The 119,699-nt window shown below is 45.2% G+C and overlaps 93 non-coding genes and 11 pseudogenes across 93 annotated transcripts; 59 read left to right on the top strand and 45 right to left on the bottom strand.

Moving 5' to 3' along the window:
• The first annotated feature begins 891 nt into the window (after positions 1–891).
• Positions 892–1,070, top strand: LOC135023356 (U1 spliceosomal RNA; annotated as a pseudogene).
• Positions 1,071–3,153: 2,083 nt separating this feature from the next.
• Positions 3,154–3,316, bottom strand: LOC135023187 (U1 spliceosomal RNA). The gene has a single exon (XR_010220191.1). It is a non-coding gene; the product is annotated as a U1 spliceosomal RNA (small nuclear RNA).
• Positions 3,317–18,562: 15,246 nt separating this feature from the next.
• On the bottom strand, positions 18,563–18,741 carry LOC135023364 (U1 spliceosomal RNA; annotated as a pseudogene).
• Positions 18,742–22,504: 3,763 nt separating this feature from the next.
• Positions 22,505–22,668, top strand: LOC135023009 (U1 spliceosomal RNA). The gene has a single exon (XR_010220018.1). It is a non-coding gene; the product is annotated as a U1 spliceosomal RNA (small nuclear RNA).
• A 152-nt stretch (positions 22,669–22,820) lies between these two features.
• Positions 22,821–22,983, top strand: LOC135023252 (U1 spliceosomal RNA). The gene has a single exon (XR_010220254.1). It is a non-coding gene; the product is annotated as a U1 spliceosomal RNA (small nuclear RNA).
• Positions 22,984–23,654: 671 nt separating this feature from the next.
• Positions 23,655–23,818, top strand: LOC135023062 (U1 spliceosomal RNA). Its single transcript, XR_010220071.1, has one exon. It is a non-coding gene; the product is annotated as a U1 spliceosomal RNA (small nuclear RNA).
• A 152-nt stretch (positions 23,819–23,970) lies between these two features.
• LOC135023262 (U1 spliceosomal RNA) lies at positions 23,971–24,134 on the top strand. Its single transcript, XR_010220263.1, has one exon. It is a non-coding gene; the product is annotated as a U1 spliceosomal RNA (small nuclear RNA).
• A 670-nt stretch (positions 24,135–24,804) lies between these two features.
• On the top strand, positions 24,805–24,968 carry LOC135023086 (U1 spliceosomal RNA). The gene has a single exon (XR_010220095.1). It is a non-coding gene; the product is annotated as a U1 spliceosomal RNA (small nuclear RNA).
• A 151-nt stretch (positions 24,969–25,119) lies between these two features.
• Positions 25,120–25,283, top strand: LOC135023341 (U1 spliceosomal RNA). Its single transcript, XR_010220309.1, has one exon. It is a non-coding gene; the product is annotated as a U1 spliceosomal RNA (small nuclear RNA).
• A 4,981-nt stretch (positions 25,284–30,264) lies between these two features.
• On the bottom strand, positions 30,265–30,380 carry LOC135023412 (U5 spliceosomal RNA). The gene has a single exon (XR_010220366.1). It is a non-coding gene; the product is annotated as a U5 spliceosomal RNA (small nuclear RNA).
• A 275-nt stretch (positions 30,381–30,655) lies between these two features.
• LOC135023399 (U5 spliceosomal RNA) lies at positions 30,656–30,771 on the bottom strand. Its single transcript, XR_010220353.1, has one exon. It is a non-coding gene; the product is annotated as a U5 spliceosomal RNA (small nuclear RNA).
• A 274-nt stretch (positions 30,772–31,045) lies between these two features.
• On the bottom strand, positions 31,046–31,161 carry LOC135023388 (U5 spliceosomal RNA). Its single transcript, XR_010220342.1, has one exon. It is a non-coding gene; the product is annotated as a U5 spliceosomal RNA (small nuclear RNA).
• Positions 31,162–31,447: 286 nt separating this feature from the next.
• On the bottom strand, positions 31,448–31,563 carry LOC135023394 (U5 spliceosomal RNA). The gene has a single exon (XR_010220348.1). It is a non-coding gene; the product is annotated as a U5 spliceosomal RNA (small nuclear RNA).
• A 270-nt stretch (positions 31,564–31,833) lies between these two features.
• LOC135023379 (U5 spliceosomal RNA) lies at positions 31,834–31,949 on the bottom strand. The gene has a single exon (XR_010220333.1). It is a non-coding gene; the product is annotated as a U5 spliceosomal RNA (small nuclear RNA).
• A 144-nt stretch (positions 31,950–32,093) lies between these two features.
• Positions 32,094–32,256, top strand: LOC135023237 (U1 spliceosomal RNA). The gene has a single exon (XR_010220239.1). It is a non-coding gene; the product is annotated as a U1 spliceosomal RNA (small nuclear RNA).
• A 671-nt stretch (positions 32,257–32,927) lies between these two features.
• On the top strand, positions 32,928–33,091 carry LOC135023037 (U1 spliceosomal RNA). Its single transcript, XR_010220045.1, has one exon. It is a non-coding gene; the product is annotated as a U1 spliceosomal RNA (small nuclear RNA).
• A 152-nt stretch (positions 33,092–33,243) lies between these two features.
• On the top strand, positions 33,244–33,406 carry LOC135023312 (U1 spliceosomal RNA). Its single transcript, XR_010220288.1, has one exon. It is a non-coding gene; the product is annotated as a U1 spliceosomal RNA (small nuclear RNA).
• A 671-nt stretch (positions 33,407–34,077) lies between these two features.
• On the top strand, positions 34,078–34,241 carry LOC135022995 (U1 spliceosomal RNA). Its single transcript, XR_010220004.1, has one exon. It is a non-coding gene; the product is annotated as a U1 spliceosomal RNA (small nuclear RNA).
• Positions 34,242–34,393: 152 nt separating this feature from the next.
• Positions 34,394–34,556, top strand: LOC135023330 (U1 spliceosomal RNA). Its single transcript, XR_010220301.1, has one exon. It is a non-coding gene; the product is annotated as a U1 spliceosomal RNA (small nuclear RNA).
• Positions 34,557–35,227: 671 nt separating this feature from the next.
• LOC135022991 (U1 spliceosomal RNA) lies at positions 35,228–35,391 on the top strand. The gene has a single exon (XR_010220000.1). It is a non-coding gene; the product is annotated as a U1 spliceosomal RNA (small nuclear RNA).
• A 152-nt stretch (positions 35,392–35,543) lies between these two features.
• Positions 35,544–35,706, top strand: LOC135023329 (U1 spliceosomal RNA). The gene has a single exon (XR_010220300.1). It is a non-coding gene; the product is annotated as a U1 spliceosomal RNA (small nuclear RNA).
• Positions 35,707–36,377: 671 nt separating this feature from the next.
• Positions 36,378–36,541, top strand: LOC135023219 (U1 spliceosomal RNA). The gene has a single exon (XR_010220221.1). It is a non-coding gene; the product is annotated as a U1 spliceosomal RNA (small nuclear RNA).
• A 3,239-nt stretch (positions 36,542–39,780) lies between these two features.
• Positions 39,781–39,944, top strand: LOC135023236 (U1 spliceosomal RNA). Its single transcript, XR_010220238.1, has one exon. It is a non-coding gene; the product is annotated as a U1 spliceosomal RNA (small nuclear RNA).
• Positions 39,945–40,096: 152 nt separating this feature from the next.
• On the top strand, positions 40,097–40,232 carry LOC135023289 (U1 spliceosomal RNA; annotated as a pseudogene).
• A 698-nt stretch (positions 40,233–40,930) lies between these two features.
• On the top strand, positions 40,931–41,094 carry LOC135023036 (U1 spliceosomal RNA). Its single transcript, XR_010220044.1, has one exon. It is a non-coding gene; the product is annotated as a U1 spliceosomal RNA (small nuclear RNA).
• Positions 41,095–41,246: 152 nt separating this feature from the next.
• Positions 41,247–41,398, top strand: LOC135023180 (U1 spliceosomal RNA; annotated as a pseudogene).
• A 685-nt stretch (positions 41,399–42,083) lies between these two features.
• On the top strand, positions 42,084–42,247 carry LOC135023001 (U1 spliceosomal RNA). The gene has a single exon (XR_010220010.1). It is a non-coding gene; the product is annotated as a U1 spliceosomal RNA (small nuclear RNA).
• Positions 42,248–42,399: 152 nt separating this feature from the next.
• Positions 42,400–42,562, top strand: LOC135023351 (U1 spliceosomal RNA). Its single transcript, XR_010220319.1, has one exon. It is a non-coding gene; the product is annotated as a U1 spliceosomal RNA (small nuclear RNA).
• Positions 42,563–43,236: 674 nt separating this feature from the next.
• Positions 43,237–43,400, top strand: LOC135023092 (U1 spliceosomal RNA). Its single transcript, XR_010220100.1, has one exon. It is a non-coding gene; the product is annotated as a U1 spliceosomal RNA (small nuclear RNA).
• Positions 43,401–43,552: 152 nt separating this feature from the next.
• LOC135023288 (U1 spliceosomal RNA) lies at positions 43,553–43,688 on the top strand (annotated as a pseudogene).
• Positions 43,689–44,386: 698 nt separating this feature from the next.
• On the top strand, positions 44,387–44,550 carry LOC135023124 (U1 spliceosomal RNA). Its single transcript, XR_010220131.1, has one exon. It is a non-coding gene; the product is annotated as a U1 spliceosomal RNA (small nuclear RNA).
• Positions 44,551–44,702: 152 nt separating this feature from the next.
• LOC135023246 (U1 spliceosomal RNA) lies at positions 44,703–44,865 on the top strand. The gene has a single exon (XR_010220248.1). It is a non-coding gene; the product is annotated as a U1 spliceosomal RNA (small nuclear RNA).
• Positions 44,866–45,539: 674 nt separating this feature from the next.
• Positions 45,540–45,703, top strand: LOC135023091 (U1 spliceosomal RNA). The gene has a single exon (XR_010220099.1). It is a non-coding gene; the product is annotated as a U1 spliceosomal RNA (small nuclear RNA).
• Positions 45,704–45,855: 152 nt separating this feature from the next.
• Positions 45,856–46,018, top strand: LOC135023215 (U1 spliceosomal RNA). The gene has a single exon (XR_010220218.1). It is a non-coding gene; the product is annotated as a U1 spliceosomal RNA (small nuclear RNA).
• Positions 46,019–46,692: 674 nt separating this feature from the next.
• LOC135023054 (U1 spliceosomal RNA) lies at positions 46,693–46,856 on the top strand. Its single transcript, XR_010220063.1, has one exon. It is a non-coding gene; the product is annotated as a U1 spliceosomal RNA (small nuclear RNA).
• Positions 46,857–47,008: 152 nt separating this feature from the next.
• LOC135023196 (U1 spliceosomal RNA) lies at positions 47,009–47,171 on the top strand. The gene has a single exon (XR_010220200.1). It is a non-coding gene; the product is annotated as a U1 spliceosomal RNA (small nuclear RNA).
• A 674-nt stretch (positions 47,172–47,845) lies between these two features.
• LOC135023000 (U1 spliceosomal RNA) lies at positions 47,846–48,009 on the top strand. The gene has a single exon (XR_010220009.1). It is a non-coding gene; the product is annotated as a U1 spliceosomal RNA (small nuclear RNA).
• A 149-nt stretch (positions 48,010–48,158) lies between these two features.
• On the top strand, positions 48,159–48,321 carry LOC135023265 (U1 spliceosomal RNA). Its single transcript, XR_010220265.1, has one exon. It is a non-coding gene; the product is annotated as a U1 spliceosomal RNA (small nuclear RNA).
• A 674-nt stretch (positions 48,322–48,995) lies between these two features.
• On the top strand, positions 48,996–49,159 carry LOC135023123 (U1 spliceosomal RNA). Its single transcript, XR_010220130.1, has one exon. It is a non-coding gene; the product is annotated as a U1 spliceosomal RNA (small nuclear RNA).
• Positions 49,160–49,311: 152 nt separating this feature from the next.
• Positions 49,312–49,474, top strand: LOC135023245 (U1 spliceosomal RNA). The gene has a single exon (XR_010220247.1). It is a non-coding gene; the product is annotated as a U1 spliceosomal RNA (small nuclear RNA).
• Positions 49,475–50,148: 674 nt separating this feature from the next.
• On the top strand, positions 50,149–50,312 carry LOC135023121 (U1 spliceosomal RNA). Its single transcript, XR_010220128.1, has one exon. It is a non-coding gene; the product is annotated as a U1 spliceosomal RNA (small nuclear RNA).
• Positions 50,313–50,464: 152 nt separating this feature from the next.
• On the top strand, positions 50,465–50,627 carry LOC135023214 (U1 spliceosomal RNA). The gene has a single exon (XR_010220217.1). It is a non-coding gene; the product is annotated as a U1 spliceosomal RNA (small nuclear RNA).
• A 674-nt stretch (positions 50,628–51,301) lies between these two features.
• Positions 51,302–51,465, top strand: LOC135023068 (U1 spliceosomal RNA). The gene has a single exon (XR_010220077.1). It is a non-coding gene; the product is annotated as a U1 spliceosomal RNA (small nuclear RNA).
• Positions 51,466–51,607: 142 nt separating this feature from the next.
• Positions 51,608–51,770, top strand: LOC135023152 (U1 spliceosomal RNA). Its single transcript, XR_010220157.1, has one exon. It is a non-coding gene; the product is annotated as a U1 spliceosomal RNA (small nuclear RNA).
• A 670-nt stretch (positions 51,771–52,440) lies between these two features.
• On the top strand, positions 52,441–52,604 carry LOC135023105 (U1 spliceosomal RNA). Its single transcript, XR_010220112.1, has one exon. It is a non-coding gene; the product is annotated as a U1 spliceosomal RNA (small nuclear RNA).
• Positions 52,605–55,844: 3,240 nt separating this feature from the next.
• LOC135023027 (U1 spliceosomal RNA) lies at positions 55,845–56,008 on the top strand. Its single transcript, XR_010220036.1, has one exon. It is a non-coding gene; the product is annotated as a U1 spliceosomal RNA (small nuclear RNA).
• A 152-nt stretch (positions 56,009–56,160) lies between these two features.
• Positions 56,161–56,296, top strand: LOC135023287 (U1 spliceosomal RNA; annotated as a pseudogene).
• Positions 56,297–56,994: 698 nt separating this feature from the next.
• LOC135023035 (U1 spliceosomal RNA) lies at positions 56,995–57,158 on the top strand. Its single transcript, XR_010220043.1, has one exon. It is a non-coding gene; the product is annotated as a U1 spliceosomal RNA (small nuclear RNA).
• A 152-nt stretch (positions 57,159–57,310) lies between these two features.
• Positions 57,311–57,473, top strand: LOC135023195 (U1 spliceosomal RNA). The gene has a single exon (XR_010220199.1). It is a non-coding gene; the product is annotated as a U1 spliceosomal RNA (small nuclear RNA).
• A 674-nt stretch (positions 57,474–58,147) lies between these two features.
• On the top strand, positions 58,148–58,311 carry LOC135023090 (U1 spliceosomal RNA). The gene has a single exon (XR_010220098.1). It is a non-coding gene; the product is annotated as a U1 spliceosomal RNA (small nuclear RNA).
• A 152-nt stretch (positions 58,312–58,463) lies between these two features.
• LOC135023335 (U1 spliceosomal RNA) lies at positions 58,464–58,599 on the top strand (annotated as a pseudogene).
• Positions 58,600–59,297: 698 nt separating this feature from the next.
• On the top strand, positions 59,298–59,461 carry LOC135023080 (U1 spliceosomal RNA). The gene has a single exon (XR_010220089.1). It is a non-coding gene; the product is annotated as a U1 spliceosomal RNA (small nuclear RNA).
• Positions 59,462–59,613: 152 nt separating this feature from the next.
• On the top strand, positions 59,614–59,776 carry LOC135023151 (U1 spliceosomal RNA). The gene has a single exon (XR_010220156.1). It is a non-coding gene; the product is annotated as a U1 spliceosomal RNA (small nuclear RNA).
• A 674-nt stretch (positions 59,777–60,450) lies between these two features.
• LOC135023089 (U1 spliceosomal RNA) lies at positions 60,451–60,614 on the top strand. The gene has a single exon (XR_010220097.1). It is a non-coding gene; the product is annotated as a U1 spliceosomal RNA (small nuclear RNA).
• A 152-nt stretch (positions 60,615–60,766) lies between these two features.
• LOC135023213 (U1 spliceosomal RNA) lies at positions 60,767–60,929 on the top strand. The gene has a single exon (XR_010220216.1). It is a non-coding gene; the product is annotated as a U1 spliceosomal RNA (small nuclear RNA).
• A 674-nt stretch (positions 60,930–61,603) lies between these two features.
• On the top strand, positions 61,604–61,767 carry LOC135023067 (U1 spliceosomal RNA). Its single transcript, XR_010220076.1, has one exon. It is a non-coding gene; the product is annotated as a U1 spliceosomal RNA (small nuclear RNA).
• A 142-nt stretch (positions 61,768–61,909) lies between these two features.
• Positions 61,910–62,072, top strand: LOC135023150 (U1 spliceosomal RNA). The gene has a single exon (XR_010220155.1). It is a non-coding gene; the product is annotated as a U1 spliceosomal RNA (small nuclear RNA).
• Positions 62,073–62,746: 674 nt separating this feature from the next.
• Positions 62,747–62,910, top strand: LOC135023042 (U1 spliceosomal RNA). Its single transcript, XR_010220050.1, has one exon. It is a non-coding gene; the product is annotated as a U1 spliceosomal RNA (small nuclear RNA).
• A 152-nt stretch (positions 62,911–63,062) lies between these two features.
• Positions 63,063–63,225, top strand: LOC135023193 (U1 spliceosomal RNA). Its single transcript, XR_010220197.1, has one exon. It is a non-coding gene; the product is annotated as a U1 spliceosomal RNA (small nuclear RNA).
• Positions 63,226–64,046: 821 nt separating this feature from the next.
• Positions 64,047–64,209, bottom strand: LOC135023207 (U1 spliceosomal RNA). Its single transcript, XR_010220210.1, has one exon. It is a non-coding gene; the product is annotated as a U1 spliceosomal RNA (small nuclear RNA).
• Positions 64,210–64,677: 468 nt separating this feature from the next.
• Positions 64,678–64,840, top strand: LOC135023140 (U1 spliceosomal RNA). Its single transcript, XR_010220146.1, has one exon. It is a non-coding gene; the product is annotated as a U1 spliceosomal RNA (small nuclear RNA).
• An 855-nt stretch (positions 64,841–65,695) lies between these two features.
• Positions 65,696–65,831, bottom strand: LOC135023306 (U1 spliceosomal RNA; annotated as a pseudogene).
• Positions 65,832–65,983: 152 nt separating this feature from the next.
• Positions 65,984–66,147, bottom strand: LOC135023406 (U1 spliceosomal RNA). The gene has a single exon (XR_010220360.1). It is a non-coding gene; the product is annotated as a U1 spliceosomal RNA (small nuclear RNA).
• A 674-nt stretch (positions 66,148–66,821) lies between these two features.
• On the bottom strand, positions 66,822–66,984 carry LOC135023319 (U1 spliceosomal RNA). The gene has a single exon (XR_010220295.1). It is a non-coding gene; the product is annotated as a U1 spliceosomal RNA (small nuclear RNA).
• Positions 66,985–67,136: 152 nt separating this feature from the next.
• Positions 67,137–67,300, bottom strand: LOC135023015 (U1 spliceosomal RNA). Its single transcript, XR_010220024.1, has one exon. It is a non-coding gene; the product is annotated as a U1 spliceosomal RNA (small nuclear RNA).
• A 674-nt stretch (positions 67,301–67,974) lies between these two features.
• Positions 67,975–68,137, bottom strand: LOC135023137 (U1 spliceosomal RNA). The gene has a single exon (XR_010220143.1). It is a non-coding gene; the product is annotated as a U1 spliceosomal RNA (small nuclear RNA).
• A 151-nt stretch (positions 68,138–68,288) lies between these two features.
• LOC135023077 (U1 spliceosomal RNA) lies at positions 68,289–68,452 on the bottom strand. Its single transcript, XR_010220086.1, has one exon. It is a non-coding gene; the product is annotated as a U1 spliceosomal RNA (small nuclear RNA).
• Positions 68,453–69,126: 674 nt separating this feature from the next.
• Positions 69,127–69,289, bottom strand: LOC135023211 (U1 spliceosomal RNA). The gene has a single exon (XR_010220214.1). It is a non-coding gene; the product is annotated as a U1 spliceosomal RNA (small nuclear RNA).
• Positions 69,290–69,441: 152 nt separating this feature from the next.
• LOC135023087 (U1 spliceosomal RNA) lies at positions 69,442–69,605 on the bottom strand. The gene has a single exon (XR_010220096.1). It is a non-coding gene; the product is annotated as a U1 spliceosomal RNA (small nuclear RNA).
• Positions 69,606–70,306: 701 nt separating this feature from the next.
• Positions 70,307–70,442, bottom strand: LOC135023286 (U1 spliceosomal RNA; annotated as a pseudogene).
• A 152-nt stretch (positions 70,443–70,594) lies between these two features.
• On the bottom strand, positions 70,595–70,758 carry LOC135023225 (U1 spliceosomal RNA). Its single transcript, XR_010220227.1, has one exon. It is a non-coding gene; the product is annotated as a U1 spliceosomal RNA (small nuclear RNA).
• A 674-nt stretch (positions 70,759–71,432) lies between these two features.
• On the bottom strand, positions 71,433–71,595 carry LOC135023194 (U1 spliceosomal RNA). Its single transcript, XR_010220198.1, has one exon. It is a non-coding gene; the product is annotated as a U1 spliceosomal RNA (small nuclear RNA).
• Positions 71,596–71,747: 152 nt separating this feature from the next.
• LOC135023055 (U1 spliceosomal RNA) lies at positions 71,748–71,911 on the bottom strand. The gene has a single exon (XR_010220064.1). It is a non-coding gene; the product is annotated as a U1 spliceosomal RNA (small nuclear RNA).
• Positions 71,912–72,585: 674 nt separating this feature from the next.
• Positions 72,586–72,748, bottom strand: LOC135023149 (U1 spliceosomal RNA). The gene has a single exon (XR_010220154.1). It is a non-coding gene; the product is annotated as a U1 spliceosomal RNA (small nuclear RNA).
• A 152-nt stretch (positions 72,749–72,900) lies between these two features.
• On the bottom strand, positions 72,901–73,064 carry LOC135023212 (U1 spliceosomal RNA). Its single transcript, XR_010220215.1, has one exon. It is a non-coding gene; the product is annotated as a U1 spliceosomal RNA (small nuclear RNA).
• Positions 73,065–75,488: 2,424 nt separating this feature from the next.
• LOC135023340 (U1 spliceosomal RNA) lies at positions 75,489–75,652 on the bottom strand. Its single transcript, XR_010220308.1, has one exon. It is a non-coding gene; the product is annotated as a U1 spliceosomal RNA (small nuclear RNA).
• A 152-nt stretch (positions 75,653–75,804) lies between these two features.
• LOC135023075 (U1 spliceosomal RNA) lies at positions 75,805–75,968 on the bottom strand. Its single transcript, XR_010220084.1, has one exon. It is a non-coding gene; the product is annotated as a U1 spliceosomal RNA (small nuclear RNA).
• Positions 75,969–76,638: 670 nt separating this feature from the next.
• On the bottom strand, positions 76,639–76,802 carry LOC135023278 (U1 spliceosomal RNA). Its single transcript, XR_010220275.1, has one exon. It is a non-coding gene; the product is annotated as a U1 spliceosomal RNA (small nuclear RNA).
• An 835-nt stretch (positions 76,803–77,637) lies between these two features.
• Positions 77,638–77,773, bottom strand: LOC135023285 (U1 spliceosomal RNA; annotated as a pseudogene).
• A 152-nt stretch (positions 77,774–77,925) lies between these two features.
• LOC135023201 (U1 spliceosomal RNA) lies at positions 77,926–78,089 on the bottom strand. The gene has a single exon (XR_010220205.1). It is a non-coding gene; the product is annotated as a U1 spliceosomal RNA (small nuclear RNA).
• Positions 78,090–78,763: 674 nt separating this feature from the next.
• LOC135023172 (U1 spliceosomal RNA) lies at positions 78,764–78,926 on the bottom strand. The gene has a single exon (XR_010220177.1). It is a non-coding gene; the product is annotated as a U1 spliceosomal RNA (small nuclear RNA).
• Positions 78,927–79,078: 152 nt separating this feature from the next.
• On the bottom strand, positions 79,079–79,242 carry LOC135023014 (U1 spliceosomal RNA). The gene has a single exon (XR_010220023.1). It is a non-coding gene; the product is annotated as a U1 spliceosomal RNA (small nuclear RNA).
• A 674-nt stretch (positions 79,243–79,916) lies between these two features.
• LOC135023148 (U1 spliceosomal RNA) lies at positions 79,917–80,079 on the bottom strand. The gene has a single exon (XR_010220153.1). It is a non-coding gene; the product is annotated as a U1 spliceosomal RNA (small nuclear RNA).
• Positions 80,080–80,231: 152 nt separating this feature from the next.
• Positions 80,232–80,395, bottom strand: LOC135023190 (U1 spliceosomal RNA). Its single transcript, XR_010220194.1, has one exon. It is a non-coding gene; the product is annotated as a U1 spliceosomal RNA (small nuclear RNA).
• Positions 80,396–81,069: 674 nt separating this feature from the next.
• LOC135023171 (U1 spliceosomal RNA) lies at positions 81,070–81,232 on the bottom strand. Its single transcript, XR_010220176.1, has one exon. It is a non-coding gene; the product is annotated as a U1 spliceosomal RNA (small nuclear RNA).
• A 152-nt stretch (positions 81,233–81,384) lies between these two features.
• LOC135023013 (U1 spliceosomal RNA) lies at positions 81,385–81,548 on the bottom strand. Its single transcript, XR_010220022.1, has one exon. It is a non-coding gene; the product is annotated as a U1 spliceosomal RNA (small nuclear RNA).
• Positions 81,549–82,222: 674 nt separating this feature from the next.
• LOC135023147 (U1 spliceosomal RNA) lies at positions 82,223–82,385 on the bottom strand. The gene has a single exon (XR_010220152.1). It is a non-coding gene; the product is annotated as a U1 spliceosomal RNA (small nuclear RNA).
• Positions 82,386–82,537: 152 nt separating this feature from the next.
• On the bottom strand, positions 82,538–82,701 carry LOC135023179 (U1 spliceosomal RNA). The gene has a single exon (XR_010220184.1). It is a non-coding gene; the product is annotated as a U1 spliceosomal RNA (small nuclear RNA).
• A 2,425-nt stretch (positions 82,702–85,126) lies between these two features.
• Positions 85,127–85,290, bottom strand: LOC135023338 (U1 spliceosomal RNA). Its single transcript, XR_010220306.1, has one exon. It is a non-coding gene; the product is annotated as a U1 spliceosomal RNA (small nuclear RNA).
• Positions 85,291–85,442: 152 nt separating this feature from the next.
• LOC135023064 (U1 spliceosomal RNA) lies at positions 85,443–85,606 on the bottom strand. Its single transcript, XR_010220073.1, has one exon. It is a non-coding gene; the product is annotated as a U1 spliceosomal RNA (small nuclear RNA).
• Positions 85,607–86,276: 670 nt separating this feature from the next.
• LOC135023277 (U1 spliceosomal RNA) lies at positions 86,277–86,440 on the bottom strand. The gene has a single exon (XR_010220274.1). It is a non-coding gene; the product is annotated as a U1 spliceosomal RNA (small nuclear RNA).
• A 152-nt stretch (positions 86,441–86,592) lies between these two features.
• On the bottom strand, positions 86,593–86,756 carry LOC135023132 (U1 spliceosomal RNA). The gene has a single exon (XR_010220138.1). It is a non-coding gene; the product is annotated as a U1 spliceosomal RNA (small nuclear RNA).
• Positions 86,757–87,427: 671 nt separating this feature from the next.
• On the bottom strand, positions 87,428–87,590 carry LOC135023322 (U1 spliceosomal RNA). Its single transcript, XR_010220298.1, has one exon. It is a non-coding gene; the product is annotated as a U1 spliceosomal RNA (small nuclear RNA).
• Positions 87,591–87,742: 152 nt separating this feature from the next.
• LOC135023024 (U1 spliceosomal RNA) lies at positions 87,743–87,906 on the bottom strand. Its single transcript, XR_010220033.1, has one exon. It is a non-coding gene; the product is annotated as a U1 spliceosomal RNA (small nuclear RNA).
• A 3,776-nt stretch (positions 87,907–91,682) lies between these two features.
• Positions 91,683–91,861, top strand: LOC135023368 (U1 spliceosomal RNA; annotated as a pseudogene).
• An 11,096-nt stretch (positions 91,862–102,957) lies between these two features.
• Positions 102,958–103,121, bottom strand: LOC135023059 (U1 spliceosomal RNA). Its single transcript, XR_010220068.1, has one exon. It is a non-coding gene; the product is annotated as a U1 spliceosomal RNA (small nuclear RNA).
• A 671-nt stretch (positions 103,122–103,792) lies between these two features.
• LOC135023355 (U1 spliceosomal RNA) lies at positions 103,793–103,955 on the bottom strand. Its single transcript, XR_010220323.1, has one exon. It is a non-coding gene; the product is annotated as a U1 spliceosomal RNA (small nuclear RNA).
• Positions 103,956–104,107: 152 nt separating this feature from the next.
• LOC135023034 (U1 spliceosomal RNA) lies at positions 104,108–104,271 on the bottom strand. The gene has a single exon (XR_010220042.1). It is a non-coding gene; the product is annotated as a U1 spliceosomal RNA (small nuclear RNA).
• Positions 104,272–104,942: 671 nt separating this feature from the next.
• LOC135023235 (U1 spliceosomal RNA) lies at positions 104,943–105,105 on the bottom strand. Its single transcript, XR_010220237.1, has one exon. It is a non-coding gene; the product is annotated as a U1 spliceosomal RNA (small nuclear RNA).
• Positions 105,106–105,249: 144 nt separating this feature from the next.
• Positions 105,250–105,365, top strand: LOC135023378 (U5 spliceosomal RNA). Its single transcript, XR_010220332.1, has one exon. It is a non-coding gene; the product is annotated as a U5 spliceosomal RNA (small nuclear RNA).
• A 270-nt stretch (positions 105,366–105,635) lies between these two features.
• LOC135023372 (U5 spliceosomal RNA) lies at positions 105,636–105,751 on the top strand. The gene has a single exon (XR_010220326.1). It is a non-coding gene; the product is annotated as a U5 spliceosomal RNA (small nuclear RNA).
• Positions 105,752–106,037: 286 nt separating this feature from the next.
• LOC135023407 (U5 spliceosomal RNA) lies at positions 106,038–106,153 on the top strand. Its single transcript, XR_010220361.1, has one exon. It is a non-coding gene; the product is annotated as a U5 spliceosomal RNA (small nuclear RNA).
• A 274-nt stretch (positions 106,154–106,427) lies between these two features.
• LOC135023398 (U5 spliceosomal RNA) lies at positions 106,428–106,543 on the top strand. The gene has a single exon (XR_010220352.1). It is a non-coding gene; the product is annotated as a U5 spliceosomal RNA (small nuclear RNA).
• A 275-nt stretch (positions 106,544–106,818) lies between these two features.
• Positions 106,819–106,934, top strand: LOC135023411 (U5 spliceosomal RNA). Its single transcript, XR_010220365.1, has one exon. It is a non-coding gene; the product is annotated as a U5 spliceosomal RNA (small nuclear RNA).
• The last annotated feature ends 12,765 nt before the right edge of the window (positions 106,935–119,699 follow it).

Here is a 119,699-nt window from a genome sequence, read left to right as displayed (position 1 = left end):
AAAGGGTGTGGGCCCTGCAGCACTACCTGTAGTTTGCATTGTGCATTGGAAGCCTAGTTTGCTGTCTGTTTCCACTTCTTTTTTCTTGAGCCCCTCCCGTCTATACCCTTGTGCACTATCCTGACTTCTCCTCCCGTCTGCTTACTTTGTGCCTTCCAATGCACAATGCAAACTACAGGTAGTGCTGCAGGGCCCACACCCTTTTACTTGCCTTACAGAGCAGCTCTTGAGCTGTTACAGTGCCCAGCTGCTGCAAGAAATCAGCGTGAATGCTTCAGGGGCTGGGGCATGGCCAACATGAGCCCCACACCGAAGGAGGGTGGGGGTGTTTAATGCGAACTAGGGGTCTCGCACAATGCGAACTACAGGTAGTGCTGCAGGGCCCACACCCTTTTACTTGCATTACAGAGCAGCTCTGGAGCTGTTACAGTGCCCAGCTGCTGCAAGAAATCAGCTTGAATCCTTCAGGGGCTGGGGCATAGCCAACATGAGCCCCACACCGACGGAGGGTGGAGGTGTTTAATGCGAACTAGGGGTCATCCAAGTGCCGCAAAAGGCCGCCATGCCCTGCACGCCCCTTTTCTCTTTTCATATGCAGACGAGGGTTGAAGCCAACTTTGACCCACTGCTTGGATGACATCGCCATATGCAAATCCATCTGCTGCAGGCCTTCCCCCAGGAATGCTTGCACTAGTTGTTGCATTTGGTTTGTTGTTTGGGGGTGCTTCAGTATTAGGCAGCCTTCTGCCCTCCCATGTTCATCTGAAAATATGTGTTCTCCCTGCAGTTGTTGTCCCCAGATGAGAGTTCCCTTGTGCTGCCTCAGTTGAATCTCCTTTACTTGACAGAGATGTGCCTGAGCAGCGGCCCTCCCCAGCCCTATCCCAAATCATACTTATTTTGCATAGGAGATACCATGGTCATGAAGACTGTTCTCCCAGGGTGCGGTTCATTCATTGCATTCTGGGTATGCTGACCCCTGTGATTTCCCCAAATGTGGGAAACTCGACTGCATTATTTAATGCGAACTAGGGGTCATCCAAGCACCGCAAAAGGCCGCCATGCCCTGCATACCCCTTTTCTCTTTTCATAAGCAGACGAGGTTTGAAGCCAACCTTGACCCACTGCTTGGATGACATCACTTGCTGCCTTTCCAATGAAGCAAGTTTAATTTAATAATAGGTGAAAAACCATCCCTACAAAGGTGTTAATCAGATACTTGGCTTTGTGGACACTTTTCAGAGCACAAATTTGTTAGCATAAAAATAAAGCCAGAAAATGAAGAGCTGTTTAATCACTCAATTGGATTTTTCTGCCAGCATATTTCTTTTTCTCTGCAACCCACTGCTAAATTGTGCTTTGTGGCTGTTTTTTTTATAAAATCACTTAATCAAATCTAACTCTGATTACATCAGAGAAGGCCAGGTACCCTACACCATAAGAGGTGGTTTGAAATTTTTACTTGTCTACTTAAAGATCACCAAAATCTGATAACATGGTCAATTACGTCCCTAGGTGGGATTGAACCACCAACCTTTTGGTTAACAACTGAACACGCTAACTGTTTGTGCCTCAGAGACACTTTGCGAAAGTACATACTGACAAAGGCTAATAAGCATTCATCTAGAACGTTTCCTAGAAAAACTTTAAAAAGTCAATAATCTGGAGAGTTTTTGTAAGATGTTTCTTCCATCAACCAATGAAGAAACACATTGGTACTTTCCCATGATGAGTGAGTGCTTCAGGATCTCTTGCACTTACATGTGCAGCAGAGTACTGTAATGGAAGCATGCTGGGTCCATAACCCAGAGGTAGGCAGATTGAAACTATCCTCTGCTATATGCATTGTTTTTTGTTAATTAAAGTAATCCAAAACTGGGATTGATATTTTTGCTCTTTTATTTTTACTTAAAGTACAATAACTTTTACCATTTTAATTTGTTTTAATAGTATATTGACAGTATTGTTTTCTTTCAAAAATCCACTTAATTTTCTTTACCCTATTATTAAAATGGTAATTGACAAAAACAAACTACATTGTCACCAGAAGAGCAGTACAAAATATACAAGTGATATATTAAAATCATCTTTCCAGCTTTAATTTCAATGATGCCTTGGTGCAACAATTTTGTGAGAAACATCTTCACCCATAAAGAAAGATTTTCTTAATTCCTTACCTGTGTGCTGATTAGATATCACCTTGTTTTCACATTAAACAGACTTCCCCTTGAGGAAGCAGCAAGGATGCAGTGACGTTTATGTTTCCTGGTGTCAACCTGTATTATTTCAGTAGACATTGAAATGAGGATGCATCTTGCTGCCTTTCCAATGAAGCAAGTTTAATTCAGTAATAGGTGAAAAACCATTCCTACTAAAGGTGTTAATCAGAGACTTGGCTTTGTGGACACTTTTCAGAGAGCAAATTTGTTAGCATAAACATAAAATCAGAAAATGAAGAGCTGTTTAATCACTCAATTGGACTTTTCTGCCAGCATAATTTTTTTTCTCTGCAACCCACTGCTAAATTGTGCTTCCTAGCTGTTTTTTATAAAATCACTTAATCAAATCTAACTCTGATTACATCAGAGAAGGCCGGGTACCCTACACCATAAGAGGGGGTTTGAAATTTTGACTTGTCTACTTAAAGATCACCAAAATCTGATAACAAGGTCAATTACGTCCCTGGGTGGGATTGAATCACCAACCTTTAGGTTAATAGCCATACACACTAACTGATTGCGCCATAGCGACACTTTGCGAAAGTACATACTGACAAAGGCTAATAAGCATTCATCTAGAACGTTTCCTAGAAAAACTTTAAAAAGTCAATAATCTGGAGAATTTTTGTAAGAAACACATTGGTACTTTCCCATGATGAGTGAGTGCTTCAGGATCTCTTGCACTTACATGGGCTATTAACCAAAAGGTTCCCACCCAGTGATGTAATTGACCTTGTGATCAGATTTTGGTGATCTTTAAGTAGACAAGTCAAAATTTCAAACCCCCTCTTATGGTGTAGGGTACCTGGCCTTCTCTGACGTAATCAGAGTTAGATTTAATTAAGGTGCGCAAGGGCATAGAAGGGAGCGGTTTAAGAAAAGAGAAGTGGAAACAGACAGCAAACTAGGCTGGAGAGAGACCTGAGACAAAGAGATCTGAATTATACGAGAGCCGACCAGGGGAAACACAAATTATGCAGTCAAGTTTCCCACATTTGGGGAAATCGCAGGAGCAGCACACCCAGAGTGCAATGGGTGAGCCTTGCCCTGGGAGAAGCACCTTCATGATCATAGTATCTCACCTGGCAGGTAAGTAGGAGTTGGGCTAGTGCTGGGGAGGGTCGCTGCTCGGGTACGCCCCTGTCAAGTGAAGGAGATCCAACTGAGGCAGCACAAGGGAACTCTCGAAAGAAGAACAAGGCTAGAGGAAGATCTGAGACAAAGAAATCTGACTTTTACCAGAGCTGACCAGAGGAAAGCACAAACACAGTACCCCACTACCACCAGGAAACATTAACGCCACTGCATCCTTGCTGCTTTCTCATGTGGTAGTCTATTTAATGTGAAAACAAGGTGATATCTAATTAGCACACAGAAAAGAAAATTAAGTGAATTTTTGAAAGAAAACAATACTGTCAATATACTATTAAAACAAATTAAAATGGTAAAAGTTATTGTACTTTAAGTAAAAATAAAAGAGCAAAAATGTCAATCCCAGTTTTGGATTACTTTAATTAACAAAAAAAATGCATATAGCAGAGGATAGTTTCAATCTGCCTACCTCTGGGTTATGGACCCAGCATGCTTCCATTACAGTACTCTGCTGCACATGTATGTGCAAGAGATCCTGAAGCACTCACTCATCATGGGAAAGTACCAATGTGTTTCTTCATTGGTTGATGGAAGAAACATCTTACAAAAACTCTCCACATTATTGACTTTTTAAAATGTTTCTAGGAAACGTTCTAGATGAATGCTTATTAGCCTTTTTCAGTATATGCTTTTGCAAAGTGTCGCTGTGGCGCAATCAGTTAGTGTGTAAGGCTATTAACCCAAAAGGTTGGTGGTTCAATCCCACCCAGGGACGTAATTGACCTTGTTATCAGATTTTGGTGATCTTTATGTAGACAAGTCAAAATTTCAAACCCCCTCTTATGGTGTAGGGTACCTGGCCTTCTCTGATGTAATCAGAGTTAGATTTGATTCAGTGATTTTATAAAAACAGCTAGGAAGCACAATTTAGCAGTGGGTTGCAGAGAAAAAGAAATATGCTGGCAAAAAAATCCAATTGAGTGATTAAACAGCTCTTCATTTTCTGGCTTTATTTTTATGCTAACAAATTTGTTCTCTGAAAAGTGTCCACAAAGCCAAGTCTCTGATTAACACCTTTGTAGGGATGGTTTTTCACCTATTACTAAATTAAACTTGCTTCATTGGAAAGGCAGCAAGATGCATCCTCATTTCAATATCTACAGAAATAATACAGGTTGACACCAGGAAACATTAACGCCACTGCATCCTTGCTGCTTTCTCATGTGGAAGTCTGTTTAATGTGAAAACAAGGTGATATCTAATTAGCACACAGGTAAGGAATTAAGAAAATCTTTATTTAAGGGTGAAGATGTTTCTCACAAAATCGTTGCCCCAATGCATCATTGAAATTCAAGCTGGAAAGATGATTTTAATATATCACTTGTACATTTTGTATTGCTCTTCTGGTGACAATGTAGTTTGTTTTTGTCAATTACCATTTTAATAATCGGGTAAAGAAAATTAATTGGATTTTTGAAAGAAAACAATACTGTCAATATACTATTAAAACAAATTAAAATGGTAAAAGTTATTGTACTTTAAGTAAAAATAAAAGAGCAAAAATATCAATCCCAGTTTTGGATTACTTTAATTAACAAAAAAAAATGCATATAGCAAAGGATAGTTTCAATCTGCCTACCTCTGGGTTATGGACCCAGCATGCTTCCATTACAGTACTCTGCTGCACATGTAAGTGCAAGAGGTCCTGAAGCACTCACTTATCATGGGAAAGTACCAATGTGTTTCTTCATTGGTTGATGGAAGAAACATCTTACAAAAACTCTCCACATTATTGACTTTTTAAAATGTTTCTAGGAAACGTTCTAGATATATGCTTATTAGCCTTTGTCAGTATGTACTTTTGCAAAGTGTCGCTGTGGCGCAATCAGTTAGTGTGTATGGTTATTAACCAAAAGGTTGGTGGTTCAATCCCACCCAGGGACGTAATTGACCTTGTTATCAGATTTTGGTGATCTTTAAGTAGACAAGTCAAAATTTCAAACCCCCTGTTATGGTGTAGGGTACCTGGCCTTCTCTGATGTAATCAGAGTTAGATTTGATTCAGTGATTTTATAAAAACAGCTAGGAAGCACAATTTAGCAGTGGGTTGCAGAGAAAAAGAAATATGCTGGCAAAAAAATCCAATTGAGTGATTAAACAGCTCTTCATTTTCTGGCTTTATTTTTATGCTAACAAATTTGTTCTCTGAAAAGTGTCCACAAAGCCAAGTCTCTGATTAACACCTTTGTAGGGATGGTTTTTCACCTATTACTAAATTAAACTTGCTTCATTGGAAAGGCAGCAAGATGCATCCTCATTTCAATGTCTACTGAAATAATACAGGTTGACACCAGGAAACATTAACGCCACTGCATCCTTGCTGCTTTCGCATGTGGAAGTCTGTTTAATGTGAAAACAAGGTGATATCTAATTAGCACACAGGTAAGGAATTAAGAAAATCTTTATTTAAGGGTGAAGGTGTTTCTCACAAAATCGTTGCCCCAATGCATCATTGAAATTCAAGCTGGAAAGATGATTTTAATATATCACTTGTACATTTTGTATTGCTCTTCTGGTGACAATGTCGTTTGTTTTTGTCAATTACCATTTTAATAATAGGGTAAAGAAAATTAAGTGGATTTTTGAAAGAAAACAATACTGTCAATATACTATTAAAACAAATTAAAATGGTAAAAGTTATTGTACTTTAAGTAAAAATAAAAGAGCAAAAATATCAATCCCAGTTTTGGATTACTTTAATTAACAAAAAAAAATGCATATAGCAGAGGATAGTTTCAATCTGCCTACCTCTGGGTTATGGGCCCAGCATTTTTCCATTGCAGTACTCTGCTGCACATGTAAGTGCAAGAGATCCTGAAGCACTCACTCATCATGGGAAAGTACCAATGTGTTTCTTCGTTGGTTGATGGAAGAAACATCTTACAAAAACTCTCCAGATTATTGACTTTTTAAAGTTTTTCTAGGAAACGTTCTAGATGAATGCTTATTAGCCTTTGTCAGTATGTACGTTTGTAAAGTGTCTCTGTGGCGCAATCTGTTAGTGTGTTTGGTTATTAATCAAAGGGTTGGTGGTTCAATCCCACACAGGGATGTAATTGACCTTGTTATCAGATTTTGGTGATCTTTAAGTAGACAAGTCAAAATTTCAAACCCCCTTCTTATGGTGTAGGGTACCTGGCCTACTCTGATGTAATCAGAGTTAGATTTGAATAAGTGATTTTATAAAAAAAACAGCTAGGAAGCACAATTTAGCAGTGGGTTGCAGAGAAAAAGAAATATGCTGGCAGAAAAATCCAATTGAGTGATTAAACAGCTCTTCATTTTCTGGCTTTATTTTTATGCTAACGAATTTGTTCTCTGAAAAGTGTCCACAAAGCCAAGTATCTGATTAACATATTTGTAGGGATGGTTTTTCACCTATTACTAAATTAAACTTGCTTCATTGGAAAGGCAGCAAGATGCATCCTCATTTCAATATCTACTGAAATAATACAGGTTGACACCAGGAAACATTAACGCCACTGCATCATTGCTGCTTTCTCATGTGGAAGTCTGTTTAATGTGAAAACAAGGTGATATCTAATTAGCACACAGGTAAGGAATTAAGAAAATCTTTATTTAAGGGTGAAGATGTTTCTCACAAAATCGTTGCCCCAATGCATCATTGAAATTCAAGCTGGAAAGATGATTTTAATATATCACTTGTACATTTTGTATTGCTCTTCTGGTGACAATGTAGTTTGTTTTTGTCAATTACCATTTTAATAATCGGGTAAAGAAAATTAATTGGATTTTTGAAAGAAAACAATACTGTCAATATACTATTAAAACAAATTAAAATGGTAAAAGTTATTGTACTTTAAGTAAAAATAAAAGCTAAAATATCAATCCCAGTTTTGGATTACTTTAATGAACAAAAAAAAAATGCATATAGCAAAGGATAGTTTCAATCTGCCTACCTCTGGGTTATGGGCCCAGCATGCTTCCATTGCAGTACTCTGCTGCACATGTAAGTGCAAGAGATCCTGAAGCACTCACTCATCATGCGAAAGTACCAATGTGTTTCTTCATTGGTTGCTGGAAGAAACATCTTACAAAAACTCTCCAGATTATTGACTTTTTAAAGTTTTTCTAGGAAACGTTCTAGATGAATGCTTATTAGTCTTTGTCAGTATGTACTTTTCGCAAAGTGTCTCTGTGGCGCAATCGGTTAGTGTGTTCAGCTATTAATCAAAAGGTTGGTGGTTCAATCCCATCCAGGGACGTAATTGACCTTGTGATCAGATTTTGGTAATATTTAAGTAGACAAGTCAAAATTGCAAACCCCCTCTTATGGTGTAGGGTACCTGGCCTTCTCTGATGTAATCAGAGTTAGATTTCATTAAGTGATTTTATAAAAAAACAGCTAGCAAGCACAATTTAGCAGTGGGTTGCAGAGAAAAAGAAAAATGCTGGCAGAAAAATCCAATTGAGTGATTAAACAGCTCTTCATTTTCTGGCTTTATTTTTATGATAACAAATTTGTTCTCTGAAAAGTGTCCACAAAGCCAAGTATCTGATTAACATCTTTGTAGGGATGGTTTTTCACCTATTACTAAATTAAACTTGCTTCATTGGAAAGGCAGCAAGATGCATCCTCATTTCAATATCTACGGAAATAATACAGGTTGACACCAGGAAACATTAACGCCACTGCATCTTTGCTGTTTTCTCATGTGGAAGTCTGTTTAATGTGAAAACAAGGTGATATCTAATTAGCACACAGGTAAGGAATTAAGAACATCTTTATTTAAGGGTGAAGATGTTTCTCACAAAATCGTTGCCCCAATGCATCATTGAAATTCAAGCTGGAAAGATGATTTTAATATATCACTTGTACATTTTGTATTGCTCTTCTGGTGACAATGTAGTTTGTTTTTGTCAATTACCATTTTAATAATCGGGTAAAGAAAATTAATAGGATTTTTGAAAGAAAACAATACTGTCAATATACTATTAAAACAAATTAAAATGGTAAAAGTTATTGTACTTTAAGTAAAAATAAAAGAGCAAAAATATCAATCCCAGTTTTGGATTACTTTAATTAACAAAAAAAATGCATATAGCAGAGGATAGTTTCAATCTGCCTACCTCTGGGTTATGGACCCAGCATGCTTCCATTACAGTACTCTGCTGCACATGTAAGTGCAAGAGATCCTGAAGCACTCACTCATCATGGGAAAGTACCAATGTGTTTCTTCATTGGTTGATGGAAGAAACATCTTACAAAAACTCTCCACATTATTGACTTTTTAAAATGTTTCTAGGAATCGTTCTAGATGAATGCTTATTAGCCTTTGTCAGTATGTTCTTTTGCAAAGTGTCGCTGTGGCGCAATCAGTTAGTGTGTAAGGCTATTAACCAAAAGGTTGGTGATTCAATCCCACCAAGGGACTTAATTGACCTTGTTATCAGATTTTGGTGATCTTTAAGTAGACAAGTCAAAATTTCAAACCCCCTATTATGGTGTAGGGTACCTGGCCTTCTCTAATGTAATCAGAGTTAGATTTGATTCAGTGATTTTATAAAAACAGCTAGGAAGAACAATTTAGCAGTGGGTTGCAGAGAAAAAGAAATATGCTGGCAGAAAAATCCAATTGAGTGATTAAACAGCTCTTCATTTTCTTGCTTTATTTTTATACTAACAAATTTGTTCTCTGAAAAGTGTCCACAAAGCCAAGTCTCTGATTAACACCTTTGTAGGGATGGTTTTTCACCTATTACTAAATTAAACTTGCTTCATTGGAAAGGCAGCAAGATGCATCTTCATTTCAATGTCTACTGAAATAATACAGGTTGACACCAGGAAACATTAACGCCACTGCATCCTTGCTGCTTTCGCATGTGGAAGTCTGTTTAATATGAAAACAAGGTGATATCTAATTAGCACACAGGTAATGAATTAAGAAAATCTTTATTTAAGGGTGAAGATGTTTCTCACAAAATCGTTGCCCCAATGCATCATTGAAATTCAAGCTGGAAAGATGATTTTAATATATCACTTGTACATTTTGTATTGCTCTTCTGGTGACAATGTAGTTTGTTTTTGTCAATTACCATTTTAATAATCGGGTAAAGAAAATTAAGTGGATTTTTGAAAGAAAACAATACTGTCAATATACTATTAAAACAAATTAAAATGGTAAAAGTTATTGTACTTTAAGTAAAAATAAAAGAGCAAAAATATCAATCCCAGTTTTGGATTACTTTAATTAACAAAAAAAAGGCATATAGCAGAGGATAGTTTCAATCTGCCTACCTCTGGGTTATGGACCCAGCATGCTTCCATTACAGTACTCTGCTGCACATGTAAGTGCAAGAGGTCCTGAAGCACTCACTTATCATGGGAAAGTACCAATGTGTTTCTTCATTGGTTGATGGAAGAAACATCTTACAAAAACTCTCCACATTATTGACTTTTTAAAATGTTTCTAGGAATCGTTCTAGATGAATGCTTATTAGCCTTTGTCAGTATGTACTTTTGCAAAGTGTAGCTGTGGCGCAATCAGTTAGTGTGTAAGGCTATTAACCAAAAGGTTGGTTATTCAATCCCACCCAGGGACTTAATTGACCTTGTTATCAGATTTTGGTGATCTTTAAGTAGACAAGTCAAAATTTCAAACCCCCTGTTATGGTGTAGGGTACCTGGCCTTCTCTGATGTAATCAGAGTTAGATTTGATTCAGTGATTTTATAAAAACAGCTAGGAAGCACAATTTGGCAGTGGGTTGCAGAGAAAAAGAAATATGCTGGCAGAAAAATCCAATTGAGTGATTAAACAGCTCTTCATTTTCTGGCTTTATTTTTATGCTAACTAATTTGTTCTCTGAAAAGTGTCAACAAAGCCAAGTATCTGATTAACATATTTGTAGGGATGGTTTTTCACCTATTACTAAATTAAACTTGCTTCATTGGAAAGGCAGCAAGATGCATCCTCATTTCAATATCTACTGAAATAATACAGGTTGACACCAGGAAACATTAACGCCACTGCATCCTTGCTGCTTTCTCATGTGGAAGTCTGTTTAATGTGAAAACAAGGTGATATCTAATTAGCACACAGGTAAGGAATTAAGAAAATCTTTATTTAAGGGTGAAGATGTTTCTCACAAAATCGTTGCCCCAATGCATCATTGAAATTCAAGCTGGAAAGATGATTTTAATATATCACTTGTACATTTTGTATTGCTCTTATGGTGACAATGTAGTTTGTTTTTGTCAATTACCATTTTAATAATAGGGTAAAGAAAATTAAGTGGATTTTTGAAAGAAAACAATACTGTCAATATACTATTAAAACAAATTAAAATGGTAAAAGTTATTGTACTTTAAGTAAAAATAAAAGCTAAAATATCAATCCCAGTTTTGGATTACTTTAATGAACAAAAAAAAAAATTCATATAGCAAAGGATAGTTTCAATCTGCCTACCTCTGGGTTATGGGCCCAGCATGCTTCCATTGCAGTACTCTGCTGCACATGTAAGTGCAAGAGATCCTGAAGCACTCACTCATCATGCGAAAGTACCAATGTGTTTCTTCATTGGTTGCTGGAAGAAACATCTTACAAAAACTCTCCAGATTATTGACTTTTTAAAGTTTTTCTAGGAAACGTTCTAGATGAATGCTTATTAGTCTTTGTCAGTATGTGCTTTTTGCAAAGTGACTCTGTGGCGCAATCGGTTAGTGTGTTCAGCTATTTATCAAAAGGTTGGTGGTTCAATCCCACCCAGGGACGTAATTGACCTTGTGATCAGATTTTGGTGATATTTAAGTAGACAAGTCAAAATTGCAAACCCCCTCTTATGGTATAGGGTACCTGGCCTTCTCTGATGTAATCAGAGTTAGATTTGATTAAGTGATTTTATAAAAAAACAGCTAGGAAGCACAATTTAGCAGTGGGTTGCAGAGAAAAAGAAAAATGCTGGCAGAAAAATCCAATTGAGTGATTAAACAGCTCTTCATTTTCTGGCTTTATTTTTATGATTACAAATTTGTTCTCTGAAAAGTGTCCACAAAGCCAAGTATCTGATTAACATCTTTGTAGGGATGGTTTTTCACCTATTACTAAATTAAACTTGCTTCATTGGAAAGGCAGCAAGATGCATCCTCATTTCAATATCTACGGAAATAATACAGGTTGACACCAGGAAACATTAACGCCACTGCATATTTGCTGTTTTCGCATGTGAAAGTCTGTTTAATGTGAAAACAAGGTGATATCTAATTAGCACACAGGTAAGGAATTAAGAAAATCTTTATTTAAGGGTGAAGGTGTTTCTCACAAAATCGTTGCCCCAATGCATCATTGAAATTCAAGCTGGAAAGATGATTTTAATATATCACTTGTACATTTTGTATTGCTCTTCTGGTGACAATGTAGTTTGTTTTTGTCAATTACCATTTTAATAATAGGGTAAAGAAAATTAAGTGGATTTTTGAAAGAAAACAATACTGTCAATATACTATTAAAACAAATTAAAATGGTAAAAGTTATTGTACTTTAAGTAAAAATAAAAGAGCAAAAATATCAATCCCAGTTTTGGATTACTTTAATTAACAAAAAAAAATGCATATAGCAGAGGATAGTTTCAATCTGCCTACCTCTGGGTTATGGGCCCAGCATTTTTCCATTGCAGTACTCTGCTGCACATGTAAGTGCAAGAGATCCTGAAGCACTCACTCATCATGGGAAAGTACCAATGTGTTTCTTCGTTGGTTGATGGAAGAAACATCTTACAAAAACTCTCCAGATTATTGACTTTTTAAAGTTTTTCTAGGAAACGTTCTAGATGAATGCTTATTAGCCTTTGTCAGTATGTACGTTTGTAAAGTGTCTCTGTGGCGCAATCTGTTAGTGTGTTTGGTTATTAATCAAAGGGTTGGTGGTTCAATCCCACACAGGGATGTAATTGACCTTGTTATCAGATTTTGGTGATCTTTAAGTAGACAAGTCAAAATTTCAAACCCCCTTCTTATGGTGTAGGGTACCTGGCCTACTCTGATGTAATCAGAGTTAGATTTGAATAAGTGATTTTATAAAAAAAACAGCTAGGAAGCACAATTTAGCAGTGGGTTGCAGAGAAAAAGAAATATGCTGGCAGAAAAATCCAATTGAGTGATTAAACAGCTCTTCATTTTCTGGCTTTATTTTTATGCTAACGAATTTGTTCTCTGAAAAGTGTCCACAAAGCCAAGTATCTGATTAACATATTTGTAGGGATGGTTTTTCACCTATTACTAAATTAAACTTGCTTCATTGGAAAGGCAGCAAGATGCATCCTCATTTCAATATCTACTGAAATAATACAGGTTGACACCAGGAAACATTAACGCCACTGCATCCTTGCTGCTTTCTCATGTGGAAGTCTGTTTAATGTGAAAACAAGGTGATATCTAATTAGCACACAGGTAAGGAATTAAGAAAATCTTTATTTAAGGGTGAAGATGTTTCTCACAAAATCGTTGCCCCAATGCATCATTGAAATTCAAGCTGGAAAGATGATTTTAATATATCCCTTGTACATTTTGTATTGCTCTTCTGGTGACAATGTAGTTTGTTTTTGTCAATTACCATTTTAATAATCGGGTAAAGAAAATTAATTGGATTTTTGAAAGAAAACAATACTGTCAATATACTATTAAAACAAATTAAAATGGTAAAAGTTATTGTACTTTAAGTAAAAATAAAAGCTAAAATATCAATCCCAGTTTTGGATTACTTTAATGAACAAAAAAAAAATGCATATAGCAAAGGATAGTTTCAATCTGCCTACCTCTGGGTTATGGGCCCAGCATGCTTCCATTGCAGTACTCTGCTGCACATGTAAGTGCAAGAGATCCTGAAGCACTCACTCATCATGCGAAAGTACCAATGTGTTTCTTCATTGGTTGCTGGAAGAAACATCTTACAAAAACTCTCCAGATTATTGACTTTTTAAAGTTTTTCTAGGAAACGTTCTAGATGAATGCTTATTAGTCTTTGTCAGTATGGACTTTTCGCAAAGTGTCTCTGTGGCGCAATCGGTTAGTGTGTTCAGCTATTAATCAAAAGGTTGGTGGTTCAATCCCATCCAGGGACGTAATTGACCTTGTGATCAGATTTTGGTAATATTTAAGTAGACAAGTCAAAATTGCAAACCCCCTCTTATGGTGTAGGGTACCTGGCCTTCTCTGATGTAATCAGAGTTAGATTTGATTAAGTGATTTTATAAAAAAACAGCTAGGAAGCACAATTTAGCAGTGGGTTGCAGAGAAAAAGAAAAATGCTGGCAGAAAAATCCAATTGAGTGATTAAACAGCTCTTCATTTTCTGGCTTTATTTTTATGATAACAAATGTGTTCTCTGAAAAGTGTCCACAAAGCCAAGTATCTGATTAACATCTTTGTAGGGATGGTTTTTCACCTATTACTAAATTAAACTTGCTTCATTGGAAAGGCAGCAAGATGCATCCTCATTTCAATATCTACGGAAATAATACAGGTTGACACCAGGAAACATTAACGCCACTGCATCTTTGCTGTTTTCTCATGTGGAAGTCTGTTTAATGTGAAAACAAGGTGATATCTAATTAGCACACAGGTAAGGAATTAAGAACATCTTTATTTAAGGGTGAAGATGTTTCTCACAAAATCGTTGCCCCAATGCATCATTGAAATTCAAGCTGGAAAGATGATTTTAATATATCACTTGTACATTTTGTATTGCTCTTCTGGTGACAATGTAGTTTGTTTTTGTCAATTACCATTTTAATAATCGGGTAAAGAAAATTAATAGGATTTTTGAAAGAAAACAATACTGTCAATATACTATTAAAACAAATTAAAATGGTAAAAGTTATTGTACTTTAAGTAAAAATAAAAGAGCAAAAATATCAATCCCAGTTTTGGATTACTTTAATTAACAAAAAAAATGCATATAGCAGAGGATAGTTTCAATCTGCCTACCTCTGGGTTATGGACCCAGCATGCTTCCATTACAGTACTCTGCTGCACATGTAAGTGCAAGAGATCCTGAAGCACTCACTCATCATGGGAAAGTACCAATGTGTTTCTTCATTGGTTGATGGAAGAAACATCTTACAAAAACTCTCCACATTATTGACTTTTTAAAATGTTTCTAGGAATCGTTCTAGATGAATGCTTATTAGCCTTTGTCAGTATGTTCTTTTGAAAAGTGTCGCTGTGGCGCAATCAGTTAGTGTGTAAGGCTATTAACCAAAAGGTTGGTGGTTCAATCCCACCAAGGGACTTAATTGACCTTGTTATCAGATTTTGGTGATCTTTAAGTAGACAAGTCAAAATTTCAAACCCCCTGTTATGGTGTAGGGTACCTGGCCTTCTCTAATGTAATCAGAGTTAGATTTGATTCAGTGATTTTATAAAAACAGCTAGGAAGAACAATTTAGCAGTGGGTTGCAGAGAAAAAGAAATATGCTGGCAGAAAAATCCAATTGAGTGATTAAACAGCTCTTCATTTTCTGGCTTTATTTTTATACTAACAAATTTGTTCTCTGAAAAGTGTCCACAAAGCCAAGTCTCTGATTAACACCTTTGTAGGGATGGTTTTTCACCTATTACTAAATTAAACTTGCTTCATTGGAAAGGCAGCAAGATGCATCTTCATTTCAATGTCTACTGAAATAATACAGGTTGACACCAGGAAACATTAACGCCACTGCATCTTTGCTGTTTTCTCATGTGGAAGTCTGTTTAATGTGAAAACAAGGTGATATCTAATTAGCACACAGGTAAGGAATTAAGAAAATCTTTATTTAAGGGTGAAGATGTTTCTCACAAAATCGTTGCCCCAATGCATCATTGAAATTCAAGCTGGAAAGATGATTTTAATATATCACTTGTACATTTTGTATTGCTCTTCTGGTGACAATGTAGTTTGTTTTTGTCAATTACCATTTTAATAATCGGGTAAAGAAAATTAAGTGGATTTTTGAAAGAAAACAATACTGTCAATATACTATTAAAACAAATTAAAATGGTAAAAGTTATTGTACTTTAAGTAAAAATAAAAGAGCAAAAATATCAATCCCAGTTTTGGATTACTTTAATTAACAAAAAAAAATGCATATAGCAGAGGATAGTTTCAATCTGCCTACCTCTGGGTTATGGACCCAGCATGCTTCCATTACAGTACTCTGCTGCACATGTAAGTGCAAGAGGTCCTGAAGCACTCACTTATCATGGGAAAGTACCAATGTGTTTCTTCATTGGTTGATGGAAGAAACATCTTACAAAAACTCTCCACATTATTGACTTTTTAAAATGTTTCTAGGAATCGTTCTAGATGAATGCTTATTAGCCTTTGTCAGTATGTACTTTTGCAAAGTGTAGCTGTGGCGCAATCAGTTAGTGTGTAAGGCTATTAACCAAAAGGTTGGTTGTTCAATCCCACCCAGGGACTTAATTGACCTTGTTATCAGATTTTGGTGATCTTTAAGTAGACAAGTCAAAATTTCAAACCCCCTGTTATGGTGTAGGGTACCTGGCCTTCTCTGATGTAATCAGAGTTAGATTTGATTCAGTGATTTTATAAAAACAGCTAGGAAGCTCAATTTGGCAGTGGGTTGCAGAGAAAAAGAAATATGCTGGCAGAAAAATCCAATTGAGTGATTAAACAGCTCTTCATTTTCTGGCTTTATTTTTATGCTAACTAATTTGTTCTCTGAAAAGTGTCCACAAAGCCAAGTATCTGATTAACATATTTGTAGGGATGGTTTTTCACCTATTACTAAATTAAACTTGCTTCATTGGAAAGGCAGCAAGATGCATCCTCATTTCAATATCTACTGAAATAATACAGGTTGACACCAGGAAACATTAACGCCACTGCATCCTTGCTGCTTTCTCATGTGGAAGTCTGTTTAATGTGAAAACAAGGTGATATCTAATTAGCACACAGGTAAGGAATTAAGAAAATCTTTATTTAAGGGTGAAGATGTTTCTCACAAAATCGTTGCCCCAATGCATCATTGAAATTCAAGCTGGAAAGATGATTTTAATATATCACTTGTACATTTTGTATTGCTCTTATGGTGACAATGTAGTTTGTTTTTGTCAATTACCATTTTAATAATAGGGTAAAGAAAATTAAGTGGATTTTTGAAAGAAAACAATACTGTCAATATACTATTAAAACAAATTAAAATGGTAAAAGTTATTGTACTTTAAGTAAAAATAAAAGCTAAAATATCAATCCCAGTTTTGGATTACTTTAATGAACAAAAAAAAAAAATCATATAGCAAAGGATAGTTTCAATCTGCCTACCTCTGGGTTATGGGCCCAGCATGCTTCCATTGCAGTACTCTGCTGCACATGTAAGTGCAAGAGATCCTGAAGCACTCACTCATCATGCGAAAGTACCAATGTGTTTCTTCATTGGTTGCTGGAAGAAACATCTTACAAAAACTCTCCAGATTATTGACTTTTTAAAGTTTTTCTAGGAAACGTTCTAGATGAATGCTTATTAGTCTTTGTCAGTATGTGCTTTTTGCAAAGTGTCTCTGTGGCGCAATCGGTTAGTGTGTTCAGCTATTTATCAAAAGGTTGGTGGTTCAATCCCACCCAGGGACGTAATTGACCTTGTGATCAGATTTTGGTGATATTTAAGTAGACAAGTCAAAATTGCAAACCCCCTCTTATGGTATAGGGTACCTGGCCTTCTCTGATGTAATCAGAGTTAGATTTGATTAAGTGATTTTATAAAAAAACAGCTAGGAAGCACAATTTAGCAGTGGGTTGCAGATAAAAAGAAAAATGCTGGCAGAAAAATCCAATTGAGTGATTAAACAGCTCTTCATTTTCTGGCTTTATTTTTATGATTACAAATTTGTTCTCTGAAAAGTGTCCACAAAGCCAAGTATCTGATTAACATCTTTGTAGGGATGGTTTTTCACCTATTACTAAATTAAACTTGTTTCATTGGAAAGGCAGCAAGATGCATCCTCATTTCAATATCTACGGAAATAATACAGGTTGACACCAGGAAACATTAACGCCACTGCATATTTGCTGTTTTCTCATGTGGAAGTCTGTTTAATGTGAAAACAAGGTGATATCTAATTAGCACACAGGTAAGGAATTAAGAAAATCTTTATTTAAGGGTGAAGATGTTTCTCACAAAATCGTTGCCCCAATGCATCATTGAAATTCAAGCTGGAAAGATGATTTTAATATATCACTTGTACATTTTGTATTGCTCTTCTGGTGACAATGTAGTTTGTTTTTGTCAATTACCATTTTAATAATCGGGTAAAGAAAATTAATTGGATTTTTGAAAGAAAACAATACTGTCAATATACTATTAAAACAAATTAAAATGGTAAAAGTTATTGTACTTTAAGTAAAAATAAAAGAGCAAAAATATCAATCCCAGTTTTGGATTACTTTAATTAACAAAAAAAAATGCATATAGCAGAGGATAGTTTCAATCTGCCTACCTCTGGGTTATGGACCCAGCATGCTTCCATTACAGTACTCTGCTGCACATGTAAGTGCAAAAGATCCTGAAGCACTCACTCATCATGGGAAAGTACCAATGTGTTTCTTCATTGGTTGATGGAAGAAACATCTTACAAAAACTCTCCACATTATTGACTTTTTAAAATGTTTCTAGGAATCGTTCTAGATGAATGCTTATTAGCCTTTGTCAGTATGTACTTTTGCAAAGTGTCGCTGTGGCGCAATCAGTTAGTGTGTAAGGCTATTAACCAAAAGGTTGGTGGTTCAATCCCACCCAGGGACTTAATTGACCTTGTTATCAGATTTTGGTGATCTTTAAGTAGACAAGTCAAAATGTCAAACCCCCTGTTATGGTGTAGGGTACCTGGCCTTCTCTGATGTAATCAGAGTTAGATTTGATTCAGTGATTTTATAAAAACAGCTAGGAAGCACAATTTAGCAGTGGGTTGCAGAGAAAAAGAAATATGCTGGCAGAAAAATCCAATTGAGTGATTAAACAGCTCTTCATTTTCTGGCTTTATTTTTATGCTAACAAATTTGTGCTCTGAAAAGTGTCCACAAAGCCAAGTATCTGATTAACACCTTTGTAGGGATGGTTTTTCACCTATTATTAAATTAAACTTGCTTCATTGGAAAGGCAGCAAGTGATGTCATCCAAGCAGTGGGTCAAAGTTGGCTTCAAACCTCGTCTGCTTATGAAAAGAGAAAAGGGGTATGCAGGGCATGGTGGCCTTTTGCGGTGCTTGGATGACCCCTAGTTCGCATTAAATAATGCAGTCGAGTTTCCCACATTTGGGGAAATCACAGGGGTGAGCATACCCAGAATGCAATGAATGAACCGCACCCTGGGAGAACAGTCTTCATGACCATGGTATCTCCTATGCAAAATAAGTATGATTTGGGATAGGGCTGGGGAGGGCCGCTGCTCAGGCACATCTCTGTCAAGTAAAGGAGATTCAACTGAGGCAGCACAAGGGAACTCTCATCTGGGGACAACAACTGCAGGGAGAACACATATTTTCAGATGAACATGGGAGGGCAGAAGGCTGCCTAATACTGAAGCACCCCCAAACAACAAACCAAATGCAACAACTAGTGCAAGCATTCCTGGGGGAAGGCCTGCAGCAGATGGATTTGCATATGGAGATGTCATCCAAGCAGTGGGTCAAAGTTGGCTTCAACCCTCGTCTGCATATGAAAAGAGAAAAGGGGCGTGCAGGGCATGGCGGCCTTTTGCGGCACTTGGATGACCCCTAGTTCGCATTAAACACCTCCACCCTCCGTCGGTGTGGGGCTCATGTTGGCTATGCCCCAGCCCCTGAAGGATTCAAGCTGATTTCTTGCAGCAGCTGGGCACTGTAACAGCTCCAGAGCTGCTCTGTAAGGCAAGTAAAAGGGTGTGGGCCCTGCAGCACTACCTGTAGTTCGCATTGTGCGAGACCCCTAGTTCGCATTAAACACCCCCACCCTCCTTCGGTGTGGGGCTCATGTTGGCCATGCCCCAGCCCCTGAAGCATTCACGCTGATTTCTTGCAGCAGCTGGGCACTGTAACAGCTCAAGAGCTGCTCTATAAGGCAAGTAAAAGGGTGTGGGCCCTGCAGCACTACCTGTAGTTTGCATTGTGCATTGGAAGGCACAAAGTAAGCAGACGGGAGGAGAAGTCAGGATAGTGCACAAGGGTATAGACGGGAGGGGCTCAAGAAAAAAGAAGTGGAAACAGACAGCAAACTAGGCTTCCAATGCACAATGCAAACTACAGGTAGTGCTGCAGGGCCCACACCCTTTTACTTGCCTTACAGAGCAGCTCTGGAGCTGTTTAATCACTCAATTGGATTTTTCTGCCAGCATAATTTTTCTCTTACGTCCTAGAGGATGCTGGGGACTCCGTAAGGATAGACGGGCTCCGCAGGAGACATGGGCACTTTAAGAAAGACTTTAGATCTGGGTGTGCACTGGCTCCTCCCTCTATGCCCCTCCTCCAGACCTCAGTTTACTACTGTGCCCAGAGGAGACTGGGTGCTTTTCAGGGAGCTCTCCTGAGTTTCCTGACAGAAAGTATATTTGTTAGATTTTTTTATTTTCAGGGAGCCTGCTGGCAACAGACTCCCTGCATCGAGGGGCGGAGGGGAAAGATGCACACCTACTTCTGTGAGTTGATAGGCTCTGCTTCTTAGGCTACTGTACAGCATTAGCTCCAGAGGGATCGGTACGCAGGTCTCACCCTCGCCGTCCGTCCCAGAGCCGCGCCGCCGTCCCCCTCGCAGAGCCGGAAGATAGAAGCCGGGTGAGTATGAGAAGAAAAGAAGACTTCAGAGGCGGCGGAAGACTTCATGATCTTCACTGAGGTAACGCACAGCAGTAAAGCTGTGCTCCATTGCTCCAATACACCTCACACACGGCAGTCAGTGTAAGGGTGAAGGGCGCAGGGGGGACGCCCTGGGCAGCAATATAGACCTCTCTTTGGCAAAATAAATATATATGCAGCTAGGCACTGTATATATATATAAGAGCCCCCGCCATTTTTTTGCTATATTTCAGCGGGACAGAAGCCCGTCGCTGAGGGGGTGGGGCTTCTCCCTCAGCACTCACCAGCGCCATTTTCTCCACAGCACCGCTGAGGGGAAGCTCCACGGACTCTCCCCTGCTTATACCACGGTAGAAAGAGGGTCTTAAAGAAGAGGGGGGCACATAATTAGGCGCATATATATATGGAAATACAGCGCTACTGGGTAAACATAAAATTATTGTGTTTTTTTCCTGGGTCATATAGCGCTGGGGTGTGTGCTGGCATACTCTCTCTCTCTCTGTCTCTCCAAAGGGCCTTGTTGGGGAACTGTCCTCAGATAAGAGGATTCCCTGAGTGTATGGTGTGTCGGTACACGTGTGTCGACATGTCTGAGGTAGAAGGCTCTCCTAGAGAGGAGCAGGAGCAAATTAATGTGGTGTCTCCATCGACAACGCCGACACCTGACTGGATGGATATGTGGAATGTTTTAAGTGCTAATGTAAACTTATTACACAAGAGATTAGACAAAGCTGAAGCTAGGGAACAGTCAGGGAGTCAACCCATGCCTGTCCCTATGTCGCAGGGACCTTCGGGGTCTCAAAAGCGCCCACTATCCCAAATAGTTGACACAGATACCGACACAGATTCTGACTCCAGTGTCGACTACGATGATGCAAAGTTACAGCCAAAATTGGCTAAATGTATTCGATATATGATTATTGCAATAAAAGATGTTTTGCACATCACAGAGTCCCCTGTCCCTGACACGAGGGTACACATGTATAAGGGAAAGAAACCTGAGATAACCTTTCCCCCCTCACATGAGTTGAACGAATTATGTGAAAAAGCTTGGGAATCTCCAGACAAAAAGCTGCAGATTCCCAAAAGGATTCTTATGGCGTATCCTTTCCCGCCAATGGACAGGATACGGTGGGAATCCTCCCCTAGGGTGGATAAAGCATTGACACGCTTATCCAAAAAGGTAGCGCTGCCATCCCAGGATACGGCTACCATCAGGGACCCTGCTGACCGCAAGCAGGAGGTTACCCTAAAGTCCATTTACACACATTCTGGTACCTTACTCAGACCGGCAATTGCGTCGGCCGGGGTTGTAGCGCGGTGGCAGCATGGACAGATACCTTATCAGCAGAGATTGAGACCCTAGATAAGGATGCTATGTTATTGACCATAGGGCATATAAAAGATGCTGTCCTATATATGAGAGATGCTCAAAGTGACATTAGTCTACTGGGTTCTAGAATAAACGCTATGTCGATTTCTGCTAGACGAGTCCTATGGACCCGGCAATGGACAGGTGATGCCGACTCAAAAAGGCATATGGAGGTTTTACCTTACAGGGGTGAGGAATTGTTTGGGAAAGGTCTCTCGGACCTAGTCTCCACAGCTACAGCTGGTAAATCAAAGTTTTTGCCTTATATTCCCTCACAGCCTAAGAAAGCACCACATTATCAAATGCAGTCCTTTCGATCACAGAGAAACAAGAAAGTACGAGGTGCGTCCTTTCTTGCCAGAGGTAAGGGCAGAGGGAAGAAGCTGCACAACACAGCTAGTTCCCAGGAACAGAAGTCCTCCCCGGCCTCTACAAAATCCACCGCATGACGCTGGGGCTCCGCTAAAGGAGTCCGCCCAGTTGAGGGCACGTCTTCGAGTTTTCAGCCACATCTGGGTTCATTCGCAGGTGGATCCCTAGGCAATAGAAATTGTTTCTCAGGGTTACAAGCTGAAATTCGAAGAGGTGCCTCCTCGCCGGTTTTTCAAATCGGCCCTACCATCTTCTCCCCAGGAAAGGGAGATAGTGTTAAATGCAATTCACAAATTGTATCTTCAACATATGCAGATGAGGGTTCCAGCCAACTTTGGCCCACTGCTTGGATGACATCACCGTATGTAAATCCGTCTTCTGCAGACCTTCTCCCAGGAATGCTTGTACTAGTTGTTGCATTTGGTTTGTTGTTTGGGCGTGCTTCAGTATTAGGCAGCCTTCTGCCCTCCCATGTTCATCTGAAAATATGTGTTCTCCCGGCAGTTGTTGTCCCCAGATGAGAGTTCCCTTGTGCTGCCTCAGTTGAATCTCCTTTACTTGACAGAGATGTGCCTGAGCAGCGGCCCTCCCCAGCCCTATCTCAAATCATACTTATTTTGCATAGGAGATACCATGGTCATAAAGATTGTTCTCCCAGGGTGAGGTTCATTCATTGCATTCTGGGTATGCTGACCCCTGTGATTTCCCCAAATGTGGGAAACTCAACTGCATTATTTGTGGTAGTGGGGGACTGTGTTTGTGTTTTCCTCTTGTCAGCTCTGGTAAAAGTCAGATTTCTTTGTCTCAGATCTTCCTCTAGCCTTGTTCTTCTTTCGAGAGTTCCATTGTGCTGCCTCAGTTTGATCTCCTTCACTTGACAGGGGGGTACCCGAGCAGCGACCCTCCCCAGCTCTAGCCCAACTCCTACATACCTGCCAGGTGAGATACTATGATCATGAAGGTGCTTCTCCCAGGGCAAGGCTCACCCATTGCACTCTGGGTGTGCTGCTCCTGCGATTTCCCCAAATGTGGGAAACTTGACTGCATAATTTGTGTTTCCCCTGGTCGGCTCTCGTATAATTCAGATCTCTTTGTCTCAGGTCTCTCTCCAGCCTAGTTTGCTGTCTGTTTCCACTTCTGTTTTCTTGAGCCGCTCCCTTCTATGCCCTTGCGCACTATCCTGACTTCTCCCGTCTGCTTACTTTGTGCCTTCCAACGCACAATGCGAACTACAGGTAGTGCTGCAGGGCCCACACCCTTTTACTTGCCGTACAGAGCAGCTCTGGAGCTGTTACAGTGCCCAGCTGCTGCAAGAAATCAGCTTGAATGCTTCAGGGGCTGGGGCATAGCCAACATGAGCCCCACACCGAAGGAGGGTGGAGGTATTTAATGCGAACTAGGGGTCATCCAAGCACCGCAAAAGGCCGCCATGCCCTGCATAACCCTTTTCTCTTTTCATATGCAGATGAGGGTTCCAGCCAACTTTGGCCCACTGCTTGGATGACATCACCGTATGCAAATCCGTCTTCTGCAGACCTTCTCCCAGGAATGCTTTTACTAGTTGTTACATTTGGTTTGTTGTTTGGGGGTGCTTCAGTATTAGGCAGCCTTCTGCCCTCCCATGTTCATCTGAAAATATGTGTTCTCCCTGCAGTTGTTGTCCCCAGATAAGAGTTCCCTTGTGCTGCCTCAGTTGAATCTCCTTTACTTGACAGAGATGTGCCTGAGCAGCGGCCCTCCCCAGCCCTATCCCAAATCATACTTATTTTGCATAGGAGTTTCCATGGTCATGAAGATTGTTCTCCCAGGGTGAGGTTCATTCATTGCATTCTGGGTATGCTGACCCCTGTGATTTCCCCAAATGTGGGAAACTCGACTGCATTAATTGTGGTAGTGGGGGACTGTGTTTGTGCTTTCCTCTGGTCAGCTCTGGTAAAAGACAGATTTCTTTGTCTCAGATCTTCCTCTAGCCTTGTTCTTTTTTCGAGAGTTTCCTTGTGCTGCCTCAGTTGGATCTCCTTCACTTGACAGGGGGGTGCCCGAGCAGCGACCCTCCCCATCTCTAGCCCAACTCCTACTTACCTGCCAGGTGAGATACTATGATCATGAAGGTGCTTCTCCCAGGGCAAGGCTCACCCATTGCACTCTGGGTGTGCTGCTCCTACGATTTCCCCAAATGTGGGACACTTGACTGCATAATTTGTGTTTCCTCTAGTCGGCTACTCGTATAATTCAGATCTCTTTGTCTCAGGTCTCTCTCCAGCCTAGTTTGCTGTCTGTTTCCACTTCTCTTTTCTTGAGCCGCTGCCTTCTATGCCCTTGTGCACTCTCCTGACTTCTCCTGTCTGCTTACTTTGTGCCTTCCAACGCACAATGCAAAATACAGGTAGTGCTGCAGGGCCCACACCCTTTTACTTGCCTTTCAGAGCAGCTCTGGAGCTGTTACAGTGCCCAGCTGCTGCAAGAAATCAGCTTGAATGCTTCAGGGGCTGGGGCATAGCCAACATGAGCCCCACACCGACGGAGGGTGGAGGTGTTTAATGCGAACTAAGGGTCATCCAAGCGCCGCAAAAGGCCGCCATGCCCTGCATACCCCTTTTCTCTTTTCATATGCAGATGAGGGTTCCAGCCAACTTTGGCCCACTGCTTGGATGACATCACCGTATGCAAATCCGTCTTCTGCAGACCTTCCCCCAGGAATGCTTGTACTAGTTGTTGCATTTGGTTTGTTGTTTGGGGTGCTTCAGTATTAGGCAGCCTTCTGCTCTCCCATGTTCATCTGAAAATATGTGTTCTCCCTGCAGTTGTTGTCCCCAGATGAGAGTTCCCTTGTGCTGCCTCAGTTGAATCTCCTTTACTTGACAGAGATGTGCCTGAGCAGCGGCCCTCCCCAGCCCTATCCCAAATCATACTTATTTTGCATAGGAGATACCATGGTCATGAAGATTGTTCTCCCAGGGTGAGGTTCATTCATTGCATTCTGGGTATGCTGACCCCTGTGATTTCCCCAAATGTGGGAAACTCGACTGCATTATTTGTGGTAGTGGGGGACTGTGTTTGTGCTTTCCTCTGGTCAGCTCTGGTAAAAGTCAGATTTCTTTGTCTCAGATCTTCCTCTAGCCTTGTTTTTTTTCGAGAGTTTCCTTGTGCTGCCTCAGTTGGATCTCCTTCACTTGACAGGGGGGTATCCGAGCAGCGACCCTCCCCAGCTCAAGCCCAACTCCTACTTACCTGCCAAGTGAGATACTATGATCAGGAAGGTGCTTCTACCAGGGCAAGGCTCACCCATTGCACTCTGGGTGTGCTGCTCCTACGATTTCCCCAAATGTGGGACACTTGACTGCATAATTTGTGTTTCCTCTGGTCGGCTACTCGTATAATTCAGATCTCTTTGTCTCAGGTCTCTCTCCAGCCTAGTTTGCTGTCTGTTTCCACTTCTCTTTTCTTGAGCCCCTGCCTTCTATGCCCTTGTGCACTCTCCTGACTTCTCCTGTCTGCTTACTTTGTGCCTTCCAACGCACAATGCAAACTACAGGTAGTGCTGCAGGGCCAACACCCTTTTACTTGCCTTACAGAGCAGCTCTGGAGCTGTTACAGTGCCCAGCTGCTGCAAGAAATCAGCTTGAATGCTTCAGGGGCTGGGGCATAGCCAACATGAGCAGCAAGATGCAGCACTGGACTATTAGTAATGTACTGTTGTATGCTGAGCACCACAATGCAGCACAAGACAATGAGCAGTGATACTGAGCACTGATGAGGATACTACAGAGAACTGACACTGAGCAGGAGAGACACACTACTAGTATTACTGAGCAGCAATAAGTAACCACTGATACTGGGCACTGATATTGAGATTTCCACTGAGAGAACATAGCCACGTCCTCTCCGTTCTCTCTTCAATGCACGAGTAAAAATGGCGGCAACGCGCAGCTCTTTATATGGAATCCGAATCTCGCGAGAATCCGACAGCGGGATGATGACATTTTCCCTTGTTCAGGTTTTCCGAGTCAGGCGGGAACAACCGAGCCTGCCTCGGACCAGTGTAAACCACGTGGAGTTCGTCGGGAATTCGGTTCTCGGAGAACCGAACCCGCTCCTCTATATATACTATATTACTATGTTACTGTAGTATACAGAACACCACAATGCAATGAGCAGTGATAGTGAGCACTGATGAGGATACTAGAACTGACACTGAGCAGCAAGATGCAGCACTGGACTATTAGTAATGTACTGTAGTATGCTGAGCACCACAATGCAGCACAAGACAATGAGCAGTGATACTGAGCACTGATGAGGATACTACTGAGAACTGACACTGAGCAGGAGAGACACACTACTAGTATTACTGAGCAGCAATAAGTAACCACTGATACTGAGCACTGATATTGAGATTTCCACTGAGAGAACATAGCCACGTCCTCTCCGCTCTCTCTTCAATGCACGAGTAAAAATGGCAGCAACGCGCAGCTCTTTATATGTTACAGTGCCCAGCTGCTGCAAGAAATCAGCTTGAATGCTTCAGGGGATGGGGCATGGCCAACATGAGCCCCACACCAAAGGAGGGTGGGGGTGTTTAATGCAAACTAGGGGTCATCCAAGCACTGCAAAAGGCCGCCATGCCCTGCATGCCCCTTTTCTCTATGGAATCCGAATCAGCATGAATGCTTCAGGGGATGGGGCATGGCCAACATGAGCCCCACACCAAAGGAGGGTGGGGGTGTTTAATGCGAACTAGGGGTCATCCAAGCACTGCAAAAGGCCGCCATGCCCTGCATGCCCCTTTTCTCTTTTTATATGCAGATGAGGGTTCCAGCCAACTTTGGCCCACTGCTTGGATGACATCACCGTATGCAAATCCTTCTGCTGCAGACCTTCCCCCAGGAATGCTTGTACTAGTTGTTGGATATGGTTTGATATTTGATGGTGCTTCAGTATTAGGCAGCCTTCCGCCCTCCCATGTTCATCTGAAAAGATGTGGTCTCCCTGCAGTTGTTGCCCCCGAGGCGAGAGTTCCCTTGTGCTTCCTCAGTTGAATCTCCTTAACTTGACGGGGGAGGGGCTGCCCGAGCTGCCACCCTCCCCAGCCCTATCCCAACTCATACTTATTTTACATATTAGATCTCTTGATCATGAAGATTGTTCTCACAGGGTGAGGTTCATCCATTATATTTTAAAATAGGAAGGTACAAATTACATATTTGAATTGCATCTATGTGCTGGATTCAAATGTCCCCCCCCCCCCCTTCCTTTCTCAATTGTGCCCGTCAGCAGCTATTCTAAGGTTGCTGCCAATGGGTGTGACACATTCATTTCTTCTGTGGGGTACACTGGACTCCACAAGGATTCACATTGGGGTGTAGAGTAGGATCTTGATCTGAGGCACCAACCGGCTCAAAGCTTTTGACTGTTCCCAAGAAGCTCAGTGCATTCTCCTCTATAACCCCGCTTCCATGAACAGGGAGCTCAGTTTGTAGTTGGTGCCTTCAGTAGCAGGCCAATTAACAGGGGCCTGCCTCAGGCAGCCTATTCTTAGCTATTAATTTTGACAAGAAAAGAAGAACTTGTTTTATGAGAATCTACAAGGGCTGCAGCAGGCTAGGTCTAATAGACATCTTTACTGCAGCTTCATCACTCCCAGCGGCGCTGTATACTCCCGTGCCCTGGTTGCTGGGTCACTGCAGCGGAGGCTCCGGTTTCATCCTAAGGTCAGTCACACACACACCACCCTTCCGGATCACGAGGCCGCTGATGAAGGGGAGCGAGGCCGTAGGGGGTGGGCCGTGTGCGCACTGCGGTGGACACTGATTACTGGGCAGCCGCTCCACTAGCCACCAGGTACAGTTAAGGAGCACAGGTCTGGGGGTTTTTCTCCTATATTAACCCAATTTTGTACTGCCCGCAGCGCATTGTGATAGGTAATAGGGCCTGATTCAGGTTGGATTGCAATCACAATAAGCGATCCAACTGCAAAAATTGCTAAGAGCATACGCATGTGCCTGCATTTTCTGCGGCACCCCGCAGAGAATGTGATCGCCTCTGCCTGTCAATCGGGGCGGGGAAGGGGGGGAGAGGTGGGTCAGCAACACTCCATTTCCAAGTCAGGGATGGAGCGGTGCGGGGGCAAGGCTTCAAAATGGGGTCTGCAACGGAGGAGACACAGGGGGCGTGGTCACAGCGGCTGTATGACATCACATTCAGCCGCTGTGATCACAAAAATGGTGGCGGCTTCCTGCGCGCACATACAGTCTGCACCAGCAGGAGCCTACACCATTTTTTATGATCACGCTGAACTGCAGTGCGACTGCAATTACAGCATGGTCAAGAAGGGAGGCGTCATGCTGGGTGGCCATGCCCTGTCACTGTGCAGGAGCCAGCACCGCTCACACACTAGTCCCCGGGTGCAGCCCCCAACCCCCGGGACACCCGGAGCAACAAAATGTAGATTCAGGCCACCAGGCCACGCCCCTACCTATGAAACCATGCCTCCTTTTTACCATTGCGCTGCTTATCTGCGCGCACTGCATTACAATCTCCCTCGCCACCTCTCTGGGTGTCACCAGTGATAGTGACACCTCTGCCATGCTTGTAGCAGCTGGTCCTAAGATCTACGCCTCACACCCTGAGTGTTTGCCCTTGTGACTTGTTGATCATCATAGCGAAGCAGATGCTTACAGAAAACTGCAGGGGCTTAGATTGAAAATAAAAAAAATGATGGGTATAAGGTAGAGAGGAGCGGGTTCGGTTCTCCGAGAACCGAATTCCCCACGAACTCCACGTGGTTTACACTGGTCCGAGGCAGGCTCGGTTGTTCCCGCCTGACTCGGAAAACCTGAACAAGGGAAAATGTCATCATCCCGCTGTCGGATTCTTGCGAGATTCGGATTCCATAGAGAAAAGGGGCATGCAGGGCATGGCGGCCTTTTGCAGTGCTTGGATGACCCCTTGTTCGCATTAAACACCCCCACCCTCCTTTGGTGTGGGGCTCATGTTGGCCATGCCCCATCCCCTGAAGCATTCAAGCTGATTTCTTGCAGCAGCTGGGCACTGTAACAGCTCCAGAGCTGCTCTGTAAGGCAAGTAAAAGGGTGTGGGCCCTGCAGCACCACCTGTAGTTCGCATTGTGCGTTGGAAGGCACAAAGTAAGCAGACGGGAGGAGAAGTCAGGATAGTACACAAGGGCATCCTTTTCTCTTAGTCCGTAAAGGATGCTGGGGTCACATTAAGAACCATGGGGTATAGACGGGATCCGCAAGAGACATGGGCACTTTAAGACTTTCAAAGGGTGTGAACTGGCTCCTCCCTCTATGCCCCTCCTCCAGACTCCAGTTATAGGAACTGTGCCCAGGGAGACGGACATTTCGAGGAAAGGATTTATAGTTAAACTAAGGTGAGCATCTTACCAGCTCACACCTTAAGCATGCCGCAGAACGTGGCATTCAACAGAACACAAGCCAACGGCATGAACAATTGCAGCAAAAAGCTGACCAGAACCGTAACACAACATGTGTATAACCACAAGTAATAACTGCAGACACAGTATGGACTGGGACGGGTGCCCAGCATCCTCTACGTACTAAGAGAAAAGGATTTACCGGTAGGTATTAAAATCCTATTTTCTCATACGACCTAGAGGATGCTGGGGTCACATTAAGAACCATGGGGTTATACCAAAGCTCTTGAACGGGTGGGAGAGTGCGTACGACTCTGCAGCACCGAATGACCCAACTTGAGGTTATCATCAGCCAAGGTATCAAACTTGTAAAACTTAGCAAAAGTGTTTACTAAATAGCTGCTCGGCAAAGTTGCAATGCCGAGACTCCCCGACCAGCTGCCCAGGATGAACCCACCTTTCTAGTAGAATGGGTCTTCACCTAATTCAGTAACGGCAATCCTGCCGTGGAATGAGCATGCTGAATCTTACCACAGATCCAGCGCATAATGGTCTGCATGGAAGCAGGACACCCAATCATGTTGGGAGCATACAGGACAAACAGAGCCTCTGTTTTCCTAATCTGAACCGTTCTGGTGACATAAATTTTCAAAGTTCTGACCACAGCCAGAGACTTTGACTCAACGAAGGTGTCAGTGGCCAAAGGCACCATGTGGAAAGATGAACCACCTTCGGCAGAAATTGTTGACGTGTCCTCAATTCTGCTCTATCTTCATGAAAGATCAAATAAAGGCTCTTGTGATACTGCATGGTTTGTACTGTTTTCCATGTGCTCCCAGATCTTTCAAGCAAGTAGCATGGTCAAGAAAGTTCTGTTTGAAAAGAAACAAACATTTACTGTCATTGTTATGCAAATAAACTTACATTAAAGCTAACAAGAAAGCACACTCGTTCTGTCTTTAAACTGATAAAAGAAACCCCAATAATATGGGGCATGCAAAAATTGAGATAAAACTCAGTTTTGCTCCTCTCCACGGAAATCTTTAATAAAAGGCGAAATATTTGTTAGTTCTGAAGAGAAACCAGAGCATGACCAAGATTCCACCTGTCGCCTGAGTGCCATGCCAGCAGTTCTCATTCAGCTCAAAGTGAGCACCCAATTTGAATGAAAGAAAGCAGATTTCTCACCAGGCTTCCCCTTGCTATAAACATGGTTTGTACTCTTTTCCATGTGCTCCCAGATCTTTCAAACAATTAGTGTGGTCAAGAAAGTTCTGTTTGAAAAGAAACAAACATTTACTGTAATTTCTATGCAAATGATCTTACATTAAAGCACACTCGTTCTATCTTTAAACCAATAAAATAAAACCCCAATAAGATGGGGCATGCAAAAATTGAGATAAAACTCAGTTTTGCTCCTCTCCACGGAAATCTTTAGTAAAAGGCGAAAGATTTGTTCGTTCTGAAGAGAAACCACAGCATGACCAAGATTCTACCTGTCGCCTGAGTGCCATGCCAGCAGTCCTCATTCAGCTCAAAGTGAGCACCCAATTTGAAAGAAAGAAAGCAGATTTCTCACCAGGCTTCCCCTTGCTATAAACATGGTTTGTACTCTTTTCCATGTGCTCCCAGATCTTTCAAGCAATTAGTATAGTCAAGAAAGTTCTGTTTGAAAAGAAACAAACATTTACTGTCATTTCTACGCAAATGAGCTTACATTAAAGCACACTCGTTCTATCTTTAAACTGATAAAAGAAACCCCAATAAGACGGGGCATGCAAAAATTGAGATAAAACTCAGTTTTGCTCCTCTCCACGGAAATCTTTAGTAAAAGGCGAAAGATTTGTTCGTTCTGAAGAGAAACCAGAGCATGACCAAGATTCCACCTGTCGCCTGAGTGCCATGCCAGCAGTCCTCATTCAGCTCAAAGTGAGCACCCAATTTGAAAGAAAGAAAGCAGATTTCTCACCAGGCTTCCCCTTGCTATAAGCATGGTTTGTACTCTTTTCCATGTGCTCCCAGATCTTTCAAGCAATTAGTATGGTCAAGAAAGTTCTGCTTGAAAAGAAACAGACATTTATTGTCATTGTTATGCAAATATACTTACATTAAAGCTAACAAGAAAGCACACTCGTTCTGTCTTTAATCCGATAAAAGAAACCCCAATAATATGGGACATGCAAAAATTGAGATAAAACTCAGTTTTGCTCCTCTCCACGGAAATCTTTAGTAAAAGGCGAAAGATTTGTTCGTTCTGAAGAGAAACCAGAGCATGACCAAGATTCCACCTGTCGCCTGAGTGCCGTGCCAGCAGTCCTCATTCAGATCAAAGTGAGCGCACAATTTGAAAGAAAGCAGATTTCTCACCTGTCTTCTCCTTGCTATAAGCATGGTTTGTACTGTATTCCATGTGCTCCCAGATCTTTCAAGCAAGTAGCATGGTCAAGAAAGTTCTGTTTGAAAAGAAACAAACATTTACTGTCATTTCTATGCAAATGAGCTTACATTAAAGCACACTCATTCTATCTTTAAACCGATAAAAGAAACCCCAAAAAGATGGGGCATGCAAAAATTGAGATAAAACTCGGTTTTGCTCCTCTCCACGGAAATCTTTAGTAAAAGGCGAAAGATTTGTTCGTTCTGAAGAGAAACCAGAGCATGACCAAGATTTTTATCTGAAAATATGTGTTCTCCCTGCAGTTGTTGTCCCCAGATGAGAGTTCCCTTGTGCTGCCTCAGTTGAATCTCCTTTACTTGACAGGGGGATGCTCGAGCAGTGACCCTCCCCAGCTCTAGCCCAACTCCTACTTACCTGCCAGGTGAGATACTATGATCATGAAGGTGCTTCTCCCAGGGCAAGGCTCACCCATTGCACTCTGGGTGTGCTGCTTCTGCGATTTCCCCAAATGTGGGAAACTTGACTGCATAATTTGTGTTTCCCCTGGTCGGCTCTCGTATAATTCAGATCTCTTTGTCTCAGGTCTCTCTCCAGCCTAGTTTGCTGTCTGTTTCTACTTCTCTTTTCTTGAGCCGCTCCCTTCTATGCCCTTGCGCACTATCCTGACTTCTCCCGTCTGCTTACTTTGTGCCTTCCAACGCACAATGCAAACTACAGGTAGTGCTGCAGGACCCACACCCTTTTACTTGCCTTACAGAGCGTCTCTGGAGCAGTTACAGTGCCCAGCTGCTGCAAGAAATCAGCTTGAATGCTTCAGGGGCTGGGGAATAGCCAACATGAGCCCCACACCGAAGGAGGGTGGAGGTGTGTAATGCGAACTAGGGGTCATCCAAGCGCCGCAAAAGGCCGCCATGCCCTGCACGCCCCTTGTCTCTTTTCATATGCAGACGAGGGTTGAAGCCAACTTTGACCCACTGTTTGGATGACATCACCATATGCAAATCCATCTGCTGCAGGCCTTCCCCCAGGAATGCTTGCACTAGTTGTTGCATTTGGTTTGTTGTTTGGGGGTGCTTCAGTATTAGGCAGCCTTCTGCCCTCCCATGTTCATCTGAAAATATATGTTCTCCCTGCAGTTGTTGTCCCCAGATGAGAGTTCCCTTGTGCTGCCTCAGTTGAATCTCCTTTACTTGACAGAGATGTGCCTGAGCAGCGGCCCTCCCCAGCCCTATCCCAAATCATACTTATTTTGCATAGGCGATACCATGGTCATGAAGATTGTTCTCCCAGGGTGAGGTTCATTCATTGCATTCTGGGTATGCTGACCCCTGTGATTTCCCCAAATGTGGGAAACTCGACTGCATTATTTGTGGTAGTGGGGGACTGTGTTTGTGCTTTCCTCTGGTCAGCTCTGGTAAAAATCAGATTTCTTTATCTCAGATCTTCCTCTAGCCTTGTTCTTCTTTCGAGAGTTCCCTTGTGCTGCCTCAGTTGGATCTCTTTCACTTGACAGGGGGGTGCCCGAGCAGCGACCCTCCCCAGCTCTAGCCCAACTCCTACTTACCTGCCAGGTGAGATACTATGATCATGAAGGTGCTTCTCCCAGGGCAAGGCTCACCCATTGCACTCTGGTTGTGCTGCCCCTGTGATTTCCCCAAATGTGGGAAACTTGACTGCATAATTTGTGTTTCCCTTGGTCGGCTCTCGTATAATTCAGATCTCTTTGTCTCAGGTCTATCTCCAGCCTAGTTTGCTGTCTGTTTCCACTTCTCTTTTCTTGAGCCGCTCCCTTCTATGCCCTTGCGCACTATCCTGACTTCTCCCGTCTGCTTACTTCGTGCCTTCCAACGCACAATGCAATCTACAGGTAGTGCTGCAGGGCCCACACCCTTTTACTTGCCTTACAGAGCAGCTCTGGAGCAGTTACAGTGCCCAGCTGCTGCAAGAAATCAGCTTGAATGCTTCAGGGGCTGGGGCATAGCCAACATGAGCCCCACACCGAAGGAGGGTGGAGGTGTGTAATGCTAACTAGGGGTCATCCAAGCGCCGCAAAAGGCCGCCATGCCCTGCACGCCCCTTTTCTCTTTTCATATGCAGACGAGGGTTGAAGCCAACTTTGACCCACTGCTTGGATGGCATCACCATATGCAAATCCATCTGCTGCAGGCCTTCCCCCAGGAATGCTTGCACTAGTTGTAGCATTTGGTTTGTTGTTTGGGGGTGCTTCAGTATTAGGCAGCCTTCTGCCCTCCCATGTTCATCTGAAAATATGTGTTCTCCCTGCAGTTGTTGTCCCCAGATGAGAGTTCCCTTGTGCTGCCTCAGTTGAATCTCCTTTACTTGACAGAGATGTGCCTGAGCAGCGGCCCTCCCCAGCCCTATCCCAAATCATACTTATTTTGCATAGGAGAGACCATGGTCTTGAAGATTGTTCTCCCAGGGTGAGGTTCATTCATTGCATTCTGGGTATGCTGACCCCTGTGATTTCCCCAAATGTGGGAAACTCAACTGCATTATTTGTGGTAGTGGGGGACTGTGTTTGTGCTTTCCTCTGGTCAGCTCTGGTAAAAGTCAGATTTCTTTGTTTCAGTTCTTCCTCTAGCCTTGTTCTTCTTTCGAGAGTTCCCTTGTGCTGCCTCAGTTGGATCTCCTTCACTTGACAGGGGGGTGCCCGAGCAGCGACCCTCCCCAGCTCTAGCCCAACTTCTACTTACCTGCCAGGTGAGATACTATAATCATGAAGGTGCTTCTCCCAGGGCAAGGCTCACCCATTGCACTCTGGATTTGCTGCCCCTGCGATTTCCCCAAATGTGGGAAACTTGACTGCATAATTTGTGTTTCCCCTGGTCGGCTCTCGTATAATTCAGATCTCTTTGTCTCAGGTCTCTCTCCAGCCTAGTTTGCTGTCTGTTTCCACTTCTCTTTTCTTAAGCCGCTCCATTCTATGGCCTTGCGCACTATCCTTACTTCTCCCGTCTGCTTACTTTGTGCCTTCCAATGCACAATGCAAACTACAGGTAGTGCTGCAGGGCCCACACCCTTTTACTTGCTTTACAGAGCAGCTCTGGAGCTGTTACAGTGCCCAGCTGCTGCAAGAAATCAGCTTGAATGCTTCAGGGGCTGGGGCATAGCCAACATGAGCCCCACACCGAAGGAGGGTGGAGGTGTTTAATGCGAACTAGGGGTCATCCAAGCGCCGCAAAAGGCAGCCATGCCCTGCACACCCCTTTTTTATTTTCATATGCAGACGAGGGTTGAATCCAACTTTGACCCACTGCTTGGATGACATCACCATATGCAAATCCGTCTGCTGCAGGCCTTCCCCCAGGAATGCTTGCACTAGTAGTTGCATTTGGTTTGTTGTTTGGGGGTGCTTCAGTATTAGGCAGCCTTCTGCCCTCCCATGTTCATCTGAAAATATGTGTTCTCCCTGCAGTTGTTGTCCCCAGATGAGAGTTCCCTTGTGCTGCCTCAGTTGAATCTCCTTTACTTGACAGAGATGTGCCTGAGCAGCGGCCCTCCCCAGCCCTATCCCAAATCATACTTATTTTGCATAGGAGATACCATGGTCATGAAGATTGTTCTCCCAGGGTGAGGTTCATTCATTGCACTCTGGGTATGCTGACCCCTGTGATTTCCCCAAATGTGGGAAACTCAACTGCATTATTTGTGGTAGTGGGGGACTGTGTTTGTGCTTTCCTCTGGTCAGCTCTGGTAAAAGTCAGATTTCTTTGTTTCAGTTCTTCCTCTAGCCTTGTTCTTCTTTCGAGAGTTCCCTTGTGCTGCCTCAGTTGGATCTCCTTCACTTGACAGGGGGGTGCCCGAGCAGCGACCCTCCCCAGCTCTAGCCCAACTTCTACTTACCTGCCAGGTGAGATACTATAATCATGAAGGTGCTTCTCCCAGGGCAAGGCTCACCCATTGCACTCTGGATTTGCTGCCCCTGCGATTTCCCCAAATGTGGGAAACTTGACTGCATAATTTGTGTTTCCCCTGGTCGGCTCTCGTATAATTCAGATCTCTTTGTCTCAGGTCTCTCTCCAGCCTAGTTTGCTGTCTGTTTCCACTTCTCTTTTCTTAAGCCGCTCCATTCTATGGCCTTGCGCACTATCCTTACTTCTCCCGTCTGCTTACTTTGTGCCTTCCAATGCACAATGCAAACTACAGGTAGTGCTGCAGGGCCCACACCCTTTTACTTGCTTTACAGAGCAGCTCTGGAGCTGTTACAGTGCCCAGCTGCTGCAAGAAATCAGCTTGAATGCTTCAGGGGCTGGGGCATAGCCAACATGAGCCCCACACCGAAGGAGGGTGGAGGTGTTTAATGCGAACTAGGGGTCATCCAAGCGCCGCAAAAGGCAGCCATGCCCTGCACACCCCTTTTTTATTTTCATATGCAGACGAGGGTTGAATCCAACTTTGACCCACTGCTTGGATGACATCACCATATGCAAATCCGTCTGCTGCAGGCCTTCCCCCAGGAATGCTTGCACTAGTAGTTGCATTTGGTTTGTTGTTTGGGGGTGCTTCAGTATTAGGCAGCCTTCTGCCCTCCCATGTTCATCTGAAAATATGTGTTCTCCCTGCAGTTGTTGTCCCCAGATGAGAGTTCCCTTGTGCTGCCTCAGTTGAATCTCCTTTACTTGACAGAGATGTGCCTGAGCAGCGGCCCTCCCCAGCCCTATCCCAAATCATACTTATTTTGCATAGGAGATACCATGGTCATGAAGATTGTTCTCCCAGGGTGAGGTTCATTCATTGCACTCTGGGTATGCTGACCCCTGTGATTTCCCCAAATGTGGGAAACTCGACTGCATTATTTGTGGTAGTGGGGGACTGTGTTTGTGCTTTCCTCTGGTCAGCTCTGGTAAAAGTCAGATTTCTTTGTCTCAGATCTTCCTCTAGCCTTGTTCTTCTTTCGAAAGTTCCCTTGTGCTGCCTCAGTTGGATCTCCTTCACTTGACAGGGGTGCCCGAGCAGCAATCCTCCACAGCTCTAGCCCAACTCCTACTTACCTGCCAGGTGAGATACTATGATCTTCACTGTTAGGGCAATCAGGATGTGGAATTCCCTGCCAGGGAAGGTGGTAATGGCGGACTCTGTAATTGGATTTAAAAAAGGAATGGATACATTTCTGAATGAAAAAGCTATCCAAGGTTATAATACTTAAAATATCAACATGGTTAATCCGGGGGTAACATGAGTTATAGTAGCTAACTAGTCATAAAACATTATTCAGCAAGTATGTAGAATCATCACAACTTAAAACAGGTTGAACACGATGGGCAATTTGCCTCTATTCAACCTCAAAAACTATGTTACCATATGTTACTATATTACTATGTTACTGTAGTATACAGAACACCACAATGTAATGAGCAGTGATAGTGAGCACTGATGAGGATACTAGAACTGACACTGAGCAGCAAGATGCAGCACTGGACTATTAGTAATGTACTGTAGTATGCTGAGCACCACAATGCAGCACAAGACAATGAGCAGTGATACTGAGCACTGATGAGGATACTACTGAGAACTGACACTGAGCAGGAGAGACACACTACTAGTATTACTGAGCAGCAATAAGTAACCACTGATACTGAGCACTGATATTGAGATTTCCACTGAGAGAACATAGCCACGTCCTCTCCGCTCTCTCTTCAATGCACGAGTAAAAATGGCGGCAACGCGCAGCTCTTTATATGGAATCCGAATCTCGCGAGAATCCGACAGCGGGATGATGACATTTTCCCTTGTTCAGGTTTTCCGAGTCAGGCGGGAACAACCGAGCCTGCCTCGGACCAGTGTAAACCACGTGGAGTTCGTCGGGAATTCGGTTCTCGGAGAACCGAACCCGCTCCTCTATATATACTATATTACTATGTTACTGTAGTATACAGAACACCACAATGCAATGAGCAGTGATAGTGAGCACTGATGAGGATACTAGAACTGACACTGAGCAGCAAGATGCAGCACTGGACTATTAGTAATGTACTGTAGTATGCTGAGCACCACAATGCAGCACAAGACAATGAGCAGTGATACTGAGCACTGATGAGGATACTACTGAGAACTGACACTGAGCAGGAGAGACACACTACTAGTATTACTGAGCAGCAATAAGTAACCACTGATACTGAGCACTGATATTGAGATTTCCACTGAGAGAACATAGCCACGTCCTCTCCGCTCTCTCTTCAATGCACGAGTAAAAATGGCAGCAACGCGCAGCTCTTTATATGGAATCCGAATCTCACGAGAATCTGACAGCGGGATGATGACATTTTCCCTTGTTCAGGTTTTCCGAGTCAGGCAGGAACAACCGAGCCTGCCTCGGACCAATGTAAACCACGTGGAGTTCGTGGGGAATTCGGTTCTCGGAGAACCGAACCCGCTCCTCTCTACCTTATACCCATCAATTGTTTTTATTTTCAATCTAAGCCCCTGCAGTTTTCTGTAAGCATCTGCTTCGCTATGATGATCAACAAGTCACAAGGGCAAACACTCAGGGCTTGAGGCGTAGATCTTAGGACCAGCTGCTACAAGCATGGCAGAGGTGTCACTATCACTGGTGACACCCAGAGAGGTGGCGAGGGAGATTGTAATGCAGTGCGCGCAGATAAACAGCGCAATGGTAAAAAGGAGGCATGGTTTCATAGGTAGGGGCGTGGCCTGGTGGCCTGAATCTACATTTTGTTGCTCCGGGTGTCCCGGGGGTTGGGGGCTGCACCCGGGGACTAGTGTGTGAGCGGTGCTGGCTCCTGCACAGTGACAGGGCATGGCCACCCAGCATGACGCCTCCCTTCTTGACCATGCTGTAATTGCAGTCGCACTGCAGTTCAGCGTGATCATAAAAAATGGTGTAGGCTCCTGCTGGTGCAGACTGTAGAGAAAAGCTGCTGTGACCACGCCCCCTGTGTCTCCTCCGTTGCAGACCCCATTTTGAAGCCTTGCCCCCGGACTAAGAGAAAAGAATGCCCTTGCGCACTATCCTGACTTCTCCTCCCGTCTGCTTAATTTGTGCCTTCCAACGCACAATGCGAACAACAGGTGGTGCTGCAGGGCCCACACCCTTTTACTTGCCTTACAGAACAGCTCTGGAGCTGTTACAGTGCCCAGCTGCTGCAAGAAATCAGCTTGAATGCATCAGGGGATGGGGCATGGCCAACATGAGCCCCACACCAAAGGAGGGTGGAGGTGTTTAATGCGAACTAGGGGTCATCCAAGCACTGCAAAAGGCCGCCATGCCCTGCATGCCCCTTTTCTCTTTTCATATGCAGATGAGGGTTCCAGTCAACTTTGGCCCACTGCTTGGATTTACATCACCGTATGCAAATCCGTCTGCTGCAGACCTTCCCCCAGGAGTGCTTGTACTAGTTGTTGCATATGGGCCCTCATTCCGAGTCGTTCGCTCTGTAAATTTCATCGCATCGCAGTGAAATTCTGCTTAGTACGCATGCGCAATATTCGCACTGCGACTGCGCCAAGTAATTTTACAATGAAGAAAGTATTTTTACTCACGGCTTTTTCTTCGCTCCGGCGATCGTAATGTGATTGACAGGAAATGGGTGTTACTGGGCGGAAACAGGCCGTTTTATGGGCGTGTGGGAAAAAACGCTACAGTTTCCGGAAAAAACGCAGGAGTGGCCGGAGAAACGGGGGAGTGTCTGGGCGAACTCTGGGAGTGTTTGTGACGTCAAACCAGGAACGACAAGCACTGAACTGATCGCAGATGCCGAGTAAGTCTGAAGCTACTCTGAAACTGCTAAGTAGTTTGTAATCGCAATATTGCGAATACATCGGTCGCAATTTTAAGAAGCTAAGATTCACTCCCAGTAGGCGGCGGCTTAGCGTGTGTAACTCTGCTAAAATCGCCTTGCGAGCGATCAACTCGGAATGAGGGCCATGGTTTGATATTTGATGGTGCTTCAGTATTAGGCTGCCTTCCGCCCTCCCATGTTCATCTGAAAAGATGTGGTCTCCCTGCAGTTGTTGTCCCCAGATGAGAGTTCCCTTGTGCTGCCTCAGTTGAATCTCCTTTACTTGACAGAGATGTGCCTGAGCAGCGGCCCTCACCAGCCCTATCCCAAATCATACTTATTTTGCATAGGAGATACCATGGTCATGAAGATTGTTCTCCCAGGGTGAGGTTCATTCATTGCATTCTGGGTATGCTGACCCCTGTGATTTTCCCAAATGTGGGAAACTCGACTGCATTATTTGTGGTAGTGGGGGACTGTGTTTGTGCTTTCCTCTGGTCAGCTCTGGTAAAAGTCAGATTTCTTTGTCTCAGATCTTCCTCTAGCCTTGTTCTTCTTTCGAGAGTTCCCTGGTGCTGCTTCAGTTGGATCTCCTTCACTTCACAGGGGGGAACCCGAGCAGCGACCCTCCCCAGCTCTAGCCCAACTCCTACTTACCTGCCAGGTGAGATACTATGATCATGAAGGTGCTTCTCCCAGGGCAAGGCTCAACCATTGCACTCTGGGTGTGCTGCTCCTGCGATTTCCCCAAATGTGGGAAACTTGACTGCATAATTTGTGTTTCCCCTCGTCGGCTCTCGTATAATTCAGATCTCTTTGTCTCAGGTCTCTCTCCAGCCTAGTTTGCTGTCTGTTTCCACTTCTCTTTTCTTGAGCCGCTCCCTTCTATGCCCTTGCGCACTATCCTGACTTCTCCCGTCTGCTTACTTTGTGCCTTCCAACGCACAATGCGAACTACAGGTAGTGCTGCAGGGCCCACACCCTTTTACTTGCCTTACAGAGTAGCTCTGGAGCAGTTACAGTGCCCAGCTGCTGCAAGAAATCAGCTTGAATGCTTCAGGGGCTGGGGCATAGCCAACATGAGCCCCACACCGAAGGAGGGAGGAGGTGTGTAATGCAAACTAGGGGTCATCCAAGCGCTGCAAAAGGCCGCCATGCCCTGCACGCCCCTTTTCTCTTTTCATATGCAGACGAGGGTTGAAGCCAACTTTGACCCACTGCTTGGATGACATCACCATATGCAAATCCATCTGCTGCAGGCCTTCCCCCAGGAATGCTTGCACTAGTTGTTGCATTTGGTTTGTTGTTTGGGGGTGCTTCAGTATTAGGCAGCCTTCTGCCCTCACATGTTCATCTGAAAATATGTGTTCTCCCTGCAGTTGTTGTCCCCAGATGAGAGTTCCCTTGTGCTGCCTCAGTTGAATCTCCTTTACTTGACAGAGATGTGCCTGAGCAGCGGCCCTCCCCAGCCCTATCCCAAATCATACTTATTTTGCATAGGCGATACCATGGTCATGAAGATTGTTCTCCCAGGGTGAGGTTCATTCATTGCATTCTGGGTATGCTGACCCCTGTGATTTCCCCAAATGTGGGAAACTCGACTGCATTATTTGTGGTAGTGGGGGACTGTGTTTGTGCTTTCCTCTGGCCAGCTCTGGAAAAAGTCAGATTTCTTTGTCTCAGATCTTCCTCTAGCCTTGTTCTTCTTTCGAGAGTTCCCTTGTGCTGCCTCAGTTGGATCTCTTTCACTTGACAGGGGGGTGCCCGAACAGCGACCCTCCCCAGCTCTAGCCCAACTCCTACTTACCTGCCAGGTGAGATACTATGATCATGAAGATGCTTCTCCCAGGGCAAGGCTCACCCATTGCACTCTGGGTGTGCTGCCCCTGCGATTTCCCCAAATGTGGGAAACTTGACTGCATAATTTGTGTTTCCCTTAGTCGGCTCTCGTATAATTCAGATCTCTTTGTCTCAGGTCTCTCTCCAGCCTAGTTTGCTGTCTGTTTCCACTTCTCTTTTCTTCAGCCGCTCCCTTCTATACCCTTGTGCACTATCCTGACTTCTCCTCCCGTCTGCTTACTTTGTGCCTTCCAATGCACAATGCAAACTACAGGTAGTGCTGCAGGGCCCACACCCTTTTACTTGCCTTACAGAGCAGCTCTGGAGCTGTTACAGTGCCCAGCTGCTGCAAGAAATCAGCTTGAATGCTTCAGGGGATGGGGCATGGCCAACATGAGCCCCACACCAAAGGAGGGTGGAGGTGTTTAATGCGAACTAGGGGTCATCCAAGCACCGCAAAAGGCCGCCATGCCCTGCACGCCCCTTTTCTCTTTTCATATGCAGATGAGGGTTGAAGCCAACTTTGACCCACTGCTTGGATGACATCACCGTATGCAAATCCGTCTTCTGCAGAACTTCCCCCAGGAATGCTTGCACTAGTTGTTGCATTTGGTTTGTTGTTTGGGGGTGCTTCAGTATTAGGCAGCCTTCTGCCCTCCCATGTTCATCTGAAAATATGTGTTCTCCCTGCAGTTGTTGTCCCCAGATGAGAGTTCCCTTGTGCTGCCTCAGTTAAATCTCCTTTACTTGACAGAGATGTGCATGAGCAGCGGCCCTCCCCAGCCCTATTCCAAATCATACTTATTTTGCATAGGAGATACCATGGTCATGAAGATTTTTCTCCCAGGGTGAGGTTCATTCATTGCATTTTGGGTATGCTGACCCCTGTGATTTCCCCAAATGTGGGAAACTCAGCTGCATTATTTGTGGTAGTGGGGGACTGTGTTTGTGCTTTCCTCTGGTCAGCTCTGGTAAAAGTCAGATTTCTTTGTCTCAGATTTTCCTCTAGCCTTGTTCTTCTTTCGAGAGTTCCCTTGTGCTGCCTTAGTTGGATCTCCTTCACTTTACAGGGGGGTACCCGAGCAGCGACCCTCCCCAGCTCTAGCCCAACTCCTACTTACCTGCCAGGTGAGATACTATGATCATGAAGGTGCTTCTCCCAGGGCAAGGCTAACCCTTTCCACTCTGGGTGTGCTGCTCCTGCGATTTCCCCAAATGTGGGAAACTTGACTGTATAATTTGTGTTTCCCCTGGTCGGCTCTCGTATAATTCAGATCTCTTTGTCTCAGGTCTCTCTCCAGCCTAGTTTGCTGTCTGTTTCCACTTCTCTTTTCTTGAGCCGCTCCCTTCTATGCCCTTGCGCACTATCCTGACTTCTCCTCCTGTCTGCTTACTTTGTGCCTTCCAACGCACAATGCGAACTACAGGTAGTGCTGCAGGGCCCACACCCTTTTACTTGCCTTACAGAGCAGCTCTGGAGCTGTTACAGTGCCCAGCTGCTGCAAGAAATCAGCTTGAATGCTTCAGGGGCTGGGGCATAGCCAACATGAGCCCCACACCAAAGGAGGGTGGAGGTGTTTAATGCAAACTAGGGGTCAGCCAAGCGCCGCAAAAGGCCACCATGCCCTGCACGCCCCTTTTCTCTTTTCATATGCAGACGAGGGTTGAAGCCAACTTTGACCCACTGCTTGGATGACATCACCATATGCAAATCCATCTGCGGCAGGCCTTCCCCCAGGAATGCTTGCACTAGTTGTTGCATTTGGTTTGTTGTTTGGGGGTGCTTCAGTATTAGGCAGTCTTCTGCCCTCCCATGTTCATCTGAAAATATATGTTCTCCCTGCAGTTGTTGTCCCAAGATGAGAGTTCCCTTGTGCTGCCTCAGTTGAATCTCCTTTACTTGACAGAGATGTGCATGAGCAGCGGCCCTCCCCAGCCCTATTCCAAATCATACTTATTTTGCATAGGAGATACCATGGTCATGAAGATTTTTCTCCCAGGGTGAGGTTCATTCATTGCATTTTGGGTATGCTGACCCCTGTGATTTCCCCAAATGTGGGAAACTTGACTGCATTATTTGTGGTAGTGGGAGACTGTGTTTGTGCTTTCCTCTGGTCAGCTCTGGTAAAAGTCAGATTTCTTTGTCTCAGATCTTCCTCTAGCCTTGTTCTTCTTTCAAGAGTTCCCTGGTGCTGCCTCAGTTGGATCTCCTTCACTTCACAGGGGGGAACCCGAGCAGCGACCCTCCCCAGCTCTAGCCCAACTCCTACTTACCTGCCAGGTGAGATACTATGATCATGAAGGTGCTTCTCCCAGGGCAAGGCTCAACCATTGCACTCTGGGTGTGCTGCTCCTGCGATTTCCCCAAATGTGGGAAACTTGACTGCATAATTTGTGTTTCCCCTCGTCGGCTCTCGTATAATTCAGATCTCTTTGTCTCAGGTCTCTCTCCAGCCTAGTTTGCTGTCTGTTTCCACTTCTCTTTTCTTGAGCCGCTCCCTTCTATGCCCTTGCGCACTATCCTGACTTCTCCCGTCTGCTTACTTCGTGCCTTCCAACGCACAATGCGAACTACAGGTAGTGCTGCAGGGTCCACACCCTTTTACTTGCCTTACAGAGTAGCTCTGGAGCAGTTACAGTGCCCAGCTGCTGCAAGAAATCAGCTTGAATGCTTCAGGGGCTGGGGCATAGCCAACATGAGCCCCACACCGAAGGAGGGTGGAGGTGTGTAATGCGAACTAGGGGTCATCCAAGCGCTGCAAAAGGCCGCCATGCCCTGCACGCCCCTTTTCTCTTTTCATATGCAGACGAGGGTTGAAGCCAACTTTGACCCACTGCTTGGATGACATCACCATATGCAAATCCATCTGCTGCAGGCCTTCCCCCAGGAATGCTTGCACTAGTTGTTGCATTTGGTTTGTTGTTTGGGGGTGCTTCAGTATTAGGCAGCCTTCTGCCCTCACATGTTCATCTGAAAATATGTGTTCTCCCTGCAGTTGTTGTCCCCAGATGAGAGTTCCCTTGTGCTGCCTCAGTTGAATCTCCTTTACTTGACAGAGATGTGCCTGAGCAGCGGCCCTCCCCAGCCCTATCCCAAATCATACTTATTTTGCATAGGCGATACCATGGTCATGAAGATTGTTCTCCCAAGGTGAGGTTCATTCATTGCATTCTGGGTATGCTGACCCCTGTGATTTCCCCAAATGTGGGAAACTCGACAGCATTATTTGTGGTAGTGGGGGACTGTGTTTGTGCTTTCCTCTGGTCAGCTCTGGAAAAAGTCAGATTTCTTTGTCTCAGATCTTCCTCTAGCCTTGTTCTTCTTTCGAGAGTTCCCTTGTGCTACCTCAGTTGGATCTCCTTCACTTCACAGGGGGGTGCCCGAACAGCGACCCTCCCCAGCTCTAGCCCAACTCCTACTTACCTGCCAGGTGAGATACTATGATTATGAAGGTGCTTCTCCCAGGGCAAGGCTCACCCATTGCACTCTGGGTGTGCTGCCCCTGCGATTTCCCCAAATGTGGGAAACTTGACTGCATAATTTGTGTTTCCCCTGGTCGGCTCTCGTATAATTCAGATCTCTTTGTCTCAGGTCTCTCTCCAGCCTAGTTTGCTGTCTGTTTCCACTTCTCTTTTCTTGAGCCGCTCCCTTCTATGCCCTTGCGCACTATCCTGACTTCTCCTCCTGTCTGCTTACTTTGTGCCTTCCAACGCACAATGCGATCTACAGGTAGTGCTGCAGGGCCCAGACCCTTTTACTTGCCTTACAGAGCAGCTCTGGAGCTGTTACAGTGCCCAGCTGCTGCAAGAAATCAGCTTGAATGCTTCAGGGGCTGGGGCATAGCCAACATGAGCCCCACACCAAAGGAGGGTGGAGGTGTTTAATGCAAACTAGGGGTCAGCCAAGCGCCGCAAAAGGCCACCATGCCCTGCACGCCCCTTTTCTCTTTTCATATGCAGACGAGGGTTGAAGCCAACTTTGACCCACTGCTTGGATGACATCACCATATGCAAATCCATCTGCGGCAGGCCTTCCCCCAGGAATGCTTGCACTAGTTGTTGCATTTGGTTTGTTGTTTGGGGGTGCTTCAGTATTAGGCAGCCTTCTGCCCTCCCATGTTCATCTGAAAATATATGTTCTCCCTGCAGTTGTTGTCCCAAGATGAGAGTTCCCTTGTGCTGCCTCAGTTGAATCTCCTTTACTTGACAGAGATGTGCATGAGCAGCGGCCCTCCCCAGCCCTATTCCAAATCATACTTATTTTGCATAGGAGATACCATGGTCATGAAGATTTTTCTCCCAGGGTGAGGTTCATTCATTGCATTTTGGGTATGCTGACCCCTGTGATTTCCCCAAATGTGGGAAACTTGACTGCATTATTTGTGGTAGTGGGAGACTGTGTTTGTGCTTTCCTCTGGTCAGCTCTGGTAAAAGTCAGATTTCTTTGTCTCAGATTTTCCTTTAGCCTTGTTCTTCTTTCGAGAGTTCCCTTGTGCTGCCTCAGTTGGATCTCCTTCACTTTACAGGGGGGTGCCCGAGCAGCGACCCTCCCCAGCTCTAGCCCAACTCCTACTTACCTGCCAGGTGAGATACTATGATCATGAAGGTGCTTCTCCCAGGGCAAGGCTCACCCATTGTACTCTGGGTGTGCTGCTCCTGCGATTTCCCCAAATGTGGGAAACTTGACTGCATAATTTGTGTTTCCCCTGGTCGGCTCTCGTATAATTCAGATCTCTTTGTCTCAGGTCTCTCTCCAGCCTAGTTTGCTGTCTGTTTCCACTTCTCTTTTCTTCAGCCGCTCCCTTCTATACCCTTGTGCACTATCCTGACTTCTCCTCCCGTCTGCTTACTTTGTGCCTTCCAATGCACAATGCAAACTACAGGTAGTGCTGCAGGGCCCACACCCTTTTACTTGCCTTACAGAGCAGCTCTGGAGCTGTTGCAGTGCCAAGCTGCTGCAAGAAATCAGCTTGAATGCTTCAGGGGCTGGGGCATAGCCAACATGAGCCCCACACCGAAGGAGGGAGGAGGTGTGTAATGCAAACTAGGGGTCATCCAAGCGCTGCAAAAGGCCGCCATGCCCTGCACGCCCCTTTTCTCTTTTCATATGCAGACGAGGGTTGAAGCCAACTTTGACCCACTGCTTGGATGACATCACCATATGCAAATCCATCTGCTGCAGGCCTTCCCCCAGGAATGCTTGCACTAGTTGTTGCATTTGGTTTGTTGTTTGGGGGTGCTTCAGTATTAGGCAGCCTTCTGCCCTCACATGTTCATCTGAAAATATGTGTTCTCCCTGCAGTTGTTGTCCCCAGATGAGAGTTCCCTTGTGCTGCCTCAGTTGAATCTCCTTTACTTGACAGAGATGTGCCTGAGCAGCGGCCCTCCCCAGCCCTATCCCAAATCATACTTATTTTGCATAGGCGATACCATGGTCATGAAGATTGTTCTCCCAGGGTGAGGTTCATTCATTGCATTCTGGGTATGCTGACCCCTGTGATATCCCCAAATGTGGGAAACTCGACTGCATTATTTGTGGTAGTGGGGGACTGTGTTTGTGCTTTCCTCTGGCCAGCTCTGGAAAAAGTCAGATTTCTTTGTCTCAGATCTTCCTCTAGCCTTGTTCTTCTTTCGAGAGTTCCCTTGTGCTGCCTCAGTTGGATCTCTTTCACTTGACAGGGGGGTGCCCGAACAGCGACCCTCCCCAGCTCTAGCCCAACTCCTACTTACCTGCCAGGTGAGATACTATGATCATGAAGGTGCTTCTCCCAGGGCAAGGCTCACCCATTGCACTCTGGGTGTGCTGCCCCTGCGATTTCCCCAAATGTGGGAAACTTGACTGCATAATTTGTGTTTCCCTTGGTCGGCTCTCGTATAATTCAGATCTCTTTGTCTCAGGTCTCTCTCCAGCCTAGTTTGCTGTCTGTTTCCACTTCTCTTTTCTTCAGCCGCTCCCTTCTATACCCTTGTGCACTATCCTGACTTCTCCTCCCGTCTGCTTACTTTGTGCCTTCCAATGCACAATGCAAACTACAGGTAGTGCTGCAGGGCCCACACCCTTTTACTTGCCTTACAGAGCAGCTCTGGAGCTGTTACAGTGCCCAGCTGCTGCAAGAAATCAGCTTGAATGCTCCAGGGGATGGGGCATGGCCAACATGAGCCCCACACCAAAGGAGGGTGGAGGTGTTTAATGCGAACTAGGGGTCATCCAAGCACCGCAAAAGGCCGCCATGCCCTGCACGCCCCTTTTCTCTTTTCATATGCAGATGAGGGTTGAAGCCAACTTTGACCCACTGCTTGGATGACATCACCGTATGCAAATCCGTCTTCTGCAGAACTTCCCCCAGGAATGCTTGCACTAGTTGTTGCATTTGGTTTGTTGTTTGGGGGTGCTTCAGTATTAGGCAGCCTTCTGCCCTCCCATGTTCATCTGAAAATATGTGTTCTCCCTGCAGTTGTTGTCCCCAGATGAGAGTTCCCTTGTGCTGCCTCAGTTAAATCTCCTTTACTTGACAGAGATGTGCATGAGCAGCGGCCCTCCCCAGCCCTATTCCAAATCATACTTATTTTGCATAGGAGATACCATGGTCATGAAGATTTTTCTCCCAGGGTGAGGTTCATTCATTGCATTTTGGGTATGCTGACCCCTGTGATTTCCCCAAATGTGGGAAACTCAGCTGCATTATTTGTGGTAGTGGGGGACTGTGTTTGTGCTTTCCTCTGGTCAGCTCTGGTAAAAGTCAGATTTCTTTGTCTCAGATTTTCCTCTAGCCTTGTTCTTTCGAGAGTTCCCTTGTGCTGCCTTAGTTGGATCTCCTTCACTTTACAGGGGGGTACCCGAGCAGCGACCCTCCCCAGCTCTAGCCCAACTCCTACTTACCTGCCAGGTGAGATACTATGATCATGAAGGTGCTTCTCCCAGGGCAAGGCTAACCCATTGCACTCTGGGTGTGCTGCTCCTGCGATTTCCCCAAATGTGGGAAACTTGACTGTATAATTTGTGTTTCCCCTGGTCGGCTCTCGTATAATTCAGATCTCTTTGTCTCAGGTCTCTCTCCAGCCTAGTTTGCTGTCTGTTTCCACTTCTCTTTTCTTGAGCCGCTCCCTTCTATGCCCTTGCGCACTATCCTGACTTCTCCTCCTGTCTGCTTACTTTGTGCCTTCCAACGCACAATGCGAACTACAGGTAGTGCTGCAGGGCCCACACCCTTTTACTTGCCTTACAGAGCAGCTCTGGAGCTGTTACAGTGCCCAGCTGCTGCAAGAAATCAGCTTGAATGCTTCAGGGGCTGGGGCATAGCCAACATGAGCCCCACACCAAAGGAGGGTGGAGGTGTTTAATGCAAACTAGGGGTCAGCCAAGCGCCGCAAAAGGCCACCATGCCCTGCACGCCCCTTTTCTCTTTTCATATGCAGACGAGGGTTGAAGCCAACTTTGACCCACTGCTTGGATGACATCACCATATGCAAATCCATCTGCGGCAGGCCTTCCCCCAGGAATGCTTGCACTAGTTGTTGCATTTGGTTTGTTGTTTGGGGGTGCTTCAGTATTAGGCAGCCTTCTGCCCTCCCATGTTCATCTGAAAATATATGTTCTCCCTGCAGTTGTTGTCCCAAGATGAGAGTTCCCTTGTGCTGCCTCAGTTGAATCTCCTTTACTTGACAGAGATGTGCATGAGCAGCGGCCCTCCCCAGCCCTATCCCAAATCATACTTATTTTGCATAGGCGATACCATGGTCATGAAGATTGTTCTCCCAAGGTGAGGTTCATTCATTGCATTCTGGGTATGCTGACCCCTGTGATTTCCCCAAATGTGGGAAACTCGACAGCATTATTTGTGGTAGTGGGGGACTGTGTTTGTGCTTTCCTCTGGTCAGCTCTGGAAAAAGTCAGATTTCTTTGTCTCAGATCTTCCTCTAGCCTTGTTCTTCTTTCGAGAGTTCCCTTGTGCTACCTCAGTTGGATCTCCTTCACTTCACAGGGGGGTGCCCGAACAGCGACCCTCCCCAGCTCTAGCCCAACTCCTACTTACCTGCCAGGTGAGATACTATGATTATGAAGGTGCTTCTCCCAGGGCAAGGCTCACCCATTGCACTCTGGGTGTGCTGCCCCTGCGATTTCCCCAAATGTGGGAAACTTGACTGCATAATTTGTGTTTCCCCTGGTCGGCTCTCGTATAATTCAGATCTCTTTGTCTCAGGTCTCTCTCCAGCCTAGTTTGCTGTCTGTTTCCACTTCTCTTTTCTTGAGCCGCTCCCTTCTATGCCCTTGCGCACTATCCTGACTTCTCCTCCTGTCTGCTTACTTTGTGCCTTCCAACGCACAATGCGATCTACAGGTAGTGCTGCAGGGCCCAGACCCTTTTACTTGCCTTACAGAGCAGCTCTGGAGCTGTTACAGTGCCCAGCTGCTGCAAGAAATCAGCTTGAATGCTTCAGGGGCTGGGGCATAGCCAACATGAGCCCCACACCAAAGGAGGGTGGAGGTGTTTAATGCAAACTAGGGGTCAGCCAAGCGCCGCAAAAGGCCACCATGCCCTGCACGCCCCTTTTCTCTTTTCATATGCAGACGAGGGTTGAAGCCAACTTTGACCCACTGCTTGGATGACATCACCATATGCAAATCCATCTGCGGCAGGCCTTCCCCCAGGAATGCTTGCACTAGTTGTTGCATTTGGTTTGTTGTTTGGGGGTGCTTCAGTATTAGGCAGCCTTCTGCCCTCCCATGTTCATCTGAAAATATATGTTCTCCCTGCAGTTGTTGTCCCAAGATGAGAGTTCCCTTGTGCTGCCTCAGTTGAATCTCCTTTACTTGACAGAGATGTGCATGAGCAGCGGCCCTCCCCAGCCCTATTCCAAATCATACTTATTTTGCATAGGAGATGCCATGGTCATGAAGATTTTTCTCCCAGGGTGAGGTTCATTCATTGCATTTTGGGTATGCTGACCCCTGTGATTTCCCCAAATGTGGGAAACTTGACTGCATTATTTGTGGTAGTGGGAGACTGTGTTTGTGCTTTCCTCTGGTCAGCTCTGGTAAAAGTCAGATTTCTTTGTCTCAGATTTTCCTTTAGCCTTGTTCTTCTTTCGAGAGTTCCCTTGTGCTGCCTCAGTTGGATCTCCTTCACTTTACAGGGGGGTGCCCGAGCAGCGACCCTCCCCAGCTCTAGCCCAACTCCTACTTACCTGCCAGGTGAGATACTATGATCATGAAGGTGCTTCTCCCAGGGCAAGGCTCACCCATTGTACTCTGGGTGTGCTGCTCCTGCGATTTCCCCAAATGTGGGAAACTTGACTGCATAATTTGTGTTTCCCCTGGTCGGCTCTCGTATAATTCAGATCTCTTTGTCTCAGGTCTCTCTCCAGCCAAGTTTGCTGTCTGTTTCCACTTCTCTTTTCTTCAGCCGCTCCCTTCTATACCCTTGTGCACTATCCTGACTTCTCCTCCCGTCTGCTTACTTTGTGCCTTCCAATGCACAATGCAAACTACAGGTAGTGCTGCAGGGCCCACACCCTTTTACTTGCCTTACAGAGCAGCTCTGGAGCTGTTGCAGTGCCAAGCTGCTGCAAGAAATCAGCTTGAATGCTTCAGGGGCTGGGGCATAGCCAACATGAGCCCCACACCGAAGGAGGGTGGAGGTGTTTAATGCAAACTAGGGGTCAGACAAGCGCAGCAAAAGGCCACCATGCCCTGCACGCCCCTTTTCTGTTTTCATATGCAGACGAGGGTTGAAGCCAACTTTGACCCACTGCTTGGATGACATCACCATATGCAAATCCATCTGCGGCAGGCCTTCCCCCAGGAATGCTTGCACTAGTTGTTGCATTTGGTTTGTTGTTTGGGGGTGCTTCAGTATTAGGCAGCCTTCTGCCCTCCCATGTTCATCTGAAAATATGTGTTCTCCCTGCAGTTGTTGTCCCTAGATGAGAGTTCCCTTGTGCTGCCTCAGTTGAATCTCCTTAACTTGACAGAGATGTGCCTGAGCAGCGGCCCTCCCCAGCTCTATCCCAAATCATACTTATTTTGCATAGGAGATACCATGGTCATGAAGATTATTCTCCCAGGGTGAGGTTCATTCATTGCATTCTGGGTATGCTGACCCCTGTGATTTCCCCAAATGTGGGAAACTCGACTGCTTTATTTGTGGTAGTGGGGGACTGTGTTTGTGTTTTCCTCTGGTCAGCTCTGGTAAAAGTCAGATTTCTTTGTTTCAGAGCCTTGTTCTTCTTTTGAGAGTTCCCTTGTGCTGCCTCAGTTGGATCTCCTTCACTTGACAGGGGGGTGCCCGAGCAGAGACCCTCCCCAGCTCTAGCCCAACTCCTACTTACCTGCCAGGTGAGATACTATGATCATGAAGGTGCTTCTCCCAGGGCAAGGCTCACCCATTGCACTCTGGGTGTGCTGCCCCTGCGATTTCCCCAAATGTGGGAAACTTGACTGCATAATTTGTGTTTCCCCTGGTCGGCTCTCGTATAATTCAGATCTCTTTGTCTCAGGTCTCTCTCCAGCCTAGTTTGCTGTCTGTTTCCACTTCTCTTTTCTTCAGCCGCTCCCTTCTATGCCCTTGTGCACTATCCTGACTTCCCCGTCTGCTTACTTTGTGCCTTCCAACGCACAATGCAAACTACAGGTAGTGCTGCAGGGCCCACACCCTTTTACTTGCTTTACAGAGCAGCTCTGGAGCTGTTACAGTGCCCAGCTGCTGCAAGAAATCAGCTTGAATGCTTCAGGGGCTGGGGCATAGCCAACATGAGCCCCACACCGAAGGAGGGTGGAGGTGTTTAATGCGAACTAGGGGTCATCCAAGCGCCGCAAAAGGCAGCCATGCCCTGCACACCCCTTTTTTATTTTCATATGCAGACGAGGGTTGAAGCCAACTTTGACCCACTGCTTGGATGACATCACCATATGCAAATCCGTCTGCTGCAGGCCTTCCCCCAGGAATGCTTGCACTAGTAGTTGCATTTGGTTTGTTGTTTGGGGGTGCTTCAGTATTAGGCAGCCTTCTGCCCTCCCATGTTCATCTGAAAATATGTGTTCTCCCTGCAGTTGTTGTCCCCAGATGAGAGTTCCCTTGTGCTGCCTCAGTTGAATCTCCTTTACTTGACAGAGATGTGCCTGAGCAGCGGCCCTCCCCAGCCCTATCCCAAATCATACTTATTTTGCATAGGAGATACCATGGTCATGAAGATTGTTCTCCCAGGGTGAGGTTCATTCATTGCACTCTGGGTATGCTGACCCCTGTGATTTCCCCAAATGTGGGAAACTCGACTGCATTATTTGTGGTAGTGGGGGACTGTGTTTGTGCTTTCCTCTGGTCAGCTCTGGTAAAAGTCAGATTTCTTTGTCTCAGATCTTCCTCTAGCCTTGTTCTTCTTTCGAGAGTTCCCTTGTGCTGCCTCAGTTGGATCTCCTTCACTTGACAGGGGGTGCCCGAGCAGCAATCCTCCACAGCTCTAGCCCAACTCCTACTTACCTGCCAGGTGAGATACTATGATCTTCACTGTTAGGGCAATCAGGATGTGGAATTCCCTGCCAGGGAAGGTGGTAATGGCGGACTCTGTAATTGGATTTAAAAAAGGAATGGATACATTTCTGAATGAAAAAGCTATCCAAGGTTATAATACTTAAAATATCAACATGGTTAATCCGGGGGTAACATGAGTTATAGTAGCTAACTAGTCATAAAACATTATTCAGCAAGTATGTAGAATCATCACAACTTAAAACAGGTTGAACACGATGGGCAATTTGCCTCTATTCAACCTCAAAAACTATGTTACCATATGTTACTATATTACTATGTTACTGTAGTATACAGAACACCACAATGTAATGAGCAGTGATAGTGAGCACTGATGAGGATACTAGAACTGACACTGAGCAGCAAGATGCAGCACTGGACTATTAGTAATGTACTGTAGTATGCTGAGCACCACAATGCAGCACAAGACAATGAGCAGTGATACTGAGCACTGATGAGGATACTACTGAGAACTGACACTGAGCAGGAGAGACACACTACTAGTATTACTGAGCAGCAATAAGTAACCACTGATACTGAGCACTGATATTGAGATTTCCACTGAGAGAACATAGCCACGTCCTCTCCGCTCTCTCTTCAATGCACGAGTAAAAATGGCGGCAACGCGCAGCTCTTTATATGGAATCCGAATCTCGCGAGAATCCGACAGCGGGATGATGACATTTTCCCTTGTTCAGGTTTTCCGAGTCAGGCAGGAACAACCGAGCCTGCCTCGGACCAGTGTAAACCACGTGGAGTTCGTCGGGAATTCGGTTCTCGGAGAACCGAACCCGCTCCTCTATATATACTATATTACTATGTTACTGTAGTATACAGAACACCACAATGCAATGAGCAGTGATAGTGAGCACTGATGAGGATACTAGAACTGACACTGAGCAGCAAGATGCAGCACTGGACTATTAGTAATGTACTGTAGTATGCTGAGCACCACAATGCAGCACAAGACAATGAGCAGTGATACTGAGCACTGATGAGGATACTACTGAGAACTGACACTGAGCAGGAGAGACACACTACTAGTATTACTGAGCAGCAATAAGTAACCACTGATACTGAGCACTGATATTGAGATTTCCACTGAGAGAACATAGCCACGTCCTCTCCGCTCTCTCTTCAATGCACGAGTAAAAATGGCAGCAACGCGCAGCTCTTTATATGGAATCCGAATCTCACGAGAATCTGACAGCGGGATGATGACATTTTCCCTTGTTCAGGTTTTCCGAGTCAGGCAGGAACAACCGAGCCTGCCTCGGACCAATGTAAACCACGTGGAGTTCGTGGGGAATTCGGTTCTCGGAGAACCGAACCCACTCCTCTCTACCTTATACCCATCAATTGTTTTTATTTTCAATCTAAGCCCCTGCAGTTTTCTGTAAGCATCTGCTTCGCTATGATGATCAACAAGTCACAAGGGCAAACACTCAGGGCTTGAGGCGTAGATCTTAGGACCAGCTGCTACAAGCATGGCAGAGGTGTCACTATCACTGGTGACACCCAGAGAGGTGGCGAGGGAGATTGTAATGCAGTGCGCGCAGATAAACAGCGCAATGGTAAAAAGGAGGCATGGTTTCATAGGTAGGGGCGTGGCCTGGTGGCCTGAATCTACATTTTGTTGCTCCGGGTGTCCCGGGGGTTGGGGGCTGCACCCGGGGACTAGTGTGTGAGCGGTGCTGGCTCCTGCACAGTGACAGGGCATGGCCACCCAGCATGACGCCTCCCTTCTTGACCATGCTGTAATTGCAGTCGCACTGCAGTTCAGCGTGATCATAAAAAATGGTGTAGGCTCCTGCTGGTGCAGACTGTAGAGAAAAGCTGCTGTGACCACGCCCCCTGTGTCTCCTCCGTTGCAGACCCCATTTTGAAGCCTTGCCCCCGGACTAAGAGAAAAGAATGCCCTTGCGCACTATCCTGACTTCTCCTCCCGTCTGCTTAATTTGTGCCTTCCAACGCACAATGCGAACAACAGGTGGTGCTGCAGGGCCCACACACTTTTACTTGCCTTACAGAACAGCTCTGGAGCTGTTACAGTGCCCAGCTGCTGCAAGAAATCAGCTTGAATGCATCAGGGGATGGGGCATGGCCAACATGAGCCCCACACCAAAGGAGGGTGGGGGTGTTTAATGCGAACTAGGGGTCATCCAAGCACTGCAAAAGGCCGCCATGCCCTGCATGCCCCTTTTCTCTTTTCATATGCAGATGAGGGTTCCAGTCAACTTTGGCCCACTGCTTGGATTTACATCACCGTATGCAAATCCGTCTGCTGCAGACCTTCCCCCAGGAGTGCTTGTACTAGTTGTTGCATATGGGCCCTCATTCCGAGTCGTTCGCTCTGTAAATTTCATCGCATCGCAGTGAAATTCTGCTTAGTACGCATGCGCAATATTCGCACTGCGACTGCGCCAAGTAATTTTACAATGAAGAAAGTATTTTTACTCACGGCTTTTTCTTCGCTCCGGCGATCGTAATGTGATTGACAGGAAATGGGTGTTACTGGGCGGAAACAGGCCGTTTTATGGGCGTGTGGGAAAAAACGCTACAGTTTCCGGAAAAAACGCAGGAGTGGCCGGAGAAACGGGGGAGTGTCTGGGCGAACTCTGGGAGTGTTTGTGACGTCAAACCAGGAACGACAAGCACTGAACTGATCGCAGATGCAGAGTAAGTCTGAAGCTACTCTGAAACTGCTAAGTAGTTTGTAATCGCAATATTGCGAATACATCGGTCGCAATTTTAAGAAGCTAAGATTCACTCCCAGTAGGCGGCGGCTTAGCGTGTGTAACTCTGCTAAAATCGCCTTGCGAGCGATCAACTCGGAATGAGGGCCATGGTTTGATATTTGATGGTGCTTCAGTATTAGGCAGCCTTCCGCCCTCCCATGTTCATCTGAAAAGATGTGGTCTCCCTGCAGTTGTTGTCCCCAGATGAGAGTTCCCTTGTGCTGCCTCAGTTGAATCTCCTTTACTTGACAGAGATGTGCCTGAGCAGCGGCCCTCACCAGCCCTATCCCAAATCATACTTATTTTGCATAGGAGATACCATGGTCATGAAGATTGTTCTCCCAGGGTTAGGTTCATTCATTGCATTCTGGGTATGCTGACCCCTGTGATTTTCCCAAATGTGGGAAACTCGACTGCATTATTTGTGGTAGTGGGGGACTGTGTTTGTGCTTTCCTCTGGTCAGCTCTGGTAAAAGTCAGATTTCTTTGTCTCAGATCTTCCTCTAGCCTTGTTCTTCTTTCGAGAGTTCCCTGGTGCTGCTTCAGTTGGATCTCCTTCACTTCACAGGGGGGAACCCGAGCAGCGACCCTCCCCAGCTCTAGCCCAACTCCTACTTACCTGCCAGGTGAGATACTATGATCATGAAGGTGCTTCTCCCAGGGCAAGGCTCAACCATTGCACTCTGGGTGTGCTGCTCCTGCGATTTCCCCAAATGTGGGAAACTTGACTGCATAATTTGTGTTTCCCCTCGTCGGCTCTCGTATAATTCAGATCTCTTTGTCTCAGGTCTCTCTCCAGCCTAGTTTGCTGTCTGTTTCCACTTCTCTTTTCTTGAGCCGCTCCCTTCTATGCCCTTGCGCACTATCCTGACTTCTCCCGTCTGCTTACTTCGTGCCTTCCAACGCACAATGCGAACTACAGGTAGTGCTGCAGGGCCCACACCCTTTTACTTGCCTTACAGAGTAGCTCTGGAGCAGTTACAGTGCCCAGCTGCTGCAAGAAATCAGCTTTAATGCTTCAGGGGCTGGGGCATAGCCAACATGAGCACCACACAGAAGGAGGGAGGAGGTGTGTAATGCAAACTAGGGGTCATCCAAGCGCTGCAAAAGGCCGCCATGCCCTGCACGCCCCTTTTCTCTTTTCATATGCAGACGAGGGTTGAAGCCAACTTTGACCCACTGCTTGGATGACATCACCATATGCAAATCCATCTGCTGCAGGCCTTCCCCCAGGAATGCTTGCACTAGTTGTTGCATTTGGTTTGTTGTTTGGGGGTGCTTCAGTATTAGGCAGCCTTCTGCCCTCACATGTTCATCTGAAAATATGTGTTCTCCCTGCAGTTGTTGTCCCCAGATGAGAGTTCCCTTGTGCTGCCTCAGTTGAATCTCCTTTACTTGACAGAGATGTGCCTGAGCAGCGGCCCTCCCCAGCCCTATCCCAAATCATACTTATTTTGCATAGGCGATACCATGGTCATGAAGATTGTTCTCCCAGGGTGAGGTTCATTCATTGCATTCTGGGTATGCTGACCCCTGTGATTTCCCCAAATGTGGGAAACTCGACTGCATTATTTGTGGTAGTGGGGGACTGTGTTTGTGCTTTCCTCTGGCCAGCTCTGGAAAAAGTCAGATTTCTTTGTCTCAGATCTTCCTCTAGCCTTGTTCTTCTTTCGAGAGTTCCCTTGTGCTGCCTCAGTTGGATCTCTTTCACTTGACAGGGGGGTGCCCGAACAGCGACCCTCCCCAGCTCTAGCCCAACTCCTACTTACCTGCCAGGTGAGATACTATGATCATGAAGGTGCTTCTCCCAGGGCAAGGCTCACCCATTGCACTCTGGGTGTGCTGCCCCTGCGATTTCCCCAAATGTGGGAAACTTGACTGCATAATTTGTGTTTCCCTTGGTCGGCTCTCGTATAATTCAGATCTCTTTGTCTCAGGTCTCTCTCCAGCCTAGTTTGCTGTCTGTTTCCACTTCTCTTTTCTTCAGCCGCTCCCTTCTATACCCTTGTGCACTATCCTGACTTCTCCTCCCGTCTGCTTACTTTGTGCCTTCCAATGCACAATGCAAACTACAGGTAGTGCTGCAGGGCCCACACCCTTTTACTTGCCTTACAGAGCAGCTCTGGAGCTGTTACAGTGCCCAGCTGCTGCAAGAAATCAGCTTGAATGCTCCAGGGGATGGGGCATGGCCAACATGAGCCCCACACCAAAGGAGGGTGGAGGTGTTTAATGCGAACTAGGGGTCATCCAAGCACCGCAAAAGGCCGCCATGCCCTGCACGCCCCTTTTCTCTTTTCATATGCAGATGAGGGTTGAAGCCAACTTTGACCCACTGCTTGGATGACATCACCGTATGCAAATCCGTCTTCTGCAGAACTTCCCCCAGGAATGCTTGCACTAGTTGTTGCATTTGGTTTGTTGTTTGGGGGTGCTTCAGTATTAGGCAGCCTTCTGCCCTCCCATGTTCATCTGAAAATATGTGTTCTCCCTGCAGTTGTTGTCCCCAGATGAGAGTTCCCTTGTGCTGCCTCAGTTAAATCTCCTTTACTTGACAGAGATGTGCATGAGCAGCGGCCCTCCCCAGCCCTATTCCAAATCATACTTATTTTGCATAGGAGATACCATGGTCATGAAGATTTTTCTCCCAGGGTGAGGTTCATTCATTGCATTTTGGGTATGCTGACCCCTGTGATTTCCCCAAATGTGGGAAACTTGACTGCATTATTTGTGGTAGTGGGAGACTGTGTTTGTGCTTTCCTCTGGTCAGCTCTGGTAAAAGTCAGATTTCTTTGTCTCAGATCTTCCTCTAGCCTTGTTCTTCTTTCGAGAGTTCCCTGGTGCTGCCTCAGTTGGATCTCCTTCACTTCACAGGGGGGAACCCGAGCAGCGACCCTCCCCAGCTCTAGCCCAACTCCTACTTACCTGCCAGGTGAGATACTATGATCATGAAGGTGCTTCTCCCAGGGCAAGGCTCAACCATTGCACTCTGGGTGTGCTGCTCCTGCGATTTCCCCAAATGTGGGAAACGTGACTGCATAATTTGTGTTTCCCCTCGTCGGCTCTCGTATAATTCAGATCTCTTTGTCTCAGGTCTCTCTCCAGCCTAGTTTGCTGTCTGTTTCCACTTCTCTTTTCTTGAGCCGCTCCCTTCTATGCCCTTGCGCACTATCCTGACTTCTCCCGTCTGCTTACTTCGTGCCTTCCAACGCACAATGCGAACTACAGGTAGTGCTGCAGGGCCCACACCCTTTTACTTGCCTTACAGAGTAGCTCTGGAGCAGTTACAGTGCCCAGCTGCTGCAAGAAATCAGCTTGAATGCTTCAGGGGCTGGGGCATAGCCAACATGAGCCCCACACCGAAGGAGGGTGGAGGTGTGTAATGCGAACTAGGGGTCATCCAAGCGCTGCAAAAGGCCGCCATGCCCTGCACGCCCCTTTTCTCTTTTCATATGCAGACGAGGGTTGAAGCCAACTTTGACCCACTGCTTGGATGACATCACCATATGCAAATCCATCTGCTGCAGGCCTTCCCCCAGGAATGCTTGCACTAGTTGTTGCATTTGGTTTGTTGTTTGGGGGTGCTTCAGTATTAGGCAGCCTTCTGCCCTCACATGTTCATCTGAAAATATGTGTTCTCCCTGCAGTTGTTGTCCCCAGATGAGAGTTCCCTTGTGCTGCCTCAGTTGAATCTCCTTTACTTGACAGAGATGTGCCTGAGCAGCGGCCCTCCCCAGCCCTATCCCAAATCATACTTATTTTGCATAGGCGATACCATGGTCATGAAGATTGTTCTCCCAAGGTGAGGTTCATTCATTGCATTCTGGGTATGCTGACCCCTGTGATTTCCCCAAATGTGGGAAACTCGACTGCATTATTTGTGGTAGTGGGGGACTGTGTTTGTGCTTTCCTCTGGTCAGCTCTGGAAAAAGTCAGATTTCTTTGTCTCAGATCTTCCTCTAGCCTTGTTCTTCTTTCGAGAGTTCCCTTGTGCTGCCTCAGTTGGATCTCTTTCACTTGACAGGGGGGTGCCCGAACAGCGACCCTCCCCAGCTCTAGCCCAACTCCTACTTACCTGCCAGGTGAGATACTATGATCATGAAGGTGCTTCTCCCAGGGCAAGGCTCACCCATTGCACTCTGGGTGTGCTGCCCCTGCGATTTCCCCAAATGTGGGAAACTTGACTGCATAATTTGTGTTTCCCCTGGTCGGCTCTCGTATAATTCAGATCTCTTTGTCTCAGGTCTCTCTCCAGCCTAGTTTGCTGTCTGTTTCCACTTCTCTTTTCTTGAGCCGCTCCCTTCTATGCCCTTGCGCACTATCCTGACTTCTCCTCCTGTCTGCTTACTTTGTGCCTTCCAACGCACAATGCGATCTACAGGTAGTGCTGCAGGGCCCAGACCCTTTTACTTGCCTTACAGAGCAGCTCTGGAGCTGTTACAGTGCCCAGCTGCTGCAAGAAATCAGCTTGAATGCTTCAGGGGCTGGGGCATAGCCAACATGAGCCCCACACCAAAGGAGGGTGGAGGTGTTTAATGCAAACTAGGGGTCAGCCAAGCGCCGCAAAAGGCCACCATGCCCTGCACGCCCCTTTTCTCTTTTCATATGCAGACGAGGGTTGAAGCCAACTTTGACCCACTGCTTGGATGACATCACCATATGCAAATCCATCTGCGGCAGGCCTTCCCCCAGGAATGCTTGCACTAGTTGTTGCATTTGGTTTGTTGTTTGGGGGTGCTTCAGTATTAGGCAGCCTTCTGCCCTCCCATGTTCATCTGAAAATATATGTTCTCCCTGCAGTTGTTGTCCCAAGATGAGAGTTCCCTTGTGCTGCCTCAGTTGAATCTCCTTTACTTGACAGAGATGTGCATGAGCAGCGGCCCTCCCCAGCCCTATTCCAAATCATACTTATTTTGCATAGGAGATACCATGGTCATGAAGATTTTTCTCCCAGGGTGAGGTTCATTCATTGCATTTTGGGTATGCTGACCCCTGTGATTTCCCCAAATGTGGGAAACTTGACTGCATTATTTGTGGTAGTGGGAGACTGTGTTTGTGCTTTCCTCTGGTCAGCTCTGGTAAAAGTCAGATTTCTTTGTCTCAGATTTTCCTTTAGCCTTGTTCTTCTTTCGAGAGTTCCCTTGTGCTGCCTCAGTTGGATCTCCTTCACTTTACAGGGGGGTACCCGAGCAGCGACCCTCCCCAGCTCTAGCCCAACTCCTACTTACCTGCCAGGTGAGATACTATGATCATGAAGGTGCTTCTCCCAGGGCAAGGCTCACCCATTGTACTCTGGGTGTGCTGCTCCTGCGATTTCCCCAAATGTGGGAAACTTGACTGCATAATTTGTGTTTCCCCTGGTCGGCTCTCGTATAATTCAGATCTCTTTGTCTCAGGTCTCTCTCCAGCCTAGTTTGCTGTCTGTTTCCACTTCTCTTTTCTTCAGCCGCTCCCTTCTATACCCTTGTGCACTATCCTGACTTCTCCTCCCGTCTGCTTACTTTGTGCCTTCCAATGCACAATGCAAACTACAGGTAGTGCTGCAGGGCCCACACCCTTTTACTTGCCTTACAGAGCAGCTCTGGAGCTGTTGCAGTGCCAAGCTGCTGCAAGAAATCAGCTTGAATGCTTCAGGGGCTGGGGCATAGCCAACATGAGCCCCACACCGAAGAAGGGTGGAGGTGTTTAATGCAAACTAGGGGTCAGACAAGCGCAGCAAAAGGCCACCATGCCCTGCACGCCCCTTTTCTGTTTTCATATGCAGACGAGGGTTGAAGCCAACTTTGACCCACTGCTTGGATGACATCACCATATGCAAATCCATCTGCGGCAGGCCTTCCCCCAGGAATGCTTGCACTAGTTGTTGCATTTGGTTTGTTGTTTGGGGGTGCTTCAGTATTAGGCAGCCGTCTGCCCTCCCATGTTCATCTGAAAATATGTGTTCTCCCTGCAGTTGTTGTCCCTAGATGAGAGTTCCCTTGTGCTGCCTCAGTTGAATCTCCTTAACTTGACAGAGATGTGCCTGAGCAGCGGCCCTCCCCAGCTCTATCCCAAATCATACTTATTTTGCATAGGAGATACCATGGTCATGAAGATTATTCTCCCAGGGTGAGGTTCATTCATTGCATTCTGGGTATGCTGACCCCTGTGATTTCCCCAAATGTGGGAAACTCGACTGCTTTATTTGTGGTAGTGGGGGACTGTGTTTGTGTTTTCCTCTGGTCAGCTCTGGTAAAAGTCAGATTTCTTTGTTTCAGAGCCTTGTTCTTCTTTTGAGAGTTCCCTTGTGCTGCCTCAGTTGGATCTCCTTCACTTGACAGGGGGGTGCCCGAGCAGAGACCCTCCCCAGCTCTAGCCCAACTCCTACTTACCTGCCAGGTGAGATACTATGATCATGAAGGTGCTTCTCCCAGGGCAAGGCTCACCCATTGCACTCTGGGTGTGCTGCCCCTGCGATTTCCCCAAATGTGGGAAACTTGACTGCATAATTTGTGTTTCCCCTGGTCGGCTCTCGTATAATTCAGATCTCTTTGTCTCAGGTCTCTCTCCAGCCTAGTTTGCTGTCTGTTTCCACTTCTCTTTTCTTCAGCCGCTCCCTTCTATACCCTTGTGCACTATCCTGACTTCTCCTCCCGTCTGCTTACTTTGTGCCTTCCAATGCACAATGCAAACTACAGGTAGTGCTGCAGGGCCCACACCCTTTTACTTGCCTTACAGAGCAGCTCTGGAGCTGTTACAGTGCCCAGCTGCTGCAAGAAATCTGCTTGAATGCTTCAGGGGATGGGGCATGGCCAACATGAGCCCCACACCAAAGGAGGGTGGAGGTGTTTAATGCGAACTAGGGGTCATCCAAGCACCGCAAAAGGCCGCCATGCCCTGCACGCCCCTTTTCTCTTTTCATATGCAGATGAGGGTTGAAGCCAACTTTGACCCACTGCTTGTATGACATCACCGTATGCAAATCCGTCTTCTGCAGAACTTCCCCCAGGAATGCTTGCACTAGTTGTTGCATTTGGTTTGTTGTTTGGGGGTGCTTCAGTATTAGGCAGCCTTCTGCCCTCCCATGTTCATCTGAAAATATGTGTTCTCCCTGCAGTTGTTGTCCCCAGATGAGAGTTCCCTTGTGCTGCCTCAGTTGAATCTCCTTTACTTGACAGAGATGTGCCAGAGCAGCGGCCCTCCCCAGCCCTATTCCAAATCATACTTATTTTGCATAGGAGATACCATGGTCATGAAGATTGTTCTCCCAGGGTGAGGTTCATTCATTGCATTTTGGGTATGCTGACCCCTGTGATTTCCCCAAATGTGGGAAACTCAACTGCATTATTTGTGGTAGTGGGGGACTGTGTTTGTGCTTTCCTCTGGTCAGCTCTGGTAAAAGTCAGATTTCTTTGTCTCAGATTTTCCTCTTGCCTTGTTCTTCTTTCGAGAGTTCCCTTGTGCTGCCTCAGTTGGATCTCCTTCACTTGACAGGGGGGTACCCGAGCAGCGACCCTCCCCAGCTCTAGCCCAACTCCTACTTACCTGCCAGGTGAGATACTATGATCATGAAGGTGCTTCTCCCAGGGCAAGGCTTACCCATTGCACTCTGGGTGTGCTGCTCCTGCAATTTCCCCAAATGTGGGAAACTTGACTGCATAATTTGTGTTTCCCCTGGTCGGCTCTCGTATAATTCAGATCTCTTTGTCTCTCTCCAGCCTAGTTTGCTGTCTGTTTCCACTTCTCTTTTCTTCAGCCGCTCCCTTCTATACCCTTGTGCACTATCCTGACTTCTCCTCCCGTCTGCTTACTTTGTGCCTTCCAATGCACAATGCAAACTACAGGTAGTGCTGCAGGGCCCACACCCTTTTACTTGCCTTACAGAGCAGCTCTGGAGCTGTTACAGTGCCCAGCTGCTGCAAGAAATCAGCTTGAATGCTTCAGGGGCTGGGGCATAGCCAACATGAGCCCCACACCGAAGGAGGGTGGAGGTGTTTAATGCAAACTAGGGGTCGGTCAAGCGCCGCAAAAGGCCACCATGCCCTGCACGCCCCTTTTCTGTTTTCATATGCAGACGAGGGTTGAAGCCAACTTTGACCCACTGCTTGGATGACATCACCATATGCAAATCCATCTGCGGCAGGCCTTCCCCCAGGAATGCTTGCACTAGTTGTTGCATTTGGTTTGTTGTTTGGGGGTGCTTCAGTATTAGTCAGCCTTCTGCTCCACCCTCCTTTGGTGTGGGGCTCATGTTGGCCATGTCCCATCCCCTGAAGCATTCAAGCAGATTTCTTGCAGCAGCTGGGCACTGTAACAGCTCCAGAGCTGCTCTGTAAGGCAAGTAAAAGGGTGTGGGCCCTGCAGCACTACCTGTAGTTTGCATTGTGCATTGGAAGGCACAAAGTAAGCAGACGGGAGGAGAAGTCAGGATAGTGCACAAGGGTATAGAAGGGAGCGGCTGAAGAAAAGAGAAGTGGAAACAGACAGCAAACTAGGCTGGAGAGAGATCTGAGACAAAGAGATCTGAATTATACGAGAGCCGACCAGGGGAAACACAAATTATGCAGTCAAGTTTCCCACATTTGGGGAAATCGCAGGGGCTGCACACCCAGAGTGCAATGGGTGAGCCTTGCCCTGGGAGAAGCACCTTCATGATCATAGTATCTCACCTGGCAGGTAAGTAGGAGTTGGGCTAGAGCTGGGGAGGGTCGCTGCTCGGGCACCCCCCTGTTAAGTGAAGGAGATCCAACTGAGGCAGCACAAGGGAACTCTCAAAAGAAGAACAAGGCTAGAGGAAGATCTGAAACAAAGAAATCTGACTTTTACCAGAGCTGACCAGAAGAAAACACAAACACAGTCCCCCACTACCACAAATAAAGCAGTCGAGTTTCCCACATTTGGGGAAATCACAGGGGTCAGCATACCCAAAATGCAATGAATGAACCTCACCTCGACTGCTTTATTTGTGGTAGTGGGGGACTGTGTTTGTGTTTTCTTCTGGTCAGCTCTGGTAAAAGTCAGATTTCTTTGTTTCAGATCTTCCTCTAGCCTTGTTCTTCTTTTGAGAGTTCCCTTGTGCTGCCTCAGTTGGATCTCCTTCACTTAACAGGGGGGTGCCCGAGCAGCGACCCTCCCCAGCTCTAGCCCAACTCATACTTACCTGCCAGGTGAGATACTATGATCATGAAGGTGCTTCTCCCAGGGCAAGGCTCACCCATTGCACTCTGGGTGTGCTGCCCCTGCGATTTCCCCAAATGTGGGAAACTTGACTGCATAATTTGTGTTTCCCCTGGTCGGCTATCGTATAATTCAGATCTCTTTGTCTCAGATCTCTCTCCAGCCTAGTTTGCTGTCTGTTTCCACTTCTCTTTTCTTCAGCCGCTCCCTTCTATACCCTTGTGCACTATCCTGACTTCTCCTCCCGTCTGCTTACTTTGTGCCTTCCAATGCACAATGCAAACTACAGGTAGTGCTGCAGGGCCCACACCCTTTTACTTGCCTTACAGAGCAGCTCTTGAGCTGTTACAGTGCCCAGCTGCTGCAAGAAATCTGCTTGAAAGCTTCAGGGGATGGGGCATGGCCAACATGAGCCCCACACCAAAGCAGGGTGCAGCAGAAGGCTGCCTAATACTGAAGCACCCCCAAACAACAAACCAAATGCAACAACTAGTGCAAGCATTCCTGGGGGAAGGCCTGCCGCAGATGGATTTGCATATGGTGATGTCATCCAAGCAGTGGGTCAAAGTTGGCTTCAACCCTCATCTGCATATGAAAACAGAAAAGGGGCGTGCAGGGCATGGTGGCCTTTTGCGGCGCTTGACTGACCCCTAGTTTGCATTAAACACCTCCACCCTCCTTCGGTGTGGGGCTGATGTTGGCTATGCCCCAGCCCCTGAAGCATTCAAGCTGATTTCTTGCAGCAGCTGGGCACTGTAACAGCTCCAGAGCTGCTCTGTAAGGCAAGTAAAAGGGTGTGGGCCCTGCAGCACTACCTGTAGTTTGCATTGTGCATTGGAAGGCACAAAGTAAGCAGACGGGTGGAGAAGTCAGGATAGTGCACAAGGGTATAGAAGGGAGCGGCTGAAGAAAAGAGAAGTGGAAACAGACAGCAAACTAGGCTGGAGAGAGACCTGAGACAAAGAGATCTGAATTATACGAGAGCCGACGAGGGGAAACACAAATTATGCAGTCAAGTTTCCCACATTTGGGGAAATCGCAGGAGCAGCACACCCAGAGTACAATGGGTGAGCCTTGCCCTGGGAGAAGCACCTTAATGATCATAGTATCTCACCTGGCAGGTAAGTAGGAGTTGGGCTAGAGCTGGGGAGGGTCGCTGCTCGGGTACCCCCCTGTAAAGTGAAGGAGATCCAACAAAGGCAGCACAAGGGAACTCTCGAAAGAAGAACAAGGCTAGAGGAAAATGTGAGACAAAGAAATCTGACTTTTACTAGAGCTGACCAGAGGAAAGCACAAACACAGTCCCCCACTACCACAAATAATGCAGTTGAGTTTCCCACATTTGGGGAAATCACAGGGGTCAGCATACCCAAAATGCAATGAATGAACCTCACCCTGGGAGAAAAATCTTCATGACCATGGTATCTCCTATGCAAAATAAGTATGATTTGGAATAGGGCTGGGGAGGGCCGCTGCTCATGCACATCTCTGTCAAGTAAAGGAGATTCAACTGAGGCAGCACAAGGGAACTCTCATCTGGGGACAACAACTGCAGGGAGAACATGTATTTTCAGATGAACATGGGAGGGCAGAAAGCTGCCTAATACTGAAGCACCCCCAAACAACAAACCAAATGCAACAACTAGTGCAAGCATTCCTGGGGGAAGGCCTGCCGCAGATGGATTTGCATATGGTGATGTCATCCAAGCAGTGGGTCAAAGTTGGCTTCAACCCTCGTCTGCATATGAAAAGAGAAAAGGGGCGTGCAGGGCATGGTGGCCTTTTGCGGCACTTGGCTGACCCCTAGTTTGCATTAAACACCTCCACCCTCCTTTGGTGTGGGGCTCATGTTGGCTATGCCCCAGCCCCTGAAGCATTCAAGCTGATTTCTTGCAGCAGCTGGGCACTGTAACAGCTCCAGAGCTGCTCTGTAAGGCAAGTAAAAGGGTGTGGGCCCTGCAGCACTACCTGTAGTTCGCATTGTGCGTTGGAAGGCACAAAGTAAGCAGACAGGAGGAGAAGTCAGGATAGTGCGCAAGGGCATAGAAGGGAGCGGCTCAAGAAAAGAGAAGTGGAAACAGACAGCAAACTAGGCTGGAGAGAGACCTGAGACAAAGAGATCTGAATTATACGAGAGCCGACCAGGGGAAACACAAATTATGCAGTCAAGTTTCCCACATTTGGGGAAATCGCAGGAGCAGCACACCTAGAGTGCAATGGGTGAGCCTTGCCCTGGGAGAAGCACCTTCATGATCATAGTATCTCACCTGGCAGGTAAGTAGGAGTTGGGCTAGAGCTGGGGAGGATCGCTGCTCGGGTACCCCCCTGTAAACTGAAGGAGATCCAACTGAGGCAGCACAAGGGAACTCTCGAAAGAAGAACAAGGCTAGAGAAAAATCTGAGACAAAGAAATCTGACTTTTACCAGAGCTGACCAGAGGAAAGCACAAACACAGTCCCCCACTACCACAAATAATGCAGTCAAGTTTCCCACATTTGGGGAAATCACAGGGGTCAGCATACCCAAAATGCAATGAATGAACCTCACCCTGGGAGAACAATCTTCATGACCATGGTATCTCCTATGCAAAATAAGTATGATTTGGAATAGGGCTGGGGAGGGCCGCTGCTCATGCACATCTCTGTCAAGTAAAGGAGATTCAACTGAGGCAGCACAAGGGAACTCTCATCTGGGGACAACAACTGCAGGGAGAACACATATTTTCAGATGAACATGGGAGGGCAGAAGGCTGCCTAATACTGAAGCACCCCCAAACAACAAACCAAATGCAACAACTAGTGCAAGCATTCCTGGGGGAAGTTCTGCAGAAGACGGATTTGCATACGGTGATGTCATCCAAGCAGTGGGTCAAAGTTGGCTTCAACCCTCATCTGCATATGAAAAGAGAAAAGGAGCGTGCAGGGCATGGCGGCCTTTTGCGGTGCTTGGATGACCCCTAGTTCGCATTAAACACCTCCACCCTCCTTTGGTGTGGGGCTCATGTTGGCCATGCCCCATCCCCTGAAGCATTCAAGCTGATTTCTTGCAGCAGCTGGGCACTGTAACATCTCCAGAGCTGCTCTGTAAGGCAAGTAAAAGGGTGTGGGCCCTGCAGCACTACCTGTAGTTTGCATTGTGCATTGGAAGGCACAAAGTAAGCAGACGGGAGGAGAAGTCAGGATAGTGCACAAGGGTATAGAAGGGAGCGGCTGAAGAAAAGAGAAGTGGAAACAGACAGCAAACTAGGTTGGAGAGAGACCTGAGACAAAGAGATCTGAATTACACGAGAGCCGACCAGGGGAAACACAAATTATGCAGTCAAGTTTCCCACATTTGGGGAAATCGCAGGGGCAGCACACCCAGAGTGCAATGGGTGAGCCTTGCCCTGGGAGAAGCACCTTCATGATCATAGTATCTCACCTGGCAGGTAAGTAGGAGTTGGGCTAGAGCTGGGGAGGGTCTCTGCTTGGGCACCCCCCTGTCAAGTGAAGGAGATCCAACTGAGGCAGCACAAGGGAACTCTCGAAAGAAGAACAAGGCTAGAGGAAGATCTGAACAAAGAAATCTGACTTTTACCAGAGCTGACCAGAGGAAAACACAAACACAGTCCCCCACTACCACAAATAAAGCAGTCGAGTTTCCCACATTTGGGGAAATCACAGGGGTCAGCATACCCATAATGCAATGAATGAACCTCACCCTGGGAGAATAATCTTCATGACCATGGTATCTCCTATGCAAAATAAGTATGATTTGGGATAGAGCTGGGGAGGGCCGCTGCTCAGGCACATCTCTGTCAAGTAAAGGAGATTCAACTGAGGCAGCACAATGGAACTCTCATCTGGGGACAACAACTGCAGGGAGAACACATATTTTCAGATGAACATGGGAGGGCAGAAGGCTGCCTAATACTGAAGCACCCCCAAACAACAAACCAAATGCAACAACTAGTGCAAGCATTCCTGGGGGAAGTTCTGCAGAAGACGGATTTGCATACGGTGATGTCATCCAAGCAGTGGGTCAAAGTTGGCTTCAACCCTCATCTGCATATGAAAAGAGAAAAGGGGCGTGCAGGGCATGGCGGCCTTTTGCGGTGCTTGGATGACCCCTAGTTCGCATTAAACACCTCCACCCTCCTTTGGTGTGGGGCTCATGTTGGCCATGCCCCATCCCCTGAAGCATTCAAGCTGATTTCTTGCAGCAGCTGGGCACTGTAACAGCTCCAGAGCTGCTCTGTAAGGCAAGTAAAAGGGTGTGGGCCCTGCAGCACTACCTGTAGTTTGCATTGTGCATTGGAAGGCACAAAGTAAGCAGACGGGAGGAGAAGTCAGGATAGTGCACAAGGGTATAAAAGGGAGCGGCTGAAGAAAAGAGAAGTGGAAACAGACAGCAAACTAGGCTGGAGAGAGACCTGAGACAAAGAGATCTGAATTATACGAGAGCCGACCAGGGGAAACACAAATTATGCAGTCAAGTTTCCCACATTTGGGGAAATCGCAGGAGCAGCACACCCAGAGTACAATGGGTGAGCCTTGCCCTGGGAGAAGCACCTTCATGATCATAGTATCTCACCTGGCAGGTAAGTAGGAGTTGGGCTAGAGCTGGGGAGGGTCGCTGCTCGGGTACCCCCCTGTAAAGTGAAGGAGATCCAACTGAGGCAGCACAAGGGAACTCTCGAAAAAAGAACAAGGCTAAAGGAAAATCTGAGACAAAGAAATCTGACTTTTACCAGAGCTGACCAGAGGAAAGCACAAACACAGTCTCCCACTACCACAAATAATGCAGTCAAGTTTCCCACATTTGGGGAAATCACAGGGGTCAGCATACCCAAAATGCAATGAATGAACCTCACCCTGGGAGAAAAATCTTCATGACCATGGTATCTCCTATGCAAAATAAGTATGATTTGGAATAGGGCTGGGGAGGGCCGCTGCTCATGCACATCTCTGTCAAGTAAAGGAGATTCAACTGAGGCAGCACAAGGGAACTCTCATCTTGGGACAACAACTGCAGGGAGAACATATATTTTCAGATGAACATGGGAGGGCAGAAGGCTGCCTAATACTGAAGCACCCCCAAACAACAAACCAAATGCAACAACTAGTGCAAGCATTCCTGGGGGAAGGCCTGCCGCAGATGGATTTGCATATGGTGATGTCATCCAAGCAGTGGGTCAAAGTTGGCTTCAACCCTCGTCTGCATATGAAAAGAGAAAAGGGGCGTGCAGGGCATGGTGGCCTTTTGCGGCGCTTGGCTGACCCCTAGTTTGCATTAAACACCTCCACCCTCCTTTGGTGTGGGGCTCATGTTGGCTATGCCCCAGCCCCTGAAGCATTCAAGCTGATTTCTTGCAGCAGCTGGGCACTGTAACAGCTCCAGAGCTGCTCTGTAAGGCAAGTAAAAGGGTGTGGGCCCTGCAGCACTACCTGTAGTTTGCATTGTGCATTGGAAGGCACAAAGTAAGCAGACGGGAGGAGAAGTCAGGATAGTGCACAAGGGTATAGAAGGGAGCGGCTGAAGAAAAGAGAAGTGGAAACAGACAGCAAACTAGGCTGGAGAGAGACCTGAGACAAAGAGATCTGAATTATACGAGAGCCGACGAGGGGAAACACAAATTATGCAGTCAAGTTTCCCACATTTGGGGAAATCGCAGGAGCAGCACACCCAGAGTGCAATGGTTGAGCCTTGCCCTGGGAGAAGCACCTTCATGATCATAGTATCTCACCTGGCAGGTAAGTAGGAGTTGGGCTAGAGCTGGGGAGGGTCGCTGCTCGGGTTCCCCCCTGTGAAGTGAAGGAGATCCAACTGAGGCAGCACCAGGGAACTCTCGAAAGAAGAACAAGGCTAGAGGAAGATCTGAGACAAAGAAATCTGACTTTTACCAGAGCTGACCAGAGGAAAGCACAAACACAGTCCCCCACTACCACAAATAATGCAGTCGAGTTTCCCACATTTGGGAAAATCACAGGGGTCAGCATACCCAGAATGCAATGAATGAACCTCACCCTGGGAGAACAATCTTCATGACCATGGTATCTCCTATGCAAAATAAGTATGATTTGGGATAGGGCTGGTGAGGGCAGCTGCTCAGGCACATCTCTGTCAAGTAAAGGAGATTCAACTGAGGCAGCACAAGTGAACTCTCATCTGGGGACAACAACTGCAGGGAGACCACATCTTTTCAGATGAACATGGGAGGGCGGAAGGCTGCCTAATACTGAAGCACCATCAAATATCAAACCATATGCAACAGCTAGTACAAGCACTCCTGGGGGAAGGTCTGCAGCAGACGGATTTGCATACGGTGATGTTATCCAAGCAGTGGGCCAAAGTTGACTGGAACCCTCATCTGCATATGAAAAGAGAAAAGGGGCATGCAGGGCATGGCGGCCTTTCGCAGTGCTTGGATGACCCCTAGTTCGCATTAAACACCTCCCCCCTCCTTTGGTGTGGGGCTCATGTTGGCCATGCCCCATCCCCTGAAGCATTCAAGCTGATTTCTTGCAGCAGCTGGGCACTGTAACAGCTCCAGAGCTGCTCTGTAAAGCAAGTAAAAGGGTGTGGGCCCTGCAGCACTACCTGTAGTTTGCATTGTGCATTGGAAGGCACAAAGTAAGCAGACGGGAGGAGAAGTCAGGATAGTGCACAAGGGTATAGAAGGGAGCGGCTGAAGAAAAGAGAAGTGGAAACAGACAGCAAACTAGGCTGGAGAGAGACCTGAGACAAATAGATCTGAATTATACGAGAGCCGACCAGGGGAAACACAAATTATGCAGTCAAGTTCCCCACATTTGGGGAAATCGCAGGGGCAGCACACCCAGAGTGCAATGGGTGAGCCTTGCCCTGGGAGAAGCACCTTCATGATCATAGTATCTCACCTGGCAGGTAAGTAGGAGTTGGGCTAGAGCTGGGGAGGGTCGCTGCTCGGGTACCCCCCTGTCAAGTGAAGGAGATCCAACTGAGGCAGCACAATGGAACTCTCGAAAGAAGAACAAGGCTAGAGGAAAATCTGAGACAAAGAAATCTGACTTTTACCAGAGCTGACCAGAGGAAAGCACAAACACAGTCTCCCACTACCACAAATAATGCAGTCAAGTTTCCCACATTTGGGGAAATCACAGGGGTCAGCATACCCAAAATGCAATGAATGAACCTCACCCTGGGAGAACAATCTTCATGACCATGGTATCTCCTATGCAAAATAAGTATGATTTGGAATAGGGCTGGGGAGGGCCGCTGCTCATGCACATCTCTGTCAAGTAAAGGAGATTCAACTGAGGCAGCACAAGGGAACTCTCATCTGGGGACAACAACTGCAGGGAGAACACATATTTTCAGATGAACATGGGAGGGCAGAAGGCTGCCTAATACTGAAGCACCCCCAAACAACAAACCAAATGCAACAACTAGTGCAAGCATTCCTGGGGGAAGTTCTGCAGAAGACGGATTTGCATACGGTGATGTCATCCAAGCAGTGGGTCAAAGTTGGCTTCAACCCTCATCTGCATATGAAAAGAGAAAAGGGGCGTGCAGGGCATGGCGGCCTTTTGCGGTGCTTGGATGACCCCTAGTTCGCATTAAACACCTCCACCCTCCTTTGGTGTGGGGCTCATGTTGGCCATGCCCCATCCCCTGAAGCATTCAAGCTGATTTCTTGCAGCAGCTGGGCACTGTAACAGCTCCAGAGCTGCTCTGTAAGGCAAGTAAAAGGGTGTGGGCCCTGCAGCACTACCTGTAGTTTGCATTGTGCATTGGAAGGCACAAAGTAAGCAGACGGGAGGAGAAGTCAGGATAGTGCACAAGGGTATAGATGGGAGCGGTTGAAGAAAAGAGAAGTGGAAACAGACAGCAAACTAGGCTGGAGAGAGACCTGAGACAAAGAGATCTGAATTATACGAGAGCCGACCAGGGGAAACACAAATTATGCAGTCAAGTTTCCCACATTTGGGGAAATCGCAGGGGCAGCACACCCAGAGTGCAATGGGTGAGCCTTGCCCTGGGAGAAGCACCTTCATGATCATAGTATCTCACCTGGCAGGTAAGTAGGAGTTGGGCTAGAGCTGGGGAGGGTCGCTGTTCGGGCACCCCCCTGTCAAGTGAAAGAGATCCAACTGAGGCAGCACAAGGGAACTCTCGAAAGAAGAACAAGGCTAGAGGAAGATCTGAGACAAAGAAATCTGACTTTTACCAGAGCTGACCAGAGGAAAGCACAAACACAGTCCCCCACTACCACAAATAATGCAGTCGAGTTTCCCACATTTGGGAAAATCACAGGGGTCAGCATACCCAGAATGCAATGAATGAACCTCACCCTGGGAGAACAATCTTCATGACCATGGTATCTCCTATGCAAAATAAGTATGATTTGGGATAGGGCTGGTGAGGGCCGCTGCTCAGGCACATCTCTGTCAAGTAAAGGAGATTCAACTGAGGCAGCACAAGGGAACTCTCATCTGGGGACAACAACTGCAGGGAGACCACATCTTTTCAGATGAACATGGGAGGGCGGAAGGCTGCCTAATACTGAAGCACCATCAAATATCAAACCATATGCAACAACTAGTACAAGCACTCCTTGGGGAAGGTCTGCAGCAGACGGATTTGCATACGGTGATGTTATCCAAGCAGTGGGCCAAAGTTGACTGGAACCCTCATCTGCATATGAAAAGAGAAAAGGGGCATGCAGGGCATGGCGGCCTTTTGCAGTGCTTGGATGACCCCTAGTTCGCATTAAACACCCCCACCCTCCTTTGGTGTGGGGCTCATGTTGGCCATGCCCCATCCCCTGAAGCATTCAAGCTGATTTCTTGCAGCAGCTGGGCACTGTAACAGCTCCAGAGCTGTTCTGTAAGGCAAGTAAAAGGGTGTGGGCCCTGCAGCACCACCTGTTGTTCGCATTGTGCGTTGGAAGGCACAAATTAAGCAGACGGGAGGAGAAGTCAGGATAGTGCGCAAGGGCATACTTTTCTCTTAGTCCGGGGGCAAGGCTTCAAAATGGGGTCTGCAACGGAGGAGACACAGGGGGCGTGGTCACAGCAGCTTTTCTCTACAGCCTGCACCAGCAGGAGCCTACACCATTTTTTATGATCACGCTGAACTGCAGTGCGACTGCAATTACAGCATGGTCAAGAAGGGAGGCGTCATGCTGGGTGGCCATGCCCTGTCACTGTGCAGGAGCCAGCACAGCTCACACACTAGTCCCCGGGTGCAGCCCCCAACCCCCGGGACACCCGGAGCAACAAAATGTAGATTCAGGCCACCAGGCCACGCCCCTACCTATGAAACCATGCCTCCTTTTTACCATTGCGCTGTTTATCTGCGCGCACTGCATTACAATCTCCCTCGCCACCTTTCTGGGTGTCACCAGTGATAGTGACACCTCTGCCATGCTTGTAGCAGCTGGTCCTAAGATCTACGCCTCAAGCCCTGAGTGTTTGCCCTTGTGACTTGTTGATCATCATAGCGAAGCAGATGCTTACAGAAAACTGCAGGGGCTTAGATTGAAAATAAAAAAATTGATGGGTATAAGGTAGAGAGGAGCGGGTTCGGTTCTCCGAGAACCGAATTCCCCACGAACTCCACGTGGTTTACACTGGTCCGAGGCAGGCTCGGTTGTTCCCGCCTGACTCGGAAAACCTGAACAAGGGAAAATGTCATCATCCCGCTGTCGGATTCTTGCGAGATTCGGATTCCATATAAAGAGCTGCGCGTTGCTGCCATTTTTACTCGTGCATTGAAGAGAGAGCGGAGAGGACGTGGCTATGTTCTCTCAGTGGAAATCTCAATATCAGTGCTCAGTATCAGTGGTTACTTATTGCTGCTCAGTAATACTAGTAGTGTGTCTCTCCTGCTCAGTGTCAGTTCTCAGTAGTATCCTCATCAGTGCTCAGTATCACTGCTCATTGTCTTGTGCTGCATTGTGGTGCTCAGCATACTACAGTACATTACTAATAGTCCAGTGCTGCATCTTGCTGCTCAGTGTCAGTTCTAGTATCCTCATCAGTGCTCACTATCACTGCTCATTGCATTGTGGTGTTCTGTATACTACAGTAACATAGTAATATAGTATATATAGAGGAGCGGGTTCGGTTCTCCGAGAACCGAATTCCCGACGAACTCCACGTGGTTTACACTGGTCCGTGGCAGGCTCGGTTGTTCCCGCCTGACTCGGAAAACCTGAACAAGGGAAAATGTCATCATCCCGCTGTCGGATTCTCGCGAGATTCGGATTCCATATAAAGAGCTGCGCGTTGCCGCCATTTTTACTCGTGCATTGAAGAGAGAGCGGAGAGGACGTGGCTATGTTCTCTCAGTGGAAATCTCAATATCAGTGCCCAGTATCAGTGGTTACTTATTGCTGCTCAGTAATACTAGTAGTGTGTCTCTCCTGCTCAGTGTCAGTTCTCAGTAGTATCCTCATCAGTGCTCAGTATCACTGCTCATTGTCTTGTGCTGCATTGTGGTGCTCAGCATACAACAGTACATTACTAATAGTCCAGTGCTGCATCTTGCTGCTCATGTTGGCTATGCCCCAGCCCCTGAAGCATTCAAGCTGATTTCTTGCAGCAGCTGGGCACTGTAACAGCTCCAGAGCTGCTCTGTAAGGCAAGTAAAAGGGTGTTGGCCCTGCAGCACTACCTGTAGTTTGCATTGTGCGTTGGAAGGCACAAAGTAAGCAGACAGGAGAAGTCAGGAGAGTGCACAAGGGCATAGAAGGCAGGGGCTCAAGAAAAGAGAAGTGGAAACAGACAGCAAACTAGGCTGGAGAGAGACCTGAGACAAAGAGATCTGAATTATACGAGTAGCCGACCAGAGGAAACACAAATTATGCAGTCAAGTGTCCCACATTTGGGGAAATCGTAGGAGCAGCACACCCAGAGTGCAATGGGTGAGCCTTGCCCTGGTAGAAGCACCTTCCTGATCATAGTATCTCACTTGGCAGGTAAGTAGGAGTTGGGCTTGAGCTGGGGAGGGTCGCTGCTCGGGCACCCCCCTGTCAAGTGAAGGAGATCCAACTGAGGCAGCACAAGGAAACTCTCAAAAAAAGAACAAGGCTAGAGGAAGATCTGAGACAAAGAAATCTGACTTTTACCAGAGCTGACCAGAGGAAAGCACAAACACAGTCCCCCACTACCACAAATAATGCAGTCGAGTTTCCCACATTTGGGGAAATCACAGGGGTCAGCATACCCAGAATGCAATGAATGAACCTCACCCTGGGAGAACAATCTTCATGACCATGGTATCTCCTATGCAAAATAAGTATGATTTGGGATAGGGCTGGGGAGGGCCGCTGCTCAGGCACATCTCTTTCAAGTAAAGGAGATTCAACTGAGGCAGCACAAGGGTACTCTCATCTGGGGACAACAACTGCAGGGAGAACACATATTTTCAGATGAACATGGGAGAGCTGAAGGCTGCCTAATACTGAAGCACCCCAAACAACAAACCAAATGCAACAACTAGTACAAGCATTCCTGGGGGAAGGTCTGCAGAAGACGGATTTGCATACGGTGATGTCATCCAAGCAGTGGGCCAAAGTTGGCTGGAACCCTCATCTGCATATGAAAAGAGAAAAGGGGTATGCAGGGCATGGCGGCCTTTTGCGGCGCTTGGATGACCCTTAGTTCGCATTAAACACCTCCACCCTCCGTCGGTGTGGGGCTCATGTTGGCTATGCCCCAGCCCCTGAAGCATTCAAGCTGATTTCTTGCAGCAGCTGGGCACTGTAACAGCTCCAGAGCTGCTCTGAAAGGCAAGTAAAAGGGTGTGGGCCCTGCAGCACTACCTGTAGTTTGCATTGTGCGTTGGAAGGCACAAAGTAAGCAGACAGGAGAAGTCAGGAGAGTGCACAAGGGCATAGAAGGCAGCGGCTCAAGAAAAGAGAAGTGGAAACAGACAGCAAACTAGGCTGGAGAGAGACCTGAGACAAAGAGATCTGAATTATACGAGTAGCCGACTAGAGGAAACACAAATTATGCAGTCAAGTGTCCCACATTTGGGGAAATCGTAGGAGCAGCACACCCAGAGTGCAATGGGTGAGCCTTGCCCTGGGAGAAGCACCTTCCTGATCATAGTATCTCACCTGGCAGGTAAGTAGGAGTTGGGCTAGAGATGGGGAGGGTCGCTGCTCGGGCACCCCCCTGTCAAGTGAAGTTCTGCAGAAGACGGATTTGCATACGGTGATGTCATCCAAGCAGTGGGTCAAAGTTGGCTTCAACCCTCATCTGCATATGAAAAGAGAAAAGGGGCGTGCAGAACATGGCGGCCTTTTGCGGTGCTTGGATGACCCCTAGTTCGCATTAAACACCTCCACCCTCCTTTGGTGTGGGGCTCATGTTGGCCATGCCCCATCCCCTGAAGATGAACATGGGAGGGCAGAAGGCTGCCTAATACTGAAGCACCCCCAAACAACAAACCAAATGCAACAACTAGTGCAAGCATTCCTGGGGGAAGGCCTGCCGCAGATGGATTTGCATATGGTGATGTCATCCAAGCAGTGGGTCAAAGTTGGCTTCAACCCTCGTCTGCATATGAAAAGAGAAAAGGGGCGTGCAGGGCATGGTGGCCTTTTGCGGCGCTTGGCTGACCCCTAGTTTGCATTAAACACCTCCACCCTCCTTTGGTGTGGGGCTCATGTTGGCTATGCCCCAGCCCCTGAAGCATTCAAGCTGATTTCTTGCAGCAGCTGGGCACTGTAACAGCTCCAGAGCTGCTCTGTAAGGCAAGTAAAAGGGTGTGGGCCCTGCAGCACTACCTGTAGTTTGCATTGTGCATTGGAAGGCACAAAGTAAGCAGACGGGAGGAGAAGTCAGGATAGTGCACAAGGGTATAGAAGGGAGCGGCTGAAGAAAAGAGAAGTGGAAACAGACAGCAAACTAGGCTGGAGAGAGACCTGAGACAAAGAGATCTGAATTATACGAGAGCCGACGAGGGGAAACACAAATTATGCAGTCAAGTTTCCCACATTTGGGGAAATCGCAGGAGCAGCACACCCAGAGTGCAATGGTTGAGCCTTGCCCTGGGAGAAGCACCTTCATGATCATAGTATCTCACCTGGCAGGTAAGTAGGAGTTGGGCTAGAGCTGGGGAGGGTCGCTGCTCGGGTTCCCCCCTGTGAAGTGAAGGAGATCCAACTGAGGCAGCACCAGGGAACTCTCGAAAGAAGAACAAGGCTAGAGGAAGATCTGAGACAAAGAAATCTGACTTTTACCAGAGCTGACCAGAGGAAAGCACAAACACAGTCCCCCACTACCACAAATAATGCAGTCGAGTTTCCCACATTTGGGAAAATCACAGGGGTCAGCATACCCAGAATGCAATGAATGAACCTCACCCTGGGAGAACAATCTTCATGACCATGGTATCTCCTATGCAAAATAAGTATGATTTGGGATAGGGCTGGTGAGGGCAGCTGCTCAGGCACATCTCTGTCAAGTAAAGGAGATTCAACTGAGGCAGCACAAGTGAACTCTCATCTGGGGACAACAACTGCAGGGAGACCACATCTTTTCAGATGAACATGGGAGGGCGGAAGGCTGCCTAATACTGAAGCACCATCAAATATCAAACCATATGCAACAACTAGTACAAGCACTCCTGGGGGAAGGTCTGCAGCAGACGGATTTGCATACGGTGATGTTATCCAAGCAGTGGGCCAAAGTTGACTGGAACCCTCATCTGCATATGAAAAGAGAAAAGGGGCATGCAGGGCATGGCGGCCTTTTGCAGTGCTTGGATGACCCCTAGTTCGCATTAAACACCTCCCCCCTCCTTTGGTGTGGGGCTCATGTTGGCCATGCCCCATCCCCTGAAGCATTCAAGCTGATTTCTTGCAGCAGCTGGGCACTGCAACAGCTCCAGAGCTGCTCTGTAAGGCAAGTAAAAGGGTGTGGGCCCTGCAGCACTACCTGTAGTTTGCATTGTGCATTGGAAGGCACAAAGTAAGCAGACGGGAGGAGAAGTCAGGATAGTGCACAAGGGTATAGAAGGGAGCGGCTGAAGAAAAGAGAAGTGGAAACAGACAGCAAACTAGGCTGGAGAGAGACCTGAGACAAATAGATCTGAATTATACGAGAGCCGACCAGGGGAAACACAAATTATGCAGTCAAGTTTCCCACATTTGGGGAAATCGCAGGGGCAGCACACCCAGAGTGCAATGGGTGAGCCTTGCCCTGGGAGAAGCACCTTCATGATCATAGTATCTCACCTGGCAGGTAAGTAGGAGTTGGGCTAGAGCTGGGGAGGGTCGCTGCTCGGGTACCCCCCTGTCAAGTGAAGGAGATCCAACTGAGGCAGCACAATGGAACTCTCGAAAGAAGAACAAGGCTAGAGGAAAATCTGAGACAAAGAAATCTGACTTTTACCAGAGCTGACCAGAGGAAAGCACAAACACAGTCCCCCACTACCACAAATAATGCAGTCAAGTTTCCCACATTTGGGGAAATCACAGGGGTCAGCATACCCAAAATGCAATGAATGAACCTCACCCTGGGAGAACAATCTTCATGACCATGGTATCTCCTATGCAAAATAAGTATGATTTGGAATAGGGCTGGGGAGGGCCGCTGCTCATGCACATCTCTGTCAAGTAAAGGAGATTCAACTGAGGCAGCACAAGGGAACTCTCATCTGGGGACAACAACTGCAGGGAGAACACATATTTTCAGATGAACATGGGAGGGCAGAAGGCTGCCTAATACTGAAGCACCCCCAAACAACAAACCAAATGCAACAACTAGTGCAAGCATTCCTGGGGGAAGTTCTGCAGAAGACGGATTTGCATACGGTGATGTCATCCAAGCAGTGGGTCAAAGTTGGCTTCAACACTCATCTGCATTTGAAAAGAGAAAAGGGGCGTGCAGGGCATGGCGGCCTTTTGCGGTGCTTGGATGACCCCTAGTTCGCATTAAACACCTCCACCCTCCTTTGGTGTGGGGCTCATGTTGGCCATGCCCCATCCCCTGAAGCATTCAAGCTGATTTCTTGCAGCAGCTGGGCACTGTAACAGCTCCAGAGCTGCTCTGTAAGGCAAGTAAAAGGGTGTGGGCCCTGCAGCACTACCTGTAGTTTGCATTGTGCATTGGAAGGCACAAAGTAAGCAGACGGGAGGAGAAGTCAGGATAGTGCACAAGGGTATAGAAGGGAGCGGTTGAAGAAAAGAGAAGTGGAAACAGACAGCAAACTAGGCTGGAGAGAGACCTGAGACAAAGAGATCTGAATTATACGAGAGCCGACCAGGGGAAACACAAATTATGCAGTCAAGTTTCCCACATTTGGGGAAATCGCAGGGGCAGCACACCCAGAGTGCAATGGGTGAGCCTTGCCCTGGGAGAAGCACCTTCATGATCATAGTATCTCACCTGGCAGGTAAGTAGGAGTTGGGCTAGAGCTGGGGAGGGTCGCTGTTCGGGCACCCCCCTGTCAAGTGAAAGAGATCCAACTGAGGCAGCACAAGGGAACTCTCGAAAGAAGAACAAGGCTAGAGGAAGATCTGAGACAAAGAAATCTGACTTTTACCAGAGCTGACCAGAGGAAAGCACAAACACAGTCCCCCACTACCACAAATAATGCAGTCGAGTTTCCCACATTTGGGAAAATCACAGGGGTCAGCATACCCAGAATGCAATGAATGAACCTCACCCTGGGAGAACAATCTTCATGACCATGGTATCTCCTATGCAAAATAAGTATGATTTGGGATAGGGCTGGTGAGGGCAGCTGCTCAGGCACATCTCTGTCAAGTAAAGGAGATTCAACTGAGGCAGCACAAGTGAACTCTCATCTGGGGACAACAACTGCAGGGAGACCACATCTTTTCAGATGAACATGGGAGGGCGGAAGGCTGCCTAATACTGAAGCACCATCAAATATCAAACCATATGCAACAACTAGTACAAGCACTCCTGGGGGAAGGTCTGCAGCAGACGGATTTGCATACGGTGATGTTATCCAAGCAGTGGGCCAAAGTTGACTGGAACCCTCATCTGCATATGAAAAGAGAAAAGGGGCATGCAGGGCATGGCGGCCTTTTGCAGTGCTTGGATGACCCCTAGTTCGCATTAAACACCTCCCCCCTCCTTTGGTGTGGGGCTCATGTTGGCCATGCCCCATCCCCTGAAGCATTCAAGCTGATTTCTTGCAGCAGCTGGGCACTGTAACAGCTCCAGAGCTGCTCTGTAAGGCAAGTAAAAGGGTGTGGGCCCTGCAGCACTACCTGTAGTTTGCATTGTGCATTGGAAGGCACAAAGTAAGCAGACGGGAGGAGAAGTCAGGATAGTGCACAAGGGTATAGAAGGGAACGGCTGAAGAAAAGAGAAGTGGAAACAGACAGCAAACTAGGCTGGAGAGAGACCTGAGACAAATAGATCTGAATTATACGAGAGCCGACCAGGGGAAACACAAATTATGCAGTCAAGTTTCCCACATTTGGGGAAATCGCAGGGGCAGCACACCCAGAGTGCAATGGGTGAGCCTTGCCCTGGGAGAAGCACCTTCATGATCATAGTATCTCACCTGGCAGGTAAGTAGGAGTTGGGCTAGAGCTGGGGAGGGTCGCTGCTCGGGTACCCCCCTGTCAAGTGAAGGAGATCCAACTGAGGCAGCACAATGGAACTCTCGAAAGAAGAACAAGGCTAGAGGAAAATCTGAGACAAAGAAATCTGACTTTTACCAGAGCTGACCAGAGGAAAGCACAAACACAGTCCCCCACTACCACAAATAATGCAGTCAAGTTTCCCACATTTGGGGAAATCACAGGGGTCAGCATACCCAAAATGCAATGAATGAACCTCACCCTGGGAGAACAATCTTCATGACCATGGTATCTCCTATGCAAAATAAGTATGATTTGGAATAGGGCTGGGGAGGGCCGCTGCTCATGCACATCTCTGTCAAGTAAAGGAGATTCAACTGAGGCAGCACAAGGGAACTCTCATCTGGGGACAACAACTGCAGGGAGAACACATATTTTCAGATGAACATGGGAGGGCAGAAGGCTGCCTAATACTGAAGCACCCCCAAACAACAAACCAAATGCAACAACTAGTGCAAGCATTCCTGGGGGAAGTTCTGCAGAAGACGGATTTGCATACGGTGATGTCATCCAAGCAGTGGGTCAAAGTTGGCTTCAACCCTCATCTGCATATGAAAAGAGAAAAGGGGCGTGCAGGGCATGGCGGCCTTTTGTGGTGCTTGGATGACCCCTAGTTCGCATTAAACACCTCCACCCTCCTTTGGTGTGGGGCTCATGTTGGCCATGCCCCATCCCCTGAAGCATTCAAGCTGATTTCTTGCAGCAGCTGGGCACTGTAACAGCTCCAGAGCTGCTCTGTAAGGCAAGTAAAAGGGTGTGGGCCCTGCAGCACTACCTGTAGTTTGCATTGTGCATTGGAAGGCACAAAGTAAGCAGACGGGAGGAGAAGTCAGGATAGTGCACAAGGGTATAGAAGGGAGCGGTTGAAGAAAAGAGAAGTGGAAACAGACAGCAAACTAGGCTGGAGAGAGACCTGAGACAAAGAGATCTGAATTATACGAGAGCCGACCAGGGGAAACACAAATTATGCAGTCAAGTTTCCCACATTTGGGGAAATCGCAGGGGCAGCACACCCAGAGTGCAATGGGTGAGCCTTGCCCTGGGAGAAGCACCTTCATGATCATAGTATCTCACCTGGCAGGTAAGTAGGAGTTGGGCTAGAGCTGGGGAGGGTCGCTGTTCGGGCACCCCCCTGTCAAGTGAAAGAGATCCAACTGAGGCAGCACAAGGGAACTCTCGATAGAAGAACAAGGCTAGAGGAAGATCTGAGACAAAGAAATCTGACTTTTACCAGAGCTGACCAGAGGAAAGCACAAACACAGTCCCCCACTACCACAAATAATGCAGTCGAGTTTCCCACATTTGGGAAAATCACAGGGGTCAGCATACCCAGAATGCAATGAATGAACCTCACCCTGGGAGAACAATCTTCATGACCATGGTATCTCCTATGCAAAATAAGTATGATTTGGGATAGGGCTGGTGAGGGCCGCTGCTCAGGCACATCTCTGTCAAGTAAAGGAGATTCAACTGAGGCAGCACAAGGGAACTCTCATCTGGGGACAACAACTGCAGGGAGACCACATCTTTTCAGATGAACATGGGAGGGCGGAAGGCTGCCTAATACTGAAGCACCATCAAATATCAAACCATATGCAACAACTAGTACAAGCACTCCTTGGGGAAGGTCTGCAGCAGACGGATTTGCATACGGTGATGTTATCCAAGCAGTGGGCCAAAGTTGACTGGAACCCTCATCTGCATATGAAAAGAGAAAAGGGGCATGCAGGGCATGGCGGCCTTTTGCAGTGCTTGGATGACCCCTAGTTCGCATTAAACACCCCCACCCTCCTTTGGTGTGGGGCTCATGTTGGCCATGCCCCATCCCCTGAAGCATTCAAGCTGATTTCTTGCAGCAGCTGGGCACTGTAACAGCTCCAGAGCTGTTCTGTAAGGCAAGTAAAAGGGTGTGGGCCCTGCAGCACCACCTGTTGTTCGCATTGTGCGTTGGAAGGCACAAATTAAGCAGACGGGAGGAGAAGTCAGGATAGTGCGCAAGGGCATACTTTTCTCTTAGTCCGGGGGCAAGGCTTCAAAATGGGGTCTGCAACGGAGGAGACACAGGGGGCGTGGTCACAGCAGCTTTTATCTACAGCCTGCACCAGCAGGAGCCTACACCATTTTTTATGATCACGCTGAACTGCAGTGCGACTGCAATTACAGCATGGTCAAGAAGGGAGGCGTCATGCTGGGTGGCCATGCCCTGTCACTGTGCAGGAGCCAGCACAGCTCACACACTAGTCCCCGGGTGCAGCCCCCAACCCCCGGGACACCCGGAGCAACAAAATGTAGATTCAGGCCACCAGGCCACGCCCCTACCTATGAAACCATGCCTCCTTTTTACCATTGCGCTGTTTATCTGCGCGCACTGCATTACAATCTCCCTCGCTACCTTTCTGGGTGTCACCAGTGATAGTGACACCTCTGCCATGCTTGTAGCAGCTGGTCCTAAGATCTACGCCTCAAGCCCTGAGTGTTTGCCCTTGTGACTTGTTGATCATCATAGCGAAGCAGATGCTTACAGAAAACTGCAGGGGCTTAGATTGAAAATAAAAAAAATTGATGGGTATAAGGTAGAGAGGAGCGGGTTCGGTTCTCCGAGAACCGAATTCCCCACGAACTCCACGTGGTTTACACTGGTCCGAGGCAGGCTCGGTTGTTCCCGCCTGACTCGGAAAACCTGAACAAGGGAAAATGTCATCATCCCGCTGTCGGATTCTTGCGAGATTCGGATTCCATATAAAGAGCTGCGCGTTGCTGCCATTTTTACTCGTGCATTGAAGAGAGAGCGGAGAGGACGTGGCTATGTTCTCTCAGTGGAAATCTCAATATCAGTGCTCAGTATCAGTGGTTACTTATTGCTGCTCAGTAATACTAGTAGTGTGTCTCTCCTGCTCAGTGTCAGTTCTCAGTAGTATCCTCATCAGTGCTCAGTATCACTGCTCATTGTCTTGTGCTGCATTGTGGTGCTCAGCATACTACAGTACATTACTAATAGTCCAGTGCTGCATCTTGCTGCTCAGTGTCAGTTCTAGTATCCTCATCAGTGCTCACTATCACTGCTCATTGCATTGTGGTGTTCTGTATACTACAGTAACATAGTAATATAGTATATATAGAGGAGCGGGTTCGGTTCTCCAAGAACCGAATTCCCGACGAACTCCACGTGGTTTACACTGGTCCGTGGCAGGCTCGGTTGTTCCCGCCTGACTATGAAAACCTGAACAAGGGAAAATGTCATCATCCCGCTGTCAGATTCTCGCGAGATTCGGATTCCATATAAAGAGCTGCGCGTTGCCGCCATTTTTACTCGTGCATTGAAGAGAGAGCGGAGAGGACGTGGCTATGTTCTCTCAGTGGAAATCTCAATATCAGTGCCCAGTATCAGTGGTTACTTATTGCTGCTCAGTAATACTAGTAGTGTGTCTCTCCTGCTCAGTGTCAGTTCTCAGTAGTATCCTCATCAGTGCTCAGTATCACTGCTCATTGTCTTGTGCTGCATTGTGGTGCTCAGCATACAACAGTACATTACTAATAGTCCAGTGCTGCATCTTGCTGCTCATGTTGGCTATGCCCCAGCCCCTGAAGCATTCAAGCTGATTTCTTGCAGCAGCTGGGCACTGTAACAGCTCCAGAGCTGCTCTGTAAGGCAAGTAAAAGGGTGTTGGCCCTGCAGCACTACCTGTAGTTTGCATTGTGCGTTGGAAGGCACAAAGTAAGCAGACAGGAGAAGTCAGGAGAGTGCACAAGGGCATAGAAGGCAGGGGCTCAAGAAAAGAGAAGTGGAAACAGACAGCAAACTAGGCTGGAGAGAGACCTGAGACAAAGAGATCTGAATTATACGAGTAGCCGACCAGAGGAAACACAAATTATGCAGTCAAGTGTCCCACATTTGGGGAAATCGTAGGAGCAGCACACCCAGAGTGCAATGGGTGAGCCTTGCCCTGGTAGAAGCACCTTCCTGATCATAGTATCTCACTTGGCAGGTAAGTAGGAGTTGGGCTTGAGCTGGGGAGGGTCGCTGCTCGGGCACCCCCCTGTCAAGTGAAGGAGATCCAACTGAGGCAGCACAAGGAAACTCTCAAAAAAAGAACAAGGCTAGAGGAAGATCTGAGACAAAGAAATCTGACTTTTACCAGAGCTGACCAGAGGAAAGCACAAACACAGTCCCCCACTACCACAAATAATGCAGTCGAGTTTCCCACATTTGGGGAAATCACAGGGGTCAGCATACCCAGAATGCAATGAATGAACCTCACCCTGGGAGAACAATCTTCATGACCATGGTATCTCCTATGCAAAATAAGTATGATTTGGGATAGGGCTGGGGAGGGCCGCTGCTCAGGCACATCTCTTTCAAGTAAAGGAGATTCAACTGAGGCAGCACAAGGGAACTTTCATCTGGGGACAACAACTGCAGGGAGAACACATATTTTCAGATGAACATGGGAGAGCTGAAGGCTGCCTAATACTGAAGCACCCCAAACAACAAACCAAATGCAACAACTAGTACAAGCATTCCTGGGGGAAGGTCTGCAGAAGACGGATTTGCATACGGTGATGTCATCCAAGCAGTGGGCCAAAGTTGGCTGGAACCCTCATCTGCATATGAAAAGAGAAAAGGGGTATGCAGGGCATGGCGGCCTTTTGCGGCGCTTGGATGACCCTTAGTTCGCATTAAACACCTCCACCCTCCGTCGGTGTGGGGCTCATGTTGGCTATGCCCCAGCCCCTGAAGCATTCAAGCTGATTTCTTGCAGCAGCTGGGCACTGTAACAGCTCCAGAGCTGCTCTGAAAGGCAAGTAAAAGGGTGTGGGCCCTGCAGCACTACCTGTAGTTTGCATTGTGCGTTGGAAGGCACAAAGTAAGCAGACAGGAGAAGTCAGGAGAGTGCACAAGGGCATAGAAGGCAGCGGCTCAAGAAAAGAGAAGTGGAAACAGACAGCAAACTAGGCTGGAGAGAGACCTGAGACAAAGAGATCTGAATTATACGAGTAGCCGACTAGAGGAAACACAAATTATGCAGTCAAGTGTCCCACATTTGGGGAAATCGTAGGAGCAGCACACCCAGAGTGCAATGGGTGAGCCTTGCCCTGGGAGAAGCACCTTCCTGATCATAGTATCTCACCTGGCAGGTAAGTAGGAGTTGGGCTAGAGATGGGGAGGGTCGCTGCTCGGGCACCCCCCTGTCAAGTGAAGGAGATCCAACTGAGGCAGCACAAGGAAACTCTCGAAAAAAGAACAAGGCTAGAGGAAGATCTGAGACAAAGAAATCTGTCTTTTACCAGAGCTGACCAGAGGAAAGCACAAACACAGTCCCCCACTACCACAATTAATGCAGTCGAGTTTCCCACATTTGGGGAAATCACAGGGGTCAGCATACCCAGAATGCAATGAATGAACCTCACCCTGGGAGAACAATCTTCATGACCATGGAAACTTCTATGCAAAATAAGTATGATTTGGGATAGGGCTGGGGAGGGCCGCTGCTCAGGCACATCTCTGTCAAGTAAAGGAGATTCAACTGAGGCAGCACAAGGGAACTCTCATCTGGGGACAACAACTGCAGGGAGAACACATATTTTCAGATGAACATGGGAGGGCAGAAGGCTGCCTAATACTGAAGCACCCCCAAACAACAAACCAAATGTAACAACTAGTAAAAGCATTCCTGGGAGAAGGTCTGCAGAAGACGGATTTGCATACGGTGATGTCATCCAAGCAGTGGGCCAAAGTTGGCTGGAACCCTCATCTGCATATGAAAAGAGAAAAGGGTTATGCAGGGCATGGCGGCCTTTTGCGGTGCTTGGATGACCCCTAGTTCGCATTAAATACCTCCACCCTCCTTCGGTGTGGGGCTCATGTTGGCTATGCCCCAGCCCCTGAAGCATTCAAGCTGATTTCTTGCAGCAGCTGGGCACTGTAACAGCTCCAGAGCTGCTCTGTACGGCAAGTAAAAGGGTGTGGGCCCTGCAGCACTACCTGTAGTTCGCATTGTGCGTTGGAAGGCACAAAGTAAGCAGACGGGAGAAGTCAGGATAGTGCGCAAGGGCATAGAAGGGAGCGGCTCAAGAAAACAGAAGTGGAAACAGACAGCAAACTAGGCTGGAGAGAGACCTGAGACAAAGAGATCTGAATTATACGAGAGCCGACCAGGGGAAACACAAATTATGCTGTCAAGTTTCCCACATTTGGGGAAATCGCAGGAGCAGCACACCCAGAGTGCAATGGGTGAGCCTTGCCCTGGGAGAAGCACCTTCATGATCATAGTATCTCACCTGGCAGGTATGTAGGAGTTGGGCTAGAGCTGGGGAGGGTCGCTGCTCGGGTACCCCCCTGTCAAGTGAAGGAGGTCAAACTGAGGCAGCACAATGGAACTCTCGAAAGAAGAACAAGGCTAGAGGAAGATCTGAGACAAAGAAATCTGACTTTTACCAGAGCTGACCAGAGGAAAACACAAACACAGTCCCCCACTACCACAAATAATGCAGTTGAGTTTCCCACATTTGGGGAAATCACAGGGGTCAGCATACCCAGAATGCAATGAATGAACCTCACCCTGGGAGAACAATCTTTATGACCATGGTATCTCCTATGCAAAATAAGTATGATTTGAGATAGGGCTGGGGAGGGCCGCTGCTCAGGCACATCTCTGTCAAGTAAAGGAGATTCAACTGAGGCAGCACAAGGGAACTCTCATCTGGGGACAACAACTGCCGGGAGAACACATATTTTCAGATGAACATGGGAGGGCAGAAGGCTGCCTAATACTGAAGCACGCCCAAACAACAAACCAAATGCAACAACTAGTACAAGCATTCCTGGGAGAAGGTCTGCAGAAGACGGATTTGCATACGGTGATGTCATCCAAGCAGTGGGCCAAAGTTGGCTGGAACCCTCATCTGCATATGTTGAAGATACAATTTGTGAATTGCATTTAACACTATCTCCCTTTCCTGGGGAGAAGATGGTAGGGCCGATTTGAAAAACCGGCGAGGAGGCACCTCTTCGAATTTCAGCTTGTAACCCTGAGAAACAATTTCTATTGCCTAGGGATCCACCTGCGAATGAACCCAGATGTGGCTGAAAACTCGAAGACGTGCCCCCAACTGGGCGGACTCCTTTAGCGGAGCCCCAGCGTCATGCGGTGGATTTTGTAGAGGCCGGGGAGGACTTCTGTTCCTGGGAACTAGCTGTGTTGTGCAGCTTCTTCCCTCTGCCCTTACCTCTGGCAAGAAAGGACGCACCTCGTACTTTCTTGTTTCTCTGTGATCGAAAGGACTGTATTTGATAATGTGGTGCTTTCTTAGGCTGTGAGGGAATATAAGGCAAAAAATTTGATTTACCAGCTGTAGCTGTGGAGACTAGGTCCGAGAGACCTTCCCCAAACAATTCCTCACCCCTGTAAGGTAAAACCTCCATATGCCTTTTTGAGTCGGCATCACCTGTCCATTGCCGGGTCCATAGGACTCGTCTAGCAGAAATCGACATAGCGTTTATTCTAGAACCCAGTAGACTAATGTCACTTTGAGCATCTCTCATATATAGGACAGCATCTTTTATATGCCCTATGGTCAATAACATAGCATCCTTATCTAGGGTCTCAATCTCTGCTGATAAGGTATCTGTCCATGCTGCCACCGCGCTACAACCCCGGCCGACGCAATTGCCGGTCTGAGTAAGGTACCAGAATGTGTGTAAATGGACTTTAGGGTAACCTCCTGCTTGCGGTCAGCAGGGTCCCTGATGGTAGCCGTATCCTGGGATGGCAGCGCTACCTTTTTGGATAAGCGTGTCAATGCTTTATCCACCCTAGGGGAGGATTCCCACCGTATCCTGTCCATTGGCGGGAAAGGATACGCCATAAGAATCCTTTTGGGAATCTGCAGCTTTTTGTCTGGAGATTCCCAAGCTTTTTCACATAATTCGTTCAACTCATGTGAGGAGGGAAAGGTTATCTCAGGTTTCTTTCCCTTATACATGTGTACCCTCGTGTCAGGGACAGGGGACTCTGTGATGTGCAAAACATCTTTTATTGCAATAATCATATATCGAATACATTTAGCCAATTTTGGCTGTAACTTTGCATCATCGTAGTCGACACTGGAGTCAGAATCTGTGTCGGTATCTGTGTCAACTATTTGGGATAGTGGGCGCTTTTGAGACCCCGAAGGTCCCTGCGACATAGGGACAGGCATGGGTTGACTCCCTGACTGTTCCCTAGCTTCAGCTTTGTCTAATCTCTTGTGTAATAAGTTTACATTAGCACTTAAAACATTCCACATATCCATCCAGTCAGGTGTCGGCGTTGTCGATGGAGACACCACATTAATTTGCTCCTGCTCCTCTCTAGGAGAGCCTTCTACCTCAGACATGTCGACACACGTGTACCGACACACCATACACTCAGGGAATCCTCTTATCTGAGGACAGTTCCCCAACAAGGCCCTTTGGAGAGACAGAGAGAGAGAGTATGCCAGCACACCCCCCAGCGCTATATGACCCAGGAAAAAAAACACAATAATTTTATGTTTACCCAGTAGCGCTGTATTTCCATATATATATGCGCCTAATTATGTGCCCCCCTCTTCTTTAAGACCCTCTTTCTACCGTGGTATAAGCAGGGGAGAGTCCGTGGAGCTTCCCCTCAGCGGTGCTGTGGAGAAAATGGCGCTGGTGAGTGCTGAGGGAGAAGCCCCACCCCCTCAGCGACGGGCTTCTGTCCCGCTCAAATATAGTAAAAAAATGGCGGGGGCTCTTATATATATATATATACAGTGCCTAGCTGCATATATATTTATTTTGCCAAAGAGAGGTCTATATTGCTGCCCAGGGCGTCCCCCCTGCGCCCTTCACCCTTACACTGACTGCCGTGTGTGAGGTGTATTGGAGCAATGGAGCACAGCTTTACTGCTGTGCGTTACCTCAGTGAAGATCATGAAGTCTTCCGCCGCCTCTGAAGTCTTCTTTTCTTCTCATACTCACCCGGCTTCTATCTTCCGGCTCTGCGAGGGGGACGGCGGCGCGGCTCTGGGACGGACGGCGAGGGTGAGACCTGCGTACCGATCCCTCTGGAGCTAATGCTGTACAGTAGCCTAAGAAGCAGAGCCTATCAACTCACAGAAGTAGGTGTGCATCTCTCCCCTCCGCCCCTCGATGCAGGGAGTCTGTTGCCAGCAGGCTCCCTGAAAATAAAAAAATCTAACAAATATACTTTCTGTCAGGAAACTCAGGAGAGCTCCCTGAAAAGCACCCAGTCTCCTCTGGGCACAGTAGTAAACTGAGGTCTGGAGGAGGGGCATAGAGGGAGGAGCCAGTGCACACCCAGATCTAAAGTCTTTCTTAAAGTGCCCATGTCTCCTGCGGAGCCCGTCTATCCCCCATGGTCCTTACGGAATCCCCAGCATCCTCTAGGACGTAAGAGAAAAATTATGCTGGCAGAAAAATCCAATTGAGTGATTAAACAGCTCCAGAGCTGCTCTGTAAGGCAAGTAAAAGGGTGTGGGCCCTGCAGCACTACCTGTAGTTTGCATTGTGCATTGGAAGCCTAGTTTGCTGTCTGTTTCCACTTCTTTTTTCTTGAGCCCCTCCCGTCTATACCCTTGTGCACTATCCTGACTTCTCCTCCCGTCTGCTTACTTTGTGCCTTCCAATGCACAATGCAAACTACAGGTAGTGCTGCAGGGCCCACACCCTTTTACTTGCCTTACAGAGCAGCTCTTGAGCTGTTACAGTGCCCAGCTGCTGCAAGAAATCAGCGTGAATGCTTCAGGGGCTGGGGCATGGCCAACATGAGCCCCACACCGAAGGAGGGTGGGGGTGTTTAATGCGAACTAGGGGTCTCGCACAATGCGAACTACAGGTATTGCTGCAGGGCCCACACCCTTTTACTTGCCTTACAGAGCAGCTCTGGAGCTGTTACAGTGCCCAGCTGCTGCAAGAAATCAGCTTGAATCCTTCAGGGGCTGGGGCATAGCCAACATGAGCCCCACACCGACGGAGGGTGGAGGTGTTTAATGCGAACTAGGGGTCATCCAAGTGCCGCAAAAGGCCGCCATGCCCTGCACACCCCTTTTCTCTTTTCATATGCAGACGAGGGTTGAAGCCAACTTTGACCCACTGCTTGGATGACATCGCCATATGCAAATCCATCTGCTGCAGGCCTTCCCCCAGGAATGCTTGCACTAGTTGTTGCATTTGGTTTGTTGTTTGGGGGTGCTTCAGTATTAGGCAGCCTTCTGCCCTCCCATGTTCATCTGAAAATATGTGTTCTCCCTGCAGTTGTTGTCCCCAGATGAGAGTTCCCTTGTGCTGCCTCAGTTGAATCTCCTTTACTTGACAGAGATGTGCCTGAGCAGCGGCCCTCCCCAGCCCTATCCCAAATCATACTTATTTTGCATAGGAGATACCATGGTCATGAAGACTGTTCTCCCAGGGTGCGGTTCATTCATTGCATTCTGGGTATGCTGACCTCTGTGATTTCCCCAAATGTGGGAAACTCGACTGCATTATTTAATGCGAACTAGGGGTCATCCAAGCACCGCAAAAGGCCGCCATGCCCTGCATACCCCTTTTCTCTTTTCATAAGCAGACGAGGTTTGAAGCCAACTTTGACCCAATGCTTGGATGACATCACTTGCTGCCTTTCCAATGAAGCAAGTTTAATTTAATAATAGGTGAAAAACCATCCCTACAAAGGTGTTAATCAGATACTTGGCTTTGTGGACACTTTTCAGAGCACAAATTTGTTAGCATAAAAATAAAGCCAGAAAATGAAGAGCTGTTTAATCACTCAATTGGATTTTTCTGCCAGCATATTTCTTTTTCTCTGCAACCCACTGCTAAATTGTGCTTCCTAGCTGTTTTTATAAAATCACTGAATCAAATCTAACTCTGATTACATCAGAGAAGGCCAGGTACCCTACACCATAACAGGGGGTTTGAAATTTTGACTTGTCTACTTAAAGATCACCAAAATCTGATAACAAGGTCAATTAAGTCCCTGGGTGGGATTGAACCACCAACCTTTTGGTTAATAGCCTTACACACTAACTGATTGCGCCACAGCGACACTTTGCAAAAGTACATACTGACAAAGGCTAATAAGCATTCATCTAGAACGATTCCTAGAAACATTTTAAAAAGTCAATAATGTGGAGAGTTTTTGTAAGATGTTTCTTCCATCAACCAATGAAGAAACACATTGGTACTTTCCCATGATGAGTGAGTGCTTCAGGATCTTTTGCACTTACATGTGCAGCAGAGTACTGTAATGGAAGCATGCTGGGTCCATAACCCAGAGGTAGGCATATTGAAACTATCCTCTGCTATATGCATTTTTTTTTGTTAATTAAAGTAATCCAAAACTGGGATTGATATTTTTGCTCTTTTATTTTTACTTAAAGTACAATAACTTTTACCATTTTAATTTGTTTTAATAGTATATTGACAGTATTGTTTTCTTTCAAAAATCCAATTAATTTTCTTTACCCGATTATTAAAATGGTAATAGACAAAAACAAACTACATTGTCACCAGAAGAGCAATACAAAATGTACAAGTGATATATTAAAATCATCTTTCCAGCTTGAATTTCAATGATGCATTGGGGCAACGATTTTGTGAGAAACATCTTCACCCTTAAATAAAGATTTTCTTAATTCCTTACCTGTGTGCTAATTAGATATCACCTTGTTTTCACATTAAACAGACTTCCACATGAGAAAACAGCAAAGATGCAGTGGCGTTAATGTTTCCTGGTGTCAACCTGTATTATTTCCGTAGATATTGAAATGAGGATGCATCTTGCTGCCTTTCCAATGAAGCAAGTTTAATTTAGTAATAGGTGAAAAACCATCCCTACAAAGATGTTAATCAGATACTTGGCTTTGTGGACACTTTTCAGAGAACAAATTTGTAATCATAAAAATAAAGCCAGAAAATGAAGAGCTGTTTAATCACTCAATTGGATTTTTCTGCCAGCATTTTTCTTTTTCTCTGCAACCCACTGCTAAATTGTGCTTCCTAGCTGTTTTTTTATAAAATCACTTAATCAAATCTAACTCTGATTACATCAGAGAAGGCCAGGTACCCTATACCATAAGAGGGGGTTTGCAATTTTGACTTGTCTACTTAAATATCACCAAAATGTGATCACAAGGTCAATTACGTCCCTGGGTGGGATTGAACCACCAACCTTTTGATAAATAGCTGAACACACTAACCGATTGCGCCACAGAGACACTTTGCAAAAAGCACATACTGACAAAGACTAATAAGCATTCATCTAGAACGTTTCCTAGAAAAACTTTAAAAAGTCAATAATCTGGAGAGTTTTTGTAAGATGTTTCTTCCATCAACCAACGAAGAAACACATTGGTACTTTCCCATGATGAGTGAGTGCTTCAGGATCTCTTGCACTTACATGTGCAGCAGAGTACTGCAATGGAAAAATGCTGGGCCCATAACCCAGAGGTAGGCAGATTGAAACTATCCTCTGCTATATGCATTTTTTTTTGTTAATTAAAGTAATCCAAAACTGGGATTGATATTTTTGCTCTTTTATTTTTACTTAAAGTACAATAACTTTTACCATTTTAATTTGTTTTAATAGTATATTGACAGTATTGTTTTCTTTCAAAAATCCACTTAATTTTCTTTACCCTATTATTAAAATGGTAATTGACAAAAACAAACTACATTGTCACCAGAAGAGCAATACAAAATGTACAAGTGATATATTAAAATCATCTTTCCAGCTTGAATTTCAATGATGCATTGGGGCAACGATTTTGTGAGAAACACCTTCACCCTTAAATAAAGATTTTCTTAATTCCTTACCTGTGTGCTAATTAGATATCACCTTGTTTTCACATTAAACAGACTTCCACATGCGAAAGCAGCAAGGATGCAGTGGCGTTAATGTTTCCTGGTGTCAACCTGTATTATTTCAGTAGACATTGAAATGAGGATGCATCTTGCTGCCTTTCCAATGAAGCAAGTTTAATTTAGTAATAGGTGAAAAACCATCCCTACAAAGGTGTTAATCAGAGACTTGGCTTTGTGGACACTTTTCAGAGAACAAATTTGTTAGCATAAAAATAAAGCCAGAAAATGAAGAGCTGTTTAATCACTCAATTGGATTTTTTTGCCAGCATATTTCTTTTTCTCTGCAACCCACTGCTAAATTGTGCTTCCTAGCTGTTTTTATAAAATCACTGAATCAAATCTAACTCTGATTACATCAGAGAAGGCCAGGTACCCTACACCATAACAGGGGGTTTGAAATTTTGACTTGTCTACTTAAAGATCACCAAAATCTGATAACAAGGTCAATTACGTGCCTGGGTGGGATTGAACCACCAACCTTTTGGTTAATAACCATACACACTAACTGATTGCGCCACAGCGACACTTTGCAAAAAGCACATACTGACAAAGACTAATAAGCATTCATCTAGAACGTTTCCTAGAAAAACTTTAAAAAGTCAATAATCTGGAGAGTTTTTGTAAGATGTTTCTTCCAGCAACCAATGAAGAAACACATTAGTACTTTCGCATGATGAGTGAGTGCTTCAGGATCTCTTGCACTTACATGTGCAGCAGAGTACTGCAATGGAAGCATGCTGGGCCCATAACCCAGAGGTAGGCAGATTGAAACTATCCTTTGCTATATGAATTTTTTTTTTTGTTCATTAAAGTAATCCAAAACTGGGATTGATATTTTCGCTTTTATTTTTACTTAAAGTACAATAACTTTTACCATTTTAATTTGTTTTAATAGTATATTGACAGTATTGTTTTCTTTCAAAAATCCACTTAATTTTCTTTACCCTATTATTAAAATGGTAATTGACAAAAACAAACTACATTGTCACCATAAGAGCAATACAAAATGTACAAGTGATATATTAAAATCATCTTTCCAGCTTGAATTTCAATGATGCATTGGGGCAACGATTTTGTGAGAAACATCTTCACCCTTAAATAAAGATTTTCTTAATTCCTTACCTGTGTGCTAATTAGATATCACCTTGTTTTCACATTAAACAGACTTCCACATGAGAAAGCAGCAAGGATGCAGTGGCGTTAATGTTTCCTGGTGTCAACCTGTATTATTTCAGTAGATATTGAAATGAGGATACATCTTGCTGCCTTTCCAATGAAGCAAGTTTAATTTAGTAATAGGTGAAAAACCATCCCTACAAATATGTTAATCAGATACTTGGCTTTGTGGACACTTTTCAGAGAACAAATTAGTTAGCATAAAAATAAAGCCAGAAAATGAAGAGCTGTTTAAACACTCAATTGGATTTTTGTGCCAGCATATTTCTTTTTCTCTGCAACCCACTGCCAAATTGTGCTTCCTAGCTGTTTTTATAAAATCACTGAATCAAATCTAACTCTGATTACATCAGAGAAGGCCAGGTACCCTACACCATAACAGGGGGTTTGAAATTTTGACTTGTCTACTTAAAGATCACCAAAATCTGATAACAAGGTCAATTAAATCCCTGGGTGGGATTGAACAACCAACCTTTTGGTTAATAGCCTTACACACTAACTGATTGCGCCACAGCTACACTTAGCAAAAGTACATACTGACAAAGGCTAATAAGCATTCATCTAGAACGATTCCTAGAAACATTTTAAAAAGTCAATAATGTGGAGAGTTTTTGTAAGATGTTTCTTCCATCAACCAATGAAGAAACACATTGGTACTTTCCCATGATAAGTGAGTGCTTCAGGACCTCTTGCACTTACATGTGCAGCAGAGTACTGTAATGGAAGCATGCTGGGTCCATAACCCAGAGGTAGGCAAATTGAAACTATCCTCTGCTATATGCATTTTTTTTTGTTAATTAAAGTAATCCAAAACTGGGATTGATATTTTTGCTCTTTTATTTTTACTTAAAGTACAATAACTTTTACCATTTTAATTTGTTTTAATAGTATATTGACAGTATTGTTTTCTTTCAAAAATCCACTTAATTTTCTTTACCCGATTATTAAAATGGTAATTGACAAAAACAAACTACATTGTCACCAGAAGAGCAATACAAAATGTACAAGTGATATATTAAAATCATCTTTCCAGCTTGAATTTCAATGATGCATTGGGGCAACGATTTTGTGAGAAACATCTTCACCCTTAAATAAAGATTTTCTTAATTCCTTACCTGTGTGCTAATTAGATATCACCTTGTTTTCACATTAAACAGACTTCCACATGCGAAAGCAGCAAGGATGCAGTGGCGTTAATGTTTCCTGGTGTCAACCTGTATTATTTCAGTAGACATTGAAATGAAGATGCATCTTGCTGCCTTTCCAATGAAGCAAGTTTAATTTAGTAATAGGTGAAAAACCATCCCTACAAAGGTGTTAATCAGAGACTTGTCTTTGTGGACACTTTTCAGAGAACAAATTTGTTAGTATAAAAATAAAGCCAGAAAATGAAGAGCTGTTTAATCACTCAATTGGATTTTTCTGCCAGCATATTTCTTTTTCTCTGCAACCCACTGCTAAATTGTTCTTCCTAGCTGTTTTTATAAAATCACTGAATCAAATCTAACTCTGATTACATTAGAGAAGGCCAGGTACCCTACACCATAACAGGGGGTTTGAAATTTTGACTTGTCTACTTAAAGATCACCAAAATCTGATAACAAGGTCAATTAAGTACCTGGGTGGGATTGAACCACCAACCTTTTGGTTAATAGCCTTACACACTAACTGATTGCGCCAAAACAACACTTTGCAAAAGAACATACTGACAAAGGCTAATAAGCATTCATCTAGAACGATTCCTAGAAACATTTTAAAAAGTCAATAATGTGGAGAGTTTTTGTAAGATGTTTCTTCCATCAACCAATGAAGAAACACATTGGTACTTTCCCATGATGAGTGAGTGCTTCAGGATCTCTTGCACTTACATGTGCAGCAGAGTACTGTAATGGAAGCATGCTGGGTCCATAACCCAGAGGTAGGCAGATTGAAACTATCCTCTGCTATATGCATTTTTTTTGTTAATTAAAGTAATCCAAAACTGGGATTGATATTTTTGCTCTTTTATTTTTACTTAAAGTACAATAACTTTTACCATTTTAATTTGTTTTAATAGTATTGTTTTCTTTCAAAAATCCTATTAATTTTCTTTACCCGATTATTAAAATGGTAATTGACAAAAACAAACTACATTGTCACCAGAAGAGCAATACAAAATGTACAAGTGATATATTAAAATCATCTTTCCAGCTTGAATTTCAATGATGCATTGGGGCAACGATTTTGTGAGAAACATCTTCACCCTTAAATAAAGATGTTCTTAATTCCTTACCTGTGTGCTAATTAGATATCACCTTGTTTTCACATTAAACAGACTTCCACATGAGAAAACAGCAAAGATGCAGTGGCGTTAATGTTTCCTGGTGTCAACCTGTATTATTTCCGTAGATATTGAAATGAGGATGCATCTTGCTGCCTTTCCAATGAAGCAAGTTTAATTTAGTAATAGGTGAAAAACCATCCCTACAAAGATGTTAATCAGATACTTGGCTTTGTGGACACTTTTCAGAGAACAAATTTGTTATCATAAAAATAAAGCCAGAAAATGAAGAGCTGTTTAATCACTCAATTGGATTTTTCTGCCAGCATTTTTCTTTTTCTCTGCAACCCACTGCTAAATTGTGCTTCCTAGCTGTTTTTTTTATAAAATCACTTAATCAAATCTAACTCTGATTACATCAGAGAAGGCCAGGTACCCTACACCATAAGAGGGGGTTTGCAATTTTGACTTGTCTACTTAAATATTACCAAAATCTGATCACAAGGTCAATTACGTCCCTGGATGGGATTGAACCACCAACCTTTTGATTAATAGCTGAACACACTAACCGATCGCGCCACAGAGACACTTTGCGAAAAGTACATACTGACAAAGACTAATAAGCATTCATCTAGAACGTTTCCTAGAAAAACTTTAAAAAGTCAATAATCTGGAGAGTTTTTGTAAGATGTTTCTTCCAGCAACCAATGAAGAAACACATTGTTACTTTCGCATGATGAGTGAGTGCTTCAGGATCTCTTGCACTTACATGTGCAGCAGAGTACTGCAATGGAAGCATGCTGGGCCCATAACCCAGAGGTAGGCAGATTGAAACTATCCTTTGCTATATGCATTTTTTTTTTGTTCATTAAAATAATCCAAAACAGGGATTGATATTTTAGCTTTTTTTTTTACTTAAAGTACAATAACTTTTACCATTTTAATTTGTTTTAATAGTATATTGACAGTATTGTTTTCTTTCAAAAATCCAATTAATTTTCTTTACCCGATTATTAAAATGGTAATTGACAAAAACAAACTACAGTGTCACCAGAAGAGCAATACAAAATGTACAAGTGATATATTAAAATCATCTTTCCAGCTTGAATTTCAATGATGCATTGGGGCAACGATTTTGTGAGAAACATCTTCACCCTTAAATAAAGATTTTCTTAATTCCTTACCTGTGTGCTAATTAGATATCACCTTGTTTTCACATTAAACAGACTTCCACATGAGAAAGCAGCAAGGATGCAGTGGCGTTAATGTTTCCGGGTGTCAACCTGTATTATTTCAGTAGATATTGAAATGAGGATGCATCTTGCTGCCTTTCCAATGAAGCAAGTTTAATTTAGTAATAGGTGAAAAACCATCCCTACAAATATGTTAATCAGATACTTGGCTTTGTGGACACTTTTCAGAGAACAAATTCGTTAGCATAAAAATAAAGCCAGAAAATGAAGAGCTGTTTAATCACTCAATTGGATTTTTCTGCCAGCATATTTCTTTTTCTCTGCAACCCACTGCTAAATTGTGCTTCCTAGCTGTTTTTTTTATAAAATCACTGATTCAAATCTAACTCTGATTACATCAGAGTAGGCCAGGTACCCTACACCATAAGAAGGGGGTTTGAAATTTTGACTTGTCTACTTAAAGATCACCAAAATCTGATAACAAGGTCAATTACATCCCTGGGTGGGATTGAACCACCAACCCTTTGATTAATAACCAAACACACTAACAGATTGCGCCACAGAGACACTTTACAAACGTACATACTGACAAAGGCTAATAAGCATTCATCTAGAACGTTTCCTAGAAAAACTTTAAAAAGTCAATAATCTGGAGAGTTTTTGTAAGATGTTTCTTCCATCAACCAACGAAGAAACACATTGGTACTTTTCCATGATGAGTGAGTGCTTCAGGATCTCTTGCACTTACATGTGCAGCAGAGTACTGCAATGGAAAAATGCTGGGCCCATAACCCAGAGGTAGGCAGATTGAAACTATCCTCTGCTATATGCATTTTTTTTTGTTAATTAAAGTAATCCAAAACTGGGATTGATATTTTTGCTCTTTTATTTTTACTTAAAGTACAATAACTTTTACCATTTTAATTTGTTTTAATAGTATATTGACAGTATTGTTTTCTTTCAAAAATCCACTTAATTTTCTTTACCCTATTATTAAAATGGTAATTGACAAAAACAAACTACATTGTCACCAGAAGAGCAATACAAAATGTACAAGTGATATATTAAAATCATCTTTCCAGCTTGAATTTCAATGATGCATTGGGGCAACGATTTTGTGAGAAACACCTTCACCCTTAAATAAAGATTTTCTTAATTCCTTACCTGTGTGCTAATTAGATATCACCTTGTTTTCACATTAAACAGACTTCCACATGCGAAAGCAGCAAGGATGCAGTGGCGTTAATGTTTCCTGGTGTCAACCTGTATTATTTCAGTAGACATTGAAATGAGGATGCATCTTGCTGCCTTTCCAATGAAGCAAGTTTAATTTAGTAATAGGTGAAAAACCATCCCTACAAAGGTGTTAATCAGAGACTTGGCTTTGTGGACACTTTTCAGAGAACAAATTTGTTAGCATAAAAATAAAGCCAGAAAATGAAGAGCTGTTTAATCACTCAATTGGATTTTTTTGCCAGCATATTTCTTTTTCTCTGCAACCCACTGCTAAATTGTGCTTCCTAGCTGTTTTTATAAAATCACTGAATCAAATCTAACTCTGATTACATCAGAGAAGGCCAGGTACCCTACACCATAACAGGGGGTTTGAAATTTTGACTTGTCTACTTAAAGATCACCAAAATCTGATAACAAGGTCAATTACGTCCCTGGGTGGGATTGAACCACCAACCTTTTGGTTAATAACCATACACACTAACTGATTGCGCCACAGCGACACTTTGCAAAAGTACATACTGACAAAGGCTAATAAGCATTCATCTAGAACGTTTCCTAGAAACATTTTAAAAAGTCAATAATGTGGAGAGTTTTTGTAAGATGTTTCTTCCATCAACCAATGAAGAAACACATTGGTACTTTCCCATGATAAGTGAGTGCTTCAGGACCTCTTGCACTTACATGTGCAGCAGAGTACTGTAATGGAAGCATGCTGGGTCCATAACCCAGAGGTAGGCAGATTGAAACTATCCTCTGCTATATGCATTTTTTTTTTGTTAATTAAAGTAATCCAAAACTGGGATTGATATTTTTGCTCTTTTATTTTTACTTAAAGTACAATAACTTTTACCATTTTAATTTGTTTTTATAGTATATTGACAGTATTGTTTTCTTTCAAAAATCCAATTAATTTTCTTTACCCGATTATTAAAATGGTAATTGACAAAAACAAACTACATTGTCACCAGAAGAGCAATACAAAATGTACAAGTGATATATTAAAATCATCTTTCCAGCTTGAATTTCAATGATGCATTGGGGCAACGATTTTGTGAGAAACATCTTCACCCTTAAATAAAAATTTTCTTAATTCCTTACCTGTGTGCTAATTAGATATCACCTTGTTTTCACATTAAACAGACTTCCACATGCGAAAGCAGCAAGGATGCAGTGGCGTTAATGTTTCCTGGTGTCAACCTGTATTATTTCAGTAGACATTGAAATGAGGATGCATCTTGCTGCCATTCCAATGAAGCAAGTTTAATTTAGTAATAGGTGAAAAACCATCCCTACAAAGGTGTTAATCAGAGACTTAGCTTTGTGGACACTTTTCAGAGAACAAATTTGTTAGCATAAAAATAAAGCCAGAAAATGAAGAGCTGTTTAATCACTCAATTGGATTTTTCTGCCAGCATATTTCTTTTTCTCTGCAACCCACTGCTAAATTGTGCTTCCTAGCTGTTTTTTTTTATAAAATCACTGATTCAAATCTAACTCTGATTACATCAGAGTAGGCCAGGTACCCTACACCATAAGAAGGGGGTTTGAAATTTTGACTTGTCTACTTAAAGATCACCAAAATCTGATAACAAGGTCAATTACATCCCTGGGTGGGATTGAACCACCAACCCTTTGATTAATAACCAAACACACTAACAGATTGCGCAACAGAGACACTTTACAAACGTACGTACTGACAAAGGCTAATAAGCATTCATCTAGAACGTTTCCTAGAAAAACTTTAAAAAGTCAATAATCTGGAGAGTTTTTGTAAGATGTTTCTTCCATCAACCAACGAAGAAACACATTGGTACTTTCCCATGATGAGTGAGTGCTTCAGGATCTCTTGCACTTACATGTGCAGCAGAGTACTGCAATGGAAAAATGCTGGGCCCATAACCCAGAGGTAGGCAGATTGAAACTATCCTCTGCTATATGCATTTTTTTTGTTAATTAAAGTAATCCAAAACTGGGATTGATATTTTTGCTCTTTTATTTTTACTTAAAGTACACTAACTTTTACCATTTTAATTTGTTTTAATAGTATATTGACAGTATTGTTTTCTTTCAAAAATCCACTTAATTTTCTTTACCCTATTATTAAAATGGTAATTGACAAAAACAAACTACATTGTCACCAGAAGAGCAATACAAAATGTACAAGTGATATATTAAAATCATCTTTCCAGCTTGAATTTCAATGATGCATTGGGGCAACGATTTTGTGAGAAACACCTTCACCCTTAAATAAAGATTTTCTTAATTCCTTACCTGTGTGCTAATTAGATATCACCTTGTTTTCACATTAAACAGACTTCCACATGCGAAAGCAGCAAGGATGCAGTGGCGTTAATGTTTCCTGGTGTCAACCTGTATTATTTCAGTAGACATTGAAATGAGGATGCATCTTGCTGCCTTTCCAATGAAGCAAGTTTAATTTAGTAATAGGTGAAAAACCATCCCTACAAAGGTGTTAATCAGAGACTTGGCTTTGTGGACACTTTTCAGAGAACAAATTTGTTAGCATAAAAATAAAGCCAGAAAATGAAGAGCTGTTTAATCACTCAATTGGATTTTTTTGCCAGCATATTTCTTTTTCTCTGCAACCCACTGCTAAATTGTGCTTCCTAGCTGTTTTTATAAAATCACTGAATCAAATCTAACTCTGATTACATCAGAGAAGGCCAGGTACCCTACACCATAACAGGGGGTTTGAAATTTTGACTTGTCTACTTAAATATCACCAAAATCTGATAACAAGGTCAATTACGTCCCTTAGTGGGATTGAACCACCAACCTTTTGATTAATAACCATACACACTGAGGCAGCACAAGGGAACTCTCGAAAGAAGAACAAGGCTAGGGGAAGAACTGAAACAAAGAAATCTGACTTTTACTAGAGCTGACCAGAGGAAAGCACAAACACAGTCCCCCACTACCACAAATAATGCAGTTGAGTTTCCCACATTTGGGGAAATCACATGGGTCAGCATACCCAGAATGCAATGAATGAACCTCACCCTGGGAGAACAATCTTCAAGACCATGGTCTCTCCTATGCAAAATAAGTATGATTTGGGATAGGGCTGGGGAGGGCCGCTGCTCAGGCACATCTCTGTCAAGTAAAGGAGATTCAACTGAGGCAGCACAAGGGAACTCTCATCTGGGGACAACAACTGCAGGGAGAACACATATTTTCAGATTAACATGGGAGGGCAGAAGGCTGCCTAATACTGAAGCACCCCCAAACAACAAACCAAATGCAACAACTAGTGCAAGCATTCCTGGGGGAAGGCCTGCAGCAGATGGATTTGCATATGGTGATGCCATCCAAGCAGTGGGTCAAAGTTGGCTTCAACCCTCGTCTGCATATGAAAAGAGAAAAGGGGCGTGCAGGGCATGGCGGCCTTTTGCGGCGCTTGGATGACCCCTAGTTCGCATTACACACCTCCACCCTCCTTCGGTGTGGGGCTCATGTTGGCTATGCCCCAGCCCCTGAAGCATTCAAGCTGATTTCTTGCAGCAGCTGGGCACTGTAACTGCTCCAGAGCTGCTCTGTAAGGCAAGTAAAAGGGTGTGGGCCCTGCAGCACTACCTGTAGTTTGCATTGTGCGTTGGAAGGCACGAAGTAAGCAGACGGGAGAAGTCAGGATAGTGCGCAAGGGCATAGAAGGGAGCGGCTCAAGAAAAGAGAAGTGGAAACAGACAGCAAACTAGGCTGGAGAGAGACCTGAGACAAAGAGATCTGAATTATACGAGAGCCGACCAAGGGAAACACAAATTATGCAGTCAAGTTTCCCACATTTGGGGAAATCACAGGGGCAGCACAACTAGAGTGCAATGGGTGAGCCATGCCCTGGGAGAAGCACCTTCATGATCATAGTATCTCACCTGGCAGGTAAGTAGGAGTTGGGCTAGAGCTGGGGAGGGTCGCTGCTCGGGCACCCCCCTGTCAAGTGAAAGAGATCCAACTGAGGCAGCACAAGGGAACTCTCGAAAGAAGAACAAGGCTAGAGGAAGATCTGAGATAAAGAAATCTGATTTTTACCAGAGCTGACCAGAGGAAAGCACAAACACAGTCCCCCACTACCACAAATAATGCAGTCGAGTTTCCCACATTTGGGGAAATCACAGGGGTCAGCATACCCAGAATGCAATGAATGAACCTCACCCTGGGAGAACAATCTTCATGACCATGGTATCGCCTATGCAAAATAAGTATGATTTGGGATAGGGCTGGGGAGGGCCGCTGCTCAGGCACATCTCTGTCAAGTAAAGGAGATTCAACTGAGGCAGCACAAGGGAACTCTCATCTGGGGACAACAACTGCAGGGAGAACACATATTTTCAGATGAACATGGGAGGGCAGAAGGCTGCCTAATACTGAAGCACCCCCAAACAACAAACCAAATGCAACAACTAGTGCAAGCATTCCTGGGGGAAGGCCTGCAGCAGATGGATTTGCATATGGTGATGTCATCCAAACAGTGGGTCAAAGTTGGCTTCAACCCTCGTCTGCATATGAAAAGAGACAAGGGGCGTGCAGGGCATGGCGGCCTTTTGCGGCGCTTGGATGACCCCTAGTTCGCATTACACACCTCCACCCTCCTTCGGTGTGGGGCTCATGTTGGCTATTCCCCAGCCCCTGAAGCATTCAAGCTGATTTCTTGCAGCAGCTGGGCACTGTAACTGCTCCAGAGACGCTCTGTAAGGCAAGTAAAAGGGTGTGGGTCCTGCAGCACTACCTGTAGTTTGCATTGTGCGTTGGAAGGCACGAAGTAAGCAGACGGGAGAAGTCAGGATAGTGCGCAAGGGCATAGAAGGGAGCGGCTCAAGAAAAGAGAAGTAGAAACAGACAGCAAACTAGGCTGGAGAGAGACCTGAGACAAAGAGATCTGAATTATACGAGAGCCGACCAGGGGAAACACAAATTATGCAGTCAAGTTTCCCACATTTGGGGAAATCGCAGAAGCAGCACACCCAGAGTGCAATGGGTGAGCCTTGCCCTGGGAGAAGCACCTTCATGATCATAGTATCTCACCTGGCAGGTAAGTAGGAGTTGGGCTAGAGCTGGGGAGGGTCGCTGCTCGAGCATCCCCCTGTCAAGTAAAGGAGATTCAACTGAGGCAGCACAAGGGAACTCTCATCTGGGGACAACAACTGCAGGGAGAACACATATTTTCAGATAAAAATCTTGGTCATGCTCTGGTTTCTCTTCAGAACGAACAAATCTTTCGCCTTTTACTAAAGATTTCCGTGGAGAGGAGCAAAACCGAGTTTTATCTCAATTTTTGCATGCCCCATCTTTTTGGGGTTTCTTTTATCGGTTTAAAGATAGAATGAGTGTGCTTTAATGTAAGCTCATTTGCATAGAAATGACAGTAAATGTTTGTTTCTTTTCAAACAGAACTTTCTTGACCATGCTACTTGCTTGAAAGATCTGGGAGCACATGGAATACAGTACAAACCATGCTTATAGCAAGGAGAAGACAGGTGAGAAATCTGCTTTCTTTCAAATTGGGCGCTCACTTTGATCTGAATAAGGACTGCTGGCACGGCACTCAGGCGACAGGTGGAATCTTGGTCATGCTCTGGTTTCTCTTCAGAACGAACAAATCTTTCGCCTTTTACTAAAGATTTCCGTGGAGAGGAGCAAAACTGAGTTTTATCTCAATTTTTGCATGCCCCATATTATTGGGGTTTCTTTTATCGGATTAAAGACAGAACGAGTGTGCTTTCTTGTTAGCTTTAATGTAAGTTTATTTGCATAACAATGACAATAAATGTCTGTTTCTTTTCAAGCAGAACTTTCTTGACCATACTAATTGCTTGAAAGATCTGGGAGCACATGGAAAAGAGTACAAACCATGCTTATAGCAAGGGGAAGCCTGGTGAGAAATGTGCTTTCTTTCTTTCAAATTGGGTGCTCACTTTGAGCTGAATGAGGACTGCTGGCACGGCACTCAGGCGACAGGTGGAATCTTGGTCATGCTCTGGTTTCTCTTCAGAACGAACAAATCTTTCGCCTTTTACTAAAGATTTCCATGGAGAGGAGCAAAACTGAGTTTTATCTCAATTTTTGCATGCCCCGTCTTATTGGGGTTTCTTTTATCAGTTTAAAGATAGAACGAGTGTGCTTTAATGTAAGCTCATTTGCGTAGAAATGACAGTAAATGTTTGTTTCTTTTCAAACAGAACTTTCTTGACTATACTAATTGCTTGAAAGATCTGGGAGCACATGGAAAAGAGTACAAACCATGTTTATAGCAAGGGGAAGCCTGGTGAGAAATCTGCTTTCTTTCTTTCAAATTGGGTGCTCACTTTGAGCTGAATGAGGACTGCTGGCATGGCACTCAGGCGACAGGTAGAATCTTGGTCATGCTGTGGTTTCTCTTCAGAACGAACAAATCTTTCGCCTTTTACTAAAGATTTCCGTGGAGAGGAGCAAAACTGAGTTTTATCTCAATTTTTGCATGCCCCATCTTATTGGGGTTTTATTTTATTGGTTTAAAGATAGAACGAGTGTGCTTTAATGTAAGCTCATTTGCATAGAAATGACAGTAAATGTTTGTTTCTTTTCAAACAGAACTTTCTTGACCACACTAATTGTTTGAAAGATCTGGGAGCACATGGAAAAGAGTACAAACCATGTTTATAGCAAGGGGAAGCCTGGTGAGAAATCTGCTTTCTTTCATTCAAATTGGGTGCTCACTTTGAGCTGAATGAGAACTGCTGGCATGGCACTCAGGCGACAGGTGGAATCTTGGTCATGCTCTGGTTTCTCTTCAGAACTAACAAATATTTCGCCTTTTATTAAAGATTTCCGTGGAGAGGAGCAAAACTGAGTTTTATCTCAATTTTTGCATGCCCCATATTATTGGGGTTTCTTTTATCAGTTTAAAGACAGAACGAGTGTGCTTTCTTGTTAGCTTTAATGTAAGTTTATTTGCATAACAATGACAGTAAATGTTTGTTTCTTTTCAAACAGAACTTTCTTGACCATGCTACTTGCTTGAAAGATCTGGGAGCACATGGAAAACAGTACAAACCATGCAGTATCACAAGAGCCTTTATTTGATCTTTCATGAAGATAGAGCAGAATTGAGGACACGTCAACAATTTCTGCCGAAGGTGGTTCATCTTTCCACATGGTGCCTTTGGCCACTGACACCTTCGTTGAGTCAAAGTCTCTGGCTGTGGTCAGAACTTTGAAAATTTATGTCACCAGAACGGTTCAGATTAGGAAAACAGAGGCTCTGTTTGTCCTGTATGCTCCCAACATGATTGGGTGTCCTGCTTCCATGCAGACCATTATGCGCTGGATCTGTGGTAAGATTCAGCATGCTCATTCCACGGCAGGATTGCCGTTACTGAATTAGGTGAAGACCCATTCTACTAGAAAGGTGGGTTCATCCTGGGCAGCTGGTCGGGGAGTCTCGGCATTGCAACTTTGCCGAGCAGCTATTTAGTAAACACTTTTGCTAAGTTTTACAAGTTTGATACCTTGGCTGATGATAACCTCAAGTTGGGTCATTCGGTGCTGCAGAGTCGTACGCACTCTCCCACCCGTTCAAGAGCTTTGGTATAACCCCATGGTTCTTAATGTGACCCCAGCATCCTCTAGGTCGTATGAGAAAATAGGATTTTAATACCTACCGGTAAATCCTTTTCTCTTAGTACGTAGAGGATGCTGGGCTCCCGTCCCAGTCCATACTGTGTCTGCAGTTATTACTTGTGGTTATACACATGTTGTGTTACGGTTCTGGTCAGCTTTTTGCTGCAATTGTTCATGCCGTTGGCTTGTGTTCTGTTGAATGCCACGTTCTGCGGCATGCTTAAGGTGTGAGCTGGTAAGATGCTCACCTTAGTTTAACAATAAATCCTTTCCTCGAAATGTCCGTCTCCCTGGGCACAGTTCCTATAACTGGAGTCTGGAGGAGGGGCATAGAGGGAGGAGCCAGTTCACACCCTTTGAAAGTCTTAAAGTGCCCATGTCTCTTGCGGATCCCGTCTATACCCCATGGTTCTTAATGTGACCCCAGCATCCTCTACGGACTAAGAGAAAAGGATGCCCTTGTGTACTATCCTGACTTCTCCTCCCGTCTGCTTACTTTGTGCCTTCCAACGCACAATGCGAACTACAGGTGGTGCTGCAGGGCCCACACCCTTTTACTTGCCTTACAGAGCAGCTCTGGAGCTGTTACAGTGCCCAGCTGCTGCAAGAAATCAGCATGAATGCTTCAGGGGATGGGGCATGGCCAACATGAGCCCCACACCAAAGGAGGGTGGGGGTGTTTAATGCGAACTAGGGGTCATCCAAGCACTGCAAAAGGCCGCCATGCCCTGCATGCCCCTTTTCTCTTTTTATATGCAGATGAGGGTTCCAGCCAACTTTGGCCCACTGCTTGGATGACATCACCGTATGCAAATCCGTCTGCTGCAGACCTTCCCCCAGGAATGCTTGCACTGATTATTCTATGAGGAAGCCCCCATAAGAGGAGCGAAACGCGTCAGAGGAGCAGCCTATTTGGACCTTTGTGCACCAGCTATATTGCACTTTTACAGCATATCTTTTCCAGTGACATTATCTGGAGAATTGATGGTGAACGTGTGAGTAACACTAAAACGCAGGTGTCTGCATACGGCACCCGGAGACTCACAGAGCCTGGAAGCCGGGCTCCAGAGGCATTATCAGGAGAATCAACGGTGAAGGTGTGCCTATTAACGGGACGCAGGTGTCTGCATACGGCACCCGAAGACGCGGACTCACAGAGCCTGGAAGTCGGGGTAATTAACAATAACATACCAGGCGCCAGCGAAGCGCCTTCCCGCAGCCCGAGACCGTCTCACATTATTTTCCTGTTCCGCATGTCAGCTTCAGGTGCGAACCATATGTAAAGTTCCGTTGTGGAGCGTTTGTCACACTTACCTGTTGCACTTTTTGGCTGAGTGGCAATTTGATGAAGAGTGTCTAACACTACAAAACATAACGAGACACTGTTGCAATTTATAGCTGGTCAAACTATTTGCACGATCCTATACAAAGGACTTATTTTTAGTATTTTTATTGATTTTTCTGTGCACAGGAGTTTACTTATGATCCACCTCCTTTAGCTTATTATTAGCTTATTATTATGTTCTGATTTTTGCTTTTTTGATTTATGTTTTATTTAGACCGGTCTAATCAATTTATTCTTAAATTAATTTTTAAAAATACATGTATGTATGTGTGATAAAAATAAAAAAGAATCATATAAAGTATATTTAATTATCCTTTTTGTTTTGTTTTTATTGAGTCAAGCAAACTCTGAGCCATATCATTCTGTAGAGTTAATTAGCGCAGGAATCTATGTGTCTGTTGTTTCCAAGTTACCAGGGACTTTAAAGTGCCGGTTTCTCTCTGTTTGACTTGATTTACCCCAAGTCAATTTTTTCTTGCAGCTTGAACATATATTGTATTGGTTTAAATATTGATATTAAACATTGTATTAACACAACCATTTTAGTTGGGTTGTGGTATATTAGCGCCTGGTTAATTTTTGCATGGTACTTCCCCCAGGAATGCTTGTACTAGTTGTTGGATATGGTTTGATATTTGATGGTGCTTCAGTATTAGGCAGCCTTCCGCCCTCCCATGTTCATCTGAAAAGATGTGGTCTCCCTGCAGTTGTTGTCCCCAGACGAGAGTTCCCTTGTGCTTCCTCAGTTGAATCTCCTTAACTTGACGGGGGAGGGGCTGCCCGAGCTGCCACCCTCCCCAGCCCTATCCCAACTCATACTTATTTTACATATTAGATCTCTTGATCATGAAGATTGTTCTCACAGGGTGAGGTTCATCCATTATATTTTAAAATAGGAAGGTACAAATTACATATTTGAATTGCATCTATGTGCTGGATTCAAATGTCCCCCCCCCTTCCTTTCTCAATTGTGCCCGTCAGCAGCTATTCTAAGGTTGCTGCCAATGGGTGTGACACATTAATTTCTTCTGTGGGGTACACTGGACTCCACAAGGATTCACATTGGGGTGTAGAGTAGGATCTTGATCTGAGGCACCAACCGGCTCAAAGCTTTTGACTGTTCCCAAGAAGCTCAGTGCATTCTCCTCTATAACCCCGCTTCCATGAACAGGGAGCTCAGTTTGTAGTTGGTGCCTTCAGTAGCAGGCCAATTAACAGGGGCCTGCCTCAGGCAGCCTATTCTTAGCTATTAATTTTGACAAGAAAAGAAGAACTTGTTTTATGAGAATCTACAAGGGCTGCAGCAGGCTAGGTCTAATAGACATCTTTACTGCAGCTTCATCACTCCCAGCGGCGCTGTATACTCCCGTGCCCTGGTTGCTGGGTCACTGCAGCGGAGGCTCCGGTTTCATCCTAAGGTCAGTCACACACACACCACCCTTCCGGATCACGAGGCCGCTGATGAAGGGGAGCGAGGCCGTAGGGGGTGGGCCGTGTGCGCACTGCGGTGGACACTGATTACTGGGCAGCCCCTCCACTAGCCACCAGGTACAGTTAAGGAGCACAGGTCTGGGGGTTTTTCTCCTATATTAACCCAATTTTGTACTGCCCGCAGCGCATTGTGATAGGTAATAGGGCCTGATTCAGGTTGGATTGCAATCGCAATAAGCGATCCAACTGCAAAAATTGCTAAGAGCATACGCATGTGCCTGCATTTTCTGCGGCACCCCGCAGAGAATGTGATCGCCTCTGCCTGTCAATCGGGGCGGGGAAGGGGGGGAGAGGTGGGTCAGCAACACTCCATTTCCAAGTCAGGGATGGAGCGGTGCGGGGGCAAGGCTTCAAAATGGGGTCTGCAACGGAGGAGACACAGGGGGCGTGGTCACAGCGGCTGTATGACATCACATTCAGCCGCTGTGATCACAAAAATGGTGGCGGCTTCCTGCGCGCACATACAGTCTGCACCAGCAGGAGCCTACACCATTTTTTATGATCACGCTGAACTGCAGTGCGACTGCAATTACAGCATGGTCAAGAAGGGAGGCGTCATGCTGGGTGGCCATGCCCTGTCACTGTGCAGGAGCCAGCAACGCTCACACACTAGTCCCCGGGTGCAGCCCCCAACCCCCGGGACACCCGGAGCAACAAAATGTAGATTCAGGCCACCAGGCCACGCCCCTACCTATGAAACCATGCCTCCTTTTTACCATTGCGCTGCTTATCTGCGCGCACTGCATTACAATCTCCCTCGCCACCTCTCTGGGTGTCACCAGTGATAGTGACACCTCTGCCATGCTTGTAGCAGCTGGTCCTAAGATCTACGCCTCAAACCCTGAGTGTTTGCCCTTGTGACTTGTTGATCATCATAGCGAAGCAGATGCTTACAGAAAACTGCAGGGGCTTAGATTGAAAATAAAAAAATTGATGGGTATAAGGTAGAGAGGAGCGGGTTCGGTTCTCCGAGAACCGAATTCCCCACGAACTCCACGTTGTTTACACTGGTCCGAGGCAGGCTCGGTTGTTCCCGCCTGACTCGGAAAACCTGAACAAGGGAAAATGTCATCATCCCGCTGTCGGATTCTCGCGAGATTCGGATTCCATATGAAGAGCTGCGCGTTGCTGCCATTTTTACTCGTGCATTGAAGAGAGAGCGGAGAGGACGTGGCTATGTTCTCTCAGTGGAAATCTCAATATCAGTGCTCAGTATCAGTGGTTACTTATTGCTGCTCAGTAATACTAGTAGTGTGTCTCTCCTGCTCAGTGTCAGTTCTCAGTAGTATCCTCATCAGTGCTCAGTATCACTGCTCATTGTCTTGTGCTGCATTGTGGTGCTCAGCATACTACAGTACATTACTAATAGTCCAGTGCTGCATCTTGCTGCTCAGTGTCAGTTCTAGTATCCTCATCAGTGCTCACTATCACTGCTCATTGCATTGTGGTGTTCTGTATACTACAATAACATAGTAATATAGTAACATAGTTTTTGAGGTTGAATAGAGGCAAATTGCCCATCGTGTTCAACCTGTTTTAAGTTGTGATGATTCTACATACTTGCTGAATAATGTTTTATGACTAGTTAGCTACTATAACTCATGTTACCCCCGGATTAACCATGTTGATATTTTAAGTATTATAACCTTGGATAGCTTTTTCATTCAGAAATGTATCCATTCCTTTTTTAAATCCAATTACAGAGTCCGCCATTACCACCTTCCCTGGCAGGGAATTCCACATCCTGATTGCCCTAACAGTGAAGAAACCTTTCCTCCATTGCGTTCTGAACTTTCCTCCAGTCGCAGCGAGTGACCACGTGTTCGTTTAATAAATAATTCCTCTGATAACTCTTTGTTATGTATCTTTACATATTTGAAGATATTAATAATATCTCCTCTTAGGCACCTCTTTTCTAGTGTATAAATATTCAGCCTAGTAAGTCTTTCCTTATAGTCCAGTACTTTTAGGCCTTTAATCAATTTAGTCTTCAGGATCTCTTACACTTCCATGAGCAGCAGAGTAGTGCAATGGAAGCATGCTGGGCCCATAACCCAGAGGTTGATTGATCGAAACTATCCTCTGCTATGTGCATTTTTTTTTGTTAATTAAAGTAATCAAAAACTGGGATTGATATTTTTGCTCTTTTATTTTTACTTAAAGTACAATAACTTTTACCATTTTAATTTGTTTTAATAGTATATTGACAGTATTGTTTTCTTTCAAAAATCCAATTAATTTTCTTTACCCGATTATTAAAATGGTAATTGACAAAACAAACTACATTGTCACCAGAAGAGCAATGCAAAATGTACAAGTGATATATTAAAATCATCTTTCCAGCTTGAATTTCAATGATGCATTGGGGCAACGATTTTGTGAGAAACATCTTCACCCTTAAATAAAGATTTTCTTAATTCCTTACCTGTGTGCTAATTAGATATCACCTTGTTTTCACATTAAACAGACTTCCACATGCGAAAGCAGCAAGGATGCAGTGGCGTTAATGTTTCCTGGTGTCAACCTGTATTATTTCAGTAGACATTGAAATGAGGATGCATCTTGCTGCCTTTCCAATGAAGCAAGTTTAATTTAGTAATAGGTGAAAAACCATCCCTACAAAGGTGTTAATCAGAGACTTGGCTTTGTGGACACTTTTCAGAGAACAAATTTGTTAGTATAAAAATAAAGCCAGAAAATGAAGAGCTGTTTAATCACTCAATTGGATTTTTCTGCCAGCATATTTCTTTTTCTCTGCAACCCACTGCTAAATTGTGCTTCCTAGCTGTTTTTATAAAATCACTGAATCAAATCTAAACATCAGAGAAGGCCAGGTACCCTACACCATAACAGTGGGTTTGAAATTTTGACTTGTCTACTTAAAGATCACCAAAATCTGATAACAAGGTCAATTAAGTCCCTGGGTGGGATTGAACCACCAACCTTTTGGTTAATAGCCTTACACACTAACTGATTGCGCCACAGAGACACCTTGCGAAAGTCAATACTGACAAAGGCTAATAATCATTCATCTAGAACGTTTCCTAGAAAAACTTTAAAAAGTCAATAATCAAGATACACATTGGTACTTTCCCATGATGAGTGAGTGCTTCAGGATTTCTTGCACTTACATGGGCTATTAACCAAAAGGTTGGAGGTTCAATCCCACCCAGGGATGTAATTGACCTTGTCATCAGATTTTGGTGATCTTTAAGTAGACAAGTCAAAATTTCAAACCCCCTCTTATGGTGTAGGGTACCTGGCCTTCTCTGACGTAATCAGAGTTAGATTTAATTAAGTGATTTTATAAAAAACAGCTAGGAAGCACAATATCTCTCTTTTGCAAAGAGCTAGGCATTGGAAAATTCAGGGCTATAACGTGTAGATGAAGCACTAACAGGAGGCTTTAAAATTTTCATTCTAGTGTCTTTCGTTTGGGAGAAAAATGCAAAGGTACAATACAGCTTTTCCTTGCCGATATCTCTCTTTTGCAAAGAGATAGGCATTGGAAAATTCAGGGCTATACCGTGTAGATGAAGCACTAACAGGAGGCTTTTAAATTTTCATTCTAGTGTCCTTCGTTTGGGAGAAAAATGCAAAGGTACAATACAGCTTTTCCTTGCCGATATCTCTCTTTTGCAAAGAGATAGGCATTGGAAAATTCAGGGCTATAACGTGTAGATGAAGCACTAACAGGAGGCTTTAAAATTTTCATTTTAGTGTCTTTCGTTTGGGAGAAAAATGCAAAGGTACAATACAGTTTTTCCTTGCCGATATCTCTCTTTTGCAAAGAGATAGGCATTGGAAAATTCAGGGCTATAACGTGTAGATGAAGCACTAACAGGAGGCTTTAAAATTTTCATTCTAGTGTCTTTCGTTTGGGAGAAAAATGCAAAGGTACAATACAGCTTTTCCTTGCCAATATCTCTCTTTTGCAAAGAGCTAGGCATTGGAAAATTCAGGGCAATAACGTGTAGATGAAGCACTAACAGGAGGCTTTAAAATTTTCATTCTAGTGTCTTTCGTTTGGGAGAAAAATGCAAAAGTACAATGCAGCTTTTCCTTGCCGATATCTCTCTTTTGCAAAGAGATAGGCATTGGAAAATGCAGGGCTATAACGTGTAGATGAAGCACTAACAGGAGGCTTTAAAATTTTCATTCTAGTGTCTTTCGTTTGGGAGAAAAATGCAAAGGTACAATACAGCATTTCCTTGCCGATATCTCTCTTTTGCAAAGAGATAGGCATTGGAAAATTCAGGGCTATAACGTGTAGATGAAGCACTAACAGGAGGCTTTAAAATTTTCATTCTAGTGTCTTTCGTTTGGGAGAAAAATGCAAAGGTACAATACAGCTTTTCCTTGCCGATATCTCTCTTTTGCAAAGAGCTAGGCATTGGAAAATTCAGGGCTATACCGTGTAGATGAAGCACTAACAGGAGGCTTTTAAATTTTCATTCTAGTGTCTTTCGTTTGGGAGAAAAATGCAAAGGTACAATACAGCTTTTCCTTGCCAATATCTCTCTTTTGCAAAGAGCTAGGCATTGGAAAATTCAGGGCTATAACGTGTAGATGAAGCACTAACAGGAGGCTTTAAAATTTTCATTCTAGTGTCTTTCGTTTGGGAGAAAAATGCAAAAGTACAATGCAGCTTTTCCTTGCCGATATCTCTCTTTTGCAAAGAGATAGGCATTGGAAAATTCAGGGCTATAACGTGTAGATGAAGCACTAATAGAAGGCTTTAAAATTTTCATTCTAGTGTCTTTCGTTTGGGAGAAAAAAGCAAAGGTACAATACAGCTTTTCCTTGCCGATATCTCTCTTTTGCAAAGAGATAGGCATTGGAAAATTCAGGGCTATAACGTGTAGATGATGCACTAACAGGAGGCTTTAAAATTTTCATTCTAGTGTCTTTCGTTTGGGAGAAAAATGCAAAGGTACAATACAGCTTTTCCTTGCCGATATCTCTCTTTTGCAAAGAGCTAGGCATTGGAAAATTCAGGGCTATAACGTGTAGATGAAGCACTAACAGTAGGCTTTAAAATTTTCATTCTAGTGTCTTTCGTTTGGGAGAAAAATGCAAAGGTACAATACAGCTTTTCCTTGCCAATATCTCTCTTTTGCAAAGAGCTAGGCATTGGAAAATTCAGGGCTATTACGTGTAGATGAAGCACTAACAGGAGGCTTTAAAATTTTCATTCTAGTGTCTTTCGTTTGGGAGAAAAATGCAAAGGTACAATACAGCATTTCCTTGCCGATATCTCTCTTTTGCAAAGAGATAGGCATTGGAAAATTCAGGGCTATAACGTGTAGATGAAGCACTAACAGGAGGCTTTAAAATTTTCATTCTAGTGTCTTTCGTTTGGGAGAAAAATGCAAAGGTACAATACAGCTTTTCCTTGCCGATATCTCTCTTTTGCAAAGAGCTAGGCATTGGAAAATTCAGGGCTATACCGTGTAGATGAAGCACTAACAGGAGGCTTTTAAATTTTCATTCTAGTGTCTTTCGTTTGGGAGAAAAATGCAAAGGTACAATACAGCTTTTCCTTGCCAATATCTCTCTTTTGCAAAGAGCTAGGCATTGGAAAATTCAGGGCTATAACGTGTAGATGAAGCACTAACAGGAGGCTTTAAAATTTTCATTCTAGTGTCTTTCGTTTGGGAGAAAAATGCAAAAGTACAATGCAGCTTTTCCTTGCCGATATCTCTCTTTTGCAAAGAGATAGGCATTGGAAAATTCAGGGCTATAACGTGTAGATGAAGCACTAATAGAAGGCTTTAAAATTTTCATTCTAGTGTCTTTCGTTTGGGAGAAAAAAGCAAAGGTACAATACAGCTTTTCCTTGCCGATATCTCTCTTTTGCAAAGAGATAGGCATTGGAAAATTCAGGGCTATAACGTGTAGATGAAGCACTAACAGGAGGCTTTAAAATTTTCATTCTAGTGTCTTTCGTTTGGGAGAAAAATGCAAAGGTACAATACAGCTTTTCCTTGCCGATATCTCTCTTTTGCAAAGAGCTAGGCATTGGAAAATTCAGGGCTATAACGTGTAGATGAAGCACTAACAGTAGGCTTTAAAATTTTCATTCTAGTGTCTTTCGTTTGGGAGAAAAATGCAAAGGTACAATACAGCTTTTCCTTGCCAATATCTCTCTTTTGCAAAGAGCTAGGCATTGGAAAATTCAGGGCTATAACGTGTAGATGAAGCACTAACAGGAGGCTTTAAAATTTTCATTCTAGTGTCTTTCGTTTGGGAGAAAAATGCAAAAGTACAATGCAGCTTTTCCTTGCCGATATCTCTCTTTTGCAAAGAGATAGGCATTGGAAAATGCAGGGCTATAACGTGTAGATGAAGCACTAACAGGAGGCTTTAAAATTTTCATTCTAGTGTCTTTCGTTTGGGAGAAAAATGCAAAGGTACAATACAGCATTTCCTTGCCGATATCTCTCTTTTGCAAAGAGATAGGCATTGGAAAATTCAGGGCTATAACGTGTAGATGAAGCACTAACAGGAGGCTTTAAAATTTTCATTCTAGTGTCTTTCGTTTGGGAGAAAAATGCAAAGGTACAATACAGCTTTTCCTTGCCGATATCTCTCTTTTGCAAAGAGATAGGCATTGGAAAATTCAGGGCTATAACGTGTAGATGAAGCACTAACAGGAGGCTTTAACATTTTCATTCTAGTGTACTTCGTTTGGGAGAAAAATGCAAAGGTACAATACAGCTTTTCCTTGCCGATATCTCTCTTTTGCAAAGAGATAGGCATTGGAAAATTCAGGGCTATAACGTGTAGATGAAGCACTAATAGGAGGCTTTAAAATTTTCATTCTAGTGTCCTTCGTTTGGGAGAAAAATGCAAAGGTACAATACAGCTTTTCCTTGCCGATATCTCTCTTTTGCAAAGAGATAGGCATTGGAAAATTCAGGGCTATAGCGTGTAGATGAAGCACTAACAGGAGGCTTTAAAATTTTCATTCTAGTGTCTTTCGTTTGGGAGAAAAATGCAAAGGTACAATACAGTTTTTCCTTGCCGATATCTCTCTTTTGCAAAGAGATAGGCATTGGAAAATTCAGGGCTATAACGTGTAGATGAAGCACTAACAGGAGGCTTTAAAATTTTCATTCTAGTGTCTTTCGTTTGGGAGAAAAATGCAAAGGTACAATACAGCTTTTCCTTGCCAATATCTCTCTTTTGCAAAGAGCTAGGCATTGGAAAATTCAGGGCAATAACGTGTAGATGAAGCACTAACAGGAGGCTTTAAAATTTTCATTCTAGTGTCTTTCGTTTGGGAGAAAAATGCAAAAGTACAATGCAGCTTTTCCTTGCCGATATCTCTCTTTTGCAAAGAGATAGGCATTGGAAAATGCAGGGCTATAACGTGTAGATGAAGCACTAACAGGAGGCTTTAAAATTTTCATTCTAGTGTCTTTCGTTTGGGAGAAAAATGCAAAGGTACAATACAGCATTTCCTTGCCGATATCTCTCTTTTGCAAAGAGATAGGCATTGGAAAATTCAGGGCTATAACGTGTAGATGAAGCACTAACAGGAGGCTTTAAAATTTTCATTCTAGTGTCTTTCGTTTGGGAGAAAAATGCAAAGGTACAATACAGCTTTTCCTTGCCGATATCTCTCTTTTGCAAAGAGATAGGCATTGGAAAATTCAGGGCTATAACGTGTAGATGAAGCACTAACAGGAGGCTTTAAAATTTTCATTCTAGTGTCTTTCGTTTGGGAGAAAAATGCAAAGGTACAATACAGTTTTTCCTTGCCGATATCTCTCTTTTGCAAAGAGATAGGCATTGGAAAATTCAGGGCTATAACGTGTAGATGAAGCACTAACAGGAGGCTTTAAAATTTTCATTCTAGTGTCTTTCGTTTGGGAGAAAAATGCAAAGGTACAATACAGCTTTTCCTTGCCAATATCTCTCTTTTGCAAAGAGCTAGGCATTGGAAAATTCAGGGCAATAACGTGTAGATGAAGCACTAACAGGAGGCTTTAAAATTTTCATTCTAGTGTCTTTCGTTTGGGAGAAAAATGCAAAAGTACAATGCAGCTTTTCCTTGCCGATATCTCTCTTTTGCAAAGAGATAGGCATTGGAAAATGCAGGGCTATAACGTGTAGATGAAGCACTAACAGGAGGCTTTAAAATTTTCATTCTAGTGTCTTTCGTTTGGGAGAAAAATGCAAAGGTACAATACAGCATTTCCTTGCCGATATCTCTCTTTTGCAAAGAGATAGGCATTGGAAAATTCAGGGCTATAACGTGTAGATGAAGCACTAACAGGAGGCTTTAAAATTTTCATTCTAGTGTCTTTCGTTTGGGAGAAAAATGCAAAGGTACAATACAGCTTTTCCTTGCCGATATCTCTCTTTTGCAAAGAGCTAGGCATTGGAAAATTCAGGGCTATACCGCGTACATGAAGCACTAACAGGAGGCTTTTAAATTTTCATTCTAGTGTCTTTCGTTTGGGAGAAAAATGCAAAGGTACAATACAGCTTTTCCTTGCCAATATCTCTCTTTTGCAAAGAGCTAGGCATTGGAAAATTCAGGGCTATAACGTGTAGATGAAGCACTAACAGGAGGCTTTAAAATTTTCATTCTAGTGTCTTTCGTTTGGGAGAAAAATGCAAAAGTACAATGCAGCTTTTCCTTGCCGATATCTCTCTTTTGCAAAGAGATAGGCATTGGAAAATTCAGGGCTATAACGTGTAGATGAAGCACTAATAGGAGGCTTTAAAATTTTCATTCTAGTGTCTTTCGTTTGGGAGAAAAAAACAAAGGTACAATACAGCTTTTCCTTGCCGATATCTCTCTTTTGCAAAGAGATAGGCATTGGAAAATTCAGGGCTATAACGTGTAGATGAAGCACTAACAGGAGGCTTTAAAATTTTCATTCTAGTGTCTTTCGTTTGGGAGAAAAATGCAAAGGTACAATACAGCTTTTCCTTGCCGATATCTCTCTTTTGCAAAGAGCTAGGCATTGGAAAATTCAGGGCTATAACGTGTAGATGAAGCACTAACAGTAGGCTTTAAAATTTTCATTCTAGTGTCTTTCGTTTGGGAGAAAAATGCAAAGGTACAATACAGCTTTTCCTTGCCGATATCTCTCTTTTGCAAAGAAATAGGCATTGGAAAATTCAGGGCTATAACGTGTAGATGAAGCACTAACAGGAGGCTTTAAAATTTTCATTCTAGTGT

The sequence above is a fragment of the Pseudophryne corroboree genome, unplaced genomic scaffold (genome assembly GCF_028390025.1).
Source record: "Pseudophryne corroboree isolate aPseCor3 unplaced genomic scaffold, aPseCor3.hap2 scaffold_396, whole genome shotgun sequence".
Taxonomy (NCBI): Eukaryota; Metazoa; Chordata; class Amphibia; order Anura; family Myobatrachidae; genus Pseudophryne; species Pseudophryne corroboree.
This window is presented reverse-complemented; position numbering and strand designations above follow the sequence as displayed.